At 39.0% G+C, this 144,179-nt stretch overlaps 1 protein-coding gene across 1 annotated transcript; it reads left to right on the top strand.

Annotated features, from left to right (window-relative positions):
• Positions 1 to 32,193: 32,193 nt before the first annotated feature.
• LOC141630039 (uncharacterized) lies at positions 32,194 to 136,301 on the top strand. Its single transcript, XM_074442930.1, has 2 exons — positions 32,194 to 33,662; positions 136,143 to 136,301. The coding sequence occupies exon 1, from the start codon at positions 32,261 to 32,263 to the stop codon at positions 33,359 to 33,361; it is 1,101 nt and encodes a 366-aa protein (XP_074299031.1). The 5' UTR covers positions 32,194 to 32,260; the 3' UTR covers positions 33,362 to 33,662; positions 136,143 to 136,301.
• Positions 136,302 to 144,179: the final 7,878 nt, after the last annotated feature.

Raw genomic sequence — 144,179 nt, 5'->3', positions numbered from 1 at the left:
CAAGGAAAGTTAAATCAATGAGAGTACACCTATCTTGTTCATACCTCCCATTGATAGTGTCGGCTACAAAACGTTCGGTTATCCGAATCACCGGGTGTTGGATAGCGAAGGTGTAGCACTGTTTTTGATGGACAAAATCTCTCCCGGAAATAGCCTTCCAAAGTAGGTCCACATCGAAATCGGCGGGTTTATCGGTATAGTCGGTTGGTACAACAAGACCGAAAATGTGAGCAAATTGAGCAAGTGTAAGGCTATGGTCTAGGTTGCACAACCTAAACTCCATGCTCACATTGGTTCGAGTGTTCGTGACAATACGAACGCTACTCAAAAATTCCAGGGTGAGACTAAGGTACGTCTCCTCATGGGCATGGAAAAGTTTTCCAATCCCTAAGCCATCAAAGAACATCTCGGTGTGGTACCTTATCCCAAGGGTTACTAACACCCTAGTATCGATAAACTGAGTGGGTTCATAGTTCTTACCTAACAACTCGAAAAACTTCTTGCTGTGGGCATCGGAGGTGAAGAGTACCTCCGGAAAGTACTCAAGTTGCTCTATCCCTCCGCTCATGATGGGGCGGAAGTTCCTTGGTGGCTTTATCTCTTGTGGGGATGAAGAGGATGAACCCTTGCGTTTCCTACCGGCGGATTCAACAAGTTTCTTAGCCTTGCCCTTGAGATTCATCATCTTGAACTGGGAGATTGGGGTTTTTGTTGGCTTTTATTGTGAGGGGAGTGTTTTTGGGGATGAAGATGAGTGATTTAGGGTTAGATAAGGTGAAGAAATGAGGGAGAAAGGGGGTGTTTTTATAGAAAAAGGGGGAAGAAGAGCGGACAGGGGTGGGGCCTGGGAAGAAATGAGGGAGAAAGGGGGTGTTTTTATAGAAAGGGAGTGTTTTTATAGAAAAACGCTAGAATCCGAGCGTCTTCCATGCGGGACGAGCGTCTTGCCTCTGCAGAATCCGAGCGTCTTACATAAAATCCGCTCGGATTTCGTGACGGGAACTTTGCATTTTCTGAAGTAGGCGGAAGACGAGCGTCTTCTGTCTTAGACGAGCGTCTTACTTTGGACGAGCGGCTTCTCGAAAATCCGCTCGGATTTCGGTACAGTTCAAAAACTTTTCTTCAGGTGTCTTCCAGGACGAGCGTCCAAAAAGCAATCCGAGCGTCTTCTCTTAGGACGAGCGTCTTTTGCCAAATCCGCTCGGATTCTGTGACAACGTTGAACAGTACCCTGATGAAGGACTTGGACGAGCGTCCAGCCCTCGGGACGAGCGTCTTTCGTTGTTTTTCTTCCTTTTCTTTCTTTTCTTTTGCAAAATCGTACCCTTTCACCAATTTGATGTTCCTCATTTTTTTCTGAAATTTTGCTCAATAAAAATGTAATAAAACTCTCTCTCACTATTCTCGTGCAAGAAATTAAATAAAAATGCAAAAATGTACAATATTATACAATGTAGAATTCCAAGAAATATCTTACAAATGGTGGTTTGAGATAGAACTCCACCAAACTAGTTCAAATTGTAGAAATTCTTGTCCATAGAGCCCATGGCTCTCAATAAAAGATCGAAAGCTTGTGAACAAGCTCCAAATAAGCACAAGTATGGGTTGCTCCATTTGAACATGAAATTTGGCCAAGGAGGTTTGTCATATGTTCTTTCTTTCACCTTTTCCTTGGCATTAAAGCTTTCCCAATGCTTCTAATAAATAGGCCCATGATTCTCGTCAACACTAGGTACGAAGTATGGTTCATTTTCATCCGTAGACTTCGACTCACCAACTTCTTCTTCAATTTTGGTGATGATGATAGCATTTTGATTATTCAATCCTTCCATGGTGGAAGGAGAATTGTCATGGCTTTGATGATCGAGTTCCATAAAAGTTGGCATTGTGGATGCCAAATTTCCACAAGTAGCTTCACGAGCAAGTTTTTCTTTGAGCTTTTCCACCAAGTAGCTTTTGTATGATGCCTTGACCTTTTGAAGAAGGTCCACCATATCCTCTTCAACAATCATTGGCTTCATGGTAGGTGTCAAGTAGTCTTCATGGGAGGTAGGGAAAGGACATTCATGTTCATGATAGGATATCTCAAATGTCTCAAGGATGGGCTCCTCAAGCAAAGTGATATTACAAGTCCATCCCTTAGGCTCGTCATCATCGTTGCTATCTTCATATGAATTATGAATGGGTGCTGTAACACCCCCTCATACCAAGGTACCTTACCAGGACTACCCAAGCATGAAAGGCTGTTACCATCTCGGTTGCCCGAGGTTAGTATATACCAAAAGCGCCCGTCCTAAACACATTTATTAGAAGTACTGTAATGTATTAATGTTTACAACAATCCAAATCCAAACCAAAACCAGTAAAGTGAATACAACTGAAGACAACTACATTTGCTAAGACTCGTGACTGTGACACTACAATTGGAGATGACGACTTCCCCATGACCGCCCAAGCTCACCAAATGCAATACCTGTCAAGTCTGCTCACCATCCCCGAATGGATCACCACAGGTTTTACAAAACAACAACAACGGGGTCAGTACCATTCAATCAATGTAAGACAAACAAACAATGTAACCGACTGATCATCGTCCATAGTAACCGACTACACACCAAAGTGTGTAGCCCTGCCAGATTACCCATCGCAACAGGTAATCCACTCCGCCAATTGGTGACCGCAACCATCCTCACCAAGTCCAGCTCATCAACGAGCGACTAACAATCCCTGTCCCTTATTGTGCACATCCCCTCCCGTGACGGGTTCCACGGAGGGCGAACTAGGGTGTGAAGCCACTCCCGCAAGTGACTCCACCACAATCACACAACACCACAGCATCACAGCTGCCGCAACACCACAACTGTCACAACACAATCACATCACCACCGTCATCACGACACCCATACTCCGATGATCAACAGATAACAACAATTACAACACAAGCACAGTCTTAAATCAATTAACAGTAACTGAGTAGGGAAATCCTACCTTTTCGCAATCCGATATGCTCTAATCAATCATACAATATGCATAGCAAATACCACATCGTCACCTACAACAATTATAATCAACAATCAACACACATATAATGACCAAACACTAAACCCCCAAATTAACCCAAAACAATAATTAGGGCAAAACCCTAAAGGACAACTTAATGAGACTCATGAAATCAGAGACTTACCGACATAATCGACGCAAGGCAAGATTCGTTAGACTCACGAACAATCCACGCAAATGAGAGGGAGATTTGGAGAGGATTAGAGTTACGTTGTGTAGTTTAGGTTTTATAAAATGTTTAGAAACTGTAAAATGCGTCTTAATATAACTCTAATCCTTTCTAAATCAACCGCGGAAAATATTACCCGTCAGACAGGATACTCGGTCGAGTATAGAGTATACTCGGCCGAGTATCCTCTACTCGGTCGAGTATTACCCATACTCGGCCGAGTATTCCTGGGCAGTAGCCAAACAGAATACCCAACGCACTTTACTCGACCGAGCAGGCCATACTCGGTCGAGTACCAGCCTATAAAATCCGTAGTATTACAGTCTCCCCCTCTTAAAAAGAACTTCGTCCCCGAAGTTCCAACCCAACCTATAAAACATGGACACCTAACATTAACTCCACCAACCACTCTTACTAGAAAACATATCCTCTCGATATTGACTCCATAATATTATCGAATAACCACAATATAACGTTGCCAACCTTGTCTCACTTCCATAACACTCACTAGCAACTTAATACCAAGACAATCCACAAAAGAAATCAAACATCGAAACGGAATGTTACATTCTACCACCCTTAAAAGGAACTTCGTACTCGAAGTTTAGTTACACTCATAACATCCTCATCCAACTGTCAACAATATTGAAATATTCTCCCATTCCTAAACATCGAACTACTACATGCATGGTCATGACCTTTAATAAAATCAATCAAAACAAATATCCGTCCTTTATGCTACACCAACACTCTACTTCCAATTATACTACCATATGCACAACCATCAAAATCTCTTTTATCGCATCCTACTCCTCTTAAGATAAATGTTACGTCCTCGTAACTCACTAATACTAAATCCTAGCTATATCGTCTCATTATCCTCATCACCACCGCATGTCAAAGATAACCACCTATAATCTAAACACTCGTCATGTATATATCCAAGGCTCTCTTACTTAAACATTTCTCATACCTCAACTCATTGGGCACACCACCTGACCTATACCATAAAACTCGTAGCAAAATCACCATACTAACTCTCCATTATTACTGCAAAACAACATACCTCTTTATGTAAAGCACCTATCTCCCAAAAGCATAACTCACGATCCACACTCGTTACGTACACTCACACTAGATCCTCAAGTTCTTTCCTTCATTACCGCAAAACTCATACATAACTTAACATGACACTAATTCCCCAACACCCTACACTCACTATCTCAGCAAGGATTATGAACCACCTGCATCTTTCAGGTCATTACCACACATGTTTTACGAATTACTTGCCATTACCATGTCTACTAAAGCCTTATCTAGAACACGATCAAAATTACTGTAACAACCTCTCACCACCGTGTCCCATCAACAGAATATCATTATACCATGGCAACAACGAAAACATATAAAACTCTATTTCATATCATACTCTACCCTCATTCCCAAACTTAACCTGGTAAAGAAAACATCAATAAACAAGACAACTATCTATCTGCACAAACTGAAACTCGCAGGGAGCAACATCAAACAAAACAACAATCTATGTATAATTGATATGTACTGTCGAAACTCGAATCATAATCATCCCGCCTATTCCACCACAACCGGTGACGACATCACAACACCGCCACCAACAGCCGCACCACAGTGCGAAAATGCCCGCATCACAACATAAAGTACCATGCCCGGATCACCACTCGAGGCACAACAACCACATCGATAAACATCACAATCACATATAATTCCCATAAACACTGACTCAGTATGACATTTTGAACAAGAAAACTCATTCAAAGCCGTTTTACTAGATTATAACACACCATATTATACGGAATAAACTGCCAAGAATCTCATGAATATCATCCTTACCATTCCACGGAATAAACATGTATCATCAATACACATACAATTTTAACTATCCATGCCAGATCAATCAAATTATTACCTTTTGAACCTCATTTCATTAGTATACCGTACCCAACATAAATTACAAAACATTCATATAACAACTTTATAATTATCACACCATACCACTTCTTGTGAGGTCAGAACCTCACACAAACATTTACACATATCATAGACCCGTAATCACATCCAACTAGTCAATCCTGATCATGTAAGTTACCCCCGATAAAGGTTACCTATCGCTTGAGTTTAACTCGTATGCCCTCATAACACATTCTCCCATTCGCATACCCATCACCCCCTGCCAAATGTAACCATACCATTTATACTCAACTACTAACAACCGCCTCATATAACCACATCTTATGCTCTCTCACAACCATACATATCAACCTGGTCTCTACAAAATCAACCTCTTTAGAATTGCTACCTTTCTAATATACCATTACCCTTAACCACTAGTCACAAACGATAACACTACCATTGTCCGGACATCAACCTCTTACACTCATCTCTAAACCTCACGATTTCTTTCCTACCTTTGGTTAACATCCCTAATAACGAACATCAAATCCATCAACAAAATTACCTCAACGTTCTTCCCAATAATATTCTTAATTGTATTATTGCCCGACTCACCACGAAGATTTCATATCGTGCAAATTCTCTACCCAACTTTTACTTTACTTAATTCCTCGAAACTCCTGACTAATCATGTTGTTCTGAAACTCCTATATAACCATTAACTCAAATCCTCATGATAGTATCATACATCTCGACGATTCCTTACTTTATATCACATAACTCCGGTGAACATTTTTCTTAGTTTTACTCCCCTCATTCTTTTCTTTTTACACTCGACAAAAGCAATTAACCACTCAACTTCTTATTACCTCTTACCTAACTCTTTAATGCTCCGGTTACCTTCTCATTGCTCCAAAACTCACATCTCATTATTTCATATCGATATCATCTAACTCTTTCTTACCATAAATATTCTCTTATTATGCTATCACTCACCCTTGTCACCAATCCATCCATAGAATCAACGTTTATTTGTTCAAACAATTGCATCTCCCTTTTTACATCTCTAGAAATCAAAATTCATTTTATACCGTTAATTGCCCAAGGAAATCACACGTTAGTTTCACCTCTTGATAACACCAATTCCCAAATTCGACCACTATCTACCCATCACGGCATAACTCGATCTCACTATACACCATTTGTTTTCATCCCTCTATAACGACCTTTTCCCACATATATCCTTAACCAACACAATCCTAACCGTCTCCCTCCATAAATCCTTACACATACCACTATATCACTATTCATATCCCTCATCTCAATCTTTTCTTTCTCACGTTTCTTTACACCCACATCACCTTTGCTCATATATACGCCTCATAAGCCGTCATTCTCCATGTCATAACTTCCGGTAACTTACGTATCAACACCGTCTCACATATAAAATAATGCGTTAAGAGTCAAAACATACATGTGTATATACCCTACGACTCAAAACTATGTAAAAACATAGCCACCGACTCAAAACAAAAGTAAGAACATAGCCACCGACTCAAAGTGGCCGCCCAATAAGGTACTCGGTCGAGTACATAACATACTAGGTCGAGTACAAGTTACTCGGTCGAGTAACTATATTACTCGGTCGAGTTTTCGACTCCAGAAGCAAACTCAATTGTCGCAGAAGGATTACTCGGTCGAGTATTGGGAATACTCGGCCGAGTAGACCTTACTCGGTCGAGTATGAGACTACTCGGCCGAGTTCACGTCTCCAGACGCTAAACAGTATTATCACAGAGAGATTACTCGGCCGAATATGGAATACTCGGTCGAGTATAAAAGATACTCGGCCGAGTAGGGGCTACTCGGTCGAGTATCGGCGCAGTTCTCAGCACCGTCCAGTTTTCGTAAAACAGTCATATCTCACTCGTTACTTGGTCATTTTGAGCGTGTGACCTATCGTTAGAATCGTAAGAGGACAAGTTATCACCTCAACTTGTAATCACAGCAATATAATTTCCAGAACTCGACTTATGACAGTTTTAAGATAACCCTTCCAAAATCGGTTTGTATACAAATCAAAATTTCTTAACAAAACAACTTAAACATGCATAAAACAAACAATAACGATCCAATACTTCTAAAAACCAGTACATGGGTGAACTTTTATCATATCCACATGGAAATTAAACATGACATTCATACGCATAGACACATGACCTTAATCACATGCTACTACCACAACCAAAAAATTAACGTCATCATGATTATGTACGCATGTTCCACTACCCTTTTGAAAGCCACATAATAAACACTTAACATGCCAACATATTTCATACCAAATCCATTTCAACAAGTTTCACCATGTCTTACACATGTTTCCAAACATCTCACTTCCTTTCACATGATTCAACCGTTCAAGTTCCACATACCACATACACGCATCGAAAAGACTCACAACAAATTCCCCCTGGTCACCGGCTTGAGATTGTGTTTGACACCCTCAGAAATCGCGGAAAAGTAAACACGTAATTTCTAAATAAAAACTGCATGGATATGTTTGTAATAGGTTCATTATAGTAAAAACCTGTAATTTTTAAAACCTGAACCTGTTATAAAGATATCCAATTGGAAGGTGTCAAACATGCAAGGTCCAAAATAAATCTCATGAATGAGACATCGCTAAAGTCGCGAAACAAAGTTATACAACCCAAATATGAGAAAGGGAGACATATGTCCCTAAAATGTATGTGACATAAAAAGTGTATAAGGGTCACAATAAAATAAAACCAATCTAGGTTCCAAGGTTACTTTGCTCGCTAGCTCGTCCATGTACCCCATATATGCATCACCTACCTGTCATTCGCATTTTATACAAATACGAAAGCCACAGTCAGTGGGGAGTAACTCCGAGTTCTCCGAGCCACGAAATGTCATAATTAATATAACATGTAAACATAAGAATATGAATATGAATAACACATAGCCTTAGCATATAGATGCTAGACAATCGTGATTATCATGTGAACAACAATATAACAACACATAGTCCTAGCATGTGAATACTAGACCGACTCATACTACACTATCATGTGAATCACATAACATCCAGGAATCCAAACTCTATCAACCATAGCCGGCTTGCATCTCACCTTCTATGATTCATAGAATCACCATACAAGAAAGGGCAATATATCAAAGACAGGCATAAGTTCTTAGTCCCGTCAATAGTCACTCTGTAACTCGAGTCTATACCACGAGGTAGGGAAGGTAATCGAACCGGTATCTTGGCTCAGAGGTTCTATCAAAACATGGCCAAGACACAACACAACCCTAGCCTAAAATCTGCGCAGACCTAGACATGCGGATACACACCACCGCACCCAAGACCCACAATTTTTATAAAACCATGTGAGTACCCTAAGGAGTCCACCAAAGGGTTGGCTAGTACTTAAGCTGACCACTTACTCTCAAAATAAGTAACGAGGTCATGCCCCAACTTCGATATAAACCCACCAAGTCAGGAACACAGAGGCTATTAAGCAGTGAACATATACTCGTCAAAGACTATAATGACCTATCTATGATGAAGGCCGAAATACTCACCTAGGACCTAGTCCCAGCTAGTCCCAGCTTGAATACTTTAGCCCACACCACACAAGACAAGTAGGATACCCAATTAACCATAAAAGGGGCAAAGAGTCCAAACTTGCAAACTCAATTGATCATACACACCCTAGCATATGAAAGGTTACGCAAGAGCATATTTAGCTGACAATCCAACAATATCTCCAATATCAATAATAATCCAAATTCCAGTTAACCGTTAATCTCATAACTCATGAGAATAAGCTAAAATGGCAACAAGACAAGAAGACTGAAGTATAAGGCAACCAATTCATCCAACAACCAACATGTGAAATGATAATTACAAATATCAAGGCATAACATAAAACCTCCAATAACAACCAATCTCACCTCAAAGACAAACCCTCGACCCGAGTCCCGCGACGGGTCATCGGTCAAATCGAGGTATTTGGTTTAAACCTAGTTTGACCAAACTCGTTCGGTCAATCGGCCCACTCGAGTCTTGGCCTACTTTGGCCCAAATTACAAATTTTATCGCAATATTATTCTCATGCTATTTCCAATTTCTATCATGTGAAAAACGAAAGTAAAACATTATCAATCACCTAAACACTTATCAAACAACAAACACAACATCAACTACTAATGTGACATTAATTCGTCGAGTAACTCGGAATAGTTACCTTACGCTAGCAAAGAGACAAGTAATAAACTTGAGAAAGCTTCTAAAACCCAAAATTACTCTTCATCTTCAGCCACATATGAGCCACCTAAAATAATTATGTGAAAGGACGATATTAACGAATTATCTTTATATAAAATATGAGACGGAAATTAATTTAATTATATTTTAAATAAACCAAACTAGCGTCAAAACAATTTATAGACACGGCTCAAAAGTTATTATGACAACCTCAAACTCGGCCTAACCACCAACTACACATGGCCTCAAACTCGTGACTTAGCTAGGCCACTGCCTAGGCCACGGCCATCAAACTCGCCTAAAAGCAAGCCATAAGGAGTCCGACACGACCACCACCCGACTACCTATAGCCACCCTTCACCCTACTTCATAGCCTGACCCAAAAATCAGTCCAAAACAGAACCCAAAAGATGCCTAAGTTCGACCCCAACTCCAGTCCTCAAATGCAAAGTAAAAACCCACGATGACAGCTCTCGTCCCTGCCCAAAACAGAGTACCAATCGTCCCCTTAAGACTCAATTCTCGCGCCTAAAAACAGTCCTAGCTGAGCCAACTAAGTCAGCATTTAAAACGGTTTTAGAGCGGAAATCCTCAAGTATAAAGCAACTCAAAAAAAAGACCCTAAAGACTACAAAAATCGCCCCAAACACGAGTCCAAATTAGTCCAAAACAATCCCTACATGTCAGTATACACCGTCTCAACTATAAAACACACCAATTATCACCCAAAACAATCCATACATGTCAGCATACACCGTCTTAAATATACCACTTACTAGCTAGCATCCCAAATGATCCCTAGAGGTCAGTATGCACCGTCTCAATCATCTCCAAATATCAGTATACACCGTCTTAATTATAAAACAGACTAACCAGCATTCGAAATAAATATATTTTACAAGTAATATCGAGTAATCCGTTATCGTTACCTTTTTAATCTTCTACCAGACCGTCTATTTTAGTACATACAACCGTCTTATAATAAATAAAGCTGAAAATATAAATGGGTTTGTAAAAATACATGACGAAAATGAATTTTACTTACAACGAATTGACGGAAACGACGAGAGGAATGCTATGGAACGAAAATCGTCGAAAACGGATGAGAAACGGACGACCGAAAATCGATTTTACGAAAGAAAAAAAAAATGAAACGAGAAAAAGAAGAACAAAGAAGGAAGTAGAAGAAAGGAGAAGACGTGAGGAAAAAATGAAAATGAGGCAGCTGCCTGCCAGCCTGCTATTTATTATACGTACGTTTTTCGTCGTTAAGAAACTTCGATAGTTATTAAAACCGTTTCGAGTTAAATTTAACCGGTTTAAGAAAGAGTCTCATAAATGAAACAAAATCAATAATAAATAAATTTAACGAATGAAAAATAAAATAAACTCAGCCAGTTAACGTAAATAATACAATATCAGCTGGAATCGGAATTATTAGCGATTTTTACAAAACTAACGGATATTAATAAAAATTGCTAATTTAGTGAAATAAGCTCAAAATAGCTAATTGGACGGTTTTGTTCCCCAAAATCCATCTCGGGTTCACTTAAAACAACTTTCATAAGGACTCGTAAAGAAACGGAAATTATTAAATAAATAAACTCGAACTAATTTCAATAAACTCGAAATAACTTTAAATAAACTTATTAATGATTATTAAAATTAACGTATCGAATTATGATGAAATTAATTAATTAGCTAAGCATAATATATATATAAATTGTTAAATGATGTAATTAAATTCAAAATAGCAATTAAAAGAATTTTATCCAACTTAATAAAATACGGGGTGTTACAATCACCCCATCTTTTAAAAAGTTTCGTCCTCGAAACTTGAAAGTATAAATGAAAGGTTATAAAAATAAAACTGAAATTGGAATCGGTAACCAAAACATTTAAAAGGTCACTTATCGTAAGAATCAAAATTCTTTCCAAAGTTTCAAATAAAATTTTAAAATGAGAACGATTCTCATCAAAGGAACGGAAGTGTTCTCGTTGCGCATTCAAGAACATCACATTCCAAATCCAAGATAAGGTCAAAGGCAAATCATTTGTATAAATCAAAAATCAAAATACTTTCAAAAACATTAATGAAGAGTTTTCAAAAGTATAAGTCTCATTCATGGAACGAAATTGCTCTTGTCGTGCACACAAGAACGCTAACTTTCCATGTCAAAGACAGATTTAAAATAAAAATCATTCGCCGATAAGCGCAGGGCAAGTTATTAGACGCCTTTAATAACGAGTCCTAACATCCCATCAACGTTAAAACCAAATGAAAATGGCAATCCATTCAAATTTTTCTTTCGCAAAAGCCAAATGAAAATTAAGGGATTCATGGTTAAACTAAAAAAGGAGTCAAGTTCGTGAAAATATAACATTATATTTTAACAAAGAATCATAAACAAATCAAAGTTAGTTAGAATTTGAACAAAATTTAAAATCAACTCGGGTTTAACAATCAAAATTTAGGATAAAGGAGTCGATGCTCAAAGATCAAAATGGGAACTAAATTAAATTTTCATTTTCAAACCATTAAAATAGGTAAAGTTTGTAGAAGTGACATAAACTTTTAAGAATGAATCGAAACTGGTAGCTTGAAAGTTTAGAAGTTGTACAAAAAGGAAAGTAACTTAGATAGCATAAAAACAGAGTATGTTAAGAGAGCTCAAACTTAACCAACCAAAAGAGCTATGGTGAACTTTCCTAAGGGTAAGAGTCGAAGTTAGGTCAACAAGGATGTCAAAGGTAGAATTATATAGGTTATTAGCATCGAATTTAAAGGAGGAGCATGATGAACTGAGGAAGAGAGATATGAACGACAACGCTTATGGTGAAAGAAGAAGGGAAATGAGACAACAAGGAAACGCCAGATACTCATATCCCAAACAACAATGTCATCACTCCACTAAGGAAACAAAGGGTAATAACCAAAGGTCGGAAATGATAGGAAATTTAAAAAGGGATATATGAACATGTCAAGATGTGAGACTAAAAGAGTCGAATCATAAAGATAACTAGTTAACAACCAGTAAGAGATATTAGAATTATGGAGGTATTCAAGACAAGGAAATAACGAGTAAACTTTTATACTTAAGAATCAAATCCAACCAAGGTATGAACGAAAGGGAGGAAAACGATTAATGGTACGAAAGAGGATTTTAAGGCTTAATCCATACACTTCCTAAAACTTAAGGTTCTCTCTAACAAGGTCACGCCTATTAGGGTATTGTACCTTCATGACAAAACGACCAAATCCCAAACAAGGGTCAAGGTAAAATAAACGCTCGCTAAAAGGGTGATAAATCAGTTAGATACTTCTTCCACCTATCTTATCACATATTAGGATTTCCCCTAAATCAAATCTACCACTCAAGTATAAAAGCATCTCTTTGTCTCAAGCACTCGACACAACCTCAATGTTTTAAAAACCAAAGAATGAATTGACAAAGACTTCTCAACAAAGTTCTCAAGGAACAACTAACACCAAATCACATTCCCAATCTATACGGGATTGTTAACATCTAAAAATGGGTTTTCTTCCAAATTCATATACTAAACTTATCTCATGTTTACTCCTAAGGTGACGACGCTCAACCTACTAAGCTTTCAAATCCCAAACATAAACAACAAAGCCAAGTTCTATAACTTTAATTACATAGGCAACTCATTCCTAACACAAAGAATCCACCAATCGATTATACTCACTTTGTCAAGGAACTAGGTATAAGAATCACTAAGTATGTCTCATCACATTACCTAAGTCTTTCTAACATCACATCTTCTCAAAACCAGGGTTAAGGGTCAGACACAAACAATCTCCTCAAAAGTCGAATTTTCCAACCAAGGTCAACATTCCTCACAAGAAAGAGTACTATCTAATGGCGTTAAGGGAGGATAAGCAAAGAACAAAGGACAAGTTAGGAGTACAAGCGTAGCTTTTAAAGTAAAACTGAAGGGAGTTTAGAAGGAGGATAAGCACCAAGAGATTAAGAATAAGGCGAGATACAAAAAGAACGAGAAACATCTTCAAGGAAGTAGAAGCATTCTTCAAAGGTTGAACAAATTTTCACTCCTCAGCAATAGGCACTAAATCTTGATCTTCTTAAAATATAAGTGTCCTTTCAATGGAACGGAGATACTCTTGGCGATCACTCAAGAACATCAATATTCCAATTCAAAGACATAAAAATACATTTTTACGCCAACAAATGATAAAACTAATTATCAGACGTCTCCAATAACAAGCTTTAACACTAATTGACGTTAAAACCAGTGAAAAACATTAAAATATTTTCAAAACCTTTAGTTCGAAAATTTTTTTATAATAAGGGTAATAACTCCATTAGCTATAGATAAGCTCGAGGTCATTGATCCAAGAACGCAACAATTATTAAATGACAATCAACAAACAGGTTAGTACCTAAGAAAGAGCAAACACAAAGAGACTACAACATAAGGTCCTAAATCTACCCATCCTACCCATCTCTCAAGTTTATTATTTTAAGGTCAAGTTATTTATATTGGGGTGCACAAACGTGCGTCGGGAGCAAATATGCTCTGATACCAACTTTGACACCCTCAGAAATCGCGGAAAAGTAAACACGTAATTTCTAAATAAAAATTGCATGGATATGTTTGTAATAGGTTCATTATAGTAAAAACCTGTAATTTTTAAAACCTAAACCTGTTATAAAGATATCCAATTGGAAGGTGTCAAACATGCAAGGTCCAAAATAAATCTCATGAATGAAACATCGCTAAAGTCGCGAAACAAAGTTATACAACCCAAATATGAGAAAGGGAGACATATGTCCCTAAAATGTATGTGACATAAAAAGTGTATAAGGGTCACAATAAAATAAAACCAATCTAGGTTCCAAGGTTACTTTGCTCGCTAGCTCGTCCATGTACCCCATATATGCATCACCTACCTGTCATTCGCATTTTATACAAATACGAAAGCCACAGTCAGTGGGGAGTAACTCCGAGTTCTCCGAGCCACGAAATGTCATAATTAATATAACATGTAAACATAAGAATATGAATATGAATAACACATAGCCTTAGCATATAGATGCTAGACAATCGTGCTTATCATGTGAACAACAATATAACAACACATAGTCCTAGCATGTGAATACTAGACCGACTCATACTACACTATCATGTGAATCACATAACATCCAGGAATCCAAACACTATCAACCATAGCCGGCTTGCATCTCACCTTCTATGATTCATAGAATCACCATACAAGAAAGGGCAATATATCAAAGACAGGCATAAGTTCTTAGTCCCGTCAATAGTCACTCTGTAACTCGAGTCTATACCACGAGGTAGGGAAGGTAATCGAACCGGTATCTTGGCTCAGAGGTTCTATCAAAACATGGCCAAGACACAACACAACCCTAGCCTAAAATCTGCACAGACCTAGACATGCGGATACACACCACCGCACCCAAGACCCACAATTTTTATAAAACCATGTGAGTACCCTAAGGAGTCCACCAAAGGGTTGGCTAGTACTTAAGCTGACCACTTACTCTCAAAATAAGTAACGAGGTCATGCCCCAACTTGGATATAAACCCACCAAGTCAGGAACACAGAGGCTATTAAGAAGTGAACATACACTCGTCAAAGACTATAATGACCTATCTATGATGAAGGCCGAAATACTCACCTAGGACCTAGTCCCAGCTAGTCCCAGCTTGAATACTTTAGCCCACACCACACAAGACAAGTAGGATACCCAATTAACCATAAAAGGGGCAAAGAGTCTAAACTTGCACACTCAAATGATCATACACACCCTAGCATATGAAAGGTTACACAAGAGCATATTTAGCTGACAATCCAACAATATCTACAATATCAATAATAATCCGAATTCCAGCTAACCGTTAATCTCATAATTCATGAGAATAAGCTAAAATGGCAACAAGACAAGAAGACTGAAGTATAAGGCAACCAATTCATCCAACAACCAACATGTGAAATGATAATTACAAATATCAAGGCATAACATAAAACCTCCAATAACAACCAATCTCACCTCAAAGACAAACCCTCGACCCGAGTCCCGCGACGGGTCATCGATCAAATCGAGGCTGACCGGTATAAACCTAGTTTGACCAAACTAGTTCGGTCAATCTGGCCCAGCTCAGAGTCTTGGCCTACTTTGGCCCAAATTACAAATTTTATCGCAATATTATTCTCATGCTATTTCCAATTTCTATCATGTGAAAAACGAAAGTAAAACATTATCAATCACCTAAACACTTATCAAACAACAAACACAACATCAACTACTAATGTGACATTAATTCGTCGAGTAACTCGGAATAGTTACCTTACGCTAGCAAAGAGACAAGTAATAAACTTGAGAAAGCTTCTAAAACCCAAAATTACTCTTCATCTTCAACCACATATGAGCCACCTAAAATAATTATGTGAAAGGACGATATTAACGAATTATCTTTATATAAAATATGAGACGGAAATTAATTTAATTATATTTTAAGTAAACCAAACTAGCGTCAAAACAATTTATAGACACGGCTCAAAAGTTATTATGACAACCTCAAACTCGGCCTAACCACCAACTACACATGGCCTCAAACTCGTGACTTAGCTAGGCCACTGCCTAGGCCACGGCCATCAAACTCGCCTAAAAGCAAGCCATAAGGAGTCCGACACGACCACCACCCGACTACCCATAGCCACCCTTCACCCTACTTCATAACTGAACCAAAAATCGGTCCAAAAGCAGAACCCAAAAGATGCCTAAGTTCGACCCCAACTCCGGTCCTCAAATGCAAAGTAAAAACCCACGATGAAAGCTCTCGTCCCCGCCCAAAAAGCAGTACCAATCGTCCCCTTAAGACTCCATTCTCGCGCCTAAAAACAGTCTAGCCGAGCCAACTAAGTCGGCATTTAAAACGGTTTTAGAGCGGAAATCCTCAAGTATAAAGCAACTCAAAAACAGACCCTAAAGACTACAAAAATCGCCCAACACGAGTCCAAATTAGTCCAAAACAATCCCTACATGTCAAGTATACACCGTCTCAACTATAAAACACACCAATTATCACCCAAAACAATCCATACATGTCAGCATACACCGTCTTAAATATACCACTTACTAGCTAGCATCCCAAATGATCCCTAGAGGTCAGTATACACCGTCTCAATCATCTCCACATATCTGTATACACCGTCTTAATTATAAAACAGACTAACCAGCATTCGAAATAAACATATTTTACAAGTAATATCGAGTAATCCGTTATCGTTACCTTTTTAATCTTCTACCAGACCGTCTATTTTAGTACATAAAACCGTCTTATAATAAATAAAGCTGAAAATATAAATGGGTTTGTAAAAATACATGACGAAAATGAATTTTACTTACAACGGATTGACGGAAACGACGAGAGGAATGCTATGGAACGAAAATCGTCGAAAACGGATGAGAAACGGATGACCGAAAATCGATTTTACGAAAGAAAAAAAAATGAAACGTGAAAAAGAAGAACAAAGAAGGAAGTAGAAGAAAGGAGAAGACGTGAGGAAAAAATGAAAATGAGGCAGCAGCCTGCCAGCCTGCTATTTATTATACGTACGTTTCTTCGTCGTTAAGAAACTTCGATAGTTATTAAAACCGTTTCGAGTTAAATTTAACCGGTTTAAGAAAGAGTCTCATAAATGAAACAAAATCAATAATAAATAAATTTAACGAATGAAAAATAAAATAAACTCAGCCAGTTAACGTAAATAATACAATATCAGCTTGAATCGGAATTATTAGCGATTTTTACAAAACTAACGGATATTAATAAAAATTGCTAATTTAGTGAAATAAGCTCAAAATAGCTAATTGGACGGTTTTGTTCCCCAAAATCCATCTCGGGTTCACTTAAAACAACTTTCATAAAGACTCGTAAAGAAACGGAAATTATTAAATAAATAAACTCGAACTAATTTCAATAAACTCGAAATAACTTTAAATAAACTTATTAATGATTATTAAAATTAACGTATCGAATTATGATCAAATTAATTAATTAGCTAAGCATAATATATATATAAATCGTTAAATGATGTAATTAAATTCAAAATAGCAATTAAAGGAATTTTATCCAACTTAATAAAATACGGGGTGTTACATTGTGACGGCCATAATGCGACTTCGGGACGTCTCCCAAGTCTTTGCCGAAGCTCCAAACAACTCTCCCCGGGTTCATTTAATTTAGACTCCCTAAGTTCATTGGGTTCATTAGTTTTAGGTGCCAGAATCTTCGGCTCTGATACCACTTTGTAACACCTCCTCATACCAAGGTACCTTACCAGGACTACCCAAGCATGAAAGGCTGTTACCATCTCGGTTGCCCGAGGTTAGTATATAACAAAAGCGTCCGTCCTAAACACATTTATTAGAAGTACTGTAATGTATTAATGTTTACAACAATCCAAATCCAAACCAAAACCAGTAAAGTGAATACAACTGAGGACAACTACAAAATCATAGCTAAGACTCTGACTGTGACACTACAACTGGTGATGACGACTTCCCCATGACCGCCTAAGCTCACCAAATGCAATACCTGTCAAGTCTGCTCACCATCCCCGAATGGATCACCGCAGGTTTTACAAAACAACAACAACGGGGTCAGTACCATTCAATCAATGTAAGACAAACAAACTAGGGTGACCGCAGCCATCCTCACCAAGTCCAGGTCATCAACGAGAGACTAACAATACCTGTACCTTAATGTGCACATCCCCTCCCGTGACGGGTTCAACGGAGGGCGAACTAGGGTGTGAAGCCACTCCCGCAAGTGACTCCACCATAATCACACAACACCACAGCATCACAGCTGTCGCAACACCACAACCGTCACAACACAATCACATCACCACCGTCATCACGACACCCATACTCCGATGATCAATAGATAACAACAATTACAACACAAGCACAATCTTAAATCAATTAACAGTAACTGAGTAGGGAAACCCTACCTTTTCGCAATCCGATATGCTCTAATCAATCATACAATATGCATAGCAATTACCACATCGTCACCTACAACAATTATAATCAACAATCAACACACATATAATGACCAAACCTTAAACCCCCAAATTAACCCAAAACAATAATTAGGGCAAAACCCTAAAGGACAACTTAATGAGACTCATGAAATCAGAGACTTACCGACATAATCGACGCAAGGCAAGATTCGTTAGACTCACGAACAATCCACGCAAATGAGAGGGAGATTTGGAGAGGATTAGAGTTACGTTGTGTAGTTTAGGTTTTGTAAAATGTTTAGAAACTGTAAAATGCGTCTCAATATAACTCTAATCCTTTCTAAATCAACCGCGGAAAATATTACCCGTCAGACCGGATACTCGATCGAGTATAGAGTATACTCGGCCGAGTATCCTCTACTCGGTCGAGTATTACCTATACTCGGCCGAGTATTCCTGGGCAGTAGCCAAACAGAATACCCAACACACTTTAATCGACCGAGTAGGCCATTCTCGGTCGAGTACCAGCCTATAAAAACCGTAGTATTACAGGTGCTTCATGCAATTCTTTCTCCAACATCTCAATATTCACATTAAAGGACACACCCTCATACTCACAAAGGTTAAGAGTATTTGGCTTACTCAACCTCATATCTTCTTCATCGAACATCACACTTTCATATTCACAAGAGCTCAAGGAGATTGGCTCTTCCCACTCTTCATTTTCCATGTCAAAAGTTACTACTTCAAATTCACATTCATGATCAATGTCCAAGGAGTGGTGGGGAGTGGTTTATTGGGATTCTTTTAATTGGGCAATTTGAATCTCCAATTCCTCACGTTGGGCAATAATGCCTTGAAGAACATTGTCCCTCTTTTGGCTCTCCTCTAACATTTGTTTAAAGAAGTTTTGTTGATCTCCCATCATTTGGAGAATCACATTTTGGATGGGTTCATTTCCTTGTTGTGGGTAGGTGTAAAAGTGGTTGTATTGTGGCAATTGAATCTCATTATGAAGTCGGTATTGGGTGGGTGGTTGTTGTGGATATTGGATGTGGTGATTTTGGTAGGAAAAATTGGGGTAGTAGTTAGGATTTTCATTCTACAAATAATAAGGTAGGTTTGTGTTGACTTGCTTCTCAAACTCCCTAAACCCATAGTCTTGCTCAAAAGATCCACCACATACTCCATATGTCAAGTCTTGAGCCATCATAGCTAAGACAAGGAAACAACTACAAGAATGGAAACTACACAAAAATGGTAAGAACAATCCTTGTGGAACAAGTTCCTCAAGGTGAAAGCACAATTAAAATAGACAAACAAGTAAGAACTTAATCACATAGCACCATCCCCGGCAACGGCGCCATTTTTGACGTGGGCGTGTCGTTGTACACCCAATCAAAACACATTTATAATACTCAACAAACAACTAGTTAGCGGTAAGTCGAAGTCGATCCATGGGACGGTGTGCTTTGGGTTGTAAGTTTATCTATCTCAATTTATGCTAGTGTCACAATTTGGTTGGGTTTGTAGTTGTGTCCTAGACTAATGCATGCAATAAAGTAAAATAAGTAATAAAAGGAAGGATGTAAACAATTGATTAAAAGTGCTAGGATATCATGGGTTCATAAGGAAATCATGGGAGTTGATCATACAAACATGTTTACAAAGTTGCAAGCAATTAATGTTATGGAGGAACCGAGTTGGTTTATGTCTTACGGTTCATAGGAAGAGTTGGGTCCTGGAGCCGAATCGATTAGATTGTACAACACCTACAAGTCGACTTACTTTCCTCCTATTCAATTTCTATGCATGGTCTAACAAGACTCGAGTTTGTTTATATCTTACAAGTCAAGTTGAGTAGATAAGAGATGGTTGTAAATGCAAGGATTCATAGGCTTAGCATTTCATCAAACACAACATGTGGATAAAGTTGACATCACAACAAGCAAGCAAACTAATTATGAAAACATATTAGATTAAGCATGAATCATTCCCCATCTTTGTTTCCCCTAATTACCCACTAATCCTAGCTAAAGAGACTACTCACTTATTATCATGGTAAACATGTCATTAGTGGTGTCAATCATCACAACAAGTGTAAACATGATAAGATAATGAGGAGAATAAACAATAAAAAGTAAAAGGGTAAAGGAATTATACCAATAATGAGATGATCCAAATAATAATGCAAAGAATAAAAGAAGAGAACTTGATTGATTGATGAAGGGTTGTCAATCCTTCAATAATAACCCAATAATCTTCAATTACCCAAATGTAACAAACTTGAACAATAATTAAGGAGAGATTAATGTGAGATTTGTGGAAAGACTAAAGAGTAATCTATTCTAATCTATCCCTTATCTAATCTAAGAGGAATTTCTAATGTGGAGGCTCTCTACTCTCAAAACTTCCTGCTTTGATTTTTTTTAAGTGGGCATCTCAGCTGAAGACACCACGATCCGCTCGTCCAGGAGAGGAATCCGCTCGGATTGTTGCAGAGGTGGACGAGCGTCTTTGGGCAAATCCGCTCGGATTGTAGCAAGGAAATCCGAGCGTCTTCGAGGCTTGGACGCTCGGATTATGCTTCTTGGACGGGCGTCTTGTCTCTTTGGCCGCTCGGATTCTGCTTCAGAATCCTTCTCTTCGATTACTTCTTATTCTTATGACATAGTCTTTAATTCTTGCCTCTCTTTCAATACTCGTTCAACCAAGATCGTCAATATCCTTCCAAATAAGCTCAAGAGACGGAAATTTCCGCCTAATTGTCTCCTTTCCTATAAATCAAGCACAAAGCAATAGGAAAGCAAAATAGGAAGCATTTGACGAATAAAATGGCTATGAGACGCTATAATAATGTGAAGAATGGGTTAAATTTAGGGACTAAATGTGCGCAATTAATGTTCACATCACCATTCTGGCATGCACCCCACAATAATCACCCTCACAATAATCAACCCCACATTAATCAACCTCACAGAAATTAGCCTCACAAAAATTAGCCTCACAAAAACTGCCCACCAAGGAATACCCCTCCAAGGTACCCTCGAGATCCCGAAGTCAATGGTATCTGGAGAGATGACGCTGAGGATGTTTATGTGATCCCGGGAAGAGAGAAACAGGCAAAAGAGATCGGTCATCTTACCCGGTTTGGACGCCCCTATCAAAACCCGAACAATTCAAAAGTCGTTCCAACGACGAATGACCAATTTGTCCCAGACGTGGACGCTCAACCGAAGGCTCCCGATAATTCGATCCTCAAACAACTTCAAAAAGCAAAAGCCGAAATTTCAATTTGGCAACTGATTGCTACATCCTTCGAGCATCGGCAAGCTCTACTACAAGCCTTAGGAAAACTGACTGTTCCCTCTACCTCCTCTCCTGAAGAAGTGGTGGCACACATGACAAGGGATGTCCCCGCCTTAAACAACCCGGTCATCTTCTCTGATGAGGATATCCCTCCCTTCGGAGCCAGCCATAACCTGGCCCTATACATCACCGTGCAGTGCCTAAAAAAGAATGTAAATATGGTTCTTGTGGATGACAGATCCGCGATTAATGTCATTCCCCTCAAAACGGCTCATAAACTAGGTATCAAGGAAACTGATTTGGTCCCAACCAATCAAGGATTACGCGCTTATGATGGCACTCGTCTTAAGGTCGCGAGGCTTATCATCCTAACCTTTACAACCGGACCTTTGGAAAGGCAAACCAATTTTAAGGTAGTCGATATCGACGTCTCCTTCAACATGCTTCTGGGATGTCCCTGGATTCACGCCGTCAAAGCAGTTACCTCAAACTTCATCAGAAAATCAGGGCCCCTTTCAACGGAAAGACTATCACAATTCCCGCTTCCCCGATCAAAGCCGTTATGAAAAAGGGAATAGCCTCCCTAACCATTGAGGAGGAAGACAGTGAGATGTGGGGATTTCAAACTGTGAATGCCCTATCCGATGAATCGACACCCTTTGATTGTGACTCGTTTGCCAACCTCACAGTCAACCGCTTTCTGATGCGCCAGGGTTACTTCCCGGGTTTACCCCTCAATCCACTGAAGAGAACCTTACCTCCCTTGAAACAGGCTAAGGTCCCCAACATCCCCTTCGGGCTAGGCAATGAGCCTACCAATGAAGACATCCAGGAGATGAACTTCCTAATTCGGAAGCGCAAGAAGCACGGAGTTATTCTCCGTCCTTATCATTTGACCCTTAATGGATACTTTGTCCCCGATGGAGAATCCGAGCTCTACCATGGCTTTTCTGAGCCGATCTATGACTCTGTGGCCAAGGTCAGGCACCCGGGTATAGATGTTTTCCAAGACTACTACTTCATCCCCGACAACACCGAAGCTGCATTAACCAAGTCGGAGTCGACCCCATGCCTCGACGGAAAAGCTGTCACTCTCCTCTTCGGAGAAGACAATATGAAGCACCTCGACTATGAGGACATCATCAACATTGCTCTAAAGGACAACCAGTTTGACCCCACCGCCTGAATCTCTGATACTGACCCAGAGAAAACTACACAGGGCTGGAGGAAAACTGTCAAGTGGACTGATCGTCAAGGCCGCATTCTCAAGCTTACAACTGGAGAAGGCCCTATGTTCAAAGAGGGAAGTGAAGAAGAATCTGAGTTTGAGTCGGAGTCTGATTCTTTTTTAGCTCCTAGCACTCCTGATGTCGAAGTGAAGGTCCCCTTCCCACTATTTTATCATAAACTTGTGGCTGCTTTAGAGGTCGAGTCAACTAGTGTCATCCCTACTCACATGGAAGGTGACAACCTGGAACCTGATCTAGGGGTCACCTCCCCTGGTGTGTCACCTCTGACTGCCCATGAGATGTATGTCCTATCCGTGCTTTTTGCTCGAGTCAACTTAATGAACGCTAAGTTTGCTTATGACACGTCTCAATTTAACTACAATGCAATTCTGAATGATTATGAGGAATTTCACTTGAGTGACTATCCACCTCACCTAGCCAAAGAACTTAAGAAATGGGAAACCAGGACCCCCATCATTGAGGAGATCGAACCTATTAACGTAGGAACCGACAACACACCTCAAGAACTTAGGATAGGGACAACCCTTGACCCCTCGGAAAGACAACAGTAAATTGAACTCCTACACGAATACAAGGACGTATTTGCCTGGTCCTACAGAGATATGCCTGGGATCGACAGGGAGATTGCAGAGCAGAGGATACCCATTAAGCCTGGAGTTAAACCCGTGAAGCAAAAGTTGCGCCGAATGCGCCCTGAAAATCAAAGAAGAAGTGGATAAACAGTTCAAGGCTGGTTTCATCAAAGTGTATGAGTACTCTGACTAGGTGGCCAACATTGTGCCTGTACCTAAGAAAGACGAAAGAATTCGGGTCTGCGTCGAATTCAGGGATCTGAATAAAGCAAGTCCAAAAGACGACTTCCCTTTTCCACATGTTGACATCTTGGTGGACAATACCGCCGAGCACACCCTCCTATAATTCATGGACGGATATGCTGGGTACAACCAGATCAAAATGGGTGAGGAAGATAAGCACAAGACTGAACTCACTACACAGTGGGGTACATATTGCTACACGGTCATGCCCTTCGGTCTAATCAACACCGGAGCAACCTATCAAAGAACCGCTACCACTCTCCTACATGATAAGATGCACAAGGAGTTAGAGGTATATGTCGATGACATGATCGTTAAATCGAAAGAACGGGACGGCCACATCAGCGCCCTTCGAAAATTCTTCGCTCGTCTGCGGAAATATAACATGAGACTAAATCCTCAGAAATGCGCATTCGGGGTCACCTCTGGAAAACTCTTGGGACACATCGTCAGCAAAAGAGGCATTGAGATTGACCCAACCAAAATCGAAGCCCTTCAATAAATGCCTCGGCCTAAGAACAAGAAGGAGATTCGGGGATTTCTCGGCCAGGTTCAGTACATCAGCCGCTTTATAGCCAAGCTCACCATGATTTGTGAACCAATCTTCAAGAAGCTTCACGCCTTCGATCACTCCGATTAGGACGATGACTGTCAAAAGGCCTTCGACAGGATAAAGGAAATCCTATCCAAACCTCTTGTCCTCATGCCACCTTAACCAGGAATTCCCTTATCCCTGTACCTGACTATCACCGTCACAGCCATGGGAGCTATGCTAGCACAAATAGTCGACGGCGAAGAACGAGCCATCTACTACATTAGCAAAAAGTTCATCGAGTATGAGACAAAGTACACCCAACTGGAAAAGACATGCCTTGCCCTAGTATGGTCAACAAAGAAGCTAGGGCACTACATGCTCAGCTATACGGTTCACATCTACTCCATAATCGACCCGGTCAAATACATCTTCAAAAAACCCATACTAAACGAAAGGCTGTCTAGATGGACACTCATGCTCTCCGAGTTTGATCTCAAGTTCGTACCCCTCAAGGTTATCAAGGGGAGGGTAGTTGCCGATTTCCTAGCAGAAAATCCCGTCAACGAGGATCCAACAACCGACACATGGTCACTTCCTGACGAAGACATCCTTTGTGCCGACTCCGACGCATGGGACCTATACTTCGATGGTGCATCTAATCTAAGAGGCTTTGGGGTAGGAATCCTTCTAATATCACCAGAGGGAGAACACGTTCCGATTTCGGTCAAACTAGACTTCGCCGTCACCAACAATGCCGCCGAATATGAAGCATGCCTCATCGGCCTACAAACAGCCATAACACTTGGCATCAAGAAACTGAGGGTCCACGGCGATTCCTTACTCATCATCAATCAGTGTCCGGATCATGGAAAATCCGAAGTGACAGCTTAGCTCCCTACCGAGCAAAAATCAATCAAGAGGCCGAATTCTTCGACCAAGTCGACTAATTCCACTTGCCACGAGAGGAAAACCAATTTGCTGATGCCCTGGCGAAACATGCCGCACTCGTCAACATACCTGACGACATAACATCGATGCCCCTATATGTCGAGAGAAGGAGCGAGCCAGCCCACATCTGTGCCATCATCGACAACGAGGAAAACTATGACGAACCCTGGTACCAAGCCATCCTCAACTACAAAAACAAAAACGAATTCCCTCCTAACTCTGATACAAGAGGACAAAGAGCCATCCGTTTACTTGCATCACAATTCGTGATAAACCAAGAAAAATTATACAAAATAATACCCCAAGGGATCCTCCTCCTTTGCATTGACCATCACAAAGCCAAAAAAGTCATGGGAGAGGTCCACGACGGAGAATGTGGCCCTCACATAAGCGCAATGATGTTGACCCGAAAAATCATGCGATTAGGCTACTATTGGACCACCATGGAAGACGATTGCCACAACTACGTCAAACATTGCCACAATTGCCAAATCTTCGCCAATATACAACACATACCACCATCCCTTTTGTACACCATGACATTGCCCTGGCGTTTCTCGACCTAGGGCATCGACATCATCGGGAAAGTCAACCCGATAGGCATCAAAGGGCATTGCTTCGTCCTCGTCGCCATCGACTATTTCACCAAATAGGTGGAAGCACAGTCCTATGCAGGCTTGACCGCCAAACAAGTGGACAAGTTCATCCAGGACAACATCATCTGCAGATATGGGGTACCCCATTAAATCATCAGCGATCAAGGCTCTCACTTCCGGGCGGAAACACAAGCCTTGCTGGACAAATACAAGATCAAACAACATCGATCATCCCCCTACCGTACCCAAACCAACGGAGCGGTGGAGGCAGTAAACAGAACTCTTGTGACCATCATCAAGAAAATGCAAGATAATTACCGTGATTGGCCGAGCAAACTCCCATTCGCTCTCCGGGGACGCCGAACCTCCATTCGAACACCGACTGGCACCACGCCCTTCTACCTAGCATACGATATGGAGGCGGTTCAGCAGGTAGAGTTAGAAGTCCCATCTCTACGCATCCCACTAGAAAGTTAAGTTCCAGAGGCGGAATGGACCCGTCGAAGGTACGGACAACTCACACTTCTGGACGAACGGCGGCTCAACGCCTTGCACAACGTCCAGCTATACCAACGACGTATACAATGGGCATTCAACAAAAAGGTTAAACCCAGGAACATCAAGGAAGGCGACTTGGTCCTCAAGTCGGTTCGAGAACCATTACCCGTCGATCCGAGGGGGAAATGCAAACCCAATTCGGCCGGGCCATACCTGGTCAAGAAAATAGTTTCGGGGGGCGCAGTAAGAGTGAGTGACCTAGACGGGGAGGATTTTACAAACCTGACAAACCTAGACCAACTCAAGAAATACTACCCTTGAACTGTAGCAACCAACAACCTCACCCTAGTTTTACAACTAGCGGCCACCTTAACCTTTTCAAGTCAAGTTCCTCAACGCATTCTGATTTGAAATTGCATGTTTTATCGAGTCTAAGTTACGGCACCTTGCCCGTTTAAAATGCCCTTTGATCTGTCAAAGGCAACATCCATTTGCACTCAAACAAAACCCCTGAACTACGAGCATGGTTTGATTTCACCTCTTCAGGTGGATACGTAGGCAGTCATTTCTTATACGTAGGCAGTCCTTTCTTATACAAAAATTGAAAATTGATAACACGACGTCAGTTTTCTTCAAAATTTTAAGCTCTCACAAATTCGAGTCTTGATATCACAATAAAAAAAATCAAATCAATTACACTCGTAAAAAAAAATCTACTTTTAAAATTCACCTCTGACTGCTTTTAAAATTCACCCCTGATGGTTTGAGTTTTAGTTTCTTTTCGAGTTACAAATATATTTCAATTTCGACAAAATTCGACGCAATTTAATTTAAGACACGAGTTAATTGCTCAATTTTCAAATCAATTCTTTTTGAGAAGTCTAAACGTGACGACTTGTCGCAGAATTTTCAAAATATCATTTCAAATTTCAATTTTTACTTCGAGTCATCGTGGTTAATTTTGTTTTCAATCAAATGCTTTTCACGTGTTCACATTTATGCATATGTGCTACCTGTTGCCTGTTTTCTACACTAACGATGCAGGGACTAGGGCGAAGCAAAAGGGGAACTAACAACCGACATCGCTTCTCCGAAACACAACACAAAAAGCTAAAAATCAAAAAAATAAACCACAATCCAAAAACACATATATACAAACCGCCTCACGCAAAATGTAAATATGTACAAGCAAGAGTCCAAGACGCGTGCCAACAACTACAACTACTCAGCACATCCCGTCGGACCAGTCCCGGTCTCACGAGGAGTCGCGGGCAAAGCATACACCACCTCCTGCTCGGGCCCCCTCTCTGGAGAACTCTCCAACGTCTCGTACTCCATCGTGATGCAAAGCTCCTTCACCGCAGCCAACTGAGCCCTTATAGAGGCAATCTCCGCATCTCGGCTCCGTAACCTGTCCTCGCGACGCCTCAACTCCTGGCCTCGACTGGTGATCCCCAACCCTTGGGCCTTAATAATCAACCTAGCTGCATCTAACTCAGCACAGACCCGAACAAGCTCCGCCGGATCCGCAATACCCTGCAAAACACAATACAGATCATTAAGATCTAAAAACGTGAAATGCAACACAAAGATACACAAAAACAACCTACAAAAAGTACCTGAGCGAGCCTAGACTCCCGCGCAGCTAGGTCACATGCAAGTGCCCTCCACCGGTTAGCCATCCGTCACAAATCCTGATGACTAGCGGTCGACACCTACAACCAAGAAGGTCCTTCAATACAATGCAAGGCAAAACGTAAATGAGGAAGAACTCTCAAATCAGGAACTCACCCTCAGAACACTCAACCTCCACTCCATGCCAGCGTCGGTCACCTCAACGACAGCAGGCTCTGGCAAGTGCAGCTATAGCTCCTCACCCCCTGGCCCCTGAAAGGTGGTCTCTGTCGGGAAAGTTGGGGGCTGGGCCCTCGTCAACGCATCGACCCCCTACAATTTGGGTCCATATAAAAGGCAACGGACCCTTTTGTCAAAGAAGACAATGAAAACAAAGAAAGAGGAAAACATACCTCAATCGGGTACCAGGCAAGCCTCGACAACCAGAAGGTGTCATAGTCGGCCTCCCGCAACAACAGCTCCTCACCTCTCTGACCGTGAAGGTGCTCCTCAACCTCGTCGGGTGTCGATTCCTGGAACAACACCCTAGGCGGGTCAACAGGTACCAAGAAAGTCTCAGCAAGGCACTGACGAGCTAAACGCTCACCCAGATACCAAACCGGCTCGATCTCCGTCTCGAGGTACAAACGCTAGGAACTGCGAGGTCGCAAACGCTCCCTGATAGCGGTCGACATCTCTGTGTAGTGATCCCAAGGCCACCCGACAAACTGCACTCAAAGCAGAGTTAATCAACTAACTGGGGGCTTTCTGAGCTACCTAGTCATCCTATCTCTATCTGTTTCTACAAAACAATAGGGGGTAAGAGATAGCTGTAATACTACGTATTTATTAGTCTCGGGGTACTCTATCGAGTAGGCCTTACTCTGTCGAGTAAGGGTGAGTTACAGTTTAAAATAGTTTCTGACCTGTTGGGTACTCGATCGAGTAACGTGGATACTCGATCGAGTAAGGGGGCACTCGATCGAGTACCTTAGCTACTCGATCGAGTAGCCGGTTTACGGGGAGTTATTTCTCGGGTTTTGTTAATTATGCGATTAAGGTATATAATACTTCCGTTATTGTTCTTAAACACTTTTTCAAAACCTAATTACTGTCAAGAGAGAAAGCAAAGTACGTTCTTCACTTTAATCGCATTGTTAGCAAATCCCGGAGTTTGGAAGGTCGGATTTCACCTTTCGTTATACCGTTGAGATCCTTGCGTCGAGGGTAAGATCTATGTATCGTTTTTATAGTTTTTCCTTTAAGTTGTTTAAACCCTAAGATAGGGATTTGGTGGTTTTGTTGTAGATTATGATTGGTATTAATTATGTGTATGTATGATAGGAGGAGGATTTGTAGAAGGGGCCTTTTGATACAGCTGTTGAGACCGTCTGATAGTTGTGCTTTCCAGGTAGGATTTCCTACTCAGTATTAGTCCCATAATGTGATGTTGATGTGTTGTGGTTGATTGAATAATATCGTAATTGTATTGTGACGGTTGTTGATTGTGATTGGTTGTCTCTGGTTCTCGAGATGCGTTCTCGGCTGAGTGGAGTCACTTGCGGGAGTGGCTTCACGCCCTAGTTTTGCCCTTCATGGAACCCACCACGGAAGGGGATGTGCACATTAATGGACAGGGTTATCGCTCATTATGAGGAGCGGGGATTTGGTGGGTACGGCTGCGGTCCCCCACTAGCAGGGCTGGTCCAGTGGACATCCGGTCATTGAGATTGATGGGACTGATGTGATTGTGTGTGTGACGGTGTGAAATATTTGTTTATCGTATTGTTGATATATATAGATTGTGTGATTAGTACTTGATGTGAACATTATTTGCGCACATTTAATCCCCTAATTGAGCCTATTTTGCATACTATTATAGCATTTCATGGCCATTTTATCCGTCAAAACCTTCCTATTTGCTTTTCTATCGCATTTCATATGTTTTGTAGAAAAGGAGATAATAAGGCGGAAATTCCCGTCTTTCGTGCATATTTGGAAGCTTATTGATGATATTAGATGGACTAGTATGAAGAGGAGGCAAGAATGATGTCCAAAGATGTAGGAATAAAGTGTATGTAGAAGGATCAAAGGGTTAAAAGTAAGAATGACGAGAGGGAAGGCATTACAAGAAGAAATCGCTCGAAAACCAAACCAAGGGTTGCTCCTTTGGCTCTGAAAATATGCTAGATGGAACGGCGTCGAAAAATCAAGTGATATAGGCTTTTGAATCACTCCAATAGGAGTCCGGATGAGAAAATGACGTCCGTTTTACAATCCGAGCTCAAGATACAGCTCAACCCGCTCGGGTTGAAGCCCAAGACGCCCATATTTCGCTCGGAACGGGCGTATTCCTGGACAGGATGTTTTCCCTTGCTACGTGAACCACAAGACGCCCGTATTGCTCCAAATCCGCCCGTCTTCCCCTGCTCCAATCCGCCCGGATTCTCTCAAAGACGCCCGGGCAGAGACCACCGAATCCGCCCGTCCCGACCCAAAGACGCCTGGATTCCCTCACAGCACAATTTCGTCTTCTTCAAGCTTCAAAGAAAGACGCCCTTCCTTCGAAAAATACCGGCGTCTCCCTGCTCTAAACTCAAAAGTGTAATTACTAGTTTAGCCCTAAGTTAACCCTAATGCATCCACCTAATTTCCACTATAAATACCCCATTTGTAATAATCAAACAATCAAGTTTTATTAGATTATAAAAGTTTTATTAGATTAGAAAGAAGGCTCTCTTAGTAGAAAATCCTCCTGGATTAGATTAGGAGTAGATTTGAATAGATTACTCTTTAATCTTTCCACAAATTACACATTAATCTTTCCATAATTATTGTTCAAATTTATTATTCAAGTTTATTATTGGTTAATTGAAGATTATTGGGTTATTATTGGGAGATTGACAACCTTCCATCAATCATCAGGTTTCTTCTATTATTCTTTGCATTATTGTTTTGGAATCTCCATAGGTATAATCCTCTTAATCCTTGTTTTAATTATTGTTAATCTTTCTTACTTGTTCATCATGTTTTACCTTGTTAATATGATTGACAACCTTGTTAACATGCTAAACTTGATAATAAGTGAGTATTCTCTTAGCTAGGATTAGTGGGTAATTAAGGGAAACCAACATGGGATTGATTCATGCTTAATCTAATATATTTTCATGATTAAATTGCTTGCTTGTTGTGATGTCAACTTTATGCACATGTTATGTTTGATGAAATGCTAAGCCTATGAATCCTTGCATTTACAACCATCTCTTATCTACTCAACTTGACTTGTAAGATATAAACCAACTCGAGTCTTGTTAGACCATGCATAGAAGTTGATTAGGAGGAAAGTAAGTCGACTTGTAGGTGTTGTACAATCTAATCGATTCGGCTCCGGGACCCAACTCTTCCAGAACCGTAAGATATAAACCAACTCGGTTCCCCCACAACATTAATTGCTTGCAACCTTGTAAACATGTTTGTATGATCAACACCATGAATCCCCTATGACCCCATGATATCCTAGCACTTTTAACCATTTGTTTACATCTTTCCTTTTATTGCTTGTTTTACTTTATTGCTTGTATTAGCGTAGGACACAACTACAACCCCAACCAAATTGTGACACTAGCATAAATTGAGATAGATAGGCTTAGAACACAAAGCACACCGTCCCATGGATCGACCTCGACTTACCACTAACTAGTTGTATGTTGAGTATTATAAATGTGTTTGATTAGATGTGACCCGACGACATCACCCTTATCAAAATGGCGCCGTTGCCGGGGATGGTGCTATGTGATTAAGTTCTTATTTGTTTGTCTATTTTGATTGTGCTTTAACTTTGAGGAACTTGTTCCTCAAGGTTCGTTTTTACCGTTTTCTTGTAGTTTCCATGTTTGTAGTTGTATCTTTATCTTTGCTATGATGATGACCGAAGACTTGGTACATGGAGTATGTGGTGGATCTTTTGAGTATGACTATGGGTATGGGGAGTTTGAGGACCAAGTCAACACAAACCTACCTTACACCTCATACAATGAAAATCCTAAGTACTACCCCAACTTTCCCCACCAAAATCACTACATCCAATACCCACAACAACCAACCACCCAAAACTCACATTACAACTAATTCCAAATGCCACAATACAACCACTTTCACACCTACCCACAACAAGAAGATGAACCTATTCAAAATGTGATTCTCTAAATGATGGGAGATCAACAAAACTTCTTCAAAGAAATGCTAGAAGAGAGCCAAAGAAGGGACATTGTTCTTCAAGGTATTGTTACTCAAGGTGAGGAGTTGGAAATTCAAATTGCCCAAATAAAAGAAACCCAACTAACTACCCCTCACCACTCTTTAGACATTGACCATGAATGTGAGTTTGAAGGAGTTACCTTTGATGAGAAGTGGGAAGAGCCAACCTCATTGAGCTCTTGTGAGTATGAAAGTGTGGTGTTTGATGAGAAAGATATGAAGTTGAGTAAGCCAAATACTCTTAACCTTTGTGAGTATGAGGGTGTATCATTTGATGTGAATGTTGAGATGGTGGAGGAAGAATTAATGAAGAGGAGTGAAGCCCCCATCTATGATTTATATGGAGATAGCGATGATGACAAGCCTATGGAAGAAGCTTATGCGGGATATGTATCTTGCAATGAAGAAGAGGAATGGAGTTGTGAGATTTCCTTACTTGAGGAGCCCATCCTTGAGAAGTTTGAGGTATGCTTCCATGAAGAAGATGAATTCCTTTTCCCCATTTCCCATGAAGACTACTTGGCCCCTACCATGGAGCCAATGATTGTTGGAGAGGATATGGTGGACCTTCTTCAAAAGGTCAAGGCATCATACAAAAGCTACTTGGTGGCAAAGCTCAAAGAGAAACTTGCACGTGAAGCTACTTGTGGAAATTTGGCACCCACAATGTCAACTTCTAAGGTATCCAGTCATCAATGTTATGAGAATTCTCCTTCGACTTTAGAAGGATTGAAAAACTCAAATGCTATCATCATCACAAAAATTGAAAGAGAAGGTGGTAAGTGGAAGTCTCCGGACGAATATAAACCACACTTCATACCTTATGTTGACAAGAATCATGGGCTTGTTGGTTTGAAGCATTGCAAAAGATCAAGTGCTAAGGGTAAGGTGAAGAAGAGAATAAGTGACAAGCTCCCTTGGCCAAGCTTCATCTTGAATTGGAACAAACCTTATTCATGCTTATTTGAGGATTGTGCTCAAGCCTTTGACCGGTTATTGAGAGCATTAAGCAACATGGACAAGATCAATAACCATGGAAACAAGGAATGAGTTTGGTGGAGTCCTCCCTCAAACCACCATTTGTAAGATACCTTTTTCCTTGACTTTGCATTACATTTACACCTGCATTTAGTTATATACATATACATTTAGCTTGCATTTGTATTATATTTCATATTGCATTTACATTAGTTAGTTCATATAGTATAGTTGAATTGTAATATATATTTCACATGATTCATGTAGATAGTTGCATATAGATTAGAATTCATGCATAATCATTAATGACCAATCCTATTCATTTCTACACTAGAAATAGTGTTTAAATCGGTTTGGGGAGGTTTGATCATAGGTGACCATAGCTTAATAGAAATCATGCATCATTTAGTATAGTTTAGATTGCATTCATTTGTTATATATGCCATATAGAATTGCATTTAGTTAGAGCATGCATTCATTCATATCATATCAGTGCATTTGTACTTTATTTCAAAAAAATCAAAAATCCAAAAACTTGTTTTTCTTTTTCATTCCTACTCCTACGTGTACATTGAGGACTAGGTGTGTTCAACGGTCCAGAACCGGACCGAACCGGTTCAGACCGGAGACCGGAACTCTATAAAACGAAGAACCGGAGACCGGACCGCCAAGTCAAAGACCGGATCCCACCCGGACCGGATTTATCGGTCCAAAACCACAGACCGGACCGTTAATCCGTTCATCATCCTTCGTTGTAAAATTTAAATTACAAAAAATTGAAGATTATATATCGAAGCACAAACGTAACAAACATAAGCATTAAAAATTCATCGAGTTTCTATAAATCTAACTTTTTGTAAAGCAAACACCAAAATTAAATAGAAAAAATTCGCGTTATACATTAAAAGCAAGAAAAACACAAATTTGCGCCCTTATTGTCTTGTTTTTGTTGTTGGATCTGACTACACATTTTACAATACTGAAGATGAAGTTTTGAGAGTTGACGAAGAAATAAGTTGAGCCAAAGATGCTGAAGATTAAAGGCATAACAAATTAATCATGTGCAAGATACTATATTGGAGATCTGGAATTTCAAGGTGGAAGGAGGGAGAGATGGACATAGATGAGAGTGAAACAATAGTTTTTTTTTACAGTAAAGAAATGATAGTTGGAGGCGGAAGAGATATCAAAGTAAAAGATAGATTCTTTCTTGGTGACCTAAGGGTTATATCCAACCGCCACATGTCACTTTTTATACATCATCTAGAGTTAAATTACGAGAAAGTTTCAGTGAACGCTCTTACAGCCGGTCTTCGGTCCAGGTTCGGGTTTCAACGGGTTCAGACCGGACCGGACCGGAACCCGGAATACTAATTTTTGCAGACCCGGGGACCAGACCGGATGGCATGTGGTCCGGGTCGGTCTGGACCGGCCGGTCCGGTTTGGTCCAGTTCACCGGTCCGGGCTCATTTTTGAACAGCCCTATTGAGGACAATGTCCAAAATAAAGTGGGGGATGGGAATTTATATTCCAAAAATTCATAAAAATTGAAAAATTTCGAAAATCCATAAAAATTTGAAAATTTGAAAAATCAAAAACATGTTCATTTCCTTTGTAGTGTAGTCATATATATATTATTGTATATATTGTGTTTGTTCTATCCTTGTTCACATTGATTGACTACGCCACATCCGAGACATGAGGATCATGAAGACCGCATGGTATGATCTTTCCAATCTCCTTTTTCCTCTTTATGTTATTGACTATGTGGCTTTATTTTGATTGATGCGGTACAACAATGTGAACTTAGGACTTGCATTTAGTTTATATGTCATATTAGTTGGTCGAATCACTTGCATTAGGATGTATATAATAGTTGCATCATGGCATTTAGTTGCATTTAGATGAAATATTTTGAAAAGTGCCTAATTGAGAACTTTGACAAGAGCAACTAAGCCATTACAAATACTTTTTCAACTTAAGACTTTGCCTACTAGAATGGTTGTAAAACACCCTAGATTGTGTCATACTAGTGTCTTTTGACCCATGACCCAAAGCCTAGTCAAGGGTTTGCATGTGAGTCACCTATTCCAACCCCGTGATGCGATGTGGACTTGGTTAACTTGTCTAGGTGACCTTGATTGACCTTGTGGTAAGGCAACCCAAAAATACTTTATATCAATAAGTTTGAAGTGCTCATTTCAAAGATTTTGTATGTGGAAGTAATTTATTGCCAAGAAAACCTCAAATGTTATGAAATGTTGAAATGTTGAGAATTTTAGTTATTTTGATGGAGGCGTACCACTTCGATGTGCTTTGGAGAGGGAGCCATTGAATTGGGCCCCCACACGGTTGTGAATTCAACCGCCCAGAGACAGAGTGACTATCACCCCAAAAAGCTATTGTCTAGAGGTTAACCGGTTGCCTAATAAGCGATTGGCGAAAGCAAAGGACACTAGCTCGGAAGGGACAAACCCCATCTCTAATTTTTGAAATATGAAATTTGAATGAGGTCAATTTTTGAATACTAGTCATATCCACCCTTGTTTATAAAGATTTGAGCATTTCATTCCCAAAAAGCCTTTTTGTCAAGCCACTTTGTCGAGCTTGGGACGATCCATGACCTTTACTTTTGTAGAGAACTCGAGACTTGTCATGTCATATGCTACTAGCATCATAGGGATCATCATTCCACACCATCCGATCGCTCTTGACGAAAGCATTTGGAAATTGAGGACGAAAGTAGTCTAGTTTGTTGGACCATATAATTATGTTTTGATGATGTCAAGGTGTTTTACATCTTATATACTTGTTGTGTGTAATCGTTTGTTAAGTGTTTTAGCATTAACCTATTACAAACAACAAAGAGGATTGTGACGGGTACATGAGAAGTTCAAGCCCTCTATCAAGATCAAACAATCCAAAGATTCATTCAAGTATTATGTGAAGACGAAGTTCATCTAGAAGATTAATCAAGCTTGGATGATGATGTAGCCTATAATCGAAGATCTCCTTGAAGATTAGAATAGTATAGGTGATTATCTCGTAATGGTAATTAGAGAATGAGTTTCCTAATTAGTAAAGTTATAGCTTTGCAGCTATAACATTACTAGTAAAAGAGTTCAATGTTATAGCTCTTGTACTATAACATTGAAATCTTTGAGTTTTCATACACGACTTTTAAATGATTCGAAAATTGTTTTTACAAATTCTTAAAGTTTATTTTATATGTTTTAAGGAAAGTATTTATTTTATAAAGCCCGGTTTAGTGAGGTCCGGTTTTATGGTTGGCGTTGGTTGATAGTTTTTGGGTCAACTTATGAGTTGGACTTTACTATCAATTAGGGTTTCCATCTAGCCTCTTCTAAACCTAAATTCTAATTATATACTAAGATTAAAGTTTGCATGGTTCACGAGCCTATGAGCCGTGTTATGCCGTGTTACCTAAGAGATATTAGGTAAAGATTTTATTCTATAATATAATCTTTACATATCTTGTATATCTTACTTATATATTTGTTTATGATAAAAGATATTCTTGTTTTAGGAAATCTTATCATAATCTTAGAATTTATAGTAAAGATAATATTTGAAAGATTATATTCTATCTTTTAGAATATTCTTTATTATCTTTTATGGTCTTTAGGTAAGAGATAATAAGAAGATATAATTTGCAATTATATCTTATTTCGGCTATTAGGGTTTTTATAGAAACTGTGTGGCCCTCCTCTTCCTTGCCTATAAATACTTTGTTATTTGCAACATCTAAAAAGTAACCTTAAGCATAAAATTGTTTTCATATTTTAAAAGTGCAAACCGTGTGTTTTTAGCGAAAACCGATTTGCTGATTTTGAAAGGTCGTGTGTTACAAAACTCGCATACTTGTTCTTTATTTATCGTTATAAGATAATAGTGCTTAGTTGATTTCTGAACTTGTTCATTAACGTGAACCTTTGTTAGAATTATTAGTGCTTTCTTATTAGCGTAAGTTAGTCACTCGAGTATTTAACGGTACTCATTGAGTTACAGCTAGAGTTAGTTGTACGAGTTGGGTTAGTAAATTTGTAATCCGTAGAAAGGTACTAAATTTATTAATCGAGAATAGTGGACGTAGGTTTCGACTTGTGAAACTGAACCACTTCAAAAATCCGTGTGTCTCCTCTTGTTTCGTTCTTTCGTTTACTTTGCTTACAATCATTAGTTGATTAGTTAAAGTTTAATCAATAAACTTTAAATAATCAATTACATTCACACAATCGAAAAAGCTTTCAAAAAGTTTTAAATCCTCAATTCCCCCCCCCCCCCCCCCCTCTTGAGTATTTTGGATCAATAGACTCTTCATAGTTTAACACCATTTGGAGGTGATTTAGTGCCATCCTCTTAGCCTTAGTAATTTGTTGAACTAGTATTTGAGACGGATTATATGCTCTTAAATTTGTTCTCTTTTAGTTTCCTCCGCCACTTGATGAGGGAGTGGCTATTCCTTTTGTAGATGCATCCATTATTTGATTTTGTGTGCTTAATGCTTGGATGTGTCGCCATTTTGGCAAGACCCACTTTGCCTTGCAAGAAAGCATCCTACCTCATGGTTGTCTTGTTGTGAGTTGAAGGGGCGAAGTGAGACCCGCTAATTGTCTCATATCGGCTATGTTATTAGGATAGTTTAAATAAAGGTCTAGTTTTAGTCACCTCTTTACTCGACACGAGTAAAGGTTCGGTTTGGGGATATTTGATGTGAACATTATTTGCGCACATTTAGTGCCCTAATTGAGCCTATTTTGCATACTATTATAGCATTTCATGGCCATTTTATCTGTCAAAACCTTCCTATTTGCTTTTCTATCGCATTTCATATGTTTTGTAGAAAAGGAGATAATAAGGCGGAAATTCCCGTCTTTCGTGCATATTTGGAAGCTTATTGATGATATTAGATGGACTAGTATGAAGAGGAGGCAAGAATGATGTCCAAAGATGTAGGAATAAAGTGTATGTAGAAGGATCAAAGGGTTAAAAGTAAGAATGACGAGAGGGAAGGCATTACAAGAAAAAATCGCTTGAAAACCGAACCAAGGGTTGCTCCTTTGGCTCTGAAAATATGCTAGATGGAAGGGCGTCGAAAAATCAAGTGATCTAGGCTTTTGAATCACTCCAATAGGAGTCCGGATGAGAAAATGACGTCCGTTTTACAATCCGAGCTCAAGATACAGCTCAACCCGGTCGGGTGAAATTCAACCCGCTCGGGTTGAAGCCCAGGACGCCCATATTTCGCTCGGGGCGGGCGTATTACTGGACAGGAAGTTTTCCCTTGCTACGTGAACCACAAGACGCCCGTCTTGCTCCAAATCCGCCCGTCTTCCCCTGCTCCAATCCGCCCGGATTCTCCCAAAGACGCCCGGGCAGAGACCACCGAATCCGCCCGTCCCGACCCAAAGACGCCCGGATTCCCTCACATCACAATTTTGTCTTCTTCAAGCTTCAAAAAAAGACGCCCTTCCTTCGAAAAATACCGGCGTCTCCCTGCTCCAAACTCAAAAGTGTAATTACTAGTTTAGCCCTTAGTTAACCCTAATGCATTCACCTAATTTCCACTATAAATACCCCATTTGTAATAATCAAACAATCAAGTTTTATTAGATTAGAAAAGTTTTATTAGATTAGAAAGAAGGCTCTCTTAGTAGAAAATCCTCCTAGATTAGATTAGGAGTAGATTAGAAAAGATTACTCTTTAATCTTTCCACAAATTACACATTAATCTTTCCATAATTATTGTTCAAATTTATTATTCAAGTTTATTATTGGGTAATTGAAGATTATTGGGTTATTATTGGGAGATTGACAACCTTCCATCAATCATCAAGTTTCTTCTATTATTCTTTGCATTATTGTTTTGGAATCTTCATAGGTATAATCCTCTTAATCCTTGTTTTAATTATTGTTAATCTTTCTTAGTTGTTCATCATGTTTTACCTTGTTAACATGATTGAAAACCTTGTTAACATGCTAAACTTGATAATAAGTGAGTAGTCTCTTAGCTAGGATTAGTGGGTAATTAAGGGAAACCAACATGGTATTGATTCATGCTTAATCTAATATGTTTTCATGCTTAAATTGCTTGCTTGTTGTGATGTCAACTTTATTCACATGTTATGTTTGATGAAATGCTAAGCCTATGAGTCCTTGCATTTACAACCATCTCTTATCTACTCAACTTGACTTGTAAGATATAAACCAACTCGAGTCTTGTTAGACCATGCATAGAAGTTGATTAGGAGGAAAGTAAGTCGACTTGTAGGTGTTGTACAATCTAATCGATTCGGCTCCGGGACCCAACTCTTCCTAAGAACCGTAAGATATAAACCAACTCGGTTCCCCCACAACATTAATTGCTTGCAACCTTGTAATCATTTTTGTATGATCAACACCATGAATCCCCTATGACCCCATGATATTCTAGCACTTTTAACCATTTGTTTACATCTTTCCTTTTATTGCTTGTTTTACTTAATTGCTTGTATTAGCCTAGGACACAACTACAACCCCAACCAAATTGTGACACTAGCATAAATTGAGATAGATAGGCTTAGAACCCAAAGCACACCGTCCCATGGATCGACCTCGACTTACCACTAACTAGTTGTATGTTGAGTATTATAAATGTGTTTGATTGGATGTGACCCGACGACATCACCCTTATCAGTACTGACCCCGTTTTGTTGTTTGTAAAACCTGCGGTGATCCATTCGTGGATGGTGAGCAGTAATTGAGCAGGTTTGAGTTGAGTCACATGGGATTGCTGGGATGTGCCACTGTCTGACGATAGAAGTCTTCCGCTTTAGCTTAGTAGTTTAAGAAACTTTGCATTTAGTTGATTAGACAGTTGGTTTGAGAACTTGTACCCGTATTTTGGGATTTGGCTTGGTTTTTACTTTTCACTAAAGTTATACTATTAAATGTTGTTTCGTTATTGTCTTATGATTATCTTGCCTCGGGTAACCGAGATGGTAGTATCCTTATACCTGAGTGGTCCTGGTAAGGCACTTGAAGTATTGGGGTGTTACAAATGGTATCAGAGAGACGATCCTGAAACCTGTAATTAATAAATCTAATGAATATAGGGAGTCAATTAAAATGAACCCGGGGTAAAGGTTGTAGGAGCTAATGCAAAGGCTTGGGAGATGTCCTGAAGTCGCGAACTCGCCCTACAATTTTGAACCGGTCAACATGGGATATGAGTCGGGGTCGCTATGTGTTTATCTTGTGAATTGTGTATCTATATAGTGATGTGTGACATGAATCAGTGGGTGTACGTATGTGGATAATGGGGAATGTGTAGAAAAGATGGTGATGATGTGATTTCATATGTTGTTGATTGAAAGCATGTTGCATGATAGTTGGTTTACAATGTTGGTTGGAATTGTTAGAAAAGTGTATGAGAATGATGAGTAATGTGGTGGAAAAAGGAAGTAGTTCATATGTGATATGATTATATATAATTTTGTTTGTGTAATTTTATATAATTATTTCTTATACATGTCTACTGTTGTTCATATTTATATGTTGTATGAAGAATGTGGTGGAAATGGATGAATTGATTGGAAAAGATGGAGTGGCAATTGCACGAGAATTTGAATTTTGTGATTATGAATATGTTTAGGTGACGAAGTGTATTTGTAATATTGTTGTATTAGTAACATGGAAATAGGATTTGTAATGTATGAGTATGTTTTGTTTACGAAAAGTGATCGAATAAAAGCATGTGGGTAAGTCATGATTGGCAAGTTAAATAAATTATTTGCATGATGAATGTTGTTGCTTTGCTTTCGAAAATAGTAACATGTGATTGGGACTACTAGTTTTATGAGTATTGGGTTGTTTTTGTTTACCATGTTGTCGTTTAAGTTGTTTGGAGGTAAAATTAAGTAGTTATGTTTTTCGATTATAAAGAGGTTGTCTTTAAACTTTTATAAATTGATATGTATAAATGATTTTAATGTGATTACAATTGGAGGTGATAGCTTGTTCTTTTACGATTCTAATGATAGGTCACACGCCCAAAACGACGAGGAAATGAGTGAGTTATGGCTGTTTTACGAAAACTGGACAGTGCTGAGAAATGCGTAGGTACTCGATCGAGTAGCCTTGGTACTCGACCGAGTAGGCGGCACACAATCGAGTACGTTAGTTACTCGATCGAGTAGCCCTGGTGATTTGTTTTATGTGCTTCTGATCTTCAACTACTCGATCGAGTAAGTCCCTTACTCGATCGAGTGGCCTGTACTCGATCTAGTGACCCCTGTTTTGGGTCATATGCCTATCTTTTGACTTCCTTGCATATTATGTTTAATTCAAAGGTGTTATTTTGCTTCTTTATGCATTGTTTTGCATGTATGTTGGTCTTGACGCGTAAGTTACCCAATCTTGTGGTGTAGTGAGTGGCACATGTGGTGAGTATGAATTTGGTGGGAGGACATGAGTTATATGTGGTTGCGATAGATAGTGGAAAAAGAAAAGGAAGATCGTTATGGCTTAATTGAGACATAGAGCATGTTTTCTGAGATGAGATGAGATGAGTGATATGATTGTGTATTGAGTAACGTAAAAGTAAGTGAATATGGGCAAGGGATGATGTGAGTCTAAGGAACGTGAGAATAAAAGGATTGAGAGTAAGGATGTGGATAGTGGCAACTTGAGATGTGTAAAGAATTATGGAGGGAGATGGTTAGGAGTCGTGTGGGTTAAGAATATACATAGTGAAAGTTCGTTTTAAAGGGGTTGAGAAGAGTGGTATATATTGAACTTTGTGGAGACATGTCGCGAGGTGGATTTGTAGACAGTGAGTGAGTTTGGGAGATTTGGTATATTAAGAGGTGAAACTATTGTGGGATTTCCTTGGACAATTAGCGATATCAAAGGAATTTTGATTTCTAGAGATGTAAAAAGGGAGATGCAATTGTTGAACATTAAACGTTGATTTTATGGATTGATTAGTTGCAAGTGTGAGTGATAGCATTATAAGAGAAGATCCATCGTAAGAAAGAGTGAGATGATATCGATAAAAAATAATGAGATGTGAGTCTTGGAGCAATGGGAAAGTAACCGGAACACTAAAGAGTTAGGTAGAAGTGATAAGGAGTTGAATAGTTAATTGATTTTGTCAAGTGTAAAAGAAAAGAATGAGGGGAGTAAAACTAGGAAAATGTTGACCGGAGTTATGTGACATAAAAGTAAGGAATCGTCGAGATGTATGATACTATCAAGAGTAAATAAATTAATGGTTATATAGAAGTTTCAGGACAACATGATTAATCATGAGTTTCGAGGAATTAAGGGAGTAAGAAGTTGGTAGAATATCTGCATGATATGAGATTTTGGTGGTGAGCCGGGTGACTATACAATTAAGGATAGTATTGGGAAGAATGTTGAGGTAATGTTGTTGATGGATTTGATGTTCGTTATTTGGGATATTAACCACAGATAGGAAAGAAATCGTGATGTTTAGAGATGAGTGTAAGAGGTTTGATGCCCGGACAGTGGTAGTGTTATGGTTTGTGACTAGTGGTTAAGGGTGATGGTATATTAGAAAGGTAGCAATTCTAATGAGGTTGATTTTGTAGAGGCCGGATTGATATGTATGGTTGTAAGGAAGTATAAGATGTGGTCAGATGAGGCGGGTGCTAATAATTGAATAGTAATGGTATGGTTATACTTGGCATGAGGTGATGGTTATGCGAATGGGGGAATATGTTATGAGGGGCATATGAGTTAAGCTCGGGCGACAGGTAACGTTTATCGAGTGGTAACTTACGTGATCAGAACTGACTAGGTGGATGTGATTACGGGTCTATGATGTGTATAAATGTTTGTGCGAGGTTCTGACCTCACGGGAAGTGGTATGGTGTGATAGTTATAAAGTCGTTATCGAATGTTCGTGATATATGTTGGACAAGGTAATTTAATTGAATGATATTAAAAAAGTAATCATTTGATTGATCTGGCATGACTGGTTATACTTGTATGTATTCATGATATATGTTATTCCGTGATGTGGTAAGGGGATGAGGTTCATGAGGTTATTATCTGTTTAATTCATATAATATGTTGCTTTGTGATTTAGTAAAGTGGATTTGAGTAAGTTTTTCTTGTCCGAGAAGTTATGTTGAGTCAGTGCTTATGGGATAGTGTAAGTTGTGATGACTATCGATGTGGTTGTGGTGCCTCGGGTGGTGATCCGGGCACGGTATTTAGTGTTGTGATGCGGGCATTTTCGCACTGCGGTGTGGCTGTTGGTGGCGGTGTTGCGATGCCGTCACCGGTTGTGGTGGAGTAGGCGGGATGTTTATGATTCGAGTTTCGAAAGTACATACCAGTTACACATAAATTGTTGTTTTGTCTCGATGTGGCTTCTGTGAGTTTCGGTTTGTACGAGATAGACAGTTGTTTTGTTTATTGATGTTTCTTACCAGTTAAGTTTTGGAATGAGGGTAGAGTATGATATGAAAGAGAGTTGTATATGTTTTCGTTGTTGTCATGGTATAGTGACATTCTGTTGATGGGACATAGTTGTGAGAAGTTGTTACAGTAATTTTGATCTTGTTTTAAGATGAGGCATCGGTAGTCATAGTCATGGCAAGTAATTCGTGGAACATGTGTTGTAATGATCTGAAAGCCGCAGGTGGTTCATAATCTTTTGTTGAGATAGTGAGTGAAGGGTATTGGGATTTGGTGTCATGTTAAGTTATGTATGAGTTTTGTGGTAATGAAAGAAAAGAACTTGAAGAGCTAGTGTAAGTGTACTTAACAAGTGTGGATCGTGAGTTATGCTTTTGACGATGGGAGTTTTATATAGTTTATATAGAGAGGTATGTCGTATTGCGGTAATGTGGAAAAGTTGAAGTTATGGGTTAAGCTAAAGATTTTGAGGTACAGGTTAGGGGTGTGACGAGTGAATTGAAGTATGAGAATTGTTTAAGTAAGAGAGCCTTGGATATATGCATGGCGAGTGCTTAGAGTATAGGTGGTTATCTATGACATGTGATGGTGATGAGAATAATGAGAAGATATAACTAAGGATATAGTATTAGTGAGTTACGAGGACGTAATATTTATCTTCAGAGGAGTAGGATGCGATAAAAGAGATTTTGATAGTTGTGCATATGCTATTATGTTCACAGTAGAGTGTTGGTGTAGCATAAAGAATGAAGTTGTATATTTTGTGGTTGATGTTGTTAAAAGGCCATGGCCGTGCTTGTAGTAGTGTGATGTTTAGGAGTGTGAGAATATTTCACTAGTGTTGACAGTTGGATGATGAGGTTATGAGTGTGATTAAACTTCGAGGACGAAGTTCCTTTTAAGGGTGGTAGAATGTAACATTCCGTTTGATGTCTATGAGTGTCTTGATTTTGGATTTGGTAGTGGATAATATATTATGGAGCTAGCAGCGTTAAAGGATGGTAGTTGGTAGTGTATGGAGTTAGTGTCAGGAGAGTTTATGATGTAGTTGATACGACATCGTGAGCGATGTGGAGAGGTAGGAATAGATGGTGGAGTTGGTGTTAAGGGTTCATGGTTTCATGTTTTATAAGTTGGGGTTTTGTTTTGAGTTCTTAGTAGCTTTGTTGCGTCTTGACCAAGTTAGTATGTTTGTTTTTATGTATGGGTTGAATTTCGGTGACGAAGTTCTTTTTAAGGAGGGAAGATTGTAATACTACGTATTTATTAGTCTCGGGGTACTCTATCGAGTAGGCGTTACTCTGTCGAGTAAGGGTGAGTTGTAGTTTAAAATAGTTTCTGACCTGTTGGGTACTCCATCGAGTAACGTGGATACTCGATCGAGTACCTTAGTTACTCGATCGCGTAGCCGGTTTACGGGGAGTTATTTCTCGGGTTTTGTTAATTATGCGATTAAGGTATATAATACTTCCGTCATTGTTCTTAAACACTTTTTCAAAACCTAATTACTGTTAAGAGAGAAAGCAAAGTACGTTCTTCACTTTAATCGCATTGTTAGCAAATCCCGTAGTTTGGAAGGTCGGATTTCACCTTTCGTTATACCGTTGAGATCCTTGCGTCGAGGGTAAGATCTATGTACCGTTTTTATAGTTTTTCCTTTAAGTTTTTTAAACCCTAAGATATGGATTTGGGGGTTTTGTTGTAGATTATGATTGGTAGTAATTATGTGTATATATGATAAGAGGAGGATTTGTAGAAGAGGCCTTTTGATACAGATGTTGAGACCGTCTGATAGTTGTGCTTTCCAGGTAGGATTTCCTACTCAGTATTAGTCCCATAATGTGATGTTGATGTGTTGTGGTTGATTGAATAATATCGTAATTGTATTGTGACGGTTGTTGATTGTGATTGGTTGTCTCTGGTTCTCGAGATGCGTTCTCGGCTGATTGAAATCACTTGCGGGAGTGGCTTCACGCTCTAGTTTTGCCCTTCGTGGAACCCGCCACGGAAGGGGATGTGCACATTAATGGACAGGGTTATCGCTCATTATGAGGAGCGGGGATTTGGTGGGTACGGCTGCGGTCCCCCACTGGCAGGGCTGGTCCAGTGGACAGTCGGTGATTGAGATTGATGGGACTTATGTGATTGTGTGTGTGACGGTGTGAAATATCTGTTTATCGTATTGTTGATATATATAGATTGTGTGATTAGTACTAACCCCGTGTTGTTGTTTATAAAACCTGCGGTGATCCATTCGGGGATGGTGATCAGTAATTGAGCAGGTTTGAGTTGAGTCACATGGGATTGCTGGGACGTGCCACTGTCTGACGATAGAAGTCTTCCGCTGTAGCTTAGTAGTTTAATAAAATTTGCATTTAGTTGATTAGATAGTTGGTTTGAGAACTTGTACCCGTATTTTGGGATTTGGCTTGGTTTGTACTTTTCACTAAAGTTATACTATTAAATGTTGTTTCGTTATTGTCTTATGATTATCATGCCCCGGGTAACCGAGATGGTAGTATCCTTATATCTGAGTGGTCCTGGTAAGGCACTTGGAGTATGGGGGTGTTACAATAGCAACTTACGTCAGCAACTCGACAGGCGTTCACGCGACGCCTACAGTCCTCGTAAGTTGACTTCTTCCGAGCCACCGTCCAATCCCTCACGGCAGGGTAGGTCGAAGGAACACCACCATTGGTCCCCGAGCGCTGAGGGACGAAGTAAACGTACAGCCAAGCCTGTAACCAAACACAACAAACACAAATCAGCCAATTTTTCAAAAAATTGCCAAAATCAAAATCAAAATCAAAATCAAACTCAACAAAAACTACAAAATCACTCGTACCTCCAAGATGAGGCCGGTACCAACCAAAGCAGGAGAACTACCATCTCCTATCGCCTCCGGATGAACCGTAGCGTGCAAGTACCGGGTAAAAGTCACCAGAGCCGGCGTAACCCAGTCAAACTGACCCAAAGTGTCGAGGTCGGCAAGAAGAAAAAGTACCTTGGTCGACAAGCGCTCACCCTTGTCACCAAAGTACGTGGTACCCAAGAAGTACCAAAACCACAATCGCGCCTCCTACGCGTCGGCTCTAGCCTCCGCTTCCGGACTCGCCAACGGCGCCGGAGCGTATCCCACCACTCTCCTTCTGAAGTGATCCCTCACATATGAGCTCGCAATCAAGTACGGAGTGATGTCGGAAGGCTCGAGCAAAGCACTGCCGATCAAAAGAGTAACCGCGGGGGATGACACTCTCTCTGGTGTCTCCGATAAGTCAACAGGCGTCTCGCAACAGGGGAGGCCCGATATCATGGAAAAATCCTCTAAGGTCATGCCGACCTCCCCAAACTCCATGTGGAACGACGACGTCGTGTCCCAGTAACGATCCAACATGGCATGGATCAGACACAGGTTTGACCTAATCGAAGCCCTTCGAATATCCGGCCAAGCACCCACCAACGGCCCCAAAGCCAACCTCTCTATCAACGCCCTCGTACCGGCTCGGAGAACGTCGTAGAAACCCAGAAAACTGGAGAAGCCTGAGAAAGTCTTCGTGGTACCAATATCCTGAAATAAAAAACAAACAACGTCAGAATACCTATTCAGGTCTAAAATGTCAAAAATGACAATGATTCAACCAAATGGCACAACTTACCAAGCCCTCGTGCGCACGGTAGGAGATGTGTTTGTCCAGCCGAAGCAACAACTGGCTACCATCAAAACCCTCGGTCCAAGCGGGCGTCGTCCACAGGTTAAGCCCCCGTGGAGCTGTAACCCGTCTAGCCTCCCAACCCACGACGTGAGCGTTGTCCTCGACCGTCTCCGTCCTCCGTCTCTTCTACCCACGAGACTCCACATGATGAATATGAGGCCTCTCAACGACCCTAATGACGTTCTGCAACTCCCGTCTGGTCGGCTGAGGAGCCCTCCTCCTAACAACCCTCCTCCCGGAGGTAACTGCCTCAGACCCTGTCTGAGCTCTCTCAACACGAGCAGCCTCAACAACAGGCTCCTCCCGAGCCCTAGCGGCTCCATCAACACCGACGGCTCCAACAAAGGGCCCCCCACGAACCTCAACGGCTCCCTCAGGCCTAACAGCCTCCTTGGTGGGCCCCTCCTCCTCGGAAGCGTCCTCTACTATCGCGTCAGGTGCACTAGCCGGAGTACTAACCGACCTAGTCCCAAACAGGTCCTCCAAAGTCTCAGTGATGGACCTGATAGGTTCTGAACACTCCCCTGCAATCAAAGAACGTCAACCAAAATTTCGGCATTACGACGACACAAAACGGACAAATCTAAAAAAAAAAACCTGCAAAATAAAACAAGGGCAATCCCGCCCAAATCCAACCAAACAAGACAATCCACAAAAACCGCACAAAAAACTACTCGCCCTTCTTTTCAAGCAAAAGACGAGTCAACAACAACAACAACAAAAAAGGCACCTCACGACCAACACAAGGTCCGCCAACAACCCAAAAAACATTCCCGATGCAATGGGGTATTTCCCACAGCTCAAAAAGGCAATTTTACGCCAATTTGAGCGCAAACAGGTCAAAATTTCAAAATACGACCACGACGAGGCAACGTGATTTTACCACGTCTCAAAGCGACCTAAACTACCAATAAGGTCCATTTGAAAACGAACTGACTCAATTTGAGCTCAAACATATGCTTATTTGTCAGACATAAGACCGTCGCAAAAGGCAAAAATCCCAATTTTGCCAACAATACCCCGACATAGGTTCAAAGTGGCAAATACGGTCTACCCCGACTACAATACAACCTAGTGGGACCCATAACTCGAGCAAATAAACTCGACATTGTGAAATGAGACGGCTTCCTCGTCTCATTCACATTTTTCAAGCATAAGGAGCGGGAACGGGGACCAAAATGCAAACTAAAAGCACCCCTATACTTCTAAACAGGTTTCTAACCTAATGCAATCATCAATTTCACCCGAAATTGGGTCAATCAAAAATTCCCAATTCAATTTCTGAGGGTTTATGATTTCGCCCTAATTCAATCAACAAAAAGACCAACAAATTCAAATGGATTCAAGAGGATTTACATACCTTGAGATGACATGACTGATAAGGACACGAAAGCAAGCACGAAATGAAGCCGAAAATGGCGTCTTTCTTTGTTTCGGGTTTTGTTTTTGGAGAAGATGAAGTGAAATGACGAGCAGCCTGATCTCGCGTCTTTTCTACAAAAACAGGGAAGCCCCCCTTCTATCGGCAAAGGGCTGACGCCTCAATCAAGCTTCCCTTTGCTTTGTTTAGCGAAGTTTTGGGCTTTGGCCCAATTTCCCACACAAATCATCAAATTTCAAACGACGGCAATTAAAACCGTCATTTCAGAAAATAATAGTGAAATTCAAAATTCACTATTTCTTCAAATTTCAAACGACAGCGATTAAAAACGTCATTTCAAAAAATAATAGTGAAATTCAAAATTCACTATTTCTTCAAATTTCAAACGACGGCGATTAAAACCGTTATTTCAAAAAATAATAGTGAAATTCAAAATTCACTATTTCTTCAAATTTCAAACGACGGCAATTAAAACCGTCATTTCAAAAAATTATAGTGATATTCAAAATTCACTATTTCTTCAAATTTCAAACGAAGGCAATTAAAACCGTTATTTCAAAAAAAAATAATAGTGAAATTCAAAATTCACTATTTCTTCAAATTTCAAACGACGGCAATTAAAACTGTCATTTCAAAAAGTAATAGTGTAATTCAAAATTCACTATTTCATCAAATTTCAAACTACGGAAATTAAAACCGTCATTTCAAAAAATAATAGTGAAATTCAGAATTCACTATTTCTTCAAATTTCAAACGACAGCAATTAAAACCGTCATTTCAAAAAATAATAGTGAAATTCAAAACTCAATATTTCTTCAAGTTTCAAACGACGGCAATTAAAACCTTCATTTCAAGAAATAAATAGTGAAATTCAAAATTCACTATTCCTAAAAAATTCCAAACGACGGCAATTAAAACCATCATTTCAAAACAATAATAGTGAAATTCAAAATTCACTATTTCCTCAAATTTCAGGCAACGATAATCTCTCCTCGAGATTCAAAAATCGCTGCCGACCCTGGGAGATAGGCTCACGAACCTATACCTTTCCGGCACTGTTTTGGTAATTTTTACCGGATTTTAGGTTATGCGAGGTCAATGCGGTCTTACTCGTTGTATGTTTGTGGAATATTTACGTTGATGCTAAATAAAGAAATAAAGTACGAAATAGGGATTGACACGTAAGATTTGGTGATGCGGAAAACCCAATGTGGGAAACGACCGCGGCAAGGGACGGTACCCTTCCAAGGATTGCACTAGCTTTTTAATGAGAGAAGGAATACAATTGAGAGGGTATGTAAATTTAGCTAGCACAATATGTAGCGTGTATGCGTGAGATCTTGAATGTCCTTCTTGATTGCTCCTTTGGCTATTTAAAGGGTAAGAACCCTAGATATGCTCTACCTCATTTATGGTAAGGAATATTACTTCTACTGCAATTCATTCCATAACGGGTCGTCTCCCTCCATTCTTCCTGATCTCCCAGAATTCTCCCTAAGATCTCCCTGAAGGCTTTCCAAACGCGAGACTCTTCAATCAGCGGGCTTCTCCACCGTTGCTTGCTTTCTTGGCCCAACCCTCTTTAGACGGATTTCTCTTGCCTTCGGGCTCCCTGTGATACCTACTCCCGCGTCCCAACTCCTCAAACGGAATCAAGTGGGCTTTCCCTTTGTTAGGATAAAGTGCAGATTTCAGCCCAAACAGTTTGCCCCTAATTCCTTGTGAGATACGTCTCGAGGCGTCGAATAAGGAATTACGCATAGATTTTTTGAAAGTCCCGCGCCGTCTTCCACACAACTTCCCAAATACTCATTGTTTTGTGTGGATTTTGCGCAAGGGTAAATCAGGTCAGAGTAGATTTAGGTAGGGTTAACTAGTTCTAGTTAGTCCGTAGGTCAGGTCGTCAAGGTGGAATATGGAGATATAAATACGATAAATATAACAATAAAAGGACAAAGAATTTTGTACGTGGAAAACCCTTAAATGGGAAAAAACCACGGGCACCAAGCCAGGAGAGGATTTCACTATTGTATTATGTATTTAGCACAATGGAACGTAATTATCTAAGAGTTGTATAACAATATTGTATGCTATATCTTGTCTTGTGTTGTCTTCCTTCAAATGATTCCCAAACATTCTTTATATAGTCACCAGTTGAACGGCTGCTTGATCTTGGTATTAATGCGGAATTGCGAGATCCTTAATTGCTGCTTTAATTGCGAGATATTCCTATTTAATGATGCGTATGTATTCCTCTTGTAATGTGATTTACTTGTCTAATATCGTCCTGATATTTCGACCGTTGTCCTCTCCATGGCCTGGCGCCTGTCTTCATGTGTCATGACAGCCTGACATCTTGGCACCCTGATAGTCAGGCTAAGGTAAGACATTGATCAGGGATGTCTGCGGATATCCAGGCCTAACGATTGCCCCTTATCTCCTTATTTTCGATGTGTCAGGACAAAAATTAAGGAGACAACTTCAATCTTTGGAAAATTACTCAACGGTTGAATTGTGCCTAATCAGCTCCTGTAACGTCTATTTTGCTCAGTTCATGACGCGTGTATTTTTACTGCAACCTCTTAAATGATTATCCATCCAACTTGCGGTTGAAACCCTAATTTTATCTACTATAAATACTCCTTTACTTCATTAAGTTAATCTTCATCAGAAAAATCTGCTTTGCTCTCTCTTAATAATCTTCTTCTTCAATCTTCCATAACTTCCAGTTTTTTAATCTTCAATTAATTTCTATAATCTTTCAATAATGGTTGCGAAAAAGAAATCTACCAGGGTGGTGACTCCTCGGACTCCACCTCCCCAAAATCCTGAGGAAACCTCTTCTGAAAACTTGCCTTCATCTTCTGTTGCTCAACCTTCTGTGGTTGATAATCAAAATGATTCTCCTCTGGAGATGATCTCAATTTTTCACGTTGATTTCCAATTTAAGCCCACGAAGGCCTTAAAAGATGACCAGTCTCTTCCAAATCGTTTGAAGCCTGCGTTTGAAAAGGTACTGAAGGATAAGGGGATCATTCCTGCTGATTCTGAAGTCTGGATCCCTGAGAATTCTCCTATCAGGGCTGACTGGGCGTGTCCTGGTTGGTTCTATATTCATGACTGGGCCTTCAGGGCAGGTTGTAAGCTTCCCTTTTCCCCTCTTATGGTTGAGGTTATTAAGGAAATTGGTGTTTGTTCTTATCAGTTGATGCCCATGGTGTGGAAGGTGGTCTGTTCTGTTAAGCACCTCTGTAAAAAGCACAATATCTCATTTTCTCTTGGTGATCTGAAAGCCTGCTATGCTATCAAAACCAATAGTCCTGGCCGTATAAGTTTTAAGGTCAGGGCTTCTACTACTCCCCTTCTGAGTAATCTGGATAGTGGCCATGACAAGAACTGGGCTGCTGGATACATGTTTGTCGGACCATTCGTGGGTCCCGATCCGGCATATCTAAATTACGAAGCTTGTGTTGCTGGTGAGTTTTTTAACTTTTCTTTTATCCTGCATGTTTTATTCGTTAGTAAAAAATAAAATGAAATTTATATTGAACCATACCTCTTATATGTGCAGTTGATGATTCGGTTACTGAAACTGAGTATCCCACTGCAAATATTTCTACTTTCCTTGCTATTCCTCCTTTGGAGAGGTCTTGGCCTCTTTGTTGCGGGGCTGGCCATCTTCCTCGTTGTCTAACGGCTGATGGTACTACCAGGGTGGCTAAACCTTCAAGGGCTGTTAGTGCTTCCACTTCAGGCAGTAAGTCTATCTTATTTTCCTTTTTTCTTCTTACTCTGGCTTCTTGGTGATGTTCAGTTTATATTGCTAATGTAGTGTTTCGTGTTGTAGCTACCAGGTCATCTACTCACCTTGCCAGATTTGGTATGGCTGACCTCTCATCCAGGTTGGCGAAGATCAAGGAGGAAGGCTCTCAGGAAAGCGGAGATGCTGAGCCCGTTATTGATTTAACCGAACTGCCTGATGCTTCCAAGGTCACTACCGTTCCTGCTGCCTATACTGAAACAAGTTCAGCAGCCCAGAAAAGAAAAATTGAAGATGTTGATATATCTGCCTCAGTCAGGGAAGTAAAAGCAAGGGTGGATAATATGGAGGCTGCTAGGGTGAAGATCAGGGATTATGCTACTTCCAAGTCAGATGTCATGCTCACCATTAACCCTGTTGAGACTGCTACCCAGGCGGTTGCTTTAGTGGATCACTCAGTCAGCCTTTTGGCAGGTGCCTTGGCTGCAGTGAGGGAGGTACGCTATTTTTAGTGTATTTTGTGTATTTTGTTTAGATATTTTTATTATTGGGGTATAATATTAATATTATTCTTTCTGTTTTTGGTTAGTGCGCTGCGGCCTGTCTCCATAATGCCTATCAGGCTACTTCTTTGGTACCCAGGATTGACCTGATGAGATCAGATTATGATAGGCTGAAATCTGAACTAGATTTTATACAGGCTGATCTAGCTGCTAAGGCTGCTGACTTGGTGGGGGTGCAGGCTGAGAAAGATGCTGCTAAAGCTGAGGCAGATCCAAGTAAGCGACTCTTGCAGGAGGCCTTAGACAGGAATGAAGAGCTCACCCAGGAGATGGATGATTTAGAGTCTAAGCTTGATGATGCCTCCCTATATTTCTATATTAAGGGGAAGGTGTCTGCTATGTCAGAGCCTGTTGAGGCCAGGGCAAATTGGAACCCTGAAGCTGAGATGGCTTTTGCTACTTCAAAGTATCCTGACCTGCATAACATGGGAAATGAACAGGAGGTCGACTCTCCTGGGGAGCAAGACGTTGATGCTGCTCCGGCTAAGAGTAGGAGTGCTGGTGCTGTTTCCAAGGAGAAGCAGTAATTTGATTTTTTCTTAGTTGATATTTGGCCTATCCAAGGGGGATGTCCCTAGACAAACAATTTTATTTTTCCTGTCTCTATTCAGATCAGGGAGACTATCCCTGGCCTTTATGAATATTTTAGTGCCTTTGCCCCAGGGGGTAAGGGCTTTATTAATATAATCGTGGTGGCCTTCTTTGGCTGATTTCGCTTATTTGACTTTGTTTGAACCTGTGAATTTTACTTTTTAAATCCTGTTGGACCTGTCCAAATTTTTGTTTAGTTAACCTGTAAAGCATTTTTAATTTGTCCTGTTATTTAAACTGTCGTGAGTAATTCAACCAAGTATGGTTTTTGCCATGGTGGTTGAAGGGGTGGGAAAACCGGCCTGTCAGGAGGGATTATGTGCCCTGCCTCACTGGAGGGCTTGGTATTCGGCCTGACAGGAGGGCTTTTAGACTAAATGGTTGGGATGACACACCCTTCCACCGTCTTGCTGCGTCCAGCCGTTTGTAAACATAAGCAGTAAACCTAGTCAGGTCAGGCAATTATTTCATGCCTGATTGGTCCTGACATTTACTGTATCCGGTGATGGTTACCAACTCGTCAAGCATAATTAAGTGCGATGTTTTGTTTCATATTTTTATATATAACAGAGTAGCCCTCAATCCTGAATATTTATGCATATAAACATTTATCATGTATAATTGTTCAGGATTCAAAAAGTAAGAGAAATTGGGTTAGTTAAATATATATACATGAGTTGCATATAAAGCATATAAAACACGTAATTTTTCAGGTAGCACATTAGGTTGAGTAAAGATATGAGTTTGTACCTGATTGTGGCCTGATCTGGGTTTTACATATGGAATAATTTTAAATGGGTTACATTTCAGGATCTTGGGATCATTTCTCCTTCTAATGTTTGGAACCTGTATGCCCCTTGTCTAATAATTGAGTCAATTAAGTAAGGGCCTTCCCATGTGGGGGCCAGTTTGCCTACTGATTTTTCTTTTTCATTTTGAAAAAACTTTGCGTAGGAAGAGATATCCTTCCCTGAAGACTCTAATTTTGACATTTTTATTGTAAGTCCTGGAAACTGCTTGTTGGTATGATGATCCTGATTTTGGCAGCATCTCTCAGCTCGTCTGTTAGGACCAGGATATCTTGTGTTAGATCTCTGTTTCTTTCAACGTTGTTCAGGCTATATCTTGATGTTGGCACCCTGATTTCTGCAGGAATGACAGCTTCACAGCCATACACCAAGGAATAGGGTGTTTGGCCTGTTGATATCTTTGGGGTTGTCCAGTCTGCCCATAATACTAGTAGAAGTTCTTCAGCCCATCTGCCTCGTCTTCTTTTTAGCTTCTTCTTTAGGCAGCTTATAACTACCTTATTGCTGGATTCAGCCTAACCATTAGCTTTTGGGTATCCAGGGGTAGATGTTGCCAGGTTGATATTCTATTCTTGGCAAAATGCCTGGGTCTTTTTCCCCATAAATTGGGTTCCATTATCACATAAATATTTCTGATGGGACTCCATATCTGCAAAAAATATTTGTTTTGATGAAGGATATTACTTCTTTTTCAGTTACTTGCCTGAAAGAGTCAGCCTCGATCCATTTGGAGAAGTAATCAGTCATAGCCAACATGAATACCTTTTGTCCTGGAGCTACTGACAACTTTCCTACAATATCCATGCCCTACTTCGTGAATGGCCAAGGTGCAAAAATTGAATGAAGGAGCTCAGATGGTTGGTGTATAATTGGTGCATGCACTTGGCAGGCTTCATATTACGAAGAATATTCCAGGCAATCAGTCCTCAGTGTAGGCCAGTAATAGCCTGTCCTAAGTACTTTACTTGCCAGGCTTTTTCCTCCTTTGTGGTTACCACATTGTCCATCGTGTATTTCTTGAAGTACAAGTTTAGCTTCGTCAGGCTCCAGGCATCTCAGGTATGGTCTGGCCTGTGATCTCTTGAATAGAGTGTTATTGATAATAGCATAAGTTGAAGCTCTAATTTTAAAGGCCCTAGCTTTGTGTCTCCCTTGAGGCAGTATTCCTTGGAGAAACGAATCATAATAGGGTTTAGTCCAAGAGTTACTGTCCTGATTGATAGGGTTGATTTGTTCAGGTTTGCTGATGGCTGGCTCTAATAAATGAACAATTGGTATTTTATCGAAAACCATAGGGGTAAAATTTGAACCCAGGCTGGCCAGAGCATCAGCGTGTGTGTTCAGGTCTCTTGATATTTGATCTATATCAAATAAAGCAAATTTAGCGGTAAGGTTTTTTTATATTTTAAATACGAAATCATTTTTGCATCCTTGGCCGTATAAATTCCCTTTATTTGATTAGCAATTAGAAGTAAATCAGTTTTTACCTTTAGGTTTTGAACACCGAGGTCTAGACATACCTTTAAGCCTCCTATCAGAGCTTCATATTCCGCTTCATTGTTTGTAGCTTTGAACTCACAGCTTATAGCTTGTGCTATCATATCTCCCTGTGGTGATTTAAGCACTAATCCTAACCATGTCCCCCTGGCGTTGGATGCCCCATCTATGAACAAAGTCCATTCTTGGTCTGGGGTTTTATTTTCTAATTGGTTGAATTCTTTTTTCAGGTTAGGTTCTAGGTTAGGGCTAAAGTCAGCCACAGAGTCTGCTAGGGCCTGCGATTTGGTCGCTGCCCTGGGTTCAAAAGAGATATCGTATGTGCTAATTTGAACTGACCATTTTGCCATACTGCCAGGTAATTCAGGCTTACGTAGGACAGATTTTATAGGTAAGTTAGTCCTGACTATAATGGGATGGCTTTCAAAATATGGTCGTAATTTGGTACACGACATAATCAAAGCTAAAACATATTTCTCAAGTAATCCATACCTCATCTCAGCATCCAGCAGGCTTTTACTTACATAATAAACCGGGTGTTGTTGTTGGCCATCCTATTCTTTTACTAGGACTGCACTGACTGATGTGTCAGTGACGGCTAAGTATACTGACAGGGGTTCTCCCTTTTCTGGTTTAGCCAGTAAGGGCGGAGAAGATAGGTAGGATTTTAAATTTCGAAAGGCTGCCTCATGTTCATCCGTCCACTGAAACTGTTTATTTTTTCTGAGGAGGTTGTAAAATGTTTTGCACCTTTTAGAGGATCTTGATATGAAACGGTTCAGGGCAGCTACCCGGCCTGTCAATTTTTGGATATCTTTGACAGATCTGGGTGCTTGTAGCTCCAGGATAGCTTTTATCTGTTCAGGGCTGGCTTTGATACCTCTCTTAGTGACCATGTATTCGAGGAATTGACATGCAGTGACTCCAAAGTGGCATTTTGCAGGGTTGAGCTTCATGTTGTATTTTTCCAATATTCTGAATGCTACTTCTAAATGCTTCACTTGATCTTCTGCATTTTTGGATTTTACCACCATGTCGTCTATGTAAACTTCCATGATATCACCTATTTGCTCTTTAAACATCATGTTGACCAGGCACTGGTACATTGCCTCTGCATTCTTCAGGCCGAAAGGCATGGCAGTGTAGCAGTATATGCCTCGGTCTGTAATGAATGCAGTACTCTCCTGGTCAGCAGGGTGCATTTTTATTTGATTGAATCCACTAGAAGCATCCATGAATGTCTGTACCTCATGTCCTGCTGTGGCGTCTACCATGGCATCAATATGTGGCAAAGGAAATGGATCCTTGGGACATGCTTTGTTCAGGTCAGTGTAGTCTACGCAGACTCTCCATTTTCCATTCTTTTTCCGCAATACAACAACGTTACCCAACCATTCAGGGTACATTACTTCCCTAATCATTCCCATATCCAAGAGTTTTTCCACTTCCTCGTTGATTATGGTATTTCTTTCAGCTGCAAATTTTCGTCTTTTCTGTTGTACAAGCTTAAAAGATGGGTCAACATTGAGTTTATGTGTAATTATATCAGCAATAATTCCAGTCATATTAAAATGTGACCAACCAAACCAAGATGATTTATTTTTAAGAAAATTTACCAGTTCAGGCCTGACACTATCTGGGGTGTCAGATCCTACTAAAACATACCTGTTAGGGTACTCATGGTCTAAAATTACCTGATCTGTTTCCATTCTGGGAGGTGCTACATAAGTGCTCCTGACAGGGTACTGTAATTGCTATGCAAGGGACTTACCTACCTTGGAAGGTTTCAAGGCTGTTGTCTAGCATTCTTGGGCTGTCTTGTGATCCCCTTTGATTGTGGCTATGCCCCAGTCTGTTGGTATCTTGATACACTGGTGATAGGTTGATGGCACAACCTTAACATTATGAATTTAGGGTCTGCCCAAGATTGTGTTGTAAGACGACAGGCAATCAAGGACTCCAAATTTCTTATAGGATGAGACTCCTTCAACGTAGGTTGGGAGGTGGATTTCTCCTAGAGTGCTTCTGGTTTCTCCACTGAATCCTACCAAAACGCTGGATTTTTTGGTGATTTGGTCCTTATTGATTTTCATGGCTTTCAGTACGTCAAGCATGATCAAGTTTACTGAGCTGCCTCCATCTACCAGAATCCTTCTTACTGTGGCGGTTCCAATCTGCATAAAAATTACCAGGCCAATATAATGAACATCAGGGATGCCCACCAGGTCACAATCATTGAAAGTGATTGTTGGGATATGATCCGTCTTGCAAGGTGATACGGTCCTTGGCGTCCTGGCTATCTTTTTTGCTGCTGAACTAGTCAGGCCGCAGATTTCTGATCCACCAGATATGAATTTTACTTCGTATATTGGAGGTGGTGGAAGGAGGCTGCGATCTTGCTTATGCTCTTGGCTCTCCTTGCCATGATCCGTATTCCTGCCTTTCTTCTTGATCAATTCTTTTAAGTATCCAGATTTCAGCAGATAAGCCACTTCTTTCCTTAGGGTGAAACAGTCATCCGTTGTGTGTCCAATGTTCATGTGGAATTCGCACCATTTGGAATTGTCCCTTATAGGGTTGGGATTTTCCGTCTTCCTGGGCCATCTGACTACTGGCCCCATGTTGTCAAGCCTTTGGATCAATCCTGCAATATCAACACTGAAGTTATGCTCGGAAATAGGTGGAAAAACTTTAGCCTTAACTTGATGTTCATGTGCCAGGTTGACTTCTGAATGGTCTGGCCTGGAATATGGAGTAGGTCTGTAGTTGTTTCCTTTGTTGCACTTCCTATTGCTTTTTTCATAGTCCTTTGGTCCACTGGATGATCCAAGCTTATAGCTTTTGTCCTCTTCTAGCCTGATAAAAGCAAGAGTCTTGGCCTGGAAATCTTCGAAGGTGTGGCAGGGATACTTAGTGAGCTCGTTGTATAAGTCACTGTGTGGTAGCAATCCCTGCCTGAATGCCTCCACTGTTGTTCCAACGTCACACCTGGGAATAGATACTTTTTATTTGTTGAATCTTGCAAGGAATGACCTGAGAGTTTCATCAGGCTTCTGTGTAATTCGGTAAAGATCACTGGATCGCTTCTCTAACTCCCTGCTACTCGCGAACTGCTGGTTGAAGTTGTTGATCAGGTTGGTGAAGGAATGAATGCTCCCAGTGTGCAGGTTGATGTACCATTGTAGAGCAGGGCCGGTCAGGGTTGTTCCAAATCCCTTACATATGCAAACTTGTCTGAATTCGTTGGGAATAGATGCAGCCAGTATTTTTTGTTTGTAGAGGGCCACATGGTTTTGCGGATCTGTGGTCCCATCATAGATTTTCATGGATGGGACCACAAACTTCTTGGGTAAATCTACCGTTGTTATTTCGTCCATGAAAGGCGAATCAGCATAATTGTCAGGGGCAGCTTCTTCCAGTCTGGCAGGTACTCCATGTTAGAATACATTAATCTCATTAATTTACATATTCATATATGTAATAATTTATTTAGTCATAAAATAAATGTTAGATCTTATGCATGCAAACTAAAACAAGATAAGAGAACAAATCGTCTTTCTTACTTACGGATTTCGGATTAAAGGGCACCAATAAGATCTCCTTCTTGTTAGTTCTTGAGCTTCCTTATAATGGATGAACAAAAGGTCCAAAATAGAACCTCTCCCAAATGTATATACCCAAGGAAATCCCTTAATAACCTATATAATTATGAACTAGTAATAATATAAGTTTTACTTAAAATTTGACATAAAAATATTAATTTGTTCTCTTGAATATTTCGGTCAAGAGAGGAGTGATTTGTGTGTTTTTGTTTCTCTAAGTTTGCACAAATTATAGAGAGAATTCATTTTCTTACACTAGAAAAATGAGTTGAAGTTGTGAAAAATAAAAATGATAGAGGAAAAACTCTATCTTTTCTCTTGGAAAAACCGGTTGGAGGAGGGTGTAGGACCAATGCATGAGCTTGTTTTTCTACCTAAGAAAAATAGGCATGCAAGGCTATAAGTAGGGTTTGATCATTGTGTTTTCCACTTAAAAATAAAAACACAATATAAACCTAATACTCCCTCCTTTTTCGGCACAATTAAATAAAATGGGTAGTCCATTTTATTTTGTCATTTGTCAATTGTGACAAATGTGACATGTTACTTAACATGTGAAATTGTAATGTATTTTTAACATATTAAAAATCAACATACTCATAAAATATGTCATACACAAAATCGACTAGTAATTCATAATTACTTGTACCAAAACGGTTTATCAAATTATAAATTACAACGTCTTGTATTTATAATAAATCATTCATTCAATTTCAATTTTAATTGTTTCGTAAACAATAATTTTATCCAAGTAATAAAACAATTCGATTACTTAGACCGTATCCAATTTAATCGAATTATAATAAGACACCTTAATCTTACTCACAAATCATCCGTCAATTTTAAGCAGTTTAATTAACTCGTATCGGCATACGATTAATTAAATAATCAATTAAGAGTATTTCCCTTTAGGTATGACCTAGGGGGTCAACTGATCACCACCGTCACACGACAGTAATGTCAAACTCTAGTCAGCCAATCATTACCGATATGTGTGGACCAGTTGACTGTAAAATACTACATCCCACATGTATTCTTAAAATGAGATTTAAACATCTGATCATCATGATCGACAGTTGTGATCGCATTATTGTCGGAGGACACATATTCCAACAATCTCCCACTTGTCCTAGACAATTGTGCGTCACCAATTCTCTTGTCCTATTACTATCTCCCACTCAATGCAAGGTGTCTTTCAGGTCGTACTTGCAAGTGATCATATCGAGAGTGGTTTCCTCGATCTGGAGAATAACTGATTGACCGGAATTATCTACCATAGATACCCTCTGAGCGTGGCCACGCATTTCCAGTTCATTACTCCTCGAGTGGCCCTGAGATATTGTTATAACCCTGACACGGGGGTGGACAATTCCTATCGCACTATTCCCTTCGACTAGCCTCAACCATCATAACCCAAAATATGCCCATTTGACCCCATTTACGAAGGTCGTAGTAACATAAATCAAAGTTAATCTGAAACTGTGCCACCTTGGGCGAACAGTCTTTAGTCAAAAGAATCGACTCATTAGAATACTATAGTAGGTCTTGCCACGACCAGGCTATATAAATTTGCCAGAACTCTATAAGCGGTCATAAGGCCCGACAAAGTGTTCTTAACAGTCTGCCTATGTGATCGACTAGTCATCTCACATGACTCTATGGCACTTAAACTTGCCATTAATCGCATCACACTCTAGTCACTTCGAGACGTCACCTCATACAAGTGACTATGGGCAAATACCATGTTAATCCGGGTTCACTTTAACGGGGTTCAATATTGTCTCTAAAACCCGTTTGGATGTAACAGAGTATAAAAGGAGTTTTCAGATTTAAAAAACTCGAACGACAAATGTGATTATTACATATGAATAGTCAATACCTGATTACTACTTCATATTCTTATAATCCATTTTAATCTTATATGTAGTTGTTCATCTCAATGTAATTGAAATGACATATGACATGACTCATCATGTTAAGCTCATGAGAAGACTTTGGTTAGTAGGTTTTATCAACTTCTTGTACCTTACTCAAACTTACTACACTCATTTTCCTTTGTAATGTATACATTTGCATTACAAAACTTTCTGAGTACGTGTCTAGATCCAATCTAGAATAGCTCCCACTGTTTTCACAGTGTGCGGGACCCATCCCTCTCGCACATCTCATGATTTCAAGTGTACTCAGTTTCCGTTGTGAGCATCTTCATTGTTCTTTATTGCTTAGAACGATTCTAACAAATCCATTTCTTAAATAACATAGCCACAATGGTTACTTAACCATCTTTAGGTGTTTTGAATAAGGTTTTTGTCCGAAACCTTAAGCAATCGTAACAGTCATTAGTGTAAGCCCTTACACAAATTTGTGAATTTCAAAAACACGTAACTTTGCATCTTTAATGCTTATTCAAGCACTTAAGAATAATCAATATGGCTATTTGGTAACTATTACATAAATTCGATTTGAAACAATTCATCATACTCAAAGTATATGAAGTGCTATACATCATCACTCATTTAATTGATCCGGCAGCGGAAGCAAATGGAATCAATTAAATATGTTCAACTTGATTGAACTAGTCATGAATCTTATCAACATACGACTTCTTATTTGACGCTAATATCATGTGGATTTATCTACATAAATATGGATATTAAAGATGTATTATATTACTCCAAGTCTTAAATCATTCCCAATGATCAATATGTCATTCACATATAAGACTAATTAAAATTTCCGTAACTCCCACTAGACTCCATGTATAAACACAACATCTCGACTTATCGAGAAAAGTTTTATAACATGATCAAAACATTGATTCCAACTCATTGATGTCCTACTTAAGACCCTCTCTTAAGTTTCACATTATCTTAGGATTGCAAGAATCTACAAAACTCAAGACATGTATTGAATACATTCCTTCTAATTGAAGAAGTGGGTTTTAGATTCACTCGTTATATGTATATCATCATAATAAAACACAATCCCTAAGAAGATCCAAATAGACTTAAGCATTTCAACTAGTGCAAAACCCTTTGCCACCAATCAAGCTTTGATATCTAACAATTCACTTGGAATTTATTTCGGATTTTCATGGCTCTAAGCCATGTATTGAGTTGTGATTTAAACACTCTCATGTAAGTCATATACTTATTACTTTCCAGAAGTAACTTGAATCAAACAATTTCTTTGTAAGTTGCAAGCTCTTTACTTTCTAAAAGTAACACTAATTCATCATCTTCAACAAGTGATGACTTTAACCTCCTAGGTTTTGAAGAAACAACGTCTTACACTAAATGTCTCATGTAGCCAAGAAAGACCAGTTTCTTGCGACATAACATTATTTGTGGCGCTTGAATAATTTCTCCCACTCTGTCTTCTAGAGATAAACTTGTATTCTAGAAAGACAGCTTCACGAGCCACAAACCCGTTGTACTCGTGATTACAGTAAGAAAAATGAGCATTTGTTTCTTTTTAAAACTTACAAACATGGTACCCTACAATTTCATATCTCATATGATTGGTTTTAGATTTAGTGGAAAAATAATTTAGACAAAATGATAAAATCCCCAAAAGGATCAAGTAACTCAAAGTAACTTGAGTGAAGTCCAAACCATATCGAATAGCGTTTGATTTCTTTATCCAACCACACATTATCCCATAATGCGTGCTAAGAGATATTAATTTGTGATACTATATCACATTTCCTTTGGCTTATATCAAAGTCTTCACTTTGATAATCCCATCACGACTAAATCGTGATTCTTTGAACTCTTTGAACTTCTTCAAAGATTTCTCTATTTACCTTATTAAGTGAACATATTGGCGTCAACATAAATCGTTGGTAAAAGAAAATGATCAACCTATTTTGGATCAATGATTTACAACCTCGATCTCCTTTTCAACTAAAAGGCACGAGACATCTTTCTTTGAATACAAGATACACATATACCATAAGATTAACAATCTAATGGTTCTAAGAGTACTCGATAACTCTTTGCGTTCATCATTCCAGAATTTAAGGTTTAATCTTTGGTTACCAATTTGAGTCTTGCATCATCTACATGATGTATCATTCTACTTTGGTTTAGAATATATTCACCTTGATAATGGGCTAGCCATACATCACATCGTGGTGTATAGGGTCACAAAAGTGAAACCTCTTTTGTATCTTAACAAGTTTATATTCTTATTTAGAGTTTATGCACTTAATAGTAATAATTAAATACAACTATAAACCCAAAACTAGATTGATTACACAATGACTCTATCTCTCGACATTATTTGATGCTAGTCGTCATATTATAAGCATCTTATGTATCGAATACAATGAAGAAAACCTCCACTGGTTTCTAATATTGACGAAGTAGTACTAGCAAAATTTATGTTAATCAAATAAACATTTAAAGAAGAAGGTCCCATTAGATGTCCCACAACTAACTTGTTGATACTTCAATAATTTGGGGTAGTTTCCTTTCTAGCGTCCAACAATTGAGACAATGGAAACTTTATCGGTCGGGATTGATAGGTTTTAGTATCGTTATTCTCAATAACTTTACTTTTAACATTAACTTGTATCAATTCCATTCAATTTTACTTCTTTAAACCTCACCCTTTTCTTAACGGTTTAAGAGAGTACTCCCACTCATTTCAATGAGTCTTTACTAAGAGAAGCAAAATGAAAATCATGAAGACTACTCTTCATTCGTTCGTTTAGTCTTAAAACTTTCATTGAAGTGGTTGCGGTATTTTGGTAAATTTTGATTTCTAACAAATCTAGTCACCAAAATGATTTAACGTTTCAAAGTGCTAAACTCAATTAAGCATATGAGAAACAATTTATTGTAGGTAGATATGTTAGTCAAGAATCAAAAACCCTTTTGATCACGAATAACTCTTATCTATACTCTTCACAAGAGATCCTTTCAATGGATAATACGAGGTTTTTAGAAGAAAATTCAAATTTGTCATTAGTTACGATGTTTTAATGGAGATTTGAATTAAAAATCGAAATGATATCGTATATGAATTGTGGTAAAGAAATAGAACAATATGATAACGGAATAGTGGAAAACTTAACATTTATCGTTTTATTAATACTTGTAAATAACAAGTAAAGCATTTACATAGTGACCTCTACCCAACTATGATAAATGATTCCAAGATCCAAATTCATATTAACTTGGGCATCTGTAGAGCCGAATACAACCCGCATCAATATAACTCGGTGGATTAACTCTTTAATAGATTCTACTTTTAGAACTCTTGGTCGATAAATTTACATTAATATTTATCTTTAGCTCGAAACACATCCGGCAACCGTCGAGAATACTTTCGTTGAGTTCAACCCAAATTTCGAATAAATGTATCCATGGTCAAAATTTACATCAACTTGGGCATCGGTAAAGCTGAATACAACCCACATCTGTATAAATTTGGTGGGTAGACATTTATCACCCACTTCCCCTACGTAGCAAGGTTTTTACCCCGGTAAGGCCGAGTGCACTCCCTCAAGAAATAGGTTTTCATGGTTTCTACTTTTTGGTAAGGCTAAGTCTCAATTGTTTATTTTAGCGAGAGGTCATGTCAATTTATTATCTATCACGTTTTAAGTGAACTAAAGCGGTGAACTACGATAATTGTAATTGACACGGTCGATAAACTCGATTTAAAATGCATGTTTAGTTATGGCGATTTAGCGATGCATGCAACATATAAATAAAATGCAAAGCATAAATAAATAAAATCCTAGTATGGCCTTCCTAAAATAGTAAATCTAATAAACTATTACAAATTCGGAACCAACTCCTTTGGTCCCTTGAACTTTGCTCTTGGCATGCACTTCGAGGTAACACTTTCTTTGATGGACCGCCTTCTCGAATGGCACCGTCTTCAAGGAACTCCGGAATAATTAAATTACAAAATGAATTACATAATTTCTTTTTATACATTTGTAATAAAATAAAAAATAAATCTATTAAATTACAAAACGGTGATACGAGATCACAATAATTACAACCGAATCAATATTCCCATACATTTCGGGTAATACCAATTAAAACTAAGGCCATACTAAGTAAAATTACATAATTCTAAATTACATAAAATTAAAATATGACAATCATAAATAAAATGCAGCATTATAATATGTATGAACATGCTAGATTTTAAGCTAAATCGCCTTTTAAGAGCCAATATCATATATTAATCGGTTTTTACGGATTTGCGTGATTTAACCTTTTAAAATCACAATAATTATATAAATTCATATTTATGTACAAGTTAATTACCCTAACCATCTTAAGACTCAAAAATTAGTCTCCACTAACATTTTGACAATAATTAAACTTGATTTCTTAATATTGTTCATGAAAGGACCCAAAAATACAAAATTTATGCTATAAACCTCAAATTAAATCATAAAAATTTCAAATAATTTCAAAATTTAAAATTTAAACTCATGAACATTCTGGAAAAATACCATGACACTCATAATGTTCAAAACTTAGGTTAAAAATTTCGAAAATTTATCGAGAAAAACAATGTTGCGGTTGATCGGTTTTAACAATTATGACCATAAAAATATGAGAAAACTTTTATTAATCAACTTTTCACTTTTAGATCTGAAATATATGATAAAATGCAACATGTGACATTTTCCCTTAAGTCATGAAGTATGTTTTAGCATTATTACTAATTATAGTAACTATTTATGTGATTTTTCATCAAAAATTCATAAATCATGCATAAAAACATCATTATAGCCAAATATTTTACACACATCTTGTAAAATTGCATGTGACAACATACTAAATTTCCATGACAATATTCAAAATATAACTCATATTAACCTATTTACCCATTTAAATACGATTTTAACTTAAAAAATCCATATTTCGAGCAAAACAACTCATTTTATCATGAAAAGTTATAGGCCATCAGTAGATAATATAAGTGAAAACATATCCAAAAACCACTGAAAAATTAGAAGTTTAGCTATTTTTCGTCCAAAAATGACATTTTTATCATAAAAATCATATTTTAATGCCAATATTATATAAAATGAACAATAAAATCCATAAATAAACCAAAATGTCCTAAAGATCACTTAGGACCAGAAACTTTTAACATGCAAAGTTATTTTTAGGTTTATCTTCATAAATCCAAATTAATTAGCTTTGTATGTTAATCATATAACTCGGAAAAACTATAAACCGATTTGCATGCAAACAACCTAAGGCTCTTGATACCGCTTGTTAGAATATATTAATCTCATTAATTTATATATTCATATATGTAATAATTTATTTAGTCATAAAATAAATGTTAGATCTTATGCATGCAAACTAAAACAAGATAAGAGAAGAAATCGTCTTTCTTACTTAGGGATTTCGGATTAAAGGGCACCAACAAGATCTCCTTCTTGTTAGTTCTTGAGCTTCCTTATAATGGATGAACAAAAAGTCCAAAATAGAACCTCTCCCAAATGTATATACCCAAGGAAATCCCTTAATAACCTATATAATTATGAACTAGTAATAATATAAGTTTTACTTAAAATTTGACACAAAAATATTAATTTGTTCTCTTGAATATTTCGGTCAAGAGAGGAGTGATTTGTGTGTTTTTGTTTCTCTAAGTTTTCACAAATTATAGAGAGAATTCATTTTCTTACACTAGAAAAATGAGCTGAAGCCGTGAAAAATAAAAATGATAGAGGAAAAACTCTATCTTTTCTCTTGGAAAAACCGGTTGGAGGAGGGTGTAGGAGCCAATGCATGAGCTTGTTTTTCTACCTAAGAAAAATAGGCATGCAAGGCTACAACTAGGGTTTGATCATTGTGTTTTCCACTTAAAAATAAAAACACAATATAAACCTAATACTCCCTCCTTTTTCGGTACACTTAAATAAAATGGTAGTCCATTTTATTTTGTCATTTGTCAATTGTGACAAATGTGACATGTTACTTGACATGTGAAATTGTAATGTATTTTTAACATATTAAAAATCAACATACTCATAAAATATGTCATACACAAAATCGACTAGTAATTCGTAATTACTTGTACCAAAACGGTTTATCAAATTATAAATTACAACGTCTTTTATTTATAATAAATCATTCATTCAATTTCAATTTTAATTGTTTCGTAAACAATAATTTTATCCAAGTAATAAAACAATTCGATTACTTAGACCGTATCCAATTTAATCGAATTATAATAAGACACGTTAATCTTACTCACAAATCATCCGTCAATTTTAAGCAGTATAATTAACTCGTATCGGCATAGGATTAATTAAATAATCAAATAAGAGTATTTCTCTATAGGTATGACCTAAGGGGATCAACTGATCACCACCGTCGCACGACAGTAATGTCAAACTCTAGTCAGCCAATCATTACCGATATGTGTGGACCAGTTGACTGTAAAATACTACATCCCGCATGTATTCTTAAAATGAGATTTAAACATGTGATCATCATGATCGACAGTTGTGATCGCATTATTGTCGGAGGACACATATTCCAACACTCCAAGTATCTTGTCGAATTATTCATTGAGTTTCTTTATTTCGTGGACTACTGCCATCATGATGGCTGTTGCAGATTCTTCAGTTTTTTTATTGTCATTCTTTAGCTCACCATCATTGTCAGTATTGATGAATTTAGAACCACTTGGGCTCCCAAAACTGGAGAAATCAATGTTTTTGATAATTGATGCAAATGGGGTTCCTGGCTGGAATCTAGAGCCTGCTCCTTGGATTTTTTTTCCAATTTTTGCTTCAGAGCTGACTCAGACTCTCTTAATTGCACGATTTCTGCCTCAGTTTGGGCCACTTTTTCTTTCAAGCTTTCCAACTCAACGATTTGTTGAAGGGCTGCGTTCAATTGTTCTTCAACGGTGGGCTGGGCCATTTTTGTATGATTTTTGAATTTTTGTAGGATAAGAAAAAAGGGTTTAAAGAGCTAGATGCCACACGGTGGGCGCCAATTGTTTTGTGTGGATTTTGCGCAAGGCTAAATCAGGTCAGAGTAGATTTAGGTAGGGTTAACTAGCTCTAGTTAGTCCGTAGGTCAGGTCGTCAAGGTGGAATATGGAGATATAAATACAATAAATCCTCCCCTTATATAAAAGAGGATAGGGAAGGTTACTATTCTAAGGAATAGTAAAGTGAATAGTTTAAATTTATTCATAGTTTATTGCTTTGGGTTGTGTTTGTGTCGGTTAGTGCATTTGGATATGTCCTTGGTTTGTCTGGGTTTGTGCATTTCTATTCGTACAAATTTATTTTGGCTTGTTGTTTTTTAGGTCTTCAGCCTTCTTCTTTTCAGTTTTATGGTTTGCAATTGTTGGGCTGGTTCCACTGCTCGAAATTGGCAGCCTATTTGGTTTTCCTTCATTCCACGTCTCTCCCATCCATCCTCATTCCTCAGCCACCTAATTCTCCTCCATCCTGCCGCCTCTTACCTTCCATATTCTCAATTATTTATCCCTCCGTTTATTCTATTCGTACCAGTGCTTGCACCTCATCGTCTTTACCCACATACCACCATTTTTGGGCTTCGATTTGGTAAGCTCTTGTGTACTGATTTATATGCATTCTATTTTTTTTCGTTTTGCGGTGGCTGTTGGCTTTTGGAGTTGTTATCCTAATGATTTTTTGTTCATTTTGTGTTCTAATTGACGTTATTGTAGGAAAATCACATCATAATCGGGAAGAAAAGGAACAACAAAAGTGAAGAAGATCTAGGGTTTAAAAGGTTTCAATTTTTTTCTTATTAACCCAGCCTAACATTTGATTTTTTGGATTTGAGAATAATTGGGACGAATCGGTGCTTCTACTACAGCTGGTCTTCAATTGGAGATGGAAAGGGAGAAATTTATCGGCTGAAAATGAGGTAAGTTACCACCATGTCTTTTATTGTGAATTCTTTACTTTTTGCTTTAGTTCGACCATGTTTATAGTAATTAATAGTGGTCTGAGATGGTAGCTATCTAAATTTAGCGTTACCCTTATTTTTAAGCATATCAATTATCAAGAGAAGGGCATAAAAGGAGGAGCTCAAAGTCAGTTGTCGACCAAGAATCTAAAATTTTAACACCAAGAGCTATAAGTTTGCGTCTCTGAAAAAGATGTCGGCTTTAAGATCATTACTATTTCTCATGGTTTTGTTAAGTAACAAAAGCTATGAGTTTGCATCTCCGGTTTATTATTGCACACCCTAAATTCCTTTTTGTTGATTGTTTATTTAGAACTAAAGTTGTTGATATAATCTGAAGTTTAGTATGTTTTTTGTTGAATCGTTAAATTGTGCGTTGAAACTCTTGATTAATTATTGGAATTTGGAACTGGCTTTTATTGTGATTGAATTAATTAAGGGGGAAGAATGGAGTTAAAGCTTGATGAGTAAATGATGCAGCATGAGATGATTGCAAACTTTGTGAATTAACAGTTAACTACTGGATTAATTGTTAATTAGCTTTCATGTAGGGGGTACATGTTGGAGCTTGTGTCCTCCACAAATTAGTGTGATAACATTTGTAAATCTCGTACAGGTTCACAAGGGTATACTTCGTATATTTAATCAGTTGATTAACGTTTACCTAATAACGGTTGGCTTGCTAGAAAGTTTGACGTTATTATTATACAGATGGCGGTGATCAACTGGTCCCTAAAGGTCACACCTATAGGATGTGTTTAAGAAATGTGGTTATAGAAATATGATCACATTGATGCCTAATATGACTAAACAGTTAGTCAATGTGTTGATGAGACAATTATTTAATGAAGATTAAATAATATTAGTTGAGACGAATTAACTGTGAATTCGTAAATTAAATATAATAAGTTATATTTAATTAAATGTATGTAATGTTAGCTTGGACGAATTAATCTGTTAATTCGTAATTAAATGTAATCGGTTATATTTAATATCAACAAGTTGAATGTGTCATAGTGGTAATAGTGAGGGTACACAAACCAAGAGGTCATGGGTTCGATCCTCACTAGATGACAATTTAACACATTTTATACATTTTTGGAATAACCAAAAATAAGGAAAGAATACTCCTTATTTCGGTTATGGGCCGAGAAAAATAGAAAAGAAAATCCTACCCTAATTCATTCCTATACACGGTTTATAGGTGAGTGAGGGAGAGAATTTTCTGACCTAATTCATTTTTCATTTTTGCCTCCTCTCTCATCGGAAAACACAAAGAAAACATAAAAATTATTTTAATTTTTGGATCGATTCTAGCAAAATCAAGGGCATTTCTCGGAGCATCTTGGGTGCAACTGATAGGAGAATATCTATTTTGATATTGTTCTTAGGCCGTATTTGCTAGGATCGAATGTTAATTCTGAATCCTTTACTTTTGTTTATGTATTTTAATTTATGACTAGTGATCGTCATTATTAAATTCGTTATAATCCTTCATTTTAAGGGAAGTATACAGATTATTTCCCACAAGTGGTATCAGAGCAAAGGCCACGAATTTTAATTTTGATGATTTTCATAAAAATTGTATGTAAACTTTTAGGGTTTCCGAAAAAAATTAGGGCACGGCTGTTTTTTTTTGTTAATGCCGATTGAAAAAAAAATGTTTGCAGCAGGTGTTTGTTCTTTTTGAAGCGAGATTTCCATTTTTATTTTTCATAATGTTGTTTTAATCAGTTAAAATTATCATATGAAGAATTGGTAGATGTTTGATTTGATACAGATTAAGTTAAAACATAAATGGAATCGTCATGTTTGATTTAATGCAGATTAAGTTGAAATTAAAAAGGCATTAGGGTCCTAATTTAAAAACCGTGAAATTTTTTTTTTACTGTTTCTGTACTGTTCACGGATGAACAGTACTAAAAAAAAGATTTGCTGTTTTTTTGCTCTCGGTTTTTCTTAGAAAAACCGATTAAAGTTTTTTTGCGGTTGTTTTGTTTATGCCGTTTTGGAAAAGCATCCGAAAAAAAAAAAAAAATTTGTTATTCTTGTTCACGTGCTATCGTTTCACGGGGGGAGAATATAAAAAAAAAAATTTGTTTCGGTTTTTACAGATAAAACCGTGTATAAAATGAGAAAATGTTGTTTTGTTTTTCTTTGTTTATGCCGAGACCAAATAAAAAAAAAGAAAAAGATTTTGTTTTTGTTTTGATTTTGGCCAATTAGTTATTGTGAAACGGTTCACAATTAAAAGATACCGAATTATTTTAAAGCAGTTTAAAATTTTGACGGATTGAATTCATATTACAAGTTTAATATGGATTAAGATTGAAATTAATGTGATTAATTAAGGAATTGTCACTTAATTTGATTTAAATAGGTGGTTTGGATGAATTAATCAACATAATTAAGGAATTGTGTCATGTATGTTTAATTTATTTTTAGTTGATGCATTTTACTTTAATTTTGTTGAATGAATCGATTGAATGAATTTATTTACGTATTTATTTTTGCAATCGGTTGTAATTTGTAATACTTAGTGTGGACTTAGTCAAATTATGTTTTCGTAATGAAGGAAACATAATTTTTAATGTAATTATGAGATCTCGAATCTCCTTTATTTTTCTTTAGTTTTTGGGTTTTGAAATTACAATGTAATAAATAGGTTTATTATGTAAATTTTATTTATTGTAATTTTCAAAAGAAGACTAAAGATGGAGATTGGAGCTCACTCCCGCTACATGGATCAAGATGGAACATCAAGACAAGCTTCTCGGGTCCAAGGAGGATTCCAAACTTGTATTTATTGTTTATTTTGATAGGATAGGCCACACTAGGACTTTTACTGTTTTTACGTTTTTCATTCTTATTGCTTTCCATTCACATGTTAGTTTATGCATCATATTCCGCCAAAAACCAAACCACCTACTAATAAAATGCATGAAAATTGACTCATATAGGTTGTATGTTAGTTTTCATGGACATACAGATGTCACTGTCTTTAAGCCATCACCTTAGTTTATTCATTCTCGCATGCTAGATATTAGTTCACTTAAAATGAATTAAAATAAAGTTGATGGGATCTTCCTCTAAAACGGAAATTGAGATTAGTCTTTATAAGGGCAAACAACTATGAATCCCTTCTTCGTCGGTAGGCATAATATGACCCCTTCTACGTTGGGTAAGTAGTTGTGTTGACTTAGTTTACCTCAACATCATAGTTCGAAGAGTTTCTCGTGATTATGATGGACTAAAGATAAAATTTACAGAAATTTATCGACCAAGAATTCTAACGGTAGAATTAGCTAAAACGTTAGCTTATCAATTTACAGAGAATTGAGTCTTGGGATCATTTATATAATTCTTGAGGGAGGTCAATTGTATAAATGTTTTGAGTCTTCGCGTTATGACAGTAGTTCATTAGACTTAAAAATATAAACGATGCACATGCTTATTTTTTTTATTCTTCTTCTCACAGTGTAGAACACGATTATTTTTCATAACATTGTTACAACGAAATGGCTGGAAATAACGCAATCCCAATGCCTAGTGCCACACTTGATCGCGCGTCCTGGCTGAACGTATTCATGGACCAGATGAATCAGTTCACACATCAAAAAAATGATGGGTCCAACTTTGCGGACTGGGAGGCGGCACTACGGAATGCTGCCAATGCTGATGGTAAGCTCAAGTACTTAACTGAGCCAATACCGGTCAACCCAGGCCCCAATGCAGGAGTCAACGAGACACTCGCTTATAGCGATTTCGTTATGGAAGCGGGTGCGATAAAGAACGTACTCATCTTTGCAATGGAAACCAATTTGCAGAGACGCTTCATTGCCCAAAGTGCAAACAAGATTTTCACTACGCTCACTAACAAATTCTCAAAAGCACCGAGAATCGTTACATATGAGCATACCTGTCGCTTCTTTGATGCGAAACTCCATAAGGGCCAACCGGTTAGCCCACACATTTTTCAGGGCGAACTATTACATGAATGACTTGAAAAAGAGTCCTCATGAGCTACACTCCCTTCTCGTACAGACCGAGAAGGATATGAAATTGAGTGGGAGCATGAAGCAGGATGTTCTCACGATTCACAACAAGGGTACAGGTAAGGGCAAGGCTCATGGCGACCTAGCTGTAGGTAAGCCAAAGTTCAAGAAGCCAGGAAACGGTAAGAGTGCGCCTGGTGAGACTATTGGCTCACAGGGCAAGGCAAAGAGCAAGGGCGGTGACATAGAGTGCCACCATTGTCACAAGACTGGACATTGGAGGAGGAACTGTCCCGTCTACCGTGAGGACATCAAAGCAGGCCGCGTCGTTCCTGTTGGTATGTCATCTTATATTCATATGATTGAGATTAACCATGCAAGTTTCGGAACTTGGTTACTTGATACTGGTTGTGGTTCTCATCTGTGTAATCATTTGCAAGGCCTAAAGAACATCATACCTCTCGAAAAAGGTGATGTGGACCTGCGTGTCGGGAATGGAGCACGAGTTGCTGCTGTCTCGAAGGGAACATATGTAATCCAACTCCCTAGTGGTTATGAGTTATTTTTAAATAACTGTTACTATGTACCCAGTTTGTCTAAGAACATTATTTCTATTTCCGTACTTGCTAAAGACGGTTTTGCATTTTCAATAAAGGATAATAGCTGTATTTTCTCTTTCAATGAAATGATTTATGGCAAAGCAGTTTCCATGAATGGAATTTATATCTTAGACCAAACCACAGAAGTATTACACGTGAATAATAAGAAAATAAAGGTTGGTGACAAAGATCAAACCTATCTATGGCATTGTCGAATGGGACACATAAATGAGAAACGCGTGAAGAAACTCGTCGATAATGGGACTATTCCCGCATTCGATTTTTCTACATATGGCACGTGTGAATCATGTCTCATTGGCAAGATGACTCGAATTTCCTTCAAAGGTGTTGGAATGCGTGCTAGTGACCTATTAGGACTCACACATACGGATGTTTGTGGACCTATGTCAATTACCACTAGAGATGGCTATAGATATTTTATCACTTTCACGGACGATTTGAGTAGATACTGATATGTCTACTTAATGAAGCATAAAAGTGAGTCCTTTGAGAAATTCAAGGAATACCAGAACAGGGTACAAAACCAACTGGGTAGAAAGATTAAAGCACTCCGTTCAGATCGGGGTGGCGAATATCTTTCAAATGAGTTTAATCAACACCTAAACGACTGTGGAATCGTTTTGCAGTTAACTCCACCTGGAACACCTCAATTGAATGGTGTGTCCGAACGGAGAAATCGAACCTCACTTGATATGGTTCGATCCATGATGAGTCACACGGTAGTTCCTGATTCATTATGGGGTTTTGCTCTTTTGTCAGCTGCTCTTATACTTAACCGGAGTCCGTCTAAAGCTGTCGACAAGACTCCATATGAAATGTGGAAGGGAACGGTCCCTAACTTGTTCTTTATTCGGGTTTGGGGCTGCGAGGCTTATGTCAAGTGGAGACACGAGGATATGCTCGGCCCGCGATCGGTCAAGACATACTTTATAGGTTATCCAAAAGGAACATTTGGTCATTACTTCTATTCGCTTACCGAACATCGAGTTTTTGTTGCGGCTAGTGCGACGTTCTTAGAGAAAGAATTTCTCGAGAACAAGACAAGTAATAGAACCTTCGAGCTGTCGGAGATTCCAGAACCAACAACCGAGGAACGGATGGAGGAAGTTGTTCCTCCAACTATTGATACGGTTAATATTCCTGAGGAACCTAGGAGGTCGGGTAGAGTCTCTCATCCTCCGGACAGATACATTGGTATGGTCGAGGAGAATGACGTTTTACTCCTATAGAGTAATGAACCCGTTACATATAAAGGTGCTATGACCTGTTCCGACTCAAAGCTATGGCTCGAAGCCATGCAATCCGAGATGGACTCCGTGTATGAGAATGACGTGTGAGATCTAGTTGATTTACCTAATAAGGTAAAACCTCTACAGTGCAAATGGTTTTACAAGATAAAGCGTTCTGTAGATGCGCAACCAGATACCTATAAGGCACGACTTGTGGCAAAAGGTTTCACTCAAGTGCACGGATTGCACTATGATGAGATTTTTGCACCTGTAGTCATGCTACGTTCCATTCGAATAATCTTAGCGATTGCCGCTTTTCATGATTATGAAATTTGGCAAATGGATGTGAAAACCGCCTTCTTAAACAGTTATTTGGAGGAAGAGTTTTACATGGTGCAACCCGAAGGTTTCATAGATCCTAAACTTCCTAAGAAAGTATGCAAGCTTAAGCGTTCCATTTATGGACTTAAGCAAGCTTCTCGGAGTTGGAATCATCGTTTCGACCAGGTGATAAAGGAGTATGGTTTCACTCGATCGGTCGAGGAACCATGCTTATATATCAAGTCGAGTGGGAGCAAGATTGTATTCTTGATATTGTATGTCGATGACATACTCTTGATTGGGAATGACATTCCTCTCCAATCTTCGGTTAAAGAATGGTTGAAGAACCATTTCCAGATGAAAGATCTGGGTGAGGCACAACGCATTTTGGGAATCCGTATCTACCGAGATAGATCACGACGGACGTTATCACTTAGTCAGGAGCCTTATTTGGATAAGATTATTAAGAAGTCCAGCATGACCAACTCCAAGAAGGGGAACCTTCCAATGACGACTGGGATGCAGTTGAGCAAGTCTCAGTCACCCACGACGCCTGAAGGGATTGAGCGCATGAGTCGTGTTCCTTATGCATCTGCAATAGGATCGATCATGTATGCCATGATATGCACACATCCAGACGTGGCATATGAATTGAGTATGACGAGTCGGTACCAAAAGACACCAGGTGAAACACACTGGATAGCTGTTAAAAACATCCTCAAGTACCTACGGAGGACTAAGGATTGGGTATTGACTTATGGAGGCGATTCTAAGCTATGCGCAATCGGTTACGCAGATGCTAGCTTCCAAACGGATCGAGATGACTCAAAATCTCAGTCCGGGTTCGTCTTCACTCTTAATGGTGCTGCGGTCAGCTGGAAGAGTTCCAAACAGAGTGTTGTAGCGGATTCTACCACTGAATCCGAGTACTATGCCGCTTCGGAAGCAGCTAAGGAAGCGATATGGATGCGTCAATTTTTACAAGGACTTACGATAGTTCCTAGTTCGAATGACCCGATCACCATCTATTATGACAATAGAGGTGCCATCTTCCAGGCTAAGGAGCCAAAGTCTAGCAAAAAATCTAGACATGTACATCGGAAAGCTCACCTGATCCGTGATTACGTGGAGCAAGAAGAGATAGTGATTGACAAGATAGCTTCGGATGATAATATCGCGGACCCTCTCACTAAACCGTTGAATTTTGATAAGCATGAAGGGCACGTTATTTCCTTGGGAATTAAATGTGATCCTGAGTTGTTGTAGTTGATTATGGATTTGATACATTATCTTTTTCATATACTATTTATAACCTCGTCGTTTTTATTATATTTTGTTTTTCATGTGGACTGTACTGACAACTTTGAATGCCACAAAGTGAACTGAATTACATTATATTTCGTTTGGTCCGTAATCGCCTTAATGAGCTGATAACTCTGGCTATTATATTGTACAGTCGATTGATGGTGGGTTCAACGAGCCATAAGTCAAACGGTTGACTGATCGATCACTCGTAGGACAAATTTTTGTGACAACGTAATGAAGTCCTAAATGTTTAAAAACATTCGGTGCAAGGTCGTGGATAGGACATCCATTGTGTTCCTAGAGTCGATTATTTTGACTATCGACTGTCTCTTGAGATTAAGGCAGTTTTTGGGTGACTTTGGTTTCTTTCTCACGGTCTCTGCCGTGAATCGGAGGCTAAGTAGATTTTTTCTAGGTCATTTCATATCTTGTGCTTACATCTCAGGATTCGAGTTGAGGAAAATATCCAACCTTTATCAGGTATAGTTATTTCTCGGGGCCACTCGAGGAGTCAGAATCGAAATGCATGGCCATGCTCGAATGTTGATTCGTTTATCAGTTAAGTTACTCTCTAGTCGGGGAAACCACTCTTGATAATGATCGCTTGTAAAATACGACCTTTGTGAATACGGATTTGTAAATTGTTTTACATTGTGTGGGAGAAAATTTAGGATATGAGAATCGGTTATCGCACATACACTTGTGAGGACAAGTGGGAGTTTGTTGGAGCTTGTGTCCTCCACAAATTAGTGTGATAACATTTGTAAATCTCTTACAGGTTCACAAAGGTATACTTCGTATATTTAATCAGTTGATTAACGTTTACCTAATAACGGTTGGCTTGCTAGAAAGTTTGACGTTATTATCATATAGATGGCGGTGATCAACTGGTCCCTAAAGGTCACACCTATAGGATGTGTTTGAGAGATGTGGTTATAGAAATATGATCACATTGATGCCTAATATGACTAAACAGTTAGTGTTGATGAGACAATTATTTAATGAAGATTAAATAATATTAGTTGAGACGAATTAACTGTGAATTCGTAAATTAAATATAATAAGTTATATTTAATTAAATGTATGTAATGTTAGCTTGGACGAATTAATCTGTTAATTCGTAATTAAATGTAATCGGTTATATTTAATATCAACAAGTTGAATGTGTCATAGTGGTAATAGTGAGGGTATACAAACCAAGAGGTCATGGGTTCGATCCTCACTAGATGACAATTTAACAAATTTTATACATTTTTGGAATAACCAAAAATAAGGAAAGAATACTCCTTATTTCGGTTATGGGCCGAGAAAAATAGAAAAGAAAAGCCTACCCTAATTCATTCCTATACACGGTTTATAGGTGAGTGAGGGAGAGGATTTTCTGACGTAATTCATTTTTCATTTTTGCCTCCTCTCTCATCGGAAAACACAAAGAAAACCTAAAAATTATTTTAATTTTTGGATCGATTCTAGCAAAATCAAGGGCATTTCTCGGAGCATCTTGGGTGCAACTGATAGGAGAATATCTATTTTGATATTGTTCTTAGGCCGTATTTGCTAGGACCGAAGATTAATTCTGAATCCTTTAATTTTGTTTATGTATTTTAATTTATGACTAGTGATCGTCATCATTAAATTCGTTATAATCCTTCATTTTAAGGGAAGTATACAGATTATTTCCCACAGTACACGCACAAACCTATTATCTAAGGTGTATTTCGTGCTACAATGCTTCATAATATTACATATCTATCATAAACGAAATGGTCATGACTAATTGACAATTGTCTTTGTCAATATATACATAATATATGTGCTCAATATTACTACGTCAGTATAAACAATTGAGAAAATTTTATAGGACAACCAGGTGATACTACTAAGTAGAGTCAAACAAGTGAAAAATCGTATAATGAGATTCATTTTTAGCTAATGATCACTTGGGTGAGAAGGTTGGAGGAGGAGAAGGACGAGGATGTGGTTAGTAGAAGGAGGAGTGAGTGGTAGTGGTGGTTTGAGGTTGAGGTGAAGGAGAAGGAGGAGGTGGAAGTTGAGGAGGAGGTTGAGGTTAAAGGAGGAGGTTGAAGTTGAGGTTAGAGGATGAGCACAAGGATGATTTTTTTTTCAGAATATGAAGGCTAACATAGCCTCGTGAGTCTTCCAAATACATGTAAATTGCTTTATTCTGCCAATAACCTGAGATTTTTAATAGTTATTTTTTACAACACATCCATAACTCAATTCCTCATCAAATAGTGTTGCCTTGTCATTGGGAGAGTGTCAGATGCGGTGGATTAAAACAAAGTTCCTTATGTCTATCTTATGCCAAACGCGTCTTCTGTCAGCTTTATTAATCGCTCTGCCTATTGGGTGAATTTAGATACTGAGTTTGTTGAAATTGTGCATGTGTAGGGTAATGAGGTGAATTTGAGGTAGGGTAATTTGATGAACCGTCCGAGTTGGTTGTGGACGAGGAATCAGTGAATTGGATAAGAGTTCTGGCACACTGAGAGCTTAGGATCAAGATCATTGTCAATTTCTTCTCCTTCTGAGACGGAATCAGATGAGCAACAGGTTTGTTCATTTTCAGATTTGATATTATTCTTGTTATTGGGAAATTGCCACTCTTTATTGTCAACACTGGATTAAGAGTGTGTATATTTGACCTCCCTTACCCAACAATCTTATGACCTAATGTGCCTGCTTGATGGGTGGTTTACGTTCTTTTTTTTCCTTCAGGCAATCGTGTTTTTATTTAGTTTAACTAACATCCATATGGGTTGATGAATATTCATTGGAATCGCTCATTAGTTTGTTTTCGAGCTCATTTTGAGACCGTCGTTTTTTAAAATCAAAGATTAACGTCGATGGACCAGGCAGTGATATAATTGTGAAAAATGAGTTAGATTCTTGTTCTCGGTGAGTCGGTGACTTTGAAACACAGTAACAAATTCTGAAGCATATACATCATTCTTATCCATATTTCTCATGTGTTTGATAACCATGTATCTGCCTCTATGCTGTGTATAAGAATATGTTGCTTATGGCTGAATATAGTGGTAATTATTTTACCTCAAAAAGGGATAATTTATAGAAGGGCTTCTATTGCCAGGTTGTTTGTCCTTGTTTCACAATTTTGCGTTGAGAGTACTATTAATTATTCTAGCACATTGTTTATTTAATGATTGGAAAGCAAGTGGCATATAATGGTGTTAAAAATCACATTCGGTTTTATCATTGTCGTTATATGAAAAAGAGTAATGTAATCGGGGAGTGACTTGAACCAGGTTGCAATTTGGTGGATTATTTTGGCCTATTCCTTGTTACTTTGATGCTCTATTACTCCATAGGTAGTATAGTTACATTATTTTAAGTAGCTAGTTGGAAGAGCAACTTGGTGATTCGTTAAAGATCTTGAAACAATTGATGTGGAAAAGGTCCTATAAGACTCTTGTGTAGTGATCGAAAATCATTTGTCGCCATTGTTTTTAAGTATTGACTTATGCTTAAACCCGTTGTTAGAATGTCTCGAAATTTCACTGAATTGGAGTTTTCGAGAGAGAGATTGGAGAAAGGCTTATGGCTTGTACACGAGGAATTTCCTGACAGTTTATACACGATGAGGTTTTTGTGCCATATGCTATAAGAAGTGCAGATAATTCAATGAGCTTTTTTTAGGCCAGAGTGTTTAGCTATGCAATTGTTCCAGTGTTCCTTCATTTTGTTTTTGTTTTTCCCCCCAATTTTTTCCTTCTGCTGTAAGGTGTTCTTATAAAGTGAAACGGGCGTGTTTCCAAGGGTTGGTGTGATTTTTTTCTTTAGTGAAAAGTTCTCATGCTCTGGTTCCAAATAACGGTGTCCAAGTTTCATACTCTTCAGCACATGTACCGATGTACGTGAGATAATTTGATTTGTTAGTGTAACATTTGCTTAGTGACCTCTATCGCTCCCAAAAATCAGGAATTTTTCCTTAATGAACAAACCTATTATGTGGTTGCTCAATGTAAGCATGTGTAGGATCTCTCTCAGTTGTCAGAACCTAGAAATAATTTTTTAGGGTAGCTGTAACACATGGATATTTTTCTTACCTTTGCACATTAAATTTACCTTTAACGTGTGTGAAATCACTATGCAATATTAGTACTCTAGTTCATTTATTGTATGACGATCTCAATCTACTTATGTAGATAAAGAGGGACAAAGGGGAAAAAGGGCATAGGTCATTACTTTTTTAAAAATACACATGAGAGAGAGAAGGATGGAGGCCATTATGTTGTTACGTGTACCAAATGTTCATGAGAAATGGCGTAGGGTGAGGTCATTATGTTAGTTTTAAGAAGTGCGTGCATGCGTGTGTGTGTGTGCACGCGCGATTGTTTGCATGTGAGATACTAATGAGATTTTAAAGATTAACATCCTTTGTTTATCGAGCGCAAGAGGCCGTCTTGCAGGCACGATGGAGAGACTGTGTAATTAGTTTTTTTTCAATTGGGCGTATGAGACTACGTTGCAGACATGGAGGTGGAGACTACCCTGTAGACACAGAGGTAGGGAGGGAAATAATGTTGTCACTAGAAGTTTCATTAGTCTAGGATAGAGGTCATTATGTTGTTACTTGTAGCAAATGTTCATGAGAAATGGCATAGGGGAGAGGTCATTATGTTAGTTTTAACAAGTGTGGGTGCGCGCATATGACAGACTAATTAGATTCTCATAGTAAACATACTTTAATTATTAAGCGTGAGAGGTTTCCTTGCAGGCATGAAAGGGAGGGAGAGATTAGATTTTTAAAACAGATTGGTTCAATACAATGGAGATACTACAACTTTGGTCCAAAGGTAATTTCTGAAGGACTCATCCTTGTACTTTTTATACCGGATATCAAGCACTGTGTAGGGATAAGGAGAATATGAAGAAGAGGAGGAGGAGGTTGAGGTTAGACTCGATATGTAGCATCTTGTAGTTAGAATGTCTACCACTTGGAAGAGGAGGAGGAGAGGAGGTTGAGGTTGGAGGTTGGCGGAGGAGAGGATGTTGGAGGTTAGAGGAGTACAGAGGAGGAGGACAAGAAGCAGATTATACCATCGTTGATAACTTATCTTCCCTTATAAGTTATAAGTTATAACAAGGTTAGAGGAGAAGGGGAAGTAAGTTGGAGGGAGGATGTTATAGGTTGTATCATCGTTGATATGGACATTTACCTTCCCTTATAAAGTTGTAATATTGATTGATGATACAATACTATTTTTTTCCATGTAAAATAAAGTTGTAATATTGAAATTTTGATAATTATTAAGATCCCAAGATTGTGTTTAATTAGATTAACACAAATAGTTAAAAAGGACGGTATCAGGTTATCACAAATTGTTCTTTAAGACGGTCTTATGGTATAAGACCACTCAAATTTATAGTCCAGCCCAATTAATCCACCGTATAAGAATTTAACCCACTCACACCATTGTATATTACTCCTATATAACTTATTGATCTTAACTCTTAACTGCCAAACACCAACGATTAGTCTACGGCGTCAAATTTGTAATTTTCTCCCTTTTTACTCCTATGTGACTTCTGAGTTGTGATTGCCTTATTTTAAGTAATAGTTTTAGTAGCAGGAAATCTTGGAACCCATACTTAGGCAAGTCTATAATTAATGTAGTTCATTGGCATCATCTTTGTTATAACACGATAAAAAATGTAGTTCAATGGCAAAGCATCTTTGTTATAACCCATATTATGTTTGCAGGAGTGATTTGGTGCCTAGCGTATGTTCTTATTGCAGTTATCCGCTCTTTCCGTGCCCCTATGTTGATATGCTTTCGCTTTTCAACCCGATGAAGATGGCTAGAGGCTATTCAGAATAACTACGACTTAAAATTAAGTGACTGGTAAGCACTGGTTAAATATTTACAGTCTTTTTTATATTCTTGTACTGCCGTGTGAAATTTGTGTTATTTGAGTGTCTTTGTTATTATTTTAATTGGCAAAGTACAGATTATTCTGGACCACCTTACTTATTTTTCTTGCTAACCTTCATGAACCTATTCGCTCTGGCCTAAACTTCTTTTACTTCTGTTGATAACTGCAAAATGTGTTATCCTTCTCAGAAGAGGGGGAAATGTTGAAGGATAAATTGTTAGAATGTACTTCTCTCTGTTTTTGTAGGTTGTCTTATTTCTTATATATGTTCTCTTCCCTACATCTTTTTTCGCTGAGTTTTCAATATAGAACTAAAGTTTTGAAGTCAATTACAGTTGTAACTGAGTGTTAATCTTAGCACCAAAAGTTTCATTGTGGTGGGTCAGTTTTTGGTGAAAAGGCAATGACCCAGCCGAAAAGAATAAATGAAACAACCGCATAGTATGCAACGTCGTGTGTCTCATTAGCCAATGAACTGGGTGTTCCTAACGTTAATCTATGGTCTAAGATGCAAGAGACAGAAGGCTGACAGAGAAAATACCTAAGGTAAGCTTTCAGAAACTCCCTACATTTTATGCTCATTTACCAGATTACCACTATGTCTTTCTTCATGTGTTTTACATCCAACCAAATTGAGCATAAAGAAAACAACTACTTTACCCATTGTCTCAACAAACTCCTTCTATGGCAAGATAAAAGGCGTCGAACCTTCACAACATAACCCTACGCTTTACGCTTTTAATCCTGAGAAACCGAGTTTGAATGACTGTGTGTCGTAAAATGCATCGGCATAGTATTGCTTCACAATACATGAAGCTTAGTTTTTTGTGAGTCATATTAATTTAGTCCATCAGATTCAAAAGCTAAAAAATAGCGAGTCTTTAAGACCCGTGTCCTACAGGAGTGGATACTCATAAGAGAATAATAATGGATTTTAAGTTGAATTCTCTTGCTGACAGGGATGGGTTGCACCTGACACTAGAATATTCAGTTGTATACAATGAAGTTCTTCTCAAGTATTCAAAAGGCTTTCAGTTCATGGTCTTTGCATTGATATTCACGTTACTTTGACTTCTAGGATTGTTTTGGTGTCATTTCTGGCAGTTGTGATCTTTCACGTACTTTGGAGTATTATTACGGACCCAAGGGACTGGCATCAATAGAAGTTGCCAAGTGGGTTAGGTTATACTACAATTCTACTACCAGTACTTTTCTTTTGCCTTATGATGATTAATCAATAAGATCGGTGTTAGGTGTGGTTAAAAGGTACAATTATACATAAGTTGTTAACTTTGCTCCTTGTCGCCTTTCATTAAAGTTGGTCTGCATGATCAGCTGCCTTATGAAGAGCTAATTCGTGTGAGTCCAGTACCTTGAATCTTAAATCACAATGGTAAAATTGGTCTCTTTGACTGTTAGTTGAAGGCCAAAGTTACACGATTTGTACCAATATCTACTTTTGTGCATCATACATTGCCCCCCTACATCTGAGAGTCCTTTGGTAAGGTGGTTATAAACGGGATTTCGAACTGGACCTCCGACTGTTGGGAGTTCAGAGATCCATCACATTGAAGCTTATTAACTGTTAGGCGCTGTTAAGTTTTAGTACTACGTTGTACAGTAGCATTTTTAAAATGTAAATAATGCATACCATGTGCCTTTCCAAGGCGACCCAGAGGTTTTCATATTACTTTACGTACTCATGTCCTGCCTCCACATTAAAATAGGACATGAGTATGACACTTAGAGGACATTTGATCTTAAGCCAAACATATGTGCATTTATTCATAAAATCCCACTCTTTTTCACGAAGGAAAAGAGAGAGAGAGAGATAGAGAGAGAGAGAGTGTGTGTGTGTGTGGGTGTGAATAGCTTTTACAAAAGCGAAAGAGAGAAAGAGACGCATTGAGACGGAGGGAAAGGATGAATATGTGAACATAGACGAAATAAAAAGACATAAAAGGAAGAACGAAGAATAAAAACGAGAGGGTTGTATAGGGAAAGAGAGAGGGAATAGAGAAGGAGAGGTTAAGAGTGGGAATTGATGAAAATATGAATAGAAGCGACTGTGATCTCATTCTGTTCCATTATATCTTCTCATCTACTTGAATAAATAACAATACAATCAACATATGTACCTACAAATCTACAATGGAAATAAAAATTCAATGTTAACCTGCGTACGAAACTTCAACAATCAAGATACCTCAATAATTTGATTTAAAAATGATCAACCATCAATAAAGTATAACATCAATAGTTTAAGTTTAATGACAATGAACATGTAAAAGAAATACGCGATCAAGATCTCATATTGAGTGTTAGTTTGTCAAGCGCACACACCTTCTCCCTAAACACGCTTAGGCATGTCTTTGCATCATCACCCCAAATAAGGCTAATTTGCCTGTTACTAAATTGATGGGAGTACTAAGCTAATCAATTGATCTTAATTCTGGATAATACTCGCACATTTTGTAAAAATAAGAATTAAAACACTTCTAATTAGTATAGTTGGTTTAAAACACGATATAAATATCAACCAAGTTCCATGCGTAAATCGAATGCCCTATCTAGGCAAAATGCGTATATTCATGTCCCCAATAAAGTTAGGTACGAAATATTTACGAATGTGATCTTATTTGCAACCGATTCGAACATGAAAAAAATTATAACGACAATAATTTCACCGTGATCGCTACTCAAAATGTATATCAAATGAACCAAATCCAGAAACGCTACTATGTATATGAAACGTAAACGATTAAAATAACTTGGAGGACGGCGCGCATCGCGCGCCGTGCAACCAACTAGTATAATAATAAATGGACAAAGAATTTTGTACGTGGAAAACCCTTATTGGGAAAAACCACAGGCACCAAGCCATGAGAGGATTTCACTATTGTATTATGTATTTAGAACAATGGAACGTAATTATCTAAGAGTTGTATAAGAATATTGAATGCTATATCTTGTCTTGTGTTGTCTTCCTTCAAATGATTCCCAAACATTCTTTATATAGTCACCATTTCAACGGCTGCTTGATCTTGGTATTAATGCGAAATATTTTCCTTAATTACCCGCAATAATTGTTAATATTACGTCCTTAATTGCTGCTTTAATTGCGAGATGTTCCTATTTAATGCTGCGTATGTATTCCTCTTGTAATGTGATTTCCTGGTCTAATATCGTCCTGATATTTCGACCGTTGTCCTCTCCATGGCCTGACGCCTATCTTCATGTGTCCTGACAGCCTAACATCCTGGCACCCTGATAGTCAGGCTAAGGTAAGGCATTGATCAGGGATGTCTGCGGATTTCCAGGCTCAACACTCATAATTACCCTTCCTCATTTCTCGCGCCCCCTTCTCTCTCATCCTTTATAATCTCAACCCCCCTTCCCCACTTCATTAATTCTGAAACTTTAAACCCTTTACCTCCCAAAACTCTTCTTCTCCCTTTTGCTCTCCCTCGTCGGACTTCACCGTCGTTTTTCCGCCGCCCTTCCCCCAAGTACTTTTCCCTTGCCATTTTTCTTTAATCATTTCTTTTTCCTTTCTTCCGACTATGAGTAAAACCCGTCACACCACCTCTACCTCTGCCCCTGCTGACCAAAACACAGATCACGTTTTTGCTTCTCGCAAACTCTTCGTCCACCCTCATGACTGCGACTCTTCTCTCACCACCGGTGACATTCCTTTAATAAAGGAGTTACTGGGTCTTGGCGAGGGGGTCGAAATAGCGATCCTTGAACCAGGCCAAAAGGCAGACGCTGCTCGGCCGAGATGGGTTTGTTTCTACCTTTACCTATTTAGATACGGTCTTTGCATCCCTTTCCCAAAACTTATGCAAGACTTCCTCTCCACCAACAATTTCGCTATGGCGCAAATTTCTGAAAACATCTGGAGGGTCCTTCTCTACTCTATGACTGCTAGTCAGAATACCAGCGGCTCGATCTCCCTGGGCGATCTAGCTCATATGTACCAAATCTGGTCCCTGGGAAGAGACCAATTTTCTTTCCGAGGCTCTGGTGAGACTCCTTTCAAGCACGTGTCGAAGTCCAGGGATGAGAAGTGGTTTGAAGACTTCTTCTATGTGAGGAAGGCTTTCATCCAGCCGCCTGTTGACTACATCTTCGAGGACTGGATTATTACCTCGAGTAAGTGATTCTCCTGATGCCTGATTGTCTTCCCTTAATGCTTACCAGGTTACGTCTTCCTTTCGTGCATGCCTGTAACACCCCTAATTTCCTTAATATAATTCTATAATTTTATTTTCCCATATTTTATATTTTCTTTTCCGGGAAAATATCCGTCTCTTGTCTTTTGGGCTCGTGGGCTCGAAAAACGATGAAGACCCGCTCCTTCTTTGGGTCTCACGTGTTTTTGGTGTAGATGGGTGAGTTTTGGGCCTAAACCTAGAATAAACCCATGAGCTTCTCTATAAATATAAGGGGAAACCAAACCCTTGCTTTTCTTTTCTCATAATTCTCAAAACCCTAAACCTAAATTCTCTCCTCCTTCCTCTCTTATGCCGCACGCCCCTTCCTAGGGTTTCGTGCCATTCTTCCTTTCTTCCTCCTTCCTCCTTCCTTCATCATCTTTCGTGCTTAGATCGATCCTACTTCTTGGATTTGTCTATCTTCTTCGTAAGTTTTATGTTTTCGCATAGTTTTATAGTTTTTATAGTTTTTATATATATAGTTAGTATATTTATTAGTTTCGTTATCTTTGGCACGTGGATGATTTCTATAAAGGCGTGGAAGTTGCACCTGGAGAACACGTTTATATCGTTGAAGACGATCTCTAGGGTTTTATTTGCTTAATAAGGTAACTAGGTGTTTTCTTTTAATTGTGTTTATGCCAATTGATGTAGTTAATATGATTTAATGATTGATTTGTATGATTAGTACATGTTTGGTTGTTTATTATTATGTTAATTATGTTTTTCGCATATTTGTATATGATTTAATGCTTTATTTATATATCATATGTTGTTTACGTGTTTATTATGGGTGTCATGAGTGTAATTAGGGTTACGAATAAACCCTAGTGGTGGCATGATAAGCGGCTAAGAGTGCTCTCCAAAGTTATAGCTAAAGCTAGTATAACCTTGATGATGATTCAAGTGTTATAGCTGAAGTTAGTACAACTTTGGGGTAGTTACTCTAGTTATGGCTGAAACAACTATAACATTGAAGTACGAGATAAGGTTATAGCTGGAACTAACGTACCCTGAGATTTATGGCTTAAGGTTATGGTTGGAACTAGTGTAACTTGAGGTTCGTGTCAAGGTTATATTTAAGGTAAGTATAACTTCAAGTCGTATATATTGAAGTTATAGTCGAGGTTACTATAACCTCGCACCTAGGGTCTATGTTATGGTTAGGGTTGCTATAACATTGAGTGGTTAATGTTAAAGTTATAACTGAAGTTACTATAACATTGGTTGCTTATACTTGTTCGCATGTTGTGTTGTGTTCAATTATTATTTGACATTATGTTGCATATATCTTTGGTTACTCTTGTTCATATGATAAGTAGGATGGTCGGTTATACTATTCTACGAGTTGAGTCGTGATGTTGTTCACGCACGTTAGTACAGTCAGTTATACTGTGCATTTGTGGTTTGATAGTTTGAATAGATGACGGTAGTATCAGTTATATACTATCGGAACGAACTAACATCACCCGTCGATGCGGGATTTCTTTGGTCTATGTTGAGGGGGTAGCAGAGACAGTGGTTATACGCTCTGTTCCCCGAGTGTCGTTCGGTTTACCGAGAGTCTGGCCAGGTCTTAGACATATAGGTAGTGATTATACGCTATACATAGTACCGTGGAGGCAGTGGTTATACGCTCCACACCGATAGAGGCAGTGGTTACACGCTCCGTCAGCTAGAGGCAATGGTTATACGCTCTGGTAAGTTAGAGGCAGTGGTTATACGCTCTAACGGGCGTTCGCTCTATTCGCTATGCTTGATTGCTAGCTTTGTGCCTTCTGCTGCTGTGGATTGTGTGTCACCATGTTTGTTATGATTCAATGCTAGCTTTGTGCCTTAGGTTATTGTGGGTCGTTTGTCTCTACTAGTCTTGTAAGTGTTCATGGTCAAGTGGTTGCATATGGTCTAGGTTTGCATGATTGCATTCGTTTAAGATTGATAAGTCATGGTAAGCTTTGTTGGGTCTTTCATGAGTATAGATGATCTCGCATGTTTACTGGTTTTACATTTCATTTGTTAATGATTGTTGATTATATTCAATTGTTGTAAACATGACTGGGAGAGCATCTAGTTACTCCCGACTGAATTGTCGACCCCCTTCTCAGGTTGTTCAGGTTGAACGCTTGTTGCTGACTTGTTGATGCATGCTTGGGGAATGTGCGAAGCGAGCTTAATAATAAAATAGGAGTTTGCTTTATGTTTTAAGAACCTTCGAATAATGTATTCGTTATTTTGGATTTAGTAGCGAACCGGATTGGTCAGGTGTTTCCGCCACCTTGACCCTTTTATCAGTATCGTACTCTGATATTCATTTTATTTAAGTTTCTCCTTTGTTTTATAATCCGGGTCGTTACAATGCCCCTATTAGCTGTCCTGTTTGGGCGACCTAATACCTGCCCGCAACAAACTGCTCTGCGTTCCTCAGTGTGAGAGAAAGTTTCCTGATCTGCTCCCTGGTTTCTCACCTGCTTCTTCCTCTAACCCACAGCAATCAGCTCACAACATGTCTTCTGGTAAGCCACTTTTTTTTGTTACTCGTGCTATCTCTGTTCATAATCTTGCTGCCTATTTGGTGCTTCTAACATCTAAAATTTTGTTATATGTAGGTTCAAAAGTTGACCCTTTGGAGGCCATCCTCCAGAGTGCTAAAAGAAAGCGATCTACTGCGAGCCCTGACGTAGCTTCTGCCTCCAAGAGGGGTGCCCCTGCTGCTTCCTTCCAGTCTCCGTCTACCCCCTCCAGCGCTGCTTTGGACATGGCCACCTACACGCCAAGCTGATATGTTGGACATATAACGGTCTTTTGAAAGCCACGCTCGGCGGCGTAAAAATGTTTTCGACCGGATCGTTTTAGATCGGTCGGTTTCGTCTCAGTAAGGGTCTCGAAACGATTAGAGGTGTTCGGAGTCGCCACCAAGAATTTGTGGGATGCTTGGAACCCGTTCGAATTCCACTTTATACCTCGGTCAAATCGAAGCACAAAGCAGTGTTTGACATAGGTACTAAAGATAAGGGAATCGTCCCTTTTTAGCATCCTATCTCTAGAATGACTCTCGTCACTACAACAAATCATCACTTGCGCCACGAATTATGCCACGGGAACTCATAATTCGTGGCTAAATTTTGCTTAGCCACGGGAAAAACTTATTCATTAATTTGAAAAAAAATTTATGCCACGAGATAACTTTTCCTGTGGCAAAAAGTCACTTCTGCCACGAATTAGGCTACACCCGTGGCAAATAATCATTTTAGCCACGGCCTATGTCACACCTGTGGCGAAATTTTATTTAGCCACGAATTTTTCCGTGGCAAATATTTTTTTAGCCACGAACAAACAAACACCTGTGGCGAGTATCTTTTCCGACTTAAATCTGAATGAAATTTAATCAAATATAATAATATGAAAATACATTTGAATATAAAAATTTAGAAACACTTTGATTAATTTAATTAATATTTTTTATTGTTTTATTTACTTTAATAAGAAATTTTAAAATTTTATAAACTTATCTGCAAGCAAAGAAAAGTTTATCGTCTAATTTTTTGATTTTTTACAGATCGCATTTATGTTTTGTAGGTTTTTCAAAATATTGATAATTTAAAAAAATTGTTTTAATATATACTCTGTTAATTAATGTCGTGAATTTCATTCACTTTTTTAAATTAAACTTTATAATCTTGAATAACAATCTTAAATGGTCGTATCACATTTAAAGATATAGCATATCAAATTGAATAAAAAAGTTATTTACCATCTATCTTTGAAAATTCAAAATAAATACATTGTTAAATTATTTCATTCAAAATTTTATTTCCAACTTTATTTGTAGGATGTTTATAGAAAAATTTGAATTTGATATAAAATTTACGGAAATTTCCCATGGTACCCTCGAACTTTGCCAAATTACGCATGGTACCCCTTATTTTAAGTTTTTACATATGTTGCCCTTGTGTTTACCTTTTTCATTCCCAGAATACTCTTTGGGGAAATTTCGTCATAACGTCGTTACTCCTATATGTAATTTGATGAGTAATTGTGTATGTTATGTTGTTATTGTTATATTATTTAGGTACTAAATGTTAGTTTATTAGACAAAATAAGGATTTAGGTATTATTAGATGATGAATTGATAGTGTATTAGACAACAAAAAAAGGCATCACAAGGCATATGAGTAGCGACATTATGACGGAAGTTTATCAAAGGGTATTCTGAGACTGAAAAACGTAAATACAGGGGTAGCATATGTAAAAACTTTAACAAAAGGGTACCATATGTAATCTGTCAAAATTCGAGGGTACCGTGAAAAATTTACGTAAAATTTAACTTGCTGAGAAAAAAAATTGGGAAATTTTTTTTCATTGAAAATGAACGCATCACACGGAAAAATATATAAATTATAATAATTTAAAGTCACATTTGCAAATAATGTGAAAATTTTAAGAAAAGAAACGATAAATCATAACAAAAAGAAATCCGTTTAGGAAAATAAGCGATTCTTTTGTGCAATAATCTTTTTCGTGATTTTTGGTTAAAAAAGTGACTATTTTTTGGTTAATAGTGATCACTTTGGGGAAAAAAGACCTTTAATTATAAAAAGCGGTCATTATTTCACCAAAAAATGGTCTCATTTTTTATATAGTAGGTACAACGGTTATACAATAGAATTTGCGAAGAAAAATATACGAAAAAATGAGTACATGATAAATGAAAATAAGTATGTCGATAAACAAAAGAAATAAAAAAATGTTAGGAATACACAATTAATTTTACTTTTTGGAGAAAATGGTTTACTGACTTGGGCAAAAAAAATGATGTTAAACTAATTAATCAGGAGGTTAATGTCGAAAATTTAATTGTCTCGGCCAAAATAATGTTTTTCCCGCAAAAATTGTAAAACATGTAACATTAATGTAATTAAATAGTAGTAAAGGTAATATTTGAAAGGAAAAAATAAACTTAAAAGGATTCAAAGTGCTAATTATATCAACAAAGATAACATTCAATTTCGGTGGCATATCAAAATAACTCTACGGTTAAGCGTGCTCAGGTGAGAGTAGTGTTGGGATGGGTGACCTCCTGGGAAGCCTCTCCGATGCTCACAAATGCATGACTCGTGAAACGAAATAACGTTCAAATGAATCAAGTTAACTAGGGAAACAATTACCTAGATTGTCACGGTTCCGTATATGATAAAATACCCATTGTGAAAAATAAATAAATTATTTTACGTTTTATTTATTTAATTTTCATATATATTGTTTGCCACGGGAATTATTTTTTCGCCAAGGGAAATTTCTTTGGCCACGGGAGTTAGTAGCCACGAGAGAATTCGTGGCCAAAAATTCAATAATAGCCACGTTCTTGTTTTTCCCGTGGCTATCCCTTTGCCACGACCACTTGCGCCACGGAAGGTATTCCCGTGGCAAAATGATTTAGCCACGGAAATTTAGTACTTGCGCCACGAATTTAGCCGTGGCCCAAGTGCTCATTTTTAGTAGTGCGTACGCCCTGGATAAGGTCGTCCACTATCCAAAGTTTCTGAGTAAGAGGTGAAGGTACGTATTAGGAATCCCTTTAATCAGACACCCAATCCCGCCCGCGGTAGCGGCCTCTACTGATCGATCTTGGTTGGTTGAATGCAATAGTTGATAAAACGGTTTAAATGCATGAATGCGCATCCAATAATTTAAACCTAACATGTGAGAGCTTTCTAAGTCGGTTGATTTAATCCAAGTATCAAGTAAAAGATGTCGAGCTGGATTAATGATTGATTTGATGCAAGACGGAAATTAAACATCCATTTACCAAATTAGGTTTACGGTGCATAACGTGATCCATTTGTCTTGGTAAGGCATTTTGCAAATGTGATTTTGAATAAACAAATAGTGATCTGATCCGTCTTATATCCGGGCTAACCAGAGTCGGGATCATCCTAGACTAATGCTGGAAAGGGAACAAGCCCTGTACCAGACGGCTACATGAGGCGCGAGCCAGCCGGCGGTACAAGGGGCCTCCCCCTGGTTTTGAAAATGAAAATTGAAGGGCCTTTTTTAGGCGCGGGTCACCCTACGGTTAGATGCCGTATTCTGACCATTTAGAAAATGTTGTAAAACGTGTTGAGAAATAGGTATTTGAACCCGATTTGATTTGAAAGTGTCGTTTAGACCGCATTTGTTGTTTTGAAGAACTAGAATCGAATAACTATCACTATTTTGATAATATTCGGTGTCGGGTTCGACTTTGACAAATTTGACATGAATAGTTTTGAAAATAATTATGAACTAATTGTTTTAAGTTCATTTGAATATCATTAGTCGATACTCATCATCGTACCCGGGTTAAAATCCGGCATGGTATGTAGAACCAAAGATGACTTTGTGTTGGTGACTAATATGTTTATTTTGAAAATTTAAAGAAATGATGAAAGGCTTTAAAATACCTCCCAAAATGTAAAGAAATGAAATAAAAGGTTTTAAATACCTTTTAAATGTCATTAACCAAATATTATCACCGAAACACGGATTTAACCGTCATGGTATGAGGAACCAAGGGTGAAAAATGTTTTATGGTTAAAACAAATGAAATAAAATAAAAAGGGTTTGAAAATATTTAAAATGGTAAAAACCAATTACAAATATGAAAATGAATTAAAGGGGAAAGACGAGACAAAACACGGTTGATCTCTGACCTGAACACCCCATTTAGGCGCGGGCAAGCCGACGAACCAAGGGGCTTCTGTCTTAGGCCAAAAATTAGTTTTGGCTCGTTTATCCCATGTTTTGGTTCATGTTATGCACGTTTTAGCATGTTATAGTCATGAAACAAATGAAAACATGATAAAAAGAGGATTTTTACACCCTCATACTTACATGTTTGGTTATGGCGAGTAACCGACGTAAGTGTAATAACTCGTTTGATCGGAAAAAACTCGGTTTAAAACCGTTTTGGTAAGTAAAAAAGAGTGTTTTAAGCTTAGTGATGGTGTAGTGGTCGAAGTGGTCGGTCAAGTGATTTAATGCACGATGACGGTACCAAACAATGTGTAAGGCTCGTGTTTACGATCGGTAGGTCGTAAATACGCGTCGGATTGTGACTTAAGAAGTCGAGTCGAGAATTTTAAGGGAGAAAAAGGGGGCGGACACTCGCGTAAGTCTCAAATGGGGGGCATTTGAGGGGTATTTATAGGGGAATGAGTGGTTGTGTTAATTTTGAGCGACGTGGCCACCTGGGCTGCTCAAAGAGGTGCGAGCCACGTCGCGGTTCTTCTAGGTGTCTTGTCGCTTTCACCCAAATGCAATCATGATTTGTTCTGTCCTAGGTTTTGTAGTCACATGTTTGGTACGTGACCATTCATGAATCCGGAAAAACTTAAGGTAGAAGGTTTGAAATGTTTTGTTTTTGGTGGTTGACTCGGTTTGACTCGTTGTTGGAGTCGGGATTTGAATTTTTGAGTCGGTTTTTGGTCTGGTGTCGGTTTTGACTCTAGTTAGTGTCATTGCGACCCCGTTGTCGCGCATTAAACACTCCAGGTATTTTTGAAATATTTTGAAATGGTTTATTTTCGAAATCGTTTTTTGTTTTCCGACGTAAAGTTGTACACAAACTGTCGATCAAACGCCGCGATTCCAAAGCATGTTATAGTCCGATAATCATCGGGTGTTTGTTGGAGTCTCAGTAGATACTGGGTATTTACAGAGCCCCCACTTTGACTGAGGCTTCGACAGGGGGAAAGTCAAAGTAGAGCCCCCGGGTCAATCGAAGATTAAAACCTAGAGACCCAAGCGACGTCGAGGCGGCTCCAAAGGATTCGGGCCAAGGACCTGCCGTCGGGAAGGGCGACGCCGAGGCGACTCGAGGGTACGAGCCAAGGACATGGCGTCGGGAACAGTTTAGAGTCTGTCGACTATTCGTGCGGGTCGTTTAAATCCATTAGACTACGTACAAAGGCTCGCCAGCCATAGGAAGGAGTCATACCTGAGGCATCTTCGGATATGTCCTTGCACATTTGCGGACAAAGGCTCTCCAGCTGTGGTGCGTATATGAGGAGGGCTCGCCAGCCGCGATGCGTAGTAAGGCTCGCCAGCCATGCGAAGGAGTCATACCTGAGGCATCTTCGGATATACCCTTGCATATTAGTGGACAGAGGCTCGCCAGCTGTGGTGCGTGGTAAGGCTCGCCAGCCATGGGGCGTAGTAAGGCTCGCCAGCCATGGGGCGTAATAAGGCTCGCCAGCCTATTCGACGGAACAAACTCCTAGAATTTCTAAAAGAAAGATGGTTAGATTATCCAGATGTATATTCAGAAGTGAATTCAGAAACATCTTCGGATGATAAGATCACTATTATCAAACCTTCAAATCCTAGGGATAGTTTAGTCTTCTTGGGGGTCTCGATGACCTTGCAGCGTCTTCTTTATGGCTCCATACCCAACAATTGTATTGAATTAATTGATAGGTTTCCTACCTTCAGGGCGTAGTAAGGCTCGCCAGCCATGGCGCGTAGCAAGGGTCGCCAGCCATGGTGCGTAGTAAGGCTCACCAGCCATGGTGCGTAATATGGCTCGCCAGCCATGGGGCGTAATAAGGCTCGCCTGCCATGGTGCGTAGTAAGGCTCGCCAGCCATGGTGCGTAGTAAGGCTCGCCAGCCATGGTGCATAGTAGGGCTCTCCAGCCATGATGCGTTGTAAGGCTCGCCAGCCATGGTGCGTAGTAAGGCTCGCCAGCCATGGGGCGGTCGGCTAATGGACCGCGAGAATAGCCGCGTCAAATGGGCTTGTTTTGAAAGTAGCGAACTCATGATGCCGTCGTGGAAATAGTGACGTCGAATTTTCACTATCACTGTTTTGGAAATAAGTGGGTTCCGCTAGGAAGCCCCCTGTTGACATTTGGAGGAATAATGAATTTGGAATCTTCACCATTCGTTGTTCTTTTTTGAATTTTGAAGTGGCGGTTTTGATCGCCGTCTGTTTGAATCTTGAAGGAAATAGCAAATTTTAAATTTTTCTATCACGCTTGGAGTGACGGTTTATGTGCCGCCGTTGACATGTGATGGAAATAGTGAATTTGGAATCATCACTATTAAGTTTGAAGTGACGGTTTATGTGCCGTCGTTGACATTTGATGGAAATAGTGAATTTGGAATCTTCACTATTAATTGAAGTGACGGTTTATGTGCCGCCGTTGACATGTGTGGTGAAAAAAGTGGAATTTGGTTTCCAACCATTATTTTAGAAATGACGGTTTTAATTGCCGTCGTTTGAAAATTTGAAGAAATAGCGAATTTTGAATTTTCACTATTATTTTTGAAATCTGAAGAAAATAGTGAATTTTGAATTTTCACAATTATTTTTTTGAAATTGGAAGAAATAGTGAATTTTGAATTTTCACTATTGTTCTTGAGATTTGAAGGAAAAAATGGCGGTTTTGATCGTTGTTTGTCTGAAATTTTTGAAGGAAAATAGCGAATCTTGACTTCACTATTTGTTTTTGTATTTGAAAAATGACGGTCCTTAACGCCGTCAATGAAAACTCGAAGTTTAATAAGGGAAATTGGGCCAAAGCCCAAATTTCGGTGAAAAAGCAAAGGGAGGCCTGATTGAGGTGCGAGCCTCCTTGCGAACCAAAGGGGCTTCCCTTTTTTCTGTAAAAGGCGCGAGGTTTGGCTGCATATCATCCTCATTCATTTCGTCTTCAACCTTCGAAAATCCCGCAAAAAATCGCCATTGTTGGACTTTTGCTAGCATCCATTTTTGCCATCAACCATAATGTCATCTCAAGGTATGTATTTCCTCTTGAATCCATTTGTTTTTGTTGGTTTTTAGCTTAATTGAATAAGGGCGAACTTTTACCCTAGAAAATCGATTTGGGCGTTTTTGAATGAGCCCATTTCGAGTGAAATTGATGATTGCATTAGGTTAGAAACCTGTTTAGGAGTATAGGGGTGCTTTTAGTTTGCATTTTGGTCCCCGTTCCCGCTCCCTATGCTTGAAAAACGTGAGTGAGGCGAAGGAACCGTCTCATTTCACAATGCCGAGTTTATTTGCTTGGGTAGTGGGTCCCATTAGGTTGTATTGTAGTCGGAAAAGACCAAATTTGCCATTATGGACCTTTGTTGGGTATTGTGGGCAAAATTGGAATTTTTGCCTTTTGTGACGGTCTTATGTCTGACAAAATAAGCGTCTGTTTTGGCTTGTATTGAGTCAGTTTGCCTTGGAATGGACCTTATCGGTAGTTTAGGTCGCTTTGGGCGTGATAAAATCACGTTTGCCTTTTTGCGGTCGTTTTGAATTTTTGACCGGTAGAAAATTTTTCCATTGCATTGGGAAAGTATTTTTGGCTTGTTGGCGGACCTCGTATGGGTCTTGAAATGCCGTTTTTTTTTGGTGGTTTTGACTCGTCTTTTGCTTGAAAAGAGAAGCGAGTCGTTTTTTTGTCCGTTTTTTTTTTGTGGATTGTTTTGTGGCTGTTTCGTTTGGCTAGGTTTTGGGCGAGATTGCCCTTGTTTTGCTTTGTAGGTTATGTTTTTTTTTGGATTTGTCCATTTTATGCCGTCGTAATGCCGAAATCTCGGCTGACGTTCTTTGTCTATTCTTTTGATCGCAGGGTACCATTTCGGACTTACGGGGTCCGTCGTGGAGGCATTGGAGGAGGAGGAGGATGATCCTAGAGGAGCTGCAGTGACCGAGGAGGCCGCCGGATTCGAGGCGGTGGTGGAGGATGCTTCCGTAGAGGGGGAGAGGCGGCTGATGTGGCCGGCTTGTCCTTTTCATTGTGGCTCATAGACAGGATGGCTGATGATTGGGGGTCACCACCGGGGTGGTGCATCGCATCATGGTTCTTAACCCCCTTATCATCCGAAGTCTGCCAGACACTGTCTTCATTTCTGTCGTGGAGCAGGAACGAGGTATTACCGTCATGGTAACCACCTCTGCTTCCGTTGTTGCTCCTCTGTTTCTTGTGTTTCTCCATTTCTTTTCTGTTTGAGAGGATAGAGAGTGCTTAGTTCGGTAGGTGGCGGATAGCCCCCTGTTCGTTGCCTTAGGCCAGTGTCTGTATGATAGATGTCGGTACTGGATCCTGTTCGTACGGTCAGTTGTCCGTATCAAACATGTGTCGATGTATTTTGCGTGAGGCGGTTTGTATATATGTGTTTTTGGATTGTGGTTCATTTTGTGACTTTTGGTTTTTTTGTGTTGTGTTTCGGAGGAGCGCTGTCGGCTGTCAATTCTCCTTTTGTTTCACACTGGTTCTTGCATCGTTAGTGTAGAAAAACAGGCAACATGTAGCACGTATACATAATCGCAAACACGTAAAATCATTTGATTGACAACAAAATTAACCAAGATGACTTGAAGTTAAAATTGAATTTTGAAAAATGAAATGAATTTTGGAAAATCCCGCGACAAGTCGTCACGTTTGGACTCCCAAAAGGAATTAATTTGAAAATTGAGCAATTAACTCGTGTCTTGAATTAAATTGCAACGTAAATTGTTGAAATTGATTTGCGACTCGAAAAATTCAAACTCAAATCGTCAGGGATGAATTTTAGAAAAGATTTTTACGAGTGTATTTGATTTTTGAGGTCAAGACTCGAATTTGTGAGTGCTTGAAATTTGAGTGAAATTGACGTCGTGTTATCAATTTTCGATTTTTATTTTGATGGAAAATTGCGAAAAAGCGAAAAAATTTCAGAATTTCGACTAACATGGAAACGATTCGTCGCGGATCGGGGCGACTAGCCCTTCCCCCCTAAAAAAAGAAAGAAAAATCGTATGCTTAAAGCTGCGTCATGGAAACCGTGTCGGATTTCATAAAATGCGAAAACAAGGAAATGTGAGTGTGAGGAAACACAAAAATGTCCTGGATCATCCCGAAGAGGCGCGAGCATCTTGGCGGGAGGTTTGAGGTGTCAGGAGAAAACACAAGTTGAAAGAGACAAGTCAACAGCGGGAATCCTCGGGAAGCCTCAAAGAGGCGCGAGCAGCCTGGCGTTGGAAGCCGGATGTCCCCTTTTTCTGAAAAACGCGCTGATCATTTTTGTATAAATAGTGATGTTTACGCTTATAAATAGTGATGTTTGCGCTTCATTGTTCCATCATCCGAAACACAAAAACATCTCTATAAAACTTCTTCTTCTTCTTCCACAAAATATTTCATGGACGCTTTTGAGAACGCATTGCGACAATGGTGTCGGGATTTGTCGCCTCCTGAAAAGTATCAACTCATTTGCATGGGAGTTGGTCAATTGTTGGTGCTCCGTCAAGTCAAGGTGCAACCTTCATTTCTCGAAGCATGTTCTCGGTTTTGGGATTTGAAACACCATGTTTTCGTTTTCCCGAAAGGCTGAATTTGTCCTCTTGCCGAAGAGGTTGGAGCCATTGGTGGGTGGCCGGGTTGTGTTCCGGTGCTTCCTCCGACTCGGTTGTGCTACAAGGAGAAATTCCGTTCCATGTTGGGTTTGTCGACAAGTCAAGTCAACTTTCTTCTTGCTCCATATGGTGTGGATATGTTGTCTCTTATCAACATGTTTTCAAACCGATTAGATGTCAATCTCTCGAAGGTGGCTAGGAGAAGGGCTCTTGCCTTTTGCCTTGTCCATGTGTTCCTCTTCGTTGATGTTTTGAAGAAGGAGGGGCCAAAATGCTATGGTAGCATGACCCTTATTCATGTGGTTGAGCAAATGGAGCATGGTAGGGATCCATCATGGTTGGTGCTTGGCGAGATCATCCACGCTTTGGCTATGTGATGGTCAATGCAAGGGAAGATAATTCCTTGGGGTGTTCTTTTGTATAGTTGATTTTGGTTTATCACGAATTGTGATGCAAGTAAAAGGATGGCTCTTTGTCCTCTTTGATCAGAGTTGGGAGGGAATTAATTTTTGGTTTTGTAGTTGAGGATGGCTTGGTACCAAGGTTCATCATGGCTTTCCTCGTCGTCGTTGATGGCACAAACGTAAGCTAGCTCGCTCCTTTTCTCGACACATAGGGGCATCGATGTCATGTCGTCAGGTATGTTGATGAGTGCGGCAAGTTTTGCTAGGGCATCAGCAAATTGAGTTTCCTCTCGTGGAAGATGGAAGTAATCGACTTGGTCGAAGAACTCGGCCTCTTGATTGATCTTTTCTCGGTAGGGAGCTAAGATGTCAGATCGGATTTTCCATGATCCGGACACCTGATTAATGATGAGCGAGGAATCGCCATGGACCCTCAGTCTCCTGATGCCAAGTGTGATGGTTGCTTGTAGGCCGATGAGGCACGCTTCATATTCAGCGACATTGTTGGTGACGGCAAAGTCTAGCTTGACCGAGATCGGAACATGTTCTCCCTCCGGTGATATAAGAAGGATTCCCACCCCGAAGCCTCTCAGATTAGATGCACCGTCGAAGTATAGGTCCCATGCGTCGGAATCGGCACAAAGGATGTCTTCGTCAGGAAGTGACCATGTGTCGCTCGTTGGATCCTCGTTGACGGGATTTTCTGCTAGGAAATCGGCAACTGCTCTTCCCTTGACAACCTTGAGGGGTACAAATTTGAGATCGAACTCGGACAGCATGAGCGTCCACCTAGACAGCCTTCCGTTTAATACGGGTTTTTCGAAGATGTATTTAACCAGGTCCATCTTGGAGTAGATGTGGTCCGTGTAGCTGAGAATGTAATGCGTCGGAATCGGCACAAAGGATTGGTTATTAATTTATCACATAATAGTTATTTGGTCAAATTAATATTTAATTATGCTAGATAATTAAACGCACGATTTATAAGCATTTACGGAACAAATGTCGAAAACCAAAATGGACCCGTAAACACCTCATAACCGGTTATGAGGAGTGTTTAGGACTCCATTGGGTTTTGTCTCTTGTGTTTGGAAAAGATGCTTGAAAACAGAATTATTGCACTTTCTCTATTATCACAAGCCTACTCTTACACCTAGTCTAATGCATACAATAAAAAAATTGAAAAGCAAAACCCACTCACCCACATAAGGGAGCCGGTTTTGGTGCTCTTCATATAGAGCACTTGTTGCTCTATTTTTCATACTTGGTGTTGTATAAACCTCTCTCTAACATCTCTCTTAAATACTCTCTAAAAAAAATATGGTGATATTATTCATAAATTACTAGTGTAAAAATATTTTATAAGAGTTATTACTACAATTTTCTAGTTAAAAAACTTGTAGTAATTTTGTGTTTAATCTTGGGTGTTCTCTAAAGGAGGTGTTCTTATTTGAGCACTTGGTTGGAAGATCATCCTACTATTCATAGCTCAAGAACAAGTGAAGGTAGAAGACCTTCCTTGTGCCCAAAAATCCGAAAACAACAATGTAAGAAACAATGTTTTCTTATTTTATCTCTTATTTAGTTATGCATGCACTAGATCCTTAGAACACATGTTAATATGTTAAATAGTTCACCATTAGAGATGTCTAATAATAGGTATATGAACCTAACACTTACGTCAAGGATTAATTTGACGGTAAGGTTCCGACGAGGGTGCTAACGACTACAGATGGTGGCATGGTGCCTTCTCCACCGTGTACAGCTGAGAAGCGAGCCCGTTTGTGGCTCTGGTGGTTTGTCTTCGATTTACTTCGGAGGCAAAGGGGAGAGACTGTCGACGAAGCTTCTACCTTTCCTTACTGACTTGACTAGCCTAGGTCGTCTGGACTGGGTTACTCCTAGCTTTGCGGTCCTCACATGGTACATGAGGGCCATGGTTTGTCCCGAGTTGATGGAGAAGGGGAGTTCTCCTGGTATTGTCGGTCCAGGTCTCATTTTGGAGGTATGAACCTTCCTTTGTTTCCCTTTATTTCTTAAATTTGGAAATGATAAATTGTTTTATAAATGAAAGATCATTTAGAAATAAAATGAATGATCATTTGAAAATGAAATATATTTTTTTGAATATAAAATGACTTTTTGGAAAGTTTTAAAGCAAATAAAGGATTAGTTTGAATGAAAAATCATTTTGAATAAAAGATTATATTTTGAATAAAATGAATGATCATTTCTTCTTTTCAGGCATGAGTCTACTCGTACTTCCCCAGCGTTGCTCCTACGAGGTCCGCGGATGTGGCGAGAGAGTACCCCTTTATGAGAGTCTGGATCATGTGTCGGCAGAAGAGTCAGCTGTCTTCCTACAACACTTGTAGGAGGGCTGTCAATGTCATACAGCTTGACACTGTATGAACTCTAACTTACTTTCAATCTTATTTGCTATTCCTGATTAACAGTGTAGACACCTCGTTTCTGCACCTCCTGCCAACCACCCAGTGATGATTGGGCCGTATGTTTGATTATGCAGAGCGATTTATGACATTGTATAAGTTCGTCGACCTGGGATAGGTCAAACAATCGAGTCAACCTCATGGTCGTCATCTACGCGCCGATACGGTCGTTTTGACAATAATTAGAGTTCATTTGGAGTCCGAGTCAAAATTCGCTTCCATTTTCTAAACTGTCTAAAACCCGAGTTAGAATATTCTGGAATTTTCCGGAGTCATATTCCTATATTTCATCTATTATCACGGAAATATTTACCTTGCAGAATAAGGAAGCCAACATCTTCCCTAATTCCTAAAATCAACCGCGAAAATCTGTCTTACTGAGGAGGAAACAGCCCAAGAGAGAACACAACAGGTACTACGCCTCTAGGAAAGGTCGCAGTTTCTGCTACGCCTCTTCCCGGGCTGCTTTTTCTATAGTTTCCTTATTTCCTCAGGATTCCTTTCCTAATTCTACCCTTTCCATAATTCCTCTGTGTGATTAGTATAAATAGAGGCCTCTGCCTCACATATTTCTCACGCGAGTGTCCGCCCTTCTCTTCTCCCTTTGAATTCTAAGACCGCGCACTTGCTTTTCGACGCCTACGTGCTTGATCAATCGACCACGTAAGCTCAGCTCATTCTGAGTACAAGTCACGTTTGCTTGACCGACCGATTTGACCACTACACTTTAATCAACAAAATTAATCTCGCTTCGTCAAACATGTAAGTCTGAGGGTGTAAAACCCAATTTATTTATTGTATTTTATTTTATAAAAATTAATGTACGAGTTTATATCACGAGTATGCTTAAAACCATTTTCAAAATCACGTTTTAAAACCCTTTTGACGGAACACTAAAGAGGCACTGTCGAGAAGAAATGCAACAGCTGTTGCGCCTTCTGGAATAGTCGCAGCACTTGTTGTACCTCTTCCAGAGGCTGCTTAGCCGCTGTTGCTCTTCTTCTTCTTCCTCGTGCTTCTTCATCGTTTTGTTCGAAGGTTTTCTTCCATTTTCTCCCTTACTCCTGTCAGGTTTTCATCTTTTTTGTTCACAAATTTGTTTTATAAGATACCTTTCGATAATTCCAACCTAAATCCCTTATAATTCGATATTTGCGGTTTTCGTCATTAAAATCGAACCCGGATTCAATAGGCAATATTTGTTTATATCAAGTCCCTCGAATTCGTCTTTGATACATGTTTTTATTCTGTTTTTTTTTCTTCTTTTTATCTTTTAAATCCCATTTTTTAATTTGAAGTTTGTATATAAACCCTTTTCCGACATAGCCTAATAACCATAACTTGTAATAATTCGTTTTAATTCATTTGTATTACGACGGTTCCCGATGCTTATAATCTGACTAAGTCACCTACCCCCGAGTTGTATATCAATAATCAACTTTAATCAATTAACGAACTATAACAATTAACGAGTCTAACTTTCATAGTCAGAACCCAACTCAAGAATAGTCGCATGAACTTATAAGAGACGCAGCAGATGCTGCGCATGTTCTGAGGTGATTTCTGCCTCTGAACTCGTCTTGTTTTGATGTAGGCCTTCTAATTTGGTTTTAATCAACTATAATCCTTATTATCACTACTAATTCGACGTATTTTTCAACCTTCTTATTCTTTTATTCGTTTTATTTTCCTTTCAAACTCTTTTTTTTAAGCATACTTGTGACGTAAATTCAATTATTCATTGCAATTCAATTGTAATTTCTTGTAATTCGTTTATTGCAATTTATTTATATCGTATGATTTACTTACTTGGCAATTCACATGTAATTAATCTAACTTCCTACTTCGACTCAATTGTATGTTAAATTGTTTGTCAACCGACATAGTCCGAGTTCTCACATACTAGGTTTAAAACGTTGGATGTTGCATTGCATGCATACAATTGACAACATATCAAGTATGAATAACTTCCCTTATCATTATTAGAGGCCACTATCGAGGCAGACGAGATTAGGTGTTCAAAAAAACGAGCTTCCTAATATGTACCCTCGCCCCTTACTCAAGATCTCTGCGAACATCTGTGTTCATTGGTATCACGAGAGTCATTCTAGACATATAATGCTAAGGGTAATGGATTTCTTAGTGTTCATATCACTAGTTTGTGTCTTGACATGACACGAGGTTTTCAAATGGTTCCGATTTTCCATAAAATTTGGTGGCGACTCCAATAATGCAGGCTTGTCAAACCTTTCACTAGTTTTAATGCCTTTCAAATCGGTAACGGCCCATGACGTGCCTCGGCCTCGCGCCGGAGTTCAATGGGAGAAGTGTCGCTACCTTGAAACCAAAGCGCGGGTGCGCGCGGCGCGGGTGATAGTGTCCACAGTTTGGCGACTCCGCTGTGGATGATACACTTAGACTAAGTTTAGTGTTACCTAGGGTAAAACTTGAACAAGGTTAGGGAATAGTTTATATGAGACAGTTGTCAATTTTCATTACTCGACCTTCTTAGGTCGTTTTAGCTAGGCGTCCTAGGCTTAACCCAACCAATTCGGCCAATCGTCCCATCTGGACGGTGCAAGTTCCTATATGTATCCAAGGATGGATAGCGATTGAAGTCAACCATACCACGTTGCTTACTCATGTTTGTATCAAGAGCTTTCACTACTCATGCGAATGGACTAGGAACCAACCCGACTCATGTTTGGCACGGACCTCTCCACAGACCATGGTATGATGGCTTGGTATGGCAACCCCCACTTAAACCAAAACCTTATAAAATCACTCAGCATACCGGTATATGCCTATGTATGTGTTTATAGCTTGTATGTTATCACCTTTCATAAAAAAAACTCTGACTCGATTTTCAAAAATCCTTTCCAAATGCAAACCTTTCAAATGGCTTAAAAAGCTCAAAATCAACAAAAGCGAGTCGAAACTCTGTCAAAAATTTCAAAAATGTGTCAACCATTTAAAAAAAAACAGTCAGACTCCAAAGTCAACACATCTACAATCACGCACTATGATTGTTTAGGACAACATTTCAAAATCAACTTTCTTCTAACTCACATGGCACACACATGTCTTTTTTTTTTGTAGTTAATCCACGAGTCTTGTTTGAATAAGTGTGCAAAATAATCGAATGTGTCGTAGTTCGTCGTCGGTTCTTATACTCAGCCCAAGTTGATCAGAACAAATGATGAAAGCGCAACAAGCGTTCATGGTCCCGAAGGAAATGGTAATAGTCAAATCCTGGCCACACTACTCCGTCTGCAGGCTAGTCAAGATGTCGCCTATGCTCGCCTCTAAACAATCGAAAGTCATATAGTGGCTATAGAAGAAAGACTCCTTCCTATGGAGGAGCCCATTCTCAACAATGATGACTCTCCACCATTCATATACGACACTTCCCCAATCCTCACCGAAGCTGAAAAGCGTCTCCAATATTTAGAAGAACAATTGATGTACCTCAAAGGGGACGATATTTACAGGGAAAATAGCCGAAAATATGAAGTAGTAAATGCCCAACTACCAACTAACTTCAACATGACTGCCATCCCAAAATTCAAGGGGCACGAAAACCCTCTGAACCACATTCGTGCTTTCGACGACTACATGTCTATCAAGGGCATCAAGCCAGAGATGTTCTTAAGGATCTTTCCTTCATCTTTCGACATTATTCCCAATCAGTGGTTCTACTATCTAGACCACAAGAAGAACTCTACCTGGGACGATGCAGCCATCGAATTCACCAAGCAATACGCAGATAATGCCAAAATCTAAGTCAACATGCGCACTTTAGAGGTTCTTACCTAAAATGAAAAGGAAGGATTCACCGACTTCCTAGACTAGCACCCAATTAGTGGAGCGTCCAGACGAAGCCACTCTTATGGGAAATTTTGTGGACAATCTAAGGCCTATCTATGCAAATCATTTGAGGTACCAAAATATCAAGTATTTCAAAGACTTAACAGTATTAGGTACGAGAATCGAAGACGATATTCGTAAGGGGCTTCTGTCTAAAACAGTAGGACGCGGATATCAAGGGTCAACATCAACTGGAAGTCGTTCCTACGGTTCCACTAACAAGACCGGCGATGTCAACCTCGTCGAGTCATCCAAGAAGAACATTACGCCAATGAAGTTCACCGACATCGGTGAGATATACACAAATGCACTAAAGAGGTTGATGAAGCAAGGAAGAATCCAACCAATAGGATCTACACCTGACCCGGAAAAGAAGACCAAGTTCTGGGATGATAATGCTTATTGCGAGTATCATAGGGGCGAAGGACATGACACAGAAAACAATTACAGGTTGAAGCATGCTCTTCAAGACATGATTAAAGATGGACGTTTGCCTATCCCTCCTGCAAGAAACCCTAACAACACAAAGAATCCTCTTGGAATTCTAACAATCTCAGATGAGGAATCCACCTTGGATTGCTCATACCTTATCTCTCCAGTAGAAAATGAGATCAATATGGTCACCATAAAGAAGCCTACTCTACCATCGCACCAACTATTGCAGATTTTGTCGCATAGGAAAGAAATGTGAGTAGAGAGATTGCTGAACTAGAAGGTGTCATGTCTTTTTTGCAAAAGTCGAGAATCCCATCACCAAGAGCCACGCAAATGGCCATTAGCCTATCCTATGAATCTAGAATGCAAGAGGTCATTACGGTAGTTGACAACTTGGTTCAACATGTCATCCATTTGGAAACTGAAATCCTATACCTCGAAGAGCCACAATACTATCAATGGCATTTGGGCTGACGTTGAGTAAGATGTTTACATCAAAGAACATCCTTTGGTCAAAACTTTGGAGGATCTTAACATAAATCACCTAACTCAATCTGGTCGCCTGTACCAAAATGTCACTCCAGTGCAAACAAGTAATTCAACTACAAATGGGAATGTCGCATCTCCAACAGAGAACAATGAAGACTAGGTTATTGACCATTTGATGAAGCAACTACAGAAGAAAAAGGCTGATCTTTTAGTCTGGCAACTAGTTCCTAGCTCATTTTCACATCGCCAAGCTTTGCTACAAGCATTGGCAAAACTCAACGTAGCACCCGATTCTACTCCAGATGACGTGGTCAACCTGGTCCTCCAAGACTCAATCAAGCTAAGTAACCCAGTTACTTTATCAAATGAAGATTTACCACCTTTTGGTGTCACTCATAATCTAGCTTTGTACATTACAATTACATGTCTCAAGAAGAATGTACTCATGACACTAGTGGATGATGGTTCCGCAGTTAATGGCATACCACTAAAGACAGCTTACAAGCTAGGCATGAAGGAGTCAGACTGGACTACAACTAATCAAGGTGTTCGTGCATACGATGGGACGCGACGCAAAGTGATATGTCTCATTAATCTTACTATAGCCACTGGACCAATCGAAAGAAAGGTCAACTTCCATATAATAGACATCAAGGCATCCTTTAACATACTTCTAGGAAGGCCATGGATTCACTGTAACACCCGCGAATTTCCCATTCCGAGATATAAAATTTATTTAACCGTTTAATTAATTTATTTTATATTTTAAAATTATTTAATTTAATTAATTCATTTTAAGCACGAATTTTATAAAAAGAATATTCTAAAACTTAATTTATATAAAAATACGTATTTTAGTCAGACAATAATAATAGTGACAGTAATAATATTAGTTTCCGTCTTAAGTTAATATAGACTCAAAACATTTTTCCCACTAGCTTAGACCGTCACATTTCCTTCTAGCAAAGATCGTCGCATTTCTCTTATAAAGCTATTTCAATTCGGACCAACCTGATTCCGACAACACACTCTCTTACGCTCTACATTTATATAATTATAATTATTATTATTATTATTATTATTATTATTATTATTATTATTATTGTTATTGTTTTTGTTGTTGTTGTTGTTGTTGTTGTTGTTGTTGTTGTTGTTGTTGTTGTTGTTGTTGTTGTTGTTGTTGTTGTTGTTGTTGTTGTTGTTGTTGTTGTTGTTGTTGTTGTTGTTGTTGTTGTTGTTGTTGTTGTTGTTGTTGTTGTTGTTGTTGTTGTTGTTGTTGTTGTACGCCATCCCTACCCCGTCACTTTCCCTTTTCCCCCTTTCCTTTCAATTTTTTCGCAGCAACAACCTGTAAACAACACTAAACCACCATTAATCCTTCAAGCTATCCTTCAAGCTAGAGACTACTCCCTTATCCTCTATCACTAACGTCCGCATTTCCCTACTCTCCTCCTTCCCCTTTCTCTTTTTTTCGATCAAACACAGTAATACCCACAACACATTAAATCCCATTAAACTTCCGTCTTAAATCTTAGATTTCTCCATCGTTTCTTGACGGTTTTAGCTAATTCATGCGCCGTTCTTTTCCCCTTTCTGTCCTCCATCTTTCTAGGTAAGAAAGGTCCCAGCTTTTCTCCAATTTTGTGATTGTCGTCCCTCCTTAGGGTTCGGATTTCACTAAATATCCTCGTTTTGCGTGTGTAGATGCAAGATTTGACAACCCAGATCGGTTTTGCGGCGGAATCTTGCTCATTGAGAAAGTTATAAGGTAACAGTGATAGGTTACTCGACAAAATGTCAAAATTCCGTCTTTTGTGTCGATTTTATACTTGATACCCGTCGTTGTGAGTACCAAATATAAGATTTATAATTTCCTATTAAGACTAACCTAGGCTAGTGGTAATAGGGTCGAACCACAAGGAGGCAGACGTAATTTCTAGCTGTCTAATTCTAGTCTAAGGTAACGAGTGTAAGGGTTGAGTTGAATTGGTCTATAGCTAAGAGTAAATAAAGACAATAAACTAAAAAGACGGATTAAACAGATAAAGAGGGGGTACTAGGATGGTTGGTTCATTATAGCTTTAGCGGCGGCATACTAAGTCGGTCTGAATCAAACACATGTAAGGCGGGAAAACAACAGGTCCTCTCGGTCCACTCTTAACAGATAGCATCTTTAGATCTCGCTATAAGTCCCTAATATCACTAATACTGACTCTCGTCCTGAAAAGTGACTAACGGTCTAAACTATACCTATCTTTCGATCTCAGCACAGTTTAGTCATTTTAATTGGTGGTCTAACAACTGTCCCTATCTTTCGATCTAATGGGTCAGTTATAAATTAAGCATCTAACTGGTCGTATGCATTCGATTCGTTAAATACAACATTAAAATCATTTAAAACGAAAGGTAACCTCACGTGGTCAGTCAATCGACCAGGTATGGCGGTCGATCGACTGATACGCGAATTCAGTCCAAAACAATACTACGCCGCCTACGCTATAATTCGCCTACATCCTAGCACAAATAATCTAGCTACTCATGGTACTGATAAAAACAAAAATAACAATATGAACTAATGAATTCATGCTTGAAGTATTCAAATAACAAATAGCAATAAACGATAATTGGCTTTGGATACTAACTAGCAATTCTATACTGACAATCAAATAAGGATAAATCGAAATAAGGCAGAAAAATACCGAGATTGCAGAGGAGCGATTGAGAATAAAAACGAAAATTCCAATGCTAATCAATATTCCAAACCCTAATTATAAAACTAAATATTACTGTGTAAAAACTTGGGTAAAATTCGGAATCAAAACTGAATGAAGAACTGAATGTTCTAGGTTACGTTATATAGCAACTAACGTAACTTTATTTCCTAAACCTAACATAACTTTGGGCTTCAAGATTCACGGTCTTTTAATTCTCGTATGGAATAGCAGTTGGGTCGATCGACTAAGAGAGGCAGTCGATCGACTGCTCTTCAGTATACAATAACTTCTAGAACCCGCAGGTTGGTCGATCGACTGAAGGTGGTGGTCGATCGACTGCTTGAGCTGCTACTTGACTTTCATAATCTCGTGGATTTGTCTTTTGGGCCTTGGATTGCGCACCAAGCTCGTTCCTTAAGTGGATACTTCACGTCAAATGAAATGCTGGATACTCGGGGACGGATTTAGCTCAATTTCCGTTGAATTCTTCACATTTCTGCAATAAAGTACAAAAACACGAAAGTGGACGGAAATAGGGGAAATGGTAGCTTAAACTACATAAATGAGCTCTGAAATGCGTGTAAAATGAGGTGTAAAACATCATATAAAAGACACGCATCAAACTTCCCCAAACCAAACCCTTGCTTGTCCCCAAGCAAGAACTAGACTCGATCTAATGGAACGAGTTCAATCTCAGAGCGAAATGCAACATGTAAAGCCTAAACCAATTTAATGCACAACCAACAATCAACTAGCAAATGAATCATGCAAACGAGTTATGTAGTCGTTAAAACTACTGAACTTTCAACTGTAGAGACTTATCAAATTGGATTCTCACGGGTCGCTCAAATCACTCAAATAAGCACAGGTGAATAATGTAAAGATAGAAAGAATTCATTTGTAGTGACACTCACCTAACTACGACCTATAAGAACATGCCTGCAGTCTAATATGAAAATAATCTCTACAACCGTACATACGCATTCCAACCAACAAGAGACCATGACACATGCCGAGGTATATATGTGGATATGTGAGGTATGGGTAAGAAGAGGCAAAGCATTTATGGAAAAGTGGAGGTACAGGTGATCAAGCTAGTACCGAAACGGAACCATATGGCAACATCCAACTTCTTGCTCAAAAACAATTGAAACGGTGCTATAGCAAGCACAAATCTCAAAATCTCCAGGTATAAAAGTAATCAACTAACTCCCCATAAAATATGAATAATACATGGGAGCAAAAATCGCCAAAAGATAAGGATTTTGAATTATGCGAATTGATTCTTTCTCTTTTTCTCGAACCTCAGTCGATCGACCTATGATACCAGTCGATCGACCGCTTAAACAGTACAGAACCTCTTTTTCATATTCTTTTTCGAATCATTTTTTTTCTTTTCTTCTTTTTCTTTTCTTTTCTTTCCTTCCTTCATTTTCCCAACAAAATCTCAATAACAGCATTTACTACCAAAAACCAAGTAACAATCCCAAAAACTAAACTACTAGCTTGACCGAGGCAGGCTAAGTGTAGGATGTAGTAAATAGGACAAAAAGGATATTTTTTGCAGTGTGGAGCTTATGGGTGAAACGAGAAAAAGGGAAACCTCTACCACATGTGTCAACTAACCACAGACCGAATGCATACAGGTATTAAGCAGATTAAGTTCATATTTATGCACATTAATGTGACATGTCTTATAAGGAGTACTACTCACATTCCTAAATAAACCGGTCATAGATGTCACCAGTTATAGGCTCTAAATCTCAGAAATATGATGTAGTTTGCCAATTTTCAAAGTCAAGTCTCAAGTTTAGCAAGAAATTTAACGAAAACTCGTAGACTATGCATATGATTCTACTAATAACATGTCAATTAGCAAGGCTCAGGCAAAAACAGATGCAAATGCAATGTCATCATTGAAATACTACCGTTCCGACTCGACCTATATGCTAAAATAAAGGTGCATTTTATTGAATTTTTTTGAATTTTTTCAATTTTTCAATTTTTTTCTTTTTTCTTTTTGTATTTTTTTGAATATAAGAATGAAATAAACAATGCAAAACAAAATGCAAACGTGAATGCAAGCAAATGATATGCGACGCAAAACCCTTCCCCAAACCAAATCACACAATGTCCCCATTGTGCAAAATCATGTAGTGAAGAAAAGAGAAGTGGGAATTTGCGGGAAAATAAACAAATAAAAATGACATGAAGTGGAAATCGGGAACTTACAAGACTTTGAGCGCAGCAAAGGAAACCTCCCATAACCAGCGTGAGCTAGGAGGTTTCAGTAGCCAGCAGTGCTACCATTAAGTACCTGAAAGACAAATAAAACCCACGCATAAAATCGAGAAGAAAATTTTGAAGCGGTAAATATGTGCACAAATGAGAAAATTAGAAGAAATAGATAATTGACGGAGGAGAAAGTGGAGTAGAAAACTCCCTTAAGTCCGCATATCGACCAACCACAGCAGGGGAGAGGTCGTGAACAGGTACAGCAACGTCCTTGGTCGATCGACTAAGAACGGAAGTCGATCGACCAATGTGACAGGAACAGTAGCTCCTGGAAAGTGCAACTCAGTCGATCGGTAAATCAGGTAACGAGGAGGCAGACGTAATTTCTAGCTGTCTAATTCTAGTCTAAGGTAACGAGTGTAGGGGTTGAGTTGAATTGGTCTATAGCTAAGAGTAAATAAAGACAATAAACTAAAAAGACGGATTAAACAGATAAAGAGGGGGTACTAGGATGGTTGGTTCATTATAGCTTTGGCGGCGGCATACTAAGTCGGTCTGAATCAAACACATGTAAGGCGGGAAAACAACAGGTCCTCTCGGTCCACTCTTAACAGATAGCATCTTTAGATCTCGGTATAAGTCCCTAATATCACTAATACTGACTCTCGTCCTGAAAAGTGACTAACGGTCTAAACTATACCTATCTTTCGATCTCAGCACAGTTTAGTCATTTTAATTGGTGGTCTAACAACTGTCCCTATCTTTCGATCTAATGGGTCAGTTATAAATTAAGCATCTAACTGGTCGTATGCATTCGATTCGTTAAATACAACATTAAAATCAATTAAAACGAAAGGTAACCTCACGTGGTCAGTCAATCGACCAGGTATGGCGGTCGATCGACTGATACGCGAATTCAGTCCAAAACAATACTACGCCGCCTACGCTATAATTCGCCTACATCCTAGCACAAATAATCTAGCTACTCATGGTACTGATAAAAACAAAAATAACAATATGAACTAATGAATTCATGCTTGAAGTATTCAAATAACAAATAACAATAAACGATAATTGGCTTTGGATACTAACTAGCAATTCTATACTGACAATCAAATAAGGATAAATCGAAATAAGGCAGAAAAATACCGAGATTGCAGAGGAGCGATTGAGAATAAAAACGAAAATTCCAATGCTAATCAATATTCCAAACCCTAATTATAAAACTAAATATTACTGTGTAAAAACTTGGGTAAAATTCGGAATCAAAACTGAATGAAGAACTGAATGTTCTAGGTTACGTTATATAGCAACTAACGTAACTTTATTTCCTAAACCTAACATAACTTTGGGCTTCAAGATTCACGGTCTTTTAATTCTCGTATGGAATAGCAGTTGGGTCGATCGACTAAGAGAGGCAGTCGATCGACTGCTCTTCAGTATACAATAGCTTCTAGAACCCGCAGGTTGGTTGATCGACTGAAGGTGGTGGTCGATCGACTGCTTGAGCTGCTACTTGACTTTCATAATCTCGTGGATTTGTCTTTTGGGCCTTGTATTGCGCACCAAGCTCGTTCCTTAAGTGGATACTTCACTTCAAATGCAATGCTGGATACTCGGGGACGGATTTAGCTCAATTTCCGTTGAATTCTTCACATTTCTGCAATAAAGTACAAAAACACGAAAGTGGACGGAAATAGGGGAAATGGTAGCTTAAACTACATAAATGAGCTCTGAAATGCGTGTAAAATGAGGTGTAAAACATCATATAAAAGACACGCATCAAACTTCCCCAAACCAAACCCTTGTATGTCCCCAAGCAAGAACTAGACTCGATCTAATGGAACGAGTTCAATCTCAGAGCGAAATGCAACATGTAAAGCCTAAACCAATTTAATGCACAACCAACAATCAACTAGCAAATGAATCATGCAAACGAGTTATGTAGTCGTTAAAACTACTGAACTTTCAACTGTAGAGACTTATCAAATTGGATTCTCACGGGTCGCTCAAATCACTCAAATAAGCACAGGTGAATAATGTAAAGATAGAAAGAATTCATTTGTAGTGACACTCACCTAACTACGACCTATAAGAACATGCCTGCAGTCTAATATGAAAATAATCTCTACAACCGTACATACGCATTCCAACCAACAAGAGACCATGACACATGCCGAGGTATATATGTGGATATGTGAGGTATGGGTAAGAAGAGGCAAAGCATTTATGGAAAAGTGGAGGTACAGGTGATCAAGCTAGTACCGAAACGGAACCATATGGCAACATCCAACTTCTTGCTCAAAAACAATTGAAACGGTGCTATAGCAAGCACAAATCTCAAAATCTCCAGGTATAAAAGTAATCAACTAACTCCCCATAAAATATGAATAATACATGGGAGCAAAAATCGCCAAAAGATAAGGATTTTGAATTATGCGAATTGATTCTTTCTCTTTTTCTCGAACCTCAGTCGATCGACCTATGATACCAGTCGATCGACCGCTTAAACAGTACAGAACCTCTTTTTCATATTCTTTTTCGAATCATTTTTTTTCTTTTCTTCTTTTTCTTTTCTTTTCTTTCCTTCCTTCATTTTCCCAACAAAATCTCAATAAGAGTATTTACTACCAAAAACTAAGTAACAATCCCAAAAACTAAACTACTAGCTTGACCGAGGCAGGCTAAGTGTAGGATGTAGTAAATAGGACAAAAAGGATATTTTAGGCAGTGTGGAGCTTATGGGTGAAACGAGAAAAAGGAAAACCTCTACCACATGTGTCAACTAACCACAGACCGAATGCATACAGGTATTAAGCAGATTAAGTTCATATTTATGCACATTAATGTGACATGTCTTATAAGGAGTACTACTCACATTCCTAAATAAACCGGTCATAGATGTCACCAGTTATAGGCTCTAAATCTCAGAAATATGATGTAGTTTGCCAATTTTCAAAGTCAAGTCTCAAGTTTAGCAAGAAATTTAACGAAAACTCGTAGACTATGCATATGATTCTACTAATAACATGTCAATTAGCAAGGCTCAGGCAAAAACAGATGCAAATGCAATGTCATCATTGAAATACTACCGTTCCGACTCGACCTATATGCTAAAATAAAGGTGCATTTTATTGAATTTTTTTGAAATTTTTCAATTTTTCAATTTTTTTCTTTTTTCTTTTTGTATTTTTTTGAATATAAGAATGAAATAAACAATGCAAAACAAAATGCAAACGTGAATGCAAGCAAATGATATGCGACGCAAAACCCTTCCCCAAACCAAATCACCCAATGTCCCCATTGTGCAAAATCATGTAGTGAAGAAAAGAGAAGTGGGAATTTGCGGGAAAATAAACAAATAAAAATGACATGAAGTGGAAATCGGGAACTTACAAGACTTTGAGCGCAGCAAAGGAAACCTCCCCAAACCAACGTGAGCTAGGAGGTTTCAGTAGCCAGCAGTGCTACCATTAAGTACCGAAAGACAAATAAAACCCACGCATAAAATCGAGAAGACAATTTTGAAGCGGTAAATATGTGCACAAATGAGAAAATTAGAAGAAATAGATAATTGACGGAGGAGAAAGTGGAGTAGAAAACTCCCTTAAGTCCGCATATCGACCAACCACAGCAGGGGAGAGGTCGTGAACAGGTACAGCAACGTCCTTGGTCGATCGATTAAGAACGGAAGTCGATCGACCAATGTGTCAGGAACAGTAGCTCCTGGAAAGTGCAACTCAGTCGATCGGTAAATCAGGTAACGAGGAGGCAGACGTAATTTCTAGCTGTCTAATTCTAGTCTAAGGTAACGAGTGTAGGGGTTGAGTTGAATTGGTCTATAGCTAAGAGTAAATAAAGACAATAAACTAAAAAGACGGATTAAACAGATAAAGAGGGGGTACTAGGATGGTTGGTTCATTATAGCTTTGGCGGCGGCATACTAAGTCGGTATGAATCAAACACATGTAAGGCGGGAAAACAAGAGGTCCTCTCGGTCCACTCTTAACAGATAGCATCTTTCGATCTCGCTATAAGTCCCTAATATCACTAATACTGACTCTCGTCCAGAAAAGTGACTGACGGTCTACACTATACCTATCTTTCGATCTCAGCACAGTTTAGTCATTTTAATTGGTGGTCTAACAACTGTCCCTATCTTTCGATCTAATGGGTCAGTTATAAATTAAGCATCTAACTGGTCGCATGCATTCGATTCGTTAAATACAACATTAAAATCAATTAAAACGAAAGGTAACCTCACGTGGTCAGTCGATCGACCAGGTATGGCGGTCGATCGACTGACACGCGAATTCAGTCCAAAATAATACTACGCCGCCTACGCTATAATTCGCCTACATCCTAGCACAAATAATCTAGCTACTCATGGTACTGATAAAAACAACAATAACAATATGAACTAATGAATTCATTCTTGAATTATTCAAATAACAAATAGCGATAAACGATAATTGGCTTTGGATACTAACTAGCAATTCTATACTAACAATGAAATAAGGATAAATCGAAATAAGGCAGAAGAATACCGAGATTGCAGAGGAATGATTGAGAATAAGAACGAAAATTCCAATGCTAATCAATATTCCAAACCCTAATTATAAAACTAAATATTACTGTGTAAAAACTTGGGTAAAATTCGGAATCAAAACTGAATGAAGAACTGAATGTTCTAGGTTACGTTATATAGCAACTAACGCAACTTTATTTCCTAAACCTAACATAACTTTGGGCTTCAAGATTCACGGTCTTTTAATTCTCGTATGGAATAGCAGTTGGGTCGATCAACTAAGAGAGGCAGTCGATCGACTGCTCTTCAGTATACAGTAGCTTCTAGAACCCGCAGGTTAGTCGATCGACTGAAGGTGGTGGTCGATCGACTGCTTGAGCTGCTACTTGACTTTCATAATCACGTGGATTTGTCTTTTGGGCCTTGGATTGCGCACCAAGCTCGTTCCTTAAGTGGATATTTCACGTCAAATGCAATGTTGGATACGCGGGGACGGATTTAGCTCAATTTCCGTTGAATTCTTCACATAATCAATTGAATTTTGCGAGTCAACTGTTTGGTCGTCTACCTTGAGTGAAATTTTGAAAACCCAATGTTTGTTCACTGTTAAGGATATAACATCGTCACAATCAAAACCGAGTCCGAGCTTATCCACGGCTGAAACAAATTCAAGTCAATAGTCCAAGTCTTCTCCTATTTATTCTCAGTTGTTATTTAGTCCTTATGTTATTCCTTGTTTATAGTAGACTTCCTGTAAACTGGGTATTGTTAGCTTATACTTAGGCTTTTGTTATCAGCTACTTGGTATATATATGGACCTTGTGTAAACTATTATAATCATTAATTAAATCATCAAACTACCTTATTCTTCACGTTTACATCTATAGTTGAATGCATTTTGTGGGGGCTTCTTGGTACTTGGATTCTGAATAAATGTGGTGTTTGAAATATCCTACAACAAATAACGTGACATTTGTGTGCAATTTGCAAAGCATCCGTGCCATTCACTCTAAAAACGGATACTACCAGTTATAGCTGCTTGAAATTTTGACTATTTAATTATGTCACTTGTCTATGAAATGACATGTTTCCCATTTTAATATGAGTCCAATGTAATTATTCATGCCTTCTTAGTGGTAAATGGTTTGTCTTACATTTGAGTCATTTATAATTGAATGCTTGTTTTGCTCATTATAAATGGTTCATTTCCGTTTGTTTACATTTTTATTCAAGTGACAAATATTGAAGAAATGGGTTACTTATTCATATTCATGATTATGATTTGGCATGAAATGTCCCACTAGGATTATCATCGGTTTATTATATGTAGTAGTCTCTGTCCAAGTTGATTCGTATCGCTTGGTTGAGTCGTATTCTCTTGATAATGCCTTTATGCTATACTGTATTGCTTGACTTATCTTTACGCCTCTTTCGGACTGTCCTGCCGATTGTGAGTTTAGCTCATATTTTCCGCCTCTTTCGGACTGTCCTGCCGATTGTGGGTTCTCGATTTCCGATCTGTCTTCGAGTCTTGGATGCGGACTGTTCTGCCGCATGTCGAATCGGGAACATCATCTTGTCCCGAGAGTCTGGCCAGATTTAGACTAGGACTGAGTCTTGGGAGTACCATTGTCGTCCTACCAGGGGAATTATATTTTGATATATGAGTAGTAAAGGTCTTGCTTGGTTATAGATATTGGTATTTGTCTTTCTTGCATTGTGTGTCCTGGTCCTATCGGATACTATGGGTGAGCTATAAGCCCTCTAGTTGTGATATGATCGTCGGGATTGATGTTCCCATCCGTTGTTATGGTGAGATGCAAGCCATAAGTATGAATGTGACATTAGTAGCCACGTCCCGTACAATGTTTGCTAAGTGGTTTTCCAAGTAATGGCTACAATTTCTATTCTTGTAAATTGCATTGGTTGATCCCTTACTTAACTGCTTCAGATGATTCGAATTCTAATCTCATATCTATGTTGTATTTCCTTAAAATGCGTGCTTTTGTATAAATGACCGTATTCTTGTCCTTCATATTAGTTAGTTGTCTCACATGGTTAGTTGAATCTTTATTATGCTGATGTTATATATCTTGTTCCATCTCATTTAATTGCCATGTTTAATTATAGACTTATATTCATATCTTTTGTAAGTATTTTACATGACTTATCTGTTTTAGTTAATTGTTATGTTCATTTTGACAATTTGTGGCTGGGAGAACCTTGAGTTACTCCCTACTGACTGTGGCGTTCATGTTTACATGAATGACAAGTATTAGTTGGTGCATCTATGGGGTAAAGACATGTGTGAGCTAGCGAGCACTTTGGCCTTATAGTCGGTTTATTAGGATTCCTTAGACTCACCTTTTATTGTATTGTCATTCGAGGGATACATTTTCCCTCACCTTTGACTATCACGTTTGTATAATTTAAATCTTTATTTCCGCATTCTTTATTTATGTTTTGAATTTTAATGAACCCGCGCTTTAAATTTGAAAAGTTTCAAAAAATCTCCTAATTTCCGTTTGAATTTATAAGTTATGTTTTCCGCCTTATCGCGGGGTGTCACAGTTGGTATCAGAGCCTATGTTGCTCCCGATGCACACACGTGGACCCCAAATTTAAATTTAAACTTGACCATAAATAATGAATGAGAGATGGGTAGACTTAAGGACCTAAGTTGGTAGTCTCTTTGTGTATGTGGTCGATATTCGGAGCTATATTCTATTTTTCGGAACAATTGTCGTTGGAAGCACCTAGACCAAAACACAATTTATAACTTCACAAACAACTCTACAATTAGTAAAGAGGCAAGTAAAGGTCGGATCCCAAGGGATGGGAATTGAGATGAGATTTCTATTGAGACTAGTGGTGTCTTAGGGGTGTCACAATTTCGGTTGATGTAGAAGGTCACTAAACTAAATAACAATGAAAGTAAACAAGCAAGATGAATTGAAGGGTTGTAAACAATTGATAAAAAGCACTAGGGTATCATGGGGTCATAGGGGAATCATGGGAATTGATCATACAAACATGTTCTCAAATTATAAGCAAGCAATTATTGTTGTGATGGATTGAGTTGGGTTATATCTTACAATCCTAGAAAAGTTTGGGTCCCGGAGCCGAATCGATTAGATTGTACAACACCTACAAGTCGACTAAGTCTTCCCTACTCAACAACATGCATGGTCTAATGAGACTCGAGTTGGTTTATGTCTTACAAGTCTCATTGAAAATATAGGTGATGGGTAAAAAATGCAAGGATTCATAGGCTCGCATTTCATCAAACATAACATGTGCATGAGTTGAGATCAAAACAAGCAAGCAAATAAACCATGAAAGCATATTAATTTAAGCATGAATCATTCCCCATGTTGGTTTCCCCTAATTACCCATTAACCCTAGCTATGGAACTACTCACTCATTATCATGTTGAACATGCTAGCAAGGTTGTCAATCATACCAACAAAGTGAAACATGATGAACAAATGAAAGTAATTAGCAATAATTAAAAAGGGATTAAGAGAATTACACCTACTAATGATTCCAATGATAAAGCAAAGAATAATAGAAGTACTTGATGCTTGATTGAGAGGTTGTCAATCTCCCAATAATAACCCAAATAATCTTCAATTACCCAAAATAAAGGATGAACAAAAGAGAGATTAAGGAAATAAAACTTGTATTAAAACTTGATTAATTGTTGATTACAAAACTAAAGAGAGATTTGATTGATCTTAACTACTCTAAGAACTGATAAGAAGAACATGCTCTTCTAATTAGACTAATGGGGTATTTATAGTGGAAATTAGGTGGATGCATTAGGGTTAACTAAGGGCTTAAATGACGATTAAGTCCCTACTTAGGGAAACGCCGGTATTTTCTGAAGGAAGGGCATCTTTCTTGAAGCTTGAAGAAACGAATTTGCGCTGTCTTGGAATCCGTGCGTCTTAGGCACGGGACAGCCGGATTCCTGTGTCTCTGCCCGGGCGTCTTTGGGAGAAGGCAGGCGTCTTCTGGGTGCTACTGCCCGGGCGTCTTTGGTAGAAGACACACGGATTGGGATGCTGGGGACGGGCGTCTTCTTGGGAAGACGGGCTGATTGTCATATAACGTACTTTCTTCTTCCTTTCTTCCCTTTTCTTCATAAAATCCTTGGGGATTTCCTTGGGGATGCAAGGATCTTTCCTCATCATTGCCCAACTACTATAATATGTACAAAGGCCTTCTAATCTTGCCTCTCGTTGATGCTTGGTCATTGGATTCAATCAATTTAGTCTCATTTTGCCATGAAAATGCAAGGTTTGCACTCATTTCCTACCAAGGACACAAAACCTCAAAGAATATGCAAAACAAAGAGCTAAAGACAATAAATGACCCAAATATGCACTAAAAAGCATGGGAACAAGGCTAATTCGGGGACTAAATGTTCGCTAATTATGGTCACATCAAATATCCCAAACCGAACCTTTGCTCGTCCCGAGTAAAGAGGTGGCAAACACTAGGACCATTATTTAAACTAACCTATTAACATAGCCGACATGAGACAATTAGCGGGTCTCACTCCGCCCCTTCAACTCACAACAAGACAACCATGAGGTAGGATGCCTTCTTGCAAGGCAAGGTGGGTCTTGCCAAAATGGCGACACATTCAAACATTAAGCACCCAAAAACAAATAATGGATGCATCTAAAAAAGGAATAGCCACTTCCTTATCAAGTGGCGGAGGCAACTAAAAGAGAACAAATTTAAGAGCATATATTCCGTCACAAATACTAGTTCAACAAATTACTAAGGCTAAGAGGATGGCACTAAATCACCTCCAAATGGTGTTAAACTAGACTACTGTAACATTTCGTGTCTGTTATGTTTAATTGATGTGTCAAAAGTGTGTGTTAACTGTGTTAGAAATGCGTAATGTCCGTATGTACGATATACAATACCCTTCTGATGTTTGAGTACGGGAGCGAACTTCGGGACGAAGTTCATTTTAAGGGGGGAAGACTGTAATACCCCGTATTTTATATAATCGATTAAACGGATATTATTATATATATTAGTTATTATACATTTTATATTACTATTAAGTCGGGTTAATTGTTGAGTCGATAATTACGTTAATTATTTTACTTGACTCGCGTTGTATCGATCTAAGTTAAATGAGACGGGTTTATATGGAATTCGAAATGTGAGCTAACCCATTTGAGCTGGCCCAATAACTGTTCAGCCCAAGTAACCCTAAACCCTAATAGTACCCTAACCCTAATAGTACCCTAACCCCAATAGTACACTACCCAACCCGCCTCCTTCATTTCTTACTCCCTCAACCCGCCTCCCTTCTTCATCAACACCAATCTCAGCCTTTCACGCTTAGAGAGAGAGAGAGTGACCGTGGGTGTTGACGGCGCAGCAGGGATGAGCTAGGGGCTATTGTCGACGACCGTGGGTGACCCTGGTGGCTGTTGTGGTGGCGGAAAAGGTAAGAGTTCAACTCTTTCCCTCTGTTTCGCATTTACGTCGAGTTGTTGGTTCTTTGTTTTGTGACTTAGGGAGGTGAGGCTGGTGGTGGTTGACGGGGTAAGGGAATTGGGTGGTATGTGACGAGTGTAGTGGTGGTGGTTAGGGAGGTTTTAGGCGGTGGAAATGGCGGCAGGAGGTGTTGTCGACAGGGGTAGTCAAACGGGTTTAAGATACGGGTTTTTCAGGCGAGTTAGATGGTTAGGATTTGGGTGGCGCCACCGTGGACTCGGGAGGTCGAACGGCGCGCCATGTCGTCTGGGGTTCGTGGGGCGACGACGAGCGGGCGGTGGTAGTTTGGCGGGGATAGGTGTTGGTTGCGGTGGTGGTGAGTCGAGAAAATGGGGCGTTTGGTGAGGCTCGGCGGTGAACCAGGCCAAATGACGGCCCTGGTTCGACTCGCCGGCGCAATCGACCGAGGCCTGGGGTCGGTGGTTGATGGTGGGGTCAAAGAGGGGAGCAGGCCGGGTGGTTGTCGTGGTGGTGTAGGCGGCGCGTGAAGGGTGGGGGTGAGAGTGAAGGCGCGTGATGTTTAGTCGGTTTGATTCGTTTTCTTTATTATTTAAGTTATCGTATTTAGTTAATTAATTTAACTCCCGAGTTATTTAAAGTAATTAGAGACGGGTTATTCAAATTGTTCTATGTTGATTCGGGTTTCTTAAATCATTTAATTCGTTTAATCTTTTATTTATCATACTAGTTGTTCAATTTAATTCCCGAGTCAGTTAAATAATTCGAGTCGGGTTTTGGAGTCGGGATGGTTAAATGGAAAACTGCTATATCGGGGAAGTTTCCATTTAAGGAAACTTTCCATTTAGGGAGTTATATCTTTAGTAACTTTCTATTTTGGGAACGGGAATAGTTAAGTAATCATTTATCATTATTTATCTTTCAGAGGGCGAATTTGTTGTGGAATCTTATTGAGCATCTACTTATCTGTCTGCTGCTATCTTTGAGGTAGGGAAATACACATGACTTATTATCGTTGATGTTGAATTGTGTTGACATGATTCATGGTTGTTGATTTACGTTATGATTCATATACGGGAAGGTGATTAACTGAATTGATCGTATTGAGTATGATATCATAACATCGGGTAACCGACATGATTTTATGATTTATCAGTTCAATGATATATATATATATATATATATTGTGTTGCATTAATTTCTTTTGAGCATTCATATGCATTGGAGATGGAGGATGTGGTGGTGATGTGGTGTGGTGATGATGATGTTGTGATAAGGCCCGGGCGGGTTCTGCGCAGACTTGCCCTGGTGTCCTCAACAAGGAAAGTGGCAGATCGGCTACGGTCGATATATATAGTCTACCGGGGATCGGTATGGCTGGGCGTTCTGGGTTATGAGTTATGAGACTGGTTATGAGATATGAGTTGAGATGGAGATGGAGGTGACGGAGGAGCATGCATATCATATTTTTGTTGTTTCATTGTTTTCCCTACTCAACCTCGTGGTTGACCCTGTGTATTCGTGAACACCTGTGATGACCCAAATATTGGCGAGCAGACTTGACAGGTTTAAGAGATAGAACGGGAGCTTGGTGGGCGTGAGACTCTGGATCAGAAGACTTAGTAGCTAGATCATCATCTAGAAGACTTTCACTTTTATTTATGTTAGTTCTTTGTAATTTGACGTAAAAGAGGTTTTGTAATAATTAAGTTAAAGTAATTATATAATTTTGCCTTGGAGTTTAATTTGTTATTCACTGCCTCGGGAAACCGAGATGGTAACAGTCCGGTTTATTAGGGAATGTCTTGCTAAAGGCTCCTTCATAAACCGGGGTGTTACAAAGTGGTATCAGAGCGAACGATCCTCAGGCCTAAACCAATGAATCCAATGAACATAGGAAGAGTCTAAATAAAATGAACCCCGGGATAGAACTGTTAGGAGCCCACTAAGGTAAGGGATGAGTTAGGGGCCCCCTCACACCGAACCAGTGGCCCTCTCAGTTGACCCGGGAACCCTGAGTGTATATGAGAGAAAGGGTAGAAAAGTTGCATGAGGTTGAGCATGAAATTCCTATATCGTTGCCTAAGTGTTAACTGATTGATACATTGATTATTGCATAAAAGGGGTTGATGTATACCTTGAGACCCATATATTCTAACCATTCTGCAGGACAACGCTACGGTAAGTATTTTGTATGAATGATGACGTGATCATATGATGTTGTGGAGATGAGAAATAAATTTTCGAGTTCAGGTTAATAATCAATGAAGTGTTGTGGTAGTCGTGAGCGTGAAAATAATTGCGAATTGACGATATACATCTGGGTGGATGTTGAATGATGTGTTGATAGTACTACTATGTCTAGTAATATGCGGTTATGTGATCCCGAAGGCATGCTAGTATAGTATTGTGATAGTAATTAGAAACACTATTGAATTGCATGTTTATAGTCATAGCAATCGTGATTTAGATGTAAGGAGTAGATCGAGATGCGAAGGGATTCTATGGGGTAGATGTTACGAAGTACACAATGTGAGATTTCAGTTAGAATGGGTTAGTATCGATAGTATGGTTGTAAGAGTTTGGGACATAGAAAATGAAAGACTTATTGTTGAAACTCGTTTTGTTGATGTTACTCTTTAATTGACCTTACTGCCATTTCTTTTCTGTTTATTACCTATAGATGAAAATTTTATGAGAGATAGCCTCATGAGTTAGTGTTCATTTGGCGTTGGTTTCATGCTTACATGATATACGGGTTAGGAGTAATAAATATTTTAGTGGGCTGTGGTCAGGAAGTTCCTGTGCAGTGATGTTTTGACCAACGATTTTGTAAAAATCCTCATTTAAATTGTATTAATAATTTTTGCATAATTCCAACTCCATCGATCAGAAGATTCGCATATGTTTTCAAATTGATAAGCCACGAAAATTCTTGATGTTTCTATATTAAATGGTAACTTTTGCAAACTGACCCAAGTTTCGGACCAATTACTGTCACATACTTGTTTGGACCAACTGAGTTGCAAAATCCTTTAAAAAAAATTGAATTCTTGAGCTTTAGACCTCATTCTTTTTCTCAAGTATTACTAACTCCCTGTATGTTATAAAAAGTAATCTAACTCAAGTATTCGTTGAACGGATTTTTATTCGTGATTTTTGGAAGTTACAACGTGAATCATAACTTTTAAAAATGTGAATTCTATGTTGAGTTTTCATACAGTTGTTCGATTATTTCATGAGACTTATTAATGTGAAATTATAGTATTTATATGATGATAGTAGCACGCATGTTCAGTAGTTATGTATCTTAACAGGTGATAAAATTAAAGTTTAGTTGATAACATTGTTGGCATGATAGTATGAGTGAAATTGAATAGCTTAATTTGATTCTTAATCGAGGCTGAAATATTTTATACGAGTCCAGTTGTTTGCATATTTTACATACGTTTGGCATGTTGTAATATCTCTGGTGTGTTCATCATATTTGCATAGTGGTCGGATATATATAAATATAAAACTATATTGTCATATCTTGGTAAAGTTGATGGCGTTAAATGATAATTTGATTGTTCTAATATACTCGCATGAATATTTATAATAATTATGTTTAAATGTTTACACATGGATGGTAGTAATGATTATGTGTAAATGTTCACACATGTAGAATGTCATCTGAGTTCTAATATCTTTCATGTGAGTTGTGTGCCTATAGTTATACTTATTACCTTCATCGCATTAAATTATTTCAGTTGAACCTAAACCTATGACATAATAATAAACAGTGTTGTTATTCCTTATTGAATATGTTCGTTATTATATTGTCATAAAATGCTAAAGTGATTCTTGTAATTGTATGGGCGTAATATAAAGGAAATTGTTTGATGTAGCACGACATTTGGCATATCTATATTCTCGAGTCGTTACTATCAATTATATTCTAATAAAGATTGTTTATGATAACTATGTTGACAATTATAATGGGATAACCCTTTGATGATTCTCATGATATGCATTGGTTTAAATGATAGTCGTTATAGTTACGTTTAATTGAGCCTACGAGTTGCCTAATTATTCAAATCGTGCAAATCAGAGAAGTTGTTCAAGTTGCTAATCTTTTATCATAACTAGTGTTCTACAAAGTATATGATGGCAAATGTATATGTTTAAGCTAATTATACGATATCTTTTGTTTTCTTTGAAAATGAGTTATACTCGATTCTTTGGACACAATTGAATGATATGGTTGCTAAAATGTTAAACACATGTGTGATATGGAAGTAATGTTGTTGTTGTCATAGATCATATGTTGTTACTTTTATTGGGAAATATGTTTTCAGAATTGATATCGTGCAAACAATTTTGATAATTTAAAATATGAATTATGAGTATGTTGTTGATTGCTTAAATTCATCGGCCTAATTCGTGACCTAAACCAGTGAGTGAGTAAATGGTTGTACGGACATGTCAATAAGATCCTGTGATTTTTATGGATAGTAGTGGTAGATCTATTTTCTGTGATATGTTTACAAATGGGAGAAGTTTCTTAAATTGTTTTGTTGATTTTACTCTCGCTCGTTCATGGTCTATAATTGATCATCAAATTTGTTTAGTTGTGAAACCGTGGAAACCTTGGTTCCTTTCTTGTTGTTCTTTTAGTTTGATGTTGTGTTTTTAAGTCAAGCATGAGCTAAGTAATAAAGGTTACTTGTTGACAATCAGTTAATTCCATAATAAAACCTTGTTTCGACTTTAATGTTAATGCGCAATCTCTTATCATGTGTTCTTTCCTGTCACATGTGGTTGATAATGATTTTGTTGCATATGTATATGAAAGGTGAAAAGAGGTTACGAGGACGTAACCATGTTTCTAGTCGGGTAGGATTGTAAAATCTTAATGTTTATATTGCACTTGTTTGTAGATTGTAGTTTTGATCAAGTTGATGTTTCGTTGTGGGGTACCTATGCAAATGAGTTCTATATGTTTTGTTCCTACTTTTGTTAGTTGGTTGATGTGTAAAAGGAGAGTGTAGTTAAACTATTGATATTGAGATTGAGATTGGCCACTAGTATTGAGTTGTGGGGCCTTTGTGCCGAGTTACGTTTACGGTCCAGTGTGACCATGGTTATTGAGTTACTTGAGTTTGAGATCGGAATTTAGATGGAAGATGACGGTGTTCTCAGATGATTATTTAGTTGTTATACATTTGTGTTCTCAGGTAGTTATTAGTTGTAGTTAGTTGGGTTAAAGTGAAGATGAGTTAAACTTCGGGACGAAGTTTATTTTTAGGAGGGCAGAATGTAACATTTCGTGTCTGTTATGTTTAATTGATGTGTCAAAAGTGTGTGTTAACTGTGTTAGAAATGCGTAATGTCCGTATGTACGATATACAATACCCTTCTGATGTTTGAGTACGGGAGCGAACTTCGGGACGAAGTTCATTTTAAGGGGGGAAGACTGTAATACCCCGTATTTTATATAATCGATTAAACGGATATTATTATATATATTAGTTATTATACATTTTATATTACTATTAAGTCGGGTTAATTGTTGAGTCGATAATTACGTTAATTATTTTACTTGACTCGCGTTGTATCGATCTAAGTTAAATGAGACGGGTTTATATGGAATTCGAAATGTGAGCTAACCCATTTGAGTGGCCCAATAACTCCACATTTTCAGCCCAAGTAACCCTAAACCCTAATAGTACCCTAACCCTAATAGTACCCTAACCCCAATAGTACACTACCCAACCCGCCTCCTTCATTTCTTACTCCCTCAACCCGCCTCCCTTCTTCATCAACACCAATCTCAGCCTTTCACGCTTAGAGAGAGAGAGAGTGACCGTGGGTGTTGACGGCGCAGCAGGGATGAGCTAGGGGCTATTGTCGACGACCGTGGGTGACCCTGGTGGCTGTTGTGGTGGCGGAAAAGGTAAGAGTTCAACCCTTTCCTCTGTTTTCGCATTTCTGTCGAGTTGTTGGTTGCTGTTTTGTGACTTAGGGAGGTGAGGCTGGTGGTGGTTGACGGGGTAAGGGAATTGGGTGGTATGTGACGAGTGTAGTGGTGGTGGTTAGGGAGGTTTTAGGCGGTGGAAATGGCGGCAGGAGGTGTTGTCGACAGGGGTAGTCAAATGGGTTTAAGATACGGGTTTTCAGGCGAGTTAGATTGTTAGGATTTGGGTGGCGCCACCGTGGACTCGGGGGAGGTCGAAACGGCGGCGCCATGTCGTCTGGGTTCGTGGGCTGACGACGAGCAGGGCGGTGGTAGTTTGGCAGGGGATAGGTGTTGGTTGCGGTGGTGGTGAGTCGAGAAAATGGGGCGTTTGGTGAGGCTCGGCGGTGAACCAGGCCAAATGACGGCCCTGGTTCGACTCGCCGGCGGCAGTCGACCAGACTGGGGTCGGTGGTTGATGGTAGGGTCAAAGAGGGGAGCAGGCCGGGTGGTTGTCGTGGTGGTGTAGGCGGCGCGTGAAGGGTGGGGGTGAGAGTGAAGGCGCGTGATGTTTAGTCGGTTTGATTCGTTTTCTTTATTATTTAAGTTATCGTATTTAGTTAATTAATTTAACTCCCGAGTTATTTAAAGTAATTAGAGACGGGTTATTCAAATTGTTCTATGTTGATTCGGGTTTTCTTAAATCGTTTAATTCGTTTAATCTTTTATTTATCATACTAGTTATTCAATTTAATTCCCGAGTCAGTTAAATAATTCGAGTCGGGTTTTGGAGTCGGGATGGTTAAATGGAAAACTGCTATATCGGGGAAGTTTCCATTTAAGGAAACTTTCCATTTAGGGAGTTATATCTTTAGTAACTTTCTATTTTGGGAACGGGAATAGTTAAGTAATCATTTATCATTATTTATCTTTCAGAGGGCGAATTTGTTGTGGAATCTTATTGAGCATCTACTTATCTGTCTGCTGCTATCTTTGAGGTAGGGAAATACACATGACTTATTATCGTTGATGTTGAATTGTGTTGACATGATTCATGGTTGTTGATTTACGTTATGATTCATATACGGGAAGGTGATTAACTGAATTGATCGTATTGAGTATGATATCATAACATCGGGTAACCGGCATGATTTTATGATTTATCAGTTCAATGATATATATATATATATATATATTGTGTTGCATTAATTTCTTTTGAGCATTCATATGCATTGGAGATGGAGGATGTGGTGGTGATGTGGTGTGGTGATGATGATGTTGTGATAAGGCCCAGGCGGGTTCTGCAGGACTTGCCCTGGTGTCCTCAGCTGCGAGCTGGCAGATCGGCTACGGTCGATATATATAGTCTACCGGGGATCGGTATGGCTGGGCGTTCCGGGTTATGAGTTATGAGACTGGTTATGAGATATGAGTGGAGATGGAGATGGAGGCGACGGAGGAGCATGCATATCATATTTTTGTTGTTTCATTGTTTTCCCTACTCAACCTCGTGGTTGACCCTGTGTATTCGTGAACACCTGTGATGACCCAAATATTGGCGAGCAGACTTGACAGGTTTAAGAGATAGAACGGGAGCTTGGTGGGCGTGAGACTCTGGATCAGAAGACTTAGTAGCTAGATCATCATCTAGAAGACTTTCACTTTTATTTATGTTAGTTCTTTGTAATTTGACGTAAAAGAGGTTTTGTAATAATTAAGTTAAAGTAATTATATAATTTTGCCTTGGAGTTTAATTTGTTATTCACTGCCTCGGGAAACCGAGATGGTAACAGTCCGGTTTATTAGGGAATGTCTTGCTAAAGGCTCCTTCATAAACCGGGGTGTTACAACTACTTTCGTCCTCAATTTCCAAATACTTTCGTCAAGAGCGATCGGATGGTTATGGAATGATGATCCCCATAATGCTAGTAGCATATGACATGACAAGTCTCGAGTTCTCTACAAAAGTAAAGGTCATGGATCGTCCCAAGCTCGACAAAGTGGCTTGACAAAAAGGCTTTTTGGGAATGAAATTCTCAAATTGTTATAAACAAGGGTGGATATGACTAGCATTCAAAATTTGACCTCATTCAACTTTCACAATTAAAAAATTAGAGATGGGGTTTGTCCCTTCCGTGCTAATGTCCTTTGCTTTCTGATGTGAACATTATTTGCGCACATTTAGTCCACTAATTGAGGCTATTTTGCATATTATTATAACATTCTTTGGCCATGTTATCCGTCAAAACCTTCCTTTTTGCTTTTCTACCGCATTTCATATGTTTTGTAGGAAAGATGATAATAAGGCAGAAATTCCCGTCTTTCGTGCGTATTCGGAAGCTATTTGACGATATTTGATGGACTAGTATGAAGAGGAAGCGAGAACTAAAGACCAATCCCACAAGAATAAAATGGAAGTGAAGGAAAGGGAAGAATAGAAGAGAAAACGAAATAGCACTCCAATCTGTGCGGCTTCTCTAGAATCCGGCCGTCCCCAAACTACAGAAGACGTGCGTCTTCACCCAAATCCGCCCGTCTTCTCCTGCTACAATCCGCCCGTCACGACACCAATACGCACGGATTTCAGTCCAGCACAATTTCGTCTTCTTCAAGCTTCAAAGAAAGAAGCCCTTCCTTCGAAAAATACCGGCGTCTCCCTGCTCAAATCTCAAAAGTGTAATTACTAGTTTAGCCCTTAGTTAACCCTAATGCATCCACCTAATTTCTACTATAAATACCCCACTTGTAAATAATCAAAGGGGGGATCCTTTTGACATCTTTTTAGGTAGAAAAATCCTTCCTTAGATTAGATTAGGAGTAGATTAGAATAGATTACTCTTTAATCTTTCCGCAAATTACACATTAATCTTTCCATAATTATTGTTCAAGTTTATTATTCAAGTTGATTATTGGGTAATTGAAGATTATTGGGTTTATTGGGAGATTGACAACCTTCCATCAACAATCAAGTTTCTTCTATTATTCTTTACTTTATTGTTTGGATCATCTCAAGTTTGGTATAATTCCTTTACCCTTTTATCTTTATTGTTCATTTCTTCATTCCATTATCATGTTTATACTTGTTGTGATGATTGACACCATTAATGACATATTTCCCATGATAATGAGTGAGTAGTCTTTTAGCTAGGGTTAGTGGGTAATTAAAGGAAACCAACATGGGATTGATTCATGCTTAATCTAATATGTTTTCATAATTAAATTGCTTGCTTGTTGTGATGTCAACTTTATGCACATGTTATGTTTGATGAAATGCCAAGCCTATGAATCCTTGCATTTACAACCATCTCTTATCTACTCAACTTGACTTGTAAGATATAAACTAACTCGAGTCTTGTTAGACCATGCATAGAAGTTGAATAGGAGGAAAGTAAGTCGACTTGTAGGTGTTGTACAATCTAATAGATTCGGCTCCGGGACCCAACTCTTCCTATGAACCGTAAGACATAAACCAACTCGGTTCCTCCATAACATTAATTGCTTGCAACTTTGTAAACATGTTTGTATGATCAGCACCATGAATCCTCTATGACCCCATGATATCCTAGCACTTTTAACCATTTGTTTACATCCTTCCTTTTATTGCTTGTTTTACTTTAATGTTTCCACTAATCTAGACACAACTACAAACCCCATCAATTGTGACACTAGCACAAATTGAGATAGATAGACTTAGAGCCCAAAGCACACCGTCCCATGGATCGACCTCGACTTACCACTAACTAGTAGTTTGTTGAGTATTATAAATGTGTTTGATTGGATGTGACCCGACGACATCACCCATCAAAATGGCGCCGTTGCCGGGGACTGTGCTATGTGATTAAGTTCTTACTTGTTTGTCTATTTTGATTTTGCTTTCACCGTGAGGAACTTGTTCCTCAAGGATTGTTCTTACCGTTTTTGTGTAGTTTCCATGCTTGTAGTCGTTTCCTTGTCTTAGCTATGATGGCTCAAGACTTGACACATGGAGTATGTGGTAGATTCTTTGAGTATGACTATGGGTATGGGGAGTTTGAGGAGCAAGTCAACACAAACCTACCTTACTATTTGTACAATGAAAATCCTAACCACTACCCCAATTTTTCCCACCAATATCCACAACATCCACCCACCCAATACCCACTTCATAATGAGTTTCAACTGCCACGATACGACCACTTTCACACTTACCCACAAGAAGAAGAAGAACCCATTCAAAATGTGATTCTCCAAATGATGGGAGATCAACAAAACTTCTTCAATCAAATTCTCGAGGAGAGCCAAAAGAGGGATAATGTTCTTCAAGGCATTATTGCCCAAGGTGAGAGATTGGAGATTCAAATTGCCCAATTAAAAGAATCCCAAGCAATCATTCCCCACCGTCCTTTGGACATTGAGCATGAATGCGAATTTGAATTAGTAACTTTTGACATAAAAGGCAAAAAATGGGAAGAGCCAACCTCATTGAGCTCTTGTGAGTATGAAAGTATGGTGTTTGATGAGGAAGATATGAAGTTGAGTAAGCCAAATACTCTTAACCTTTGTAAGTATGAGGGTGTGTCTTTTGAAGTGAATGTTGAGACATTGGAGAAAGAGTTAAATGAAGCCCCCATCTATGATTCGTATGAAGATAGCAACAATGATGATGAGCCTAACGGATGGACTCATAATATCACCTTGCTTGAGGAGCCTATCCTTTAGACATTTGAGATACCCTATCATGAAGAAGAACGTCCTTCCTTTATTCCTCTTGAAGACCACTTGACACCTATCATGGAGCCAATGATCATTGAAGAGGATATGGTAGATCTTCTTCAAAAGGTCAAGGCATCATACAAAAGCTACTTGGTGAAAAAGCTCAAAGAGAAAATTGCTCGTGAAGCCACTTGTGAAAATTTGGCGCTCACAATGACAACTTCTAAGGAACTCGATCATCAATGCCATGAAAATTCTCCTTCCACCTTGGAAGGATTGAACAATCAAAATGCTATCATCATCACCAAGATTGAAGAAGAAGTTGGTAAGTGGAAGTCTACGGATGAAAATGAACCACACTTCATGCCTAGTGTTGACAAGAATCATCGGCTTGTTCGTTGGAAGCATTGGGAAAGGTCTAATGCCAAGGACAAAGCAAGAAAAAGAACATTCTACAAGCTTCCTTGGCCAAATTTCATAATCAAGTTGAGCAACCCATATTTATGCTTATTTGGAGCTTGTTCACAAGCTTTTGATCTCTTATTAAGAGCCTTGAGCTCTATGGATAAGAACTTCTACGATTTGAACTAGTTTGGTGGAGTCCTATCTCAAACCACCATTTGTAAGATATTTCTTGGACCCTTTTACTTTGTATAATATTGTACATTATTACATTTGCATTTAATTTCTTGCATGAGAGTGGTGAGAGAGAGAGTTATCTTACATTTTTAATGAGCAAATTTCAGGAAAAGATAAGGAGGAATGGAAAATCGGTGAAAGGGTATGTTATTGCAAGGAAAAGAAAAGAAAAAGAAGAAAAGGGAGCTGAAGACGCCCGTCCCGAGGCCTGGACGCCCGTCCAGGGCCCACGTCAGAAGAATGGTTGGCGTTGTAGCAGAACACGGGCGGATTTATTCCAAGACGCCCGACCTGGGACAAGACGTCCGTATTCTTCACAGGACGCCCGTCCAGGACCCACGTCAGAAGAATGGATGGCGCTGTAGCAGAACACGGGCGAATTTATTCCTAGACGCCCGACCTGGGACAAGGCGTCCGTATTCTTCACAGGACGCCCGTCTCGTATGTCACCTAAAATAAGATCTTGCGTTGCACCAGAAAACGGGTGGATTTAATCCAAGACGCCCGTCCCGACCAAGACGCCCGTCCCAAATCCCAAGACGCCCGTCTTCTTCCTGCTCTCAATTTGGAAAAATCCCTGCATTAGAATCCGCCCGGATTCCGGCCAAGACGCCCGTCTTCTATTCTCACAAGACGCCCGTCCTGAAGAGAATCCGCCCGGATTGTCCCATTTTTTTCGGATAAACCCGACAGGGCCCACCCTTATCCGCTCGGATTCCCCCTTTCTTCTATATAATCACCCCCTTTCTCCCTCATTTCTTCACCTTATCAAACCCTAAAACACTCATCTCCATCCTCAAAATCACACCCCCCTCAAAAACACTTCCCCCCACATCAAAATGGCGCCATTGATGAACCTCAAAGGCAAGGCCAAGAAGTTGGTTGAATCCACCGGAATGAAATGCAAGGGATCATCCTCTTCAATTCCGCGGGAGGTAGTGCTACGAAGGACCTCCCGCCCCATAATGAGGGGAGGAATTGAACAACTTGACTACTTCCAAGAGGTGCTATTTGAATCCGATGACCACCGCAAGAACTTTGTCAAATTACTAGGTAAGAACTACGAACCCACTCAATTCGTAGATACTAGGGTGTTGGAAATCCTTAAGATAAGGTACCCTACCGAGATGTTCTTTGATGGTCTTGGCATTGGGAAACTTTTCCATGCCCATGAGGAGACGTACCTTAGTCTCACCCTTGAATTTTTGAGTAGCCTTCGCATTGTAACGAATACCCACACCAATGTGGGCATGGATTTTAGGTTGTGCAACCTAGACCATCATCTTTCACTTGAGGAATTCGCCTACATTTTCGGTCTTGAAGTGCCCGCCAACTATACCGAAAAACCCGATAATTTCGGTGTGGACCTTCTTTGGAAGGCTATCTCTGGGAGGGATTTTACCCATCCAAAGCAATGCTATACCTTCTCTATCCAACATCCGGTGATTCGATTCACCGAGCGCTTTGTGGCCGGTACCATCAACGGGAGGTACGAACAAGATAGGTGTACTCTCATTGATTTAACTTTTCTTGAATCCTATTTGAATGTTCGAGGGGTGAGGCGTTATAACTTCAATACGCCACTTGAGATAATTACTAGGTTCAATGATTTTGCTCAAGGAACCACTCAACTCAAGACCTTCGTGATGGGAGGTCTAATTACTATTTTGGCCCACCACCTTTGTCCCGGGTTCAATGCCGGAGGGACCTATACTCCTCTTGAGGGGAGGACTTTGATTGATGAGCACACCATCTTCAACCATCACCGATGGTGTAACTACACTCAAGACGGGAGTGTAGAGTGGTACACCAAAGGATGCACTTCAATCATCCTTGAAGGTTGGAAGATACCGGGCATTGACCCAAGATTGAGCCCATATTCGCCTCCACCAAGCTACCTCCTTGATATCCAAATTCTTGACAATCCCCCTCAAAGGGAAGAGCCGCACCGCCAAATACCTCGTGGAGCACCGGGAAGGCCTATTCGCCCACCCTCCTATGTACCTATCCCACCATACCCTACCCCATATACCGAATTTAGGCCGGCAATCCCCAATACCCCGGGTATTAATTATTTGATGCCACTCATGAATAGAGTGGACCTCGGGGTACATGAAGGGAGGGTCGACAACTACTTGGCCTTTTACCCCCAATACTATAACATGGCTCAACAAAGGTATGTTGACCCCAATGGTCCTAAGCCCTCTTGGGCACAACCGGAGCTCTTGTTCCCTAATCAAGGGAACCAAGCTTGGGATCGCGACGGCGGAGGGCATCCTACCCAAGGTGGAGGGTACTCGGGTCAAGGAGGAGAGTTTGACCAAGGAGGATATTGGGGTCAAGCAAGCGGGTATGACCAAGCCGGGAGTTCTCATCGTTATGGCTATGATCAAGATGAGGATGACGAGTGAAAGAGGCCTACCTCACCACCTCCATTTGTATGATACCCATCTCTCCCTCTCTCTTTTGTATATACATTGCATTTAGTGTAGTTTTCGCATGCATTTGTATCATATTTCATTTGCATTAGTTAGTTCATATAGTATAGTTTGCATTGTATTTATCTCACATGATTCAAATAGATAGTTGCATATAGACTAGAATTCATGCATAGGCACTAATGACCAAACTTATTCCTTTTCTACACTAGAAATAGTGTTTAAATCGGTTTGGGGAGGTTTGATCATAGGTGACCATAGTTTACTAGAAATCATGCATCATATAGTATAGTTTAGATTGCATTCATTTGTTATATATGTCATATAGAATTGCATTTGGTTAGAGCATGCATTCATTCATATCATATCATTGCATTTGTATTTCAATTTCCATAAAATCAAAAAAAAAATCCAAAAACTTGTATTTCCTTTTTTCCTACTCCTACATGTACATTGAGGACAATGTCCAAAATAAAGTGGGGGATGGGAATTTATATTCCAAAAATGCATAAAAATTGAAAAATTTCGAAAAATACAAAAATATGTCTTTTAATTTCATAAAAACAAAAACCATAAAAATTTGAAAAAAATTGAAAAAACCAAAAACAAGTTCATTTTCCTTTGTAGTGTAGTCATGTTTATATTGTTTTTGTTTTACCCTTGTTCACATTGATCGACTACGCCACATCCGAGACATGAGGATATTGAAGACCGATGATATGATCTTTCCAATCTCCTTTTTCCTCTTTATGTTAATGACTATGTGGCTTTATTTTTATTGATGCGGTACAACAATGTGAACTTAGGACTTGCATTTAGTTTATATGTCATATTAGTTGGTAGAATCACTTGCATTAGGATGTATAAAATAGTTGCATCATGGCATTTAGTTGCATTTAGATAAAATATTCTGAAAAAGTGCCTAATTAAGAACTTTGACAAGAGCAACTAAGCCATTACAAATACTTTTTCAACTTAAGACTTTGCCTACTAGAATGGTTGTAAAACACCCTAGGTTGTGTCATACTAGTGTCTTTTGACCCATGACCCAAAGCCTAGTCAAGGGTTTGCATGTGAGTCACCTATTCCAACCCCGTGATGCGATGTGGACTTGGTTAACTTTTCTAGGTGACCTTGATTGACCTTGTGGTAAGGCAACCCAAAAATACTTTTATATCAATAAGTTTGAAATGCTCATTTCGAAAATTTTGTTATGTGGAAGTAATTTATTGCCAAGGAAACCTCAAATGTTATGAAATGTTGAGAAATTTTAGTTGTTTAGATGGAGGCGTACCACTTCGATGTACTTTGGAGAGGGATCCATTGAATTGGGCCCCCACACGGTTGTGAATTCGACCGCCCAGAGACAGAGTGACTATCACCCCGAAAAGCTATTGTCTAGAGGTTAACCGGTTGCCTAATAAGCGATTGGCGAAAGCAAAGGACACTAGCACGGAAGGGACAAACCCCATCTTAAATTTTTGAAATGTGAAAGTTAAATGAGGTCAATTTTTGAATACTAGTCATATCCACCCTTTGTCTATAACGATTAGAGCATTTCATTCCCAAAAAGCCTTTTTGTCAATCCACTTTGTCGAGCTTGGGACGATCCATGACCTTTACTTTTATAGAGAATTCGAGACTTGTCATGTCATATTCTACTAGCATAATAGGGATCATCATTCCACCACCATCCGATCGCTCTTGACGAAAGCACTTGGAAATTGAGGACGAAAGTAGTCTAGTTTAACACCAATTGGAGGTTATTTAGTGCCATCCTCTTAGCCTTAGTAATTTGTTGAACTAGTATTTGTGAAGGATTATATGCTCTTAAATTTGTTCCTCTTTTAGTTGCCTCCGCCACTTGATGAGGGAGTGGCTATACCTTTTGTAGATGCATCCATTATTTGATTTTGTGTGCTTAATGTTTGGATGTGCCGCCATTTTGGCAAGACCCACCTTGCCTTGCAAGAAGGCATCCTACCTCATGGTTGTCTTGTTGTGAGTTGAAGGGGCGGAGTGAGACCCGCTAATTGTCTCATATCGGTTATATTATTAGGATATTTTAAATAAAGGTCTAGTTTTTGTCACCTCTTTACTCGGGACGAGTAAAGGTTCGGTTTGGGGATATTTGATGTGAACATTATTTGCGCACATTTAGTCCCCTAATTGAGCCTATTTTGCATATTATTATAACATTCTTTGGCCATTTTATCCGTCAAAACCTTCCTTTTTGCTTTTCTACCGCATTTCATATGTTTTGTAGGAAAGAAGATAATAAGGCGGAAATTCCTGTCTTTCGTGCGTATTCAGAAGCTATTTGACGACATTTGATGGACTAGTATGAAGAGGAAGCGAGAACTAAAGACCAATCCCACAAGAATAAAATGGAAGTGAAGGAAAGGGAAGAATAGAAGAGAAAACGAGATAGCACTCCAATCCGTGCGGCTTCTCTAGAATCCGGCCGTCCCCAAACTACAGAAGACGTGCGTCTTCACCCAAATCCGCCCGTCTTCCCCTGCTACAATCCGCCCGTCCCGACACCAATACGCACGGATTTCAGTCCAGCACAATTTCGTCTTCTTCAAGCTTCAAAGAAAGAAGCCCTTCCTTCGAAAAATACCGGCGTCTCCCTGCTCAAATCTCAAAAGTGTAATTACTAGTTTAGCCCTTAGTTAACCCTAATGCATCCACCTAATTTCTACTATAAATACCCCACTTGTAAATAATCAAAAGGGGGATCCTTTTGACATCTTTTTAGCTAGAAAAATCCTTAGATTATATTAGGAGTAGATTAGAATAGATTACTCTTTAATCTTTCCACAAATTACACATTAATCTTTCCATAATTATTGTTCAAGTTTATTATTCAAGTTGATTATTGGGTTTATTGGGAGATTGACAACCTTCCATCAACAATCAAGTTTCTTCTATTATTCTTTGCTTTATTGTTTGGATCATCTTAACTTTGGTATAATTCCTTTACCCGTTTATCTTTATTGTTCATTTCTTCATTCCATTATCATGTTTATACTTGTTGTGATGATTGACACCATTAATGACATGTTTCCCATGATAATGAGTGAGTAGTCTTTTAGCTAGGGTTAGTGGGTAATTAAGGGAAACCAACATGGGATTGTTTCATGCTTAATCTAATATGTTTTCATAATCAAATTGCTTGCTTGTTGTGATGTCAACTTTATGCACATGTTATGTTTGATGAAATGCTAAGCTTATGAATCCTTGCATTTACAACCATCTCTTATCTACTCAACTTGACTTGTAAGATATAAACTAACTCGAGTCTTGTTAGACCATGCATAGAAGTTGAATAGGAGGAAAGTAAGTTGACTTGTAGGTGTTGTACAATCTAATCGATTCGGCTCCGGGACCTAACTCTTCATATAAACCGTAAGACATAAACCAACTCGGTTCCTCCTTAACATTAATTGCTTGCAACTTTGTAAACATGTTTGTATGATCAACACCATGAATCCCCTATGACCCCATGATATCCTAGCACTTTTAACCATTTGTTTACATCCTTCCTTTTATTGCTTGTTTTACTTTATTGTTTGCCTTAGTCTAGACACAACTACAAACCCCATCAATTGTGACACTTGCACAAATGGAGATAGATAGACTTAGAGCCCAAAGCACACTGTCCCATGGATCGACCTCAACTTACCACTAACTAGTAGTTTGTTGAGTATTATAAATGTGTTTGATTGGATGTGACCCGACGACATCACCCATCACTTTCGCCAATCGCTTATTAGGCAACCGGTTAACTTCTAGACAATAGCTTTTCGGGGTGATAGTCACTCTGTCTCTGGGCGGTTGAATTCACAACCGTGTGGGGGCCCAATTCAATGGATCCCTCTCCAAAGCACATCGAAGTGGTACGCCTCCATCAAAGCAACTAAAATTCTCAATATTTCAACATTTCATAACATTTGAGGTTTCCTTGGCAATAAAACGTTTCCACATACAAAATCTTTGAAATGAGCACTTGACTCACATGCATCACGGGGTTGGATAGGTGACTCACATGCAAACCCTTGACTAGGTTTTGGGTCATGGGTCGAAAGACACTAGTATGACACAATCTAGGGTGTTTTACAACCATTCTAGTAGGCGAAGTCTTAAGTTGAAAAAGTATTTGTAATGGCTTAGTTGCTCTTGTCAAAGTTCTCAATTAGGCACTTTTCAAAATATTTTATCTAAATGCAACTAAATGCCATGATGCAACTATTATATACATCCTAATGCAAGTGATTCTACCAACTTATATGACATATAAACTAAATGCAAGTCCTAAGTTCACATTGTTATACCGCATCAATCAAAATAAAGCCACATAGTCATTAACATAAAGAGGAAAAAGGAGATTGGAAAGATCATACCATGCGGTCTTCAATATCCTCATGTCTCGGATGTGGCGTAGTCGATCAATGTGAACAAGGATAGAACAAACACAATATATACAATAATATATACTTGACTACACTACAAAGGAAAAGAACTTGTTTTTGGTTTTTCAATTTTCAAATTTTTATGGTTTTTTCGACATTTTTCAATTTTTTTGGATTTTTGAATAAAAGTTAAGTTAGAATTCCCCATCCCCACACTAATATGGGAATTGTCCTCAATGGCCAAAATGATGGGAAATCATGCAAGCATGATGCATGAATTCTACACTAAATGGAAGCTACACTAGTCTACACTACATGATGCATGGTTTTTGTTTATGACGGAGAGGATAATTTAGATTACCTCCCGTTGTGTATGTATGTACTTCCCCAAACCGAGTTAGACATTATTGCTAATGTCCTAAGGTTGGGTGTAGTTCAGGCACACACTATGCAATGCATGAAACTAAATTTGTCATTTTGGATTTTTAAAAGTGGGAACAATAAAATGAGAACACCTCAATGGGGCCAAGGTGTTAGTCCTCTATGGTGCTAGGAATACTCCAACAATGATCAAGATTAATAAAATACAACAAAGAGAGAAATAGACAAACCTCAGGAGGGTAGGAGCCTCCATAGTTTGCTAATCTTCCATCATATCATCACTATCATCATCTTCCTCACTAGAAGTGGACTCATCACCACTTCCCTCTTCACTTTCTTGTTCACCTTGCTCATCATCCTCTTCTCCTTCTTCACTAGCTTCTTCATCAATGTTATCATCAACCTCTTCACCACCGACAACCTCATTATCACCCGGAAACTCACCCCTAGATGCATTCGGAAAGAAGACTTCCCTATCCGCCCAACTAGGCAAAGGACATGCAGGGTCAAGTAGTCCTTGCCTTGCTAAGTGAAGGAGGGGTGGATATTGGGCTAAGTAAGCATTTTCCCGGTCCTTGAAGGCTTGCTTGTGCATCTCTTGCATAAGAAGAGTCATATAATCTTTGCTTGCTTCAACACCTTCGGGCTTGAACTCTTGGTACTTGAAAGGATAGGGTGGTGTGACAATGGAAGAGGAGGGCATTTCAATTTCACCCTTTTGTTGTTTGATGATGTACTCGGCCTCTTTTGAAAGGGGAAGGAGATAGTTGGTCCGGTGGACACTTAAACGACAAATCTTCGAAGGCAAAGTAAAAGATCTCGCCTCACTAGTGAGCCACCCATACTTGGTGTCAAGAGGGTTATGAGAGACCCACTTGTACTTGTTTATCATAGTATCAATATCAATGAGATGACCACCCTTCTTTGCCTCATACTTGCTATCCTTGTTGAAGTTAGGATCAAAGTATTTAGCCAAAAGAGAGACTAGACCTCCATTCACAATGACGGTAGTGCCTTGCTTCCCACAATCAACATTTAGCCATCTATCCACCAAAAGTCTTAGAGAGTTGAAAGGCTTGGTGAATTCCCTTCTAATGTTCAAGGCCGACTCAAGAAGAACAAAATTGAGTTTGGTGAAATGGTTGGTGTCTTTTCTTGCAATGATGGTGTTCCCTACAACCTTGTGCCACACTCTACTGCCCGGATGGTGGACTAATAGAGCGCGACTAGCATGAAAGCTCTCAAATTTCCTTCCGGAAATCGCCTCCCAAAGACGGTCGGGATCATATTTGCCAACATTCTTGAAATAACTCGGTAAATCACTAAGACCTAAAGCTTTACCCATTTCCTCAAAGGAGATGCGCCTACTAACATTAGCTAGGCGAAACTCGATGGTTTCCATAGTCTCAACCTTGTTAACTTTCAAAGAACTCAAAAATTCTAAGGTAAGGGAGGGGTATGTCAATTCTTTTGTTGTAAACAATTTCTCCAACCCCATGGCTTTAAAGAAGACTCTAGTTTGCTCAAGGACACCCAACTTATCTAAGGCATCTTCATAAATAAACTTGGTGGAAAGAAATGATTTACTAGCAAACTTGGCAAAAGTGTCCCTATGGGATTTGGAAATGAAAATTACCTCCGGATAATTCGAAAGTTGAGCAATTTCCGGAGTGGTAGATGTTGTTGCTTCCATGGGAGGTTGTTGTTGTTGCACTTCCAAGTTTGGGCTAGCTACCACCATAGCCAATGCTTTCTTTGCTTGAAGACTCTTTTGTCTTGATGAGAGTGCCTTTGCCTCTGGTGCCTTTGCCTTTGTTGCTTTTGTTGCTCCCTTTGTCTTTGCCATTGATGAATAAACCAAGAAAAGAGTGAAAATCTTCAATTTCTAGTGCACCCAAATCGATTTAAAGATGAAAGGTTTTGCCTTTATGAATTCAAAAATTGACTCAAAGGTTGAGGATTTTGTGCTTGGTTTTGATTTTTGTTGAAAGAGGAGTGATTAATTTGTTGTTAAAAAGATGTTTTGATTTGATTTTGGTGAATGTGTTGAGGAATCTTGTTTTTGTAATGGAGAGGATGAGGGTTTTGGAGTTATGGGGTTTATGGGTAGTGTTTTGAATGAAGGAATGAGGAAATGAATGTGGGATGGGGTTTATAATAAACCCGAAAAATTTGAAGTGCAGGGGGAAGCGGGCGGCTTTCCTTCGGGACGCCCGGATTCTGCCTGTTCTGGGTTGGGAAATTCTCGCCTAAAGACGGGCGGATTCCTTTACAGGGATTTTTCTTGTTTTCCTCAGCTAAAAAGACGGACGTCTTTCAGTGAAGACGGGCAACTTTTTGAAGACGGGCGGATTCTACTGCAGGACGCCCGGATTCGTTAACAGCCACAAAATTTCAAAAATTCAGCTCAGAAGGATGGGCGTCTTCTGCCCAATATGCCCGGATTGCCTGAAGACGGGCGTATTCTCTTGAAACCGCTTGGATTCTACCCCTTTTACCCGGATTCAGTTCCATCCGTGTACCTTGCATATCCCTTGTCATTTTTCATTCTTCAAAATCTCGTGCTCTTCATTGTGGGGGCACTACTAAGGCATGAATAGCCTAGGCAATTGCTATCCCCACACTAAGCTAAAGCACTACACATCAATTGAAATCATTAGTCCCTCCCTCACTTCTCTCAAACATGATAATTATCTTGATCAAGGCATAAAAAATCCACAAATGACAAAAATGCAAATTAAGAATTAAAATGCGAGTTAGGGAGTTAGAAATATTTACAAATGGTGGTTTAGGGAGGACTCCACCAAACTCTCATTCTTGATGAGATGAGATGTCAAGGGGGCATGTCCAAGGTGTTGTTGATGTTGCTCAACACCTTGAAAAATTAATCAAAAGCTTGTTCATTGTCGTGATAGAGTTCTTCAATAGATCTCTGCCCTTGTTGTCGGTCTCGATCGATAGCATTACCAATGTAGGGATTGAAAATCCATCCAAACTTATCGTCCCAAAGACCACAAACTTCATCTACTTGATCACTAAAGATCTCTTGAGTTGATAGAGACAACTCTCCCATTATCTTGTTTTGGCCAATAAGGCGATCTTCTTCATTGCTTGACTTTGGTGAGCTTTGCAAGCTCTCTTTGTTACAATTCACTTGCTCTTTGAATGGAGCATCTTCAATTTTCTTCTTCCATTGGAGTTCCGACTTCTTCCTATCATCCTTCCGGCTATAATGATCGATCATAAAAAATGTTTCATGTAAACGGGGAGCTCTCATAGTTTTGTCAAGATTGAAAGTTATACTCTCATCTCCCACTTCTAGAGTGAGCTCTCCATGTTTCACATCAATCACCGCACCCGCGGTGTGTAAGAAAGGTCTTCCTTGAATGATTGGAATGTTGGAATCTTCTTCCATATCAACAATGACAAAGTCCACCGGGACGAAAAATTTCCCAATTCGTACGGGAACATCTTCCCACATCCCTAATGGCG

This window comes from Silene latifolia, chromosome 2 (assembly GCF_048544455.1).
Source record: "Silene latifolia isolate original U9 population chromosome 2, ASM4854445v1, whole genome shotgun sequence".
NCBI lineage: Eukaryota > Viridiplantae > Streptophyta > Magnoliopsida > Caryophyllales > Caryophyllaceae > Silene > Silene latifolia.
The sequence above is the reverse complement of the archived record's forward strand: the minus strand, read 5'-3'. Positions and strand labels throughout refer to the sequence as shown.

Coding starts and splice junctions, on each gene's coding strand:
- LOC141630039 (XM_074442930.1), top strand. CDS start 32,261: ATGATGGGAGATCAACAAAACTTCTTCAAAGAAATGCTAGAAGAGAGC.